The sequence below is a fragment of the Passer domesticus genome, chromosome W, assembly GCF_036417665.1.
Source record: "Passer domesticus isolate bPasDom1 chromosome W, bPasDom1.hap1, whole genome shotgun sequence".
Taxonomy (NCBI): Eukaryota; Metazoa; Chordata; class Aves; order Passeriformes; family Passeridae; genus Passer; species Passer domesticus.
This window is the reverse complement of record NC_087511.1, coordinates 10,135,701-10,279,879: the sequence shown is the minus strand read 5'-3', so window position 1 is coordinate 10,279,879 and position 144,179 is coordinate 10,135,701.

The window sequence follows — 144,179 nt, the reverse complement described above, 5'->3', positions numbered from 1 at the left end:
TTTTGTGATATAGTGACTGTTGTAGCAAGGGCATCAGCCCTTGCATTACCTTCCACTATAGGTTCAGGCAGAGTGGTGTGTGACCTAAGATGCAGAATGTAATATTCATGAGACCTGTGAAGTAAAAAGTTGCACAGAGTGGTTAATAACACAAAAAGATCTTTGTTAGAGACTTCCTTCAGGAACGAATGCTCAATCCTTTAAACTATTCCTGTAACATAAAGAGAATCACAGTGTTAATAGGTTCCTCTAAAAAAAGGCGAAATGCTTCTACCATTGCTGCCAGTTCAACTAGCTGGGTAGATCCAGGCTGAAAGGTTATCTGCAGCAATTGAGAGAGACGGACCATGCTGTGCAAGCAAAGCCAGTTTATTACACTGATTACCAGTATTTATAGATCTCCAACTTCCGCACAAAATTTTCCACTCCGACCCCCTTGCCCTTGTTCCCTTAGCAACATAATCTTTTTGGTTTTCAAGTCCTTGCTAACATCCCCTTGTGCCAGCAGTGTCCTTGCTGACATCCTCTTGCACCAGAGCAGTCAGACGTGGTGTCTTCACTTCTTGTTGCTGCCTCGAGTTTATCTCTCACACAACTTCCACTGTAGCAGGGCCAGGAGGTCTGCGGTGCTACCCAGCTCAGTTTCTGCAGCTGTCTGATCTTCCACAGTTATCGAATGTTCCCACTTTCCTTTATCATTTCTCCACAGGGTGACGGCTTTGTGTGTCTTTCCTGATTCATCAGTGAAAACAGTCTTTGACTCAGGGATTGGAGTTTTCATTTGTAGTCGTCGTTGTTGAAAAGGGAGTTCCTTGAAGGATTGTAGCAGGTCATGTTGAGGCACGGTGTGAAAAAATTGTCCATTTTAGTCTGCAAGAGCAATTTGAAATGACAGTGAATCCCTGAACAGATTGTCCAATTCTGCTGCAGGAATAGGGAAATATGTGACTGCCGGATCATATCCTGTCAGTCTCTGGCCACTTCCAGCTGTTGGGCTAACGCAGTTGCAATTAGTTCTGCTTTAAATTGTTCTGAGCTGATATTAGTGCATACCTTGATATAATTCAGAAAGTTTAACATTAGAACAATTATGAATCAGGTCCAGGGCTTTTTTACAGTTATTGTTAGCATTTTCATAAGCAAGAGATTCTAAGACAGCATCAGCTGCTTCCTGCATGTCAATTTGCTGTCTAACAGCGGATTGCAATAGATCAATGAAGGTAATATATGGTTCCTGAGGCTCCTGCCTCACAGCAGCAAAACCAGGTACCTTTCATAGTGCCCTTATGGCAATAACAGTAGACTGATCCCACTCTTGGGGTGGGACTGTTAACCGAGCCCCAACAGTAGCATATACATCTGTGCTAGAGAGCTGTGATGCAGTGATATTAAGGGGTGGTTGTTGATTACCATTATTCAGTGCCTGAGTTTGAGCCAAATCTACAAATTCTGTCCACCTGAGACAGTATGGTCCTCCTGTCAAAATTGTCTTAAAAAGAAATTTCCAATCCACTGGTAACATAGTATGTCCTTCTGCAATTGCATCCAATAAATTCATAGTAAAGGAGGAATGTAAACTATTTTCTTTCACCAATCTTCTCAGTTCCTTTACCATCTCATATGACAATTGTTAGTGATGTGGGTTTTGATTACAGTATACAACAGACATTGCTTGAAAAAAATCAATATTGCCCTCCTCCAATGCTCACCTCTGACATCTCTGTATAAACCTTTCTGTCGCAGGTCCTACAGGTGGTATTCTTTCCTCATCATAGTCACTAGAGGAATAGGACGAGGCATAAGATGGTGGTGGAATATGTGAAGTATTTGCTGCAGCCTTCTTGCGTGCTGTTTGTAGTATTTCTTCTGCGCTAGGAGCAGCTGCTGCTGCCATAGCATGCACTGGGACTAAAGGAGGATATAGTTCTGGTTCTTGTCCAGAATCAATAGGACCTGGATCAAACAGATCCTTTTTTCTCTGGATCATTATCCTCAGGTGATGTTTTATTAATAAACACAACAGTATCTGCCAGCGATGCAGGCGGAGCATCCGCAAGGATGCGATCTGCTTCCTTAAATTGTTGCAAAGCCGAGTATACCATATGCCAAGAAATAATATAATCGGGGTGGACATCGTGATGAGAAATTTGGCAGGTTTGTAAACATTCAATCTTTTGTCAGCAAGTAAGATCATAGGAACCATCTGATGGATACCAGGAACAAAATTGTTTGACCCAAATATGTAATTGGATGAAGCTTTGGGGTTGGAGTTTATAACCCTGTTCCCTGGTGATACACAACAGACAGTTTTTATGCAGTTTTTGGGATTTCATTGCGCCTTGCCTCATTATAAGAAATGCTGCGCAACCATTTGCAAAAGGCTGACCTGTTCTATAGCCAGCAATGAAAGGAGCTCCTTGGTGATCAGCTGAACACATTTGATTCAGTTGGGGTACGCCACTGGACTGGATCATGTCAGTAGTAATGAAGTCCCTGTAAAATCAGTAGCTATTTGTAGTCTATGAATGCGAGACTCACAAACTGAGAGCAAAATGAATCTGTTTATTGCAGAGTTAAGATAACACTTATACACGTAGAGTGAGAATCTTTGTCCAGACCTTCACACACAACCCAGTTGCAGGCCTGTAGTAAATCCATCAGCCTGACAGTTTGTTAGTTTCCTCAAGGTTTGCAGGCTTTGACGAAACAGGATGCCTTTCCTCTTCTCTTAGTGTGTAATCTAAGTTCTTCCGTACTTCCCAGGAATTTTCTGCAGTGTCAGGCTTTGCTGTTTCCTTACACTCATGCTGGAGAAGTTTGTGGAGGACTGTCTCCCATAGGAGGGACTCATGCTGGAGCAGGGGGAGGACTCCTTTACCTTACCTGAGGAGGAAGCAGTGGCAAAAGCAACATGTGATGAACTGACTGTAACCCCCATTTCCTGTTTCACTGCACAGCTGAGGGGAAAAAGATCCTGGGAACAAGGGAGGGGTAGGAGGAAGGTGTTTTTAGGTTTTGTTTTGGTTTGAAAGAAAACCAGCGAGAGAAATGAACCCCATACAAATACCTTGAGAGATATTTCAGGTCAGAGTTACAATTTAATAGAAAGGTTACATTAAATGCAATGATACAGAGAAACTGGCATAAAACCACAAAGTCAGAGTACAACCTGGCACCCTGTTGGTCAGGCTGGTGGTCACAGTCTCAGTAAGCAGTGGTTGCAGTCCTGCTGAAGTGATGGTTGCATTTGTCCAAAATGGTGGTCCTGTGGAAATCAGGTCCTCCTGTGAAGTTCTGGTCCTCCTCTGGATCTGTCCAGTGGTGGCCGTGTTTCCACTCCCCAAACCCCCAGATTATATACACTCAAATCTAGGAGGGAATGTTCAGTACAACCCCCAGGGAGGGGAGTTTCATAAAGGAGTGATGCAGTCCTATGAGTCATAGGATATTTTTGGAGTCCTTAATGGTCATTGCAGCCATCTATTCTGCTGGTGCCATTGTGTTCATGATGGCCCATTAACCCCCTCAGGATGGGTGGGATTGGGCTGCTGCTTCCCCAGAGGGAGTTATCAGGGCTGAGTCATTGGTGTGAAGAAAAAGAAACATTACCCGCCATTAACAGTTCATCAGGAAAAATGTAGATGGCTGTGGAATACATCCAGGACAGTTTTATTTCCAGATGGGCAAGAAGGAGGACCCTAGAAACTACAGGCCTGTCAGTCTCGCTTCAGTACTGGGTAAAATTATGGAAAAGATTATTCTGGGAGGTATTGAAAAACAGTGGGAGACCAATGCAGTCATCGGTCACAGCCAGCATGTTTTCATGAGAGGAAAGTCCTGCTTGTCAAACCTGATTTCCTTCTATGACAGGGTAGCCAACCTAGTTGATCCAGCAAAGACAGTAGATATAATATTTTTGGAGTTCAGGAAAGCTTTTGATACTGTCTCTGTCTTGACTTGAAAGACAGGTGTCTGCCAAGGAAGGTGGGTACCTCCCTTAGAATGGAAAATATGACCCCCTTCCTCGGAATTATTATAACTTTGAAATTTAGGGGCATTCAGGCAAAGATATGGGAAAAGGAATAATAGTTCTTTACTAATATGTATATGTTTAACAAGGCAAACAAACAACAACAATGGCAGCAACAGCAAACAAAACCAGAAACCCAACCACAGCCTTCTCTCAGCTGTCAAGCCCTTTCCCCTTTGGTGTAGTTATGGTCACAGCTGGCAGGGGCGCTGTTGCCTCCTGGCAGGACAGGTGCCATGATTCCCCCACCACTGCAGAGGGCGCTGTGGCATGAGCTCAGCCACCTCTCTCCGCATTGGTAATAGCAGATACGCCCACAGAAGAGATAGAAGAGGGGCTTCCTTTGCAACCTCACAGGGTCTGCCAATCTTGGTACCCCTCCACATGGCAAGAGAAAGAAAAAAAGGAAAAAATCCTAACCTCCAACACTCTCACAGGATCCTTCTGCACAAAATGTCCAGCACACAGCTGGCTAACCATGTTATATGACAGGTGAGCAACTGGCTCATGGGTTGGGCACAACGGGTTGTAGTGAATGGGGTAATATCAGACTAGCAATGGGTCACTAGTGGCATTCCACAGGACTCCATCCTTGGCCCAGTGATCTTCAACATCTTCATTAATGACTTGGACTCAAGAGTCGAAGGAATACTAAGTAAATTTGCCAACAACACTAAATTGGGAGGAGCTGTTGACTCCCTTGAAGGCAGGGAGACCCTGCAGAGTGTTGCCTTAAGATTAAGGCGTGACGCCCTGGTTCCAAGGGGCGCAGCACGACGACCCATTCCCCTTGGGCCGTTCGGGTTAAGGACACGCAGACATCAATATGATAGACGGTCCAAGAGCACTTTATTGGTTTTCTCCTCGGTATATATACCCTTGGTTCTCCTTCTACTTTCTGGGGTCTGACTTTTGCCTTTTATGGTTGGTGAGGAAACTGGGTAGAGGCCGTGTTAGGAGGGGTTACATTCTTGGCCTCTTTTCCTGTGGCTATCCCTTATCTCTGGGAGTCAGGGGAAAGAGGGGCCCTATCAGGTTTCCGTGACAGCTCGAGATCTTCCGATCGCCTGTCCCTATTCTCTCTGCCACAGCAGAGAGACCTGAACAAATGAGATATGGGCAATCACCAACTGTATGAAGTTTAATAATGGCAAGTGCTGGATTCTGCACCTGGGAAAGGGCAACCCTGGTTGTGTGTATAGACTGGTGAATGAGAGGCTGGAGGACAGCACTGCAGAAAGGGACCTGGGGGTCCTGGTTGATGCAAAGTTCGATATGAGTCAGCAGTGTCCTGGCAGCCAGGAGGGCCAACCATGTCCTAAGGTGCATCAAGCACAGCATTGCCAGCCGGTCAAAGGAGGTGATTGTCCCACTCTTCTCTGCAGTGGTGCAGCCTCACCTTGAGTCCTGTGTGCAGTTTTGGTCACCACAATAGAAAAAAAGATATTAAATTATTAGACAGTCTCCAAAGGAGGGCCACGAAGATGGTGAAGGGCCTGGAGGGGAAGTCGTATGAGGAGCGGCTGAGATCACTTGATTCGTTCAGCTTGGAGGAGACTGAGGGTAGACCTTATTGTGGTCTTCAACATCCTCAAGAGGGGAAGCAGAGTGTTAGGCACTGATCTCTTCTCTTTGGTGACCAGTGACAGGACTCGAGGAAACGGCATGAAGCTGAGTCAGGGGAGGTTTAGTTTGGATATCAGGAAAAGGTTCTTCTCAAAGAATGTGTTCAACTTCCAAAATAGAAATCCAAAGAGTCAGACCAATAGTAGGTGCTTTAAGATTAGGATGTTTGTGCAGGAATTATTCCACAATAAAAGACACTTGGATGAATATGGTTATGAAAAATACCCCCATTACATGTAAAATCAATAGCATCCCATCAATGGGATATACAGTCTGGGTAAATGATGACAGGACATGGATGATCCATCTACCTTTATGGGGGAAAGTAAAAAGATATACTTTAAGAATGTTGACTTCATGCCCCTTAGAAAGGAAAAGTCTTTTCGAAACAAAATTATACGAAAGAATAAAGATGAAATAATAGTCCTTGGAGACACCCTTAAACCAGAACTGTGGTAGGGTGGGTATTAGAATCCATATTAAGTCCACACATTAAGTCTTTCCCAAATTGCACTTGGTTGTATAATTTAACTGGACAAGCAGAGGTCTTAGCAAATGCCACTAGAGAAAGATTGCAAGACTTGAATGCTCAGCACCAGTTGATGCCTTTATCAGCCCTGAAATCACAAGCCAAACAAGTTTAAAAGGATAAAAAGCAGTTACCGTTTATTGAAGGTCCTTTAGGTGCTCTTATGGCAAAAATGTGCAGCAGAATGCACACCAAAATGCACACATGATATAGGGCTATAACACTTATAAGTTTAGCAAATTAGCTTAGTTTAAAAGAATCCCCAATTAGAAGTACAGTTAAGGAGGTAATTTCCCCCTTGGTTTGGCCTCCTACTGAAGCCTCCCCCCTTGGTTCTAGCCCCACATTTTTTGTCTGCATACATGGGAAAGTAGAATGGCCTTGGTTTACTTTAGAAGCAAGATTAGAATAGGATTCCAGGAATGTGTTTGTCTAACAAAGTACTGGAAAGGTACTGAAGAAGCTATGAAACTATATAACTATACAATAATAGTTTACCAAGGTAAAAATATATGAAAAATATATAAAAAGCAAAATCTTAGGGCATAATAGGCAACCTCAAAAATGAGTTTACAGAACAGGTTATCTTAAGGCTTATTATTACAAGAACACAGAGTATATGGATATTTAAATTTGAATGATAAAGACTGTTGTGTACACATCTCTAATGTTGCAAAAGTTTTAGACTGTCAAATTGAAAAAAATAAAGCAAGTAGCTAAGTCAAGTACGCATACCCATGCCCCGAAGCGATAAGGTCATAGGGACCTTCCCACTGTTTGGTGACTAAATTCTGCACCCGAACCTTCGCTTGAGGCTGAAACGAAAGATGATGATTCAAAATGACAGGATTATTTGAATTCTGTGGCACAGTAAGATGACTGATGGTATACAAAGCTTTTGCCAACCAACTGTGTGGAGTTTCATGCTGCATTCCCCGTTTTTGTTTTTGAAGAACCCGCTTCAGAGTACCATGAGAGCGTTCTACAATAGCTTGACCAGTTGGAGAATGAGGGACACCAAACTTCTGTGACACATCCCACAACTGCAGGAACTGCCGCACCTTCTGCAATGCGTAAGCAGAACCATTGTCGGTTTTCACAGCAGAAGTTATGCCCAGAACAGCAAAGGCCTGCCTCCAGTGGGCAAGGACATCGCGGGCCTTTTCTCCAGTGTGAGCAGGAGCCCACATGGCAGAGGAGAGCATGTCCACAGTGACATGCACATACTTGAGCCAGCCAAACTCGGCAATCTGAGTGACATTAGTCTGCCAAAGCTCCAAGGCCCTAAGGCGTCTGGGGTTGACCCCTGCTGGCAAAGGCGCAGCAAGCGCGTGACAGTCATCACACAACTCAACAATATCACGAGCCCCAGTTGGCATCAACTGAAATTGCTTCTGCAAAGTATGTGCATTCTGATGGAAAAACCCATGTGATGCCTTGGCCTGTGCGAGTGTGTCAGGCTGAGGTGCTACCCACACTGTGTTAGCTAATTTGTCAGCCCTTGCGTTACCTTCCACTATAAAGCCTGGCAAATTGGTGTGACTCCTCACATGCAGAACGTAGAACGGATGAACCCCGGCCTGAATGGCACACCACAAGGTCTTCAGTAAATGAAACAAGGCAGGATTACTGACCTCCTTCAAAACTGAATGACCCAACTGCTGTGCGATGTTGGCCACATAGGCAGAATCTGTGACCAAACTGAAAGGTTCCTGGGAAAATTTCTCAAATGCCATGACAGCAGCCCTCAAGTCAATAAATTGGGCTGACCCATCCTCATGATCCTCTAGGACCTGCCACTCAGATCCATCCCTCTAAGTAACAATGGCCTTCCCCGTTTCCCCCGAACTGTCAGTGAAGACGGTAGGTCCTTGCACTAGTTCCTGACTATTTTTGGGCTGCAAAGATATTAATGTGAGTTTCGCCACCTGCAGTAGCTTGTGGCTGGGCAGATGATAAGTGATCTGCCCTGAAAAGTTTTCCAGAGCACTTTGCAGGGACATACTGTCTGCAAAGCTCCAGTCAAAATCCTCCCACTGTACCAGGAGTATGATCTTTGCGGGATCTGCACCCATCAATTTCAAACACCATTGCTGGCGTTTGATTATCAAGCGAGCAATTAGCACAAACAATGCTGATGCCGTCTTCTGCGGCTGATGGGGCAGGAAAACCCATTCCAAGATGTGCAAGGAATCGGACTGCCGGGGTCGGCTGCCAGTGGTCTCTGCCCCAGCACGGGAAAAGGTGGTTCTGGGCAGACCACGCTCTCGAAGAAGGAGTCTGGACTCTTGCTTTTTGGTCTTCAGTTGAGTTTATTGTTTCTTATCTACAAAGTTTTTCTGTCTGTCCAGCCGAGGTCTGATCAGCAAGACAGCCAAGGGCACTCTCTCCCGCCCACGGGGCGGTTGTCTCTTTTATAGTGAAAACTACGTATTAGATATTTACCTTTAATTTCCAATACTTTCTGTCCTTGTTGGCAAGTGCACTTTCTCTATGAACCAATCCACACATGCCAACATCATCCTGAACATGGATGCCAAGGAGAAGAAAGAAGAAGGACAGGGCACGCCCAAATCCCTCCATCTTAGAACCCTTGACCCCCATATACAGAATTTCAAACCCCCCTGTACAACATACAAAACCCCCCTGTACAGTGCTCCAAAGTTTTTTCCTTCACCCTGTGATTCCTACTTAAACTTTTGTGGCCTGTAGTTCTTCATATAAGGTTGGCAATTTGCTCCATGAATTAAGATCGAATTTTCAGGTGTCTTTGGCTTCCTGCCAGGGTCTCCGAGCCCCTGCCAGGGCTTTGAGACATCCAGGGCATCCAGAGAGATGCTCTGGGTTCCGACATCGGACCATTTGTCACTTCATTGGCCAATGATGCCTGTGGGATGCAAATCTGGAGTGGTAATGAACACAGTGACATCAATGGAGGGATCAATGCGATAAACCTGGCAAGCGGAAACAGCTCGCTGAACCACCTCCAGCACCTGATGTGCCTCAGGGATCAATGTGTGAGGCAACTTTAGATCAGAGTCTCCCTTCAACAAATCATAGAGGAGACAGTTGTGCGTCAGTCAGACCCAAGTACGGACGAAACCAAGTGATGACACCTACCAATTTCTGGGCATCATTCAGTGTCTTCACCGAATGCACAAATTGCACCTCCTGGTGTCGGATTGTCTGTTCCAGAATTTTGACCCCCAAATACTTCCAAGGAGGTTGTTGTTGAACCTTTTCTGGAGCCACCTGCAGCCTATGAGAATGCAAAGCATTGAGCAACTGAGGCTGTATCTTCAGCAGCTCATCCTGGGTGGACACAGTCACCAAAATGTCATTCATATAATAATAAAGACAGGCATCAGGAAACTGCTTGCGAACTCCAGACAAGGCACGGGCCACATATCATTGGCATATGGCCGGAGAATTCCGCATGCCTTGGGGCAAAGTTCTCCATTGATATCGCTGTGTGGGCTCAGCATTGTTAATTGCTGGCACCGAGAAGGCAAATTTCGGTCTGTCATCGGGATGCAAAGGAATTGTAAAAAAACAATCCTTCAAATCCATGATGAGGACCGGCCGGTCTGCGGGAAGCATGGTAGGCGACGACATGCCCTCCTGCAATGTTCCCATGCTTTCCATTACAGCATTGACTTTTCGAAGGTCTTGTAACAACCTCCATTTCCCAGATTTTTTCCTGATGCAGAAGACAGGAGTGTTCCAGGGACTGGTAGAAGGCTCCAGATGACCCTGGTCCAACTGCTCCTGCACCAGATTTTGAAGGGCGCCTAAATTGTCTTGAGGGAGGGGCCACTGATTGTCCCAGATGGGTTTGTCCACCAGCCACTGTAAAGGAGGCGTAGGACACTCTGCGCCCTTCATTGCAGTGGCCCCCATCAAAAATCTGTCCCGATGCACACCCCCCGTGCCAACAGAACATCCCTTCCCCAGAGTTTAGCAGGAGTTGAAGTAACATGAGGCCAAATCAAGGCTGTCTGTCCCTCCAGGTTTGCAACCAGCACGGGCTGTTGGTTCACGCAGCATCACGCCATTCCTCCCAATCCCACGACAGGCGTCTCCACCAGATCCAAGGGCCACTCTGGGGGACAGGCGGCAAGGGACAGAACCATGATGTTCGCACTGTGTCAAGAAGCCCGCGGTGGCAGATCTCCAGCAGCGTTGCACCAGGGATGGACAGGGTATACAGCATCTTGGGAAGTTCTTTGGTCAGGACAGTGGTCCAGTGAACTTGAAGTGGTCCAGTGGATCCAAAGCCACCGTCTCCATGTGACCGGTCCACTGTCCTGCAAACAGAAGACTTAAAGGGCACAAGTTGAGCAATCCGCGTCCCTTCCAGGATAGTGACGGGGGTGGGGAGGTGGGTGTGGAGACCATGGCACAAATCTGTCCTGTGAAATCTGCATCAATGAGTCCCAAGTGCACAATGATGCCCTGAAGGGTGGCACTAGATCTCCCCATAAGGAGAGCATTCATGCCCTCACCCAAGGGACCAAAGGCATCCAGTGGAACCTTGTGTATTTTGCAAGATTCTAAGACAACTGTTGCTGCTGTGTAGACATCAACACCTGCTGAGCCGCGGGTGCTTGCTGCAAGCCGGCCTAGCAGACCTCCATTGGCTCTGGGACTTGGAGAGAAGCTTGTGTCTGGGAGCATCTCCCCTTTGAGCTCTGCTTCCCGTTTCCCGAGCCTGGCAAAGCCTGGCCATTAACATGAACAGTTGCCTTGCAGACATTTTTGGTATGGTTCGGCCTTCCACACCGACCACACTAAAACAAGGGAGTTGTGACCTTCTGTGCTTTCTTTCCCTGTTTCTTGCTGGCCTGAGCATTCCCCTGCTGTTGCTGCCTGCCCTGTGGCACTGCCCAGACCGGTGGCACAGCAGTAGCCAAGGCAGCCATCTTATGACCTGAGGTGCCTATCTTTGCACAGGCCTCCGCCATCTGGGAGACAGAAGGATCACCAGGAAGAGCCTCTATGATTCTCCTACAATCGTCATTGCAGTTACATCTCATAAGATTTGTAATTACAAGCTTCCTTGTCTCAGGATCTGCCACCTGCTTCTCCACAGAGGCAGTCAGCCTCCCTGCAAATTGTAGGAAAGACTCATCAGCCCCCTGGACAACAGTTGCAAATGACTGCTTTGGAGTAGCCAGTTCTATGGTCTGAACCAACACTGCCATGCCTATTGTCTGGCACTGGTCAAGCACAAGGGTGTCAAAGCCAACTTGCCCATTAGGACCAGCATAATTGCCTGTGCCCAACAGCACATCAGTGCCAATCACACACCTGGGATCCTGCATAGCTAGCGTAGCATTCTGCTCCACTGCCCTGGCTACCAACTGAATCCATTTAGACTAAAAAATGTCAAATTCTGCAGGTGGAGAAAGAATACGTGCCATAGTGCTGATGTCGTAAGGTGTCAGCAAATCAGCAGCAAGCACTCGAAGCAGCTGCATGACTTCAACAGACCCCAGACCATATTATCCAACCTTATCACGGAGTTCCATCATAGCTTTCCACGATAAACGTTGATAGGTGTTATGAGCAACACCCCTAAGCACAGGGAAAGCCTGGCAAACCCCTGGTAAGGTTGCAGTACCTGCCAAGACCCATCCCGTGGGCCCCACAGGGACAGAGGTAGATGCCTGACTGGGAGGCAGCTCAACACCACCTGACACCGCATCCCCTGCAGCACCAGCAGGGCCAGAGGAGCCATCTCCACAATCCAGCAGATGCTGCTCAAAGGCACAATCAACCATTTCCTCGACCTTAGCTTTGACTTCTTGCCAGAAACGCCCGTGTTCCCTCTGATGTATGGTCACCTGACATGGGGGGAGTGTCCACAAGACCGTCAAGGAAGGTCCACAGCCCCGGGGAACCACCAGTCTCCTGCCAGCTGCGTCACCATTTGCGCTAAAAGTGAACACCTCAGTGTCCTCCCGTGCAGCAGCCCCTGCATCCATGGGAGGTGGGGCGGGGGGCTGAATGAGCTCCAGCAGAGCCCGTGCCTGCTGGCAGCCCAGCAGTGCTGTCCGCTGCAGCACAGGCAGAGGACGCCACGGCGGACGCAGGTCCCGGCAGGACTTGCAAACCCAGTGCGGATCGGCGCTGGGGAGGGATGGGGTGCAGAGAGAGACAAGACACGCGGAGCCAAGTCAGTGCCCCACACCCCGGCCATGCGGGGCAGCATGGGGGCGTCTGGGACCGCCCCATCAGGGTCCTGCCCGTGACACGAAACCCCACAGCGGACACCACCCCACCTGAGCAGAACGGGGTAGGCTGTCCACCCACCATGGCTCTTCCCCCAGCAGCCATGGGGGCCATTCCCTCACCACCCCCTTCAACTCCTTTAGCTGCTTCTGCACCACCACTAATACCTACTCCACCTGCTGCATGCTCCACCCCTTCTCCAGCTCCACCTAACATGCACCCAAGCTCTTCTCCCCTTCCTACTGCTGTCCCTCCACCTCCTCCTAACTGGGACACAAATGCTTCCTTACCTAGTAACCTTTTATCACCAGGTACAGCCGCTGACCTACAGCAGGTCCAAGCTAATGCTAATACCCCTCAAATGAGTAATTCTGTGTCTGAAGATGGGCCATACTGCGGTACCCGATCCGAGACCTCCAAAGTAGAGAGACTTTTTCCCCTTAGAGAAGTTCCTATGGGAGGAGTAGCAGGAGGTGTTGGTTTTGTAAATGCTCCTCTAACTGCCTCTGAGGTCAGAGGATTCAAGAAGGAGTTAGGGAATTTAGTTGAAGACCCCGTGGGCATTGCTAACCAAGTAGATCAGTTCTTAGGTCCAAATATCTACACTTGGGGGGAGATGAATTCCATTCTAAATATATTATTTTCCCCAGAAGAGTTCCGAATGATTAGGGCTGCTAGCATAAGAATTTGAGAAAAAGATAACCATCCAGGACCCCAAGTGCCATCAGGTGAAGACAAATTGCCACTAGTGGATCCCAATTGGAACCCTAATCAGGAGGAATGGAGGAAAGCCATGATGGAGTACAGGTCTCTGTTAATTAGAGGGATCAGAGAATCAGTTCCCAAAGGAACTAAGGAACTAATACAAAATTGGCATTCAAGGGCACACAAGAGAAGGATGAAACTCCTGCTACTTGGCTTAATCGCCTAAAGCGGAACTTTCAATTGTATTCTAGAATAGACCCAGACACCAAAGAGGGTGAAGTGCTATTAAAGGTCCAGTTTGTTACTAAATCTTGGCCTGATATACAGAGAAAACTGGAAAAGATTGAAGATTGGCAAGAAAAAGACATTAATGAGTTATTGAGAGAAGCATTGAAAGTGTATTTAAGGAGGGAAGAAGAAAAAGCAAAGGCCAAAGCTAGGATCATGATCTCTTTAGCTAAAGTGTGGGAGCAAACAACTCTTTCCTACAGTACGAGGCCACAAAAGAGTGGGGGAGTCCACCACCAGAAGCAGGCAAGGATACGCCAGTACTGTCAGGTACAAGAAGAACGGAGAGGCCTCAAGTCCCTTTAAGTGAAAGGCGTTGCTATTACTGTGGGCAGACTGGGCACATTAGAAGGTTTTGTAAAAAACTGACTCTTGATGAAGCAATAGCCAAAGAACAAGAAGCCTTAGAGAAAATGCTTAGAGGCGGCGATTAGGGGTGTCAAGGGCTCTATACTTTAGGGGACCCAATGCAACACCTAGAGGAGCCCTTGGTAAACTTTGAAGTGGGACCCCAAAATGAGGAATTTGAATTTTTAGTTGATACAGGAGCAGATAAGTCCTGTCTCAACAAAATACCAGAAGGTATGGTAATTGGTAGAAAATTTTGTGAAGTATTAGGGGCTGAAGGGAAACCATTTAGAGCCTCAGTGATCGAGAATGTAAAAATAATCAGAAACTCAAGGCAGTGTGAAGCAAATTTGATCTACCTGCCTAAACTAGAAAAAAGTTTTTTAGGGAAAGATCTACAAGTTCATTTGGGAGTAGGAATTGTCCCGAGAGAAGGGAAGATGGTAGTACAAATAATGAAGTTATCCCAAGGTGATGTTGCTGAAATAAGCCCAGAGGTGTGGGCTGAAGGAAGAAAGCGGGGCCTACTGGATAACAATAAAAATGCAAGATGGTACTTCACCCATACGGGTCAAACAGTATCCAATTTCCCTGGAAGGAAAGAAGGGGCTGGCCATAGTTATTGAACAATTGTTGCAAGAAGGAATTTTGGAACCCTGTATGTCACCACACAATACCCCTATATTGGCAGTTAAGAAAGCTGAAGGGAAATACAGGCTGGTACAAGACCTAAGAGAGGTAAACAAAAAGACCATTGCTAGACATCCGGTTGTGCCCAACCCATATAATCTTCTAAGCCGAATTCCAAGAGAACATGCTTGGTTCACTATCGTAGACTTAAAAGATGCTTTCTGGGCATGTCCTCTGGCAGTAGAATGTAGAGATTGGTTTGCCTTTGAATGGGAAGACCCAAGTACAAAAAGAAAACAACAGCTAAGATGGACCTGATTACCACAAGGGTTTACTGAATCACCCCACCTCTTTGGGCAAGCCCTAGAGGGTTTGTTAGAACAGTTTGTTCCTGAAGAAGAAGTACAAATCCTGCAGTATGTTGATGATCTGATGGTATCAGGGAAAGGAAAAGATCAGGTCAGAACAACTAGCATTAAACTTTTGAATTTTCTGGGAGAGAAATGATTAAAAGTTTCCCAAGAGAAGCTACAGTTCGTACAATCAGAAGTAACATACCTTGGGCACATAATAGGAGAGGGATATAAGAAATTGAGCCCTGACAGAATTTCAGGCATCCTATCTCTCCCAGCTCCACAAACAAAAAGAGATGTGAGAAAGCTTCTAGGCCTGTTTGGATACTGCAAGTTATGGTTGGATCAATACTCACAAAGTGTGAAATTTTTATATGATAAGCTGGTAGCCCCAGATCCCATAATTTGGACAGCAGAAGACGATCAACAACTAGAGAACCTGAAAGAGAAGTTGTCTTCTGCTCCAGTCCTAAGCTTACCAGACCTCAGGAAGGGCTTTGATCTTTTTCTAAGTGCTGAAGGAGGTATAGCCTATGGTGTACTAACTCAAGAGTGGGGAGGCTGCAGAAAACCTGTAGCTTACATCTCCAAATTGTTAGACCCAGTGGCTAGAGGCTGGCCAGTTTGTATACAAGCAGTAGCAGCAACTGGTATTCTGATAGAAGAGACCCAAAAATTTACCTTAAAAGGAAAAATTAAAGTACATACCCCTCACGATCTTAAAACAGTGCTGAGCCAAAGAGCTCAACAGTGGCTAACCAATGCAAGAATATTAAAATATGAAATAATACTAATGAACACAGATAATTTAGAATTCATCACATCAAACGCCCTCAATCCAGCACAATTCCTTATGGGAGAGCCTATAGAGAATTTAGAACATGATTGCCTTGAAGTGATAAGTCTCCAAACCAAAGTAAGAGAGGATTTAGAAGATCAACCTCTAACAACTGGAAGAATTTTGTTTATAGATGGCTCTTCGAGGGTAGTAGATGGAAAAAGAGCTACAGGTTATGCCATCACAGACGGAAAAACTTTACAAATTGATGAAAAAGGGAAACTACCCCAAACCTGGTCAGCCCAAAGTTGTGAAATATATGCCCTGAAAAGAGGATTAGACTTATTGGAGGGAGACCCGGGAACCATTTATACAGATTCCCAACATGCATTTGGGATAGTACAAACATTTGGGAAAATATGGGAGGAGCGTGAATATCTAAGCTCAAAGGGAAAAAGCTTAGCTCATGAGAATCTAGTCAAGTCTGTATTGGAATCTCTACAGAAACCAACAGAAATAGCAGTAGCACATATAAAAGGGCACCAAAAAGGACACAGACTTGAAGTTAAAGGAAACCGATTGGCTGATCAGATAGCAAAGGAAGCAGCTTTAGAACCAGAAGATCCAGTAAAAGTTTTTAAAGCAGAAACCACACGTGAGTAGGGAAAAAGAAGAGAAGAACCCATATTTTGTGAAAAAATTAAAGATTTAAAGTTACATCAAGGGCAACGGGGGGAGTGGTTAACATCAGACGGACGGGTGTTTCTAAACAAAGCACTTGCTCGGAGGGTGCTAACAGAACTACAGAAATTAACCCACTGGGGAGTCTAAAGACTATGTGATTATTTCCTAAGAAATAACCTGTGTATAGGCATATATGACCTAGCAAAAGCAATTATTAAAGCGTGTTTAACTTGCCAAAAAGTGAACCAGAATGGAATGGTGAATACCATAGACTCAGACCAAGGTCCACCTTTTGTAGCCCAAACATTGCAAATTATAATTAAAGCTTTAAGAATAAAATGGAGATTGCATACTCTGTGGCACCCCCAGAGTTCTGGGAGGGTGGAACGGATGAACAAAACTCTCAAAAATGTATTAACTAAATTGATCGAAGAAACCAAAATGAATTGGCTAAAGTGTTTGCCCCTAGCGCTCTTGCGCATCAGAACAAGACCCCGGTCTGATATAGGGATTTCACCCTATGAATGATGTTTGGACTGCCATTCTTGTTAACACCCTATAGCACAGGAGACTATCTGGAAGGAGAAGAAGCTACAAGGAAATATTTAGAAGTAACTGGAAGAACCCTAGAAGGACTTAGAAAAAGAGGATACCTCCCTCAAACCTCCCCTCTTGACACAAAAGCACATGACATCAACCCAGGAGATTGGGTTTTGATAAAATCCTGGAATAGTAGACCACTAATGCCTAAATTTGAAGGCCCCTTTCAGGTACTAGTCATCGCTAATTCTGCTGTGCGGACCAGAGAAAAAGGTTGGACCCACATCACGAGAATTAAAGGACCAGTCTCACCCCCGAGCATTGGACAAGATTCGTCAGTGTCTCCCTCTGGTATTGGACCAGATTCCATACCATCCTCACACCCTAACTCAGGACAGGATTCAACCACATCAGGAGTTAATTCAGCTGAATATACTATTATAAAAGGACCAAACGACTTAAAGTTGACACTCAAAAAGAAGAACCAAAAAGACTGATGAACTGCATAAGAAAAAATTTAGAATCATAACATGTCTTGAAGCGTTTTAAGAAATTTGTAAAAGTTAAAAATTGTTAATAAGTAATTCTGGTTAAGTCCTCCCAACTTACTACCAAAGACTCCCGGGTAATATTCTGCAGAGTGCTCCCCTAGGAGAGACCAAATTAGCAGGGACAGATCAAGAGAGGTTTAACCAGAGGAGCAAGACACTAAAGAGCTTGGAAACTTCTTCTCAGTAAAATCCTCAAGAGGCAAGGTCGGGTGGGCAGGCTGTGCAAGATAACCCATACCGGACTCTTGGGAAAGGTAGTAGTGATGGCTCTGATTGCTGGTGGTGCTCTGGAGAGCCCAAGAGAGCCGTGCAGTGAGTGCTACCAACCTCTCTATGAGAAAGAAGTAAGTTCCTTGCTGAGAGTCCACACCAATTTAAACTATAATTGTGTTAACCTCTCCCAATTGATCCTTTATCAAGAGAATGAGAAAATATATTGGATGGCCCGGAACACCGCCACCTTTAGGCAGCCACTCCTGGGAGAGCACCCTGTAGGAGAAGCCTGGTGGTGCTTTGAACGTGATACTACTAAAGCTAGCCTGGTAAATCTGGTCAACGGAAAAGATATTTCTAAATATTGGGAGAGCACAACAAAAACTAATATCTTTCAGGAAACCCCTAAACACCTGTTTTGGGTCAATGGTACCACAACATCCACTGAATTGCCAAGAGACTGGTCTGGTGGTTGCATCATTAGAATTATAAAACAAACCGTTTTATACTACCCAAATAATCAATACAAAAAATATAGGAAATTCTATGTTAATGAGCCAAAAATTGTAAGTTGATGCAAGCTTAAGCTTAAGCCTGATCAAAGAAAAAGAGGGGGGACTGTTATGAATAAAGAGTTATCTATTTTTTTTTAAGGTTGCAGAGTTAAAACAGATTGGACCCGTTGCTGTTAAGTTAGCTTCATTGTTAAGAGTTCTTCTTCACTTACATGTTAATGATTGGTGATTAAGCATTGTCCCCCTGATGCTTGCCAGGGAATGACACCAGGACCCTGCAGGTACCAGGAGAATGGGAGTGGCATCAGAGCTAGTATGCAGATGAGACATGCATTGCACCAAATGTTGCAGTTTTCCAGGAAAACCCCTAAAATCAACGAGCCAGCATAGAACTAGGGGACCTAGGTAATGTCTAAGGATGGGAGCGTAGTCCAGTGCCTGCTTGAATCGTTTTTGCTTCTCACCCTAACCTGAAAGGATGTTGACTAGAGAGAGGACCTGAGGTGTTGTACCAAAAAGGCGGAATCTCCTAATCTCTCATGAGGACGGAATCCCCAGCTCTGCCTGCAGACCCGCGGACAAAGCTGCATCACCCTCCTCCTCCGTGCCACTCCTGGGAGCAATGGCGGCATGGGCGCGACCGATCGATTTCTCCCCACCTGATCTGATTCTTTTTAATAAAGGCATTAAAAAGGAGAAAGATCTCCTGCCCATTCATTTCAGCGGGGCCTGCTGGAACACCGACCAACGCCCCACCTCCAGTGGCTTCCACCTCCTGCGCATGCCCGGCAGGCTGCGCAGACTCAGAGGCGGTCCATGTCACCCCACCCCCCCCGAGGACTAGACCGGCGCCGAAGCAGACGAACCCGCTCCCGCCGCACCCAGGGGGTATTTCGTGGAAACGCTGCAATTCGGACAAAGTGTTGTCACGGAATCAGACTCAAGCAGAGGCGGAGGCTGAGCCAGGGGCTCCTCGCAGCCCCCAAATGCCAGGAAGACGCAAAGGGAGGGCGATTCCCCCCTGCCCCTCCACCTCCGTGGTGCGGGGAGGAGCGGGGTTGGCTTAGCCGATTCCACAGGGCCCCCAGAAGCCCGCGGGGCTCTGCCCACTCGCTGTCCACTCGGAACCAGCTGGCCGGGAGCCCAATCCACCCCGGGGGAACAAACGTCACTGTCCGAGACTGAAACGTCTCCCAGCTCCCTGTCTGGGGAGGAGGGTTCTGCTTCACGCAGAAATTTGAATTCCCCCTCGTCCGTGTCCAAGATGGAAGGATCCCCCTGGGAACTCCAAGAGCTACAAAATCCAAACCCCTGCAAAACCGCATCAAACTTTTTCCCTTGCACCAGCAGTGATCCCACGTCTATACTACAGTCATCAAAGAGAGCTTCCAAGAGGCATTCTCCCAGGAGAGACCACGCCTCCCTGGAAAACGCCTCTGCAGGGTCTGAAAAAAATCCCTGCTCTCTGGTCCACAGAAATAATCTTTCAAAATCACTCCAGTAAACGGAAGCCTGTTTCTGCTCCATGAGACCCTTCCAGAGGTCCAAAACCAGAGACTTTTCCATGGAAACCACAGGGGTTGCCACTATCACAAGAGCTGCAGGCAAAGAGGCAAAGTGCCAAACGGCTCAGTCACCGCGCCACCGGGGGGGGGTGGGGTGGGGGGGGGTGTGGGTGTTAAACTATCCAACCTCACCCACGGCTGTCCCACACAAGGCGGCCACCAGATGTCGCTATAGGACATGAAATAAAACGACACACACGCTGGAACCTCCAAGGTAAAAAGAATGGAAGTTTATTTTCTGATTCCAACATTTATGGATTTTCAAAAGTGACAGTGGATTGGAGGATGAAAGTGCCACCTCTCCAATGACACTGGACAAACCAACAGTCCATCAAATTTCTCCTCCTCCAGAGAAGAATGTAAAACAATAATTATTTACATAAAGTGCATGAGAAAGTTCATTACAAGAATGTAAACATCAGAAGGCTTAGAAGAACAGGGCGACAACCATGTTCAGGATAACAAGATGACCTGACATCTAGGTGGGTCCCAGCAGGTGAGATGGTCCATAAAGTGGTAAACTGATAGGCAGAGCAGATATGGGAAACAGTCTACATGCACAGTAATCTATAGGGAAGGCAACTTAAGGAACAGCCATCCCTTGAGAATGCTGGCTGCTGAGGTGGTAATGCCACCTCAACCCACGCACCCCCATGCTGCTTTCCAACAGCTGCTGAGGCTCTTTAAACAGATAGCAGGCACAGCAAGTGAGGTGGTGCTGCAGCCCAGACCAGCGTCAGGACAGAATGCACCTGGGCTGTCTTACAGAAAAGGAGAAGGGTGTGTTGGGTCCCATAGTCCCTGTGGTGAAGGGGGAGAGATGGGGGATGACTGTGGTGGCAGCTGGTGGCAAAAGGCCCTGGTTCATCCAGCATCACCTCAGTTGGCTTCCATCCTGTGTCTGCCATGGCCAGCGGGCCATCTCCACAGGACTGTGCAGTATGGGGCTGCCTGCATGGTTGTGCCACATTCTCAGAATACCACCACCTCATCCCCTTCCTGGGCAAAGGAGCAAGGGATGCTTTGGCACACTCTATACATAAAATCCCTCACAGCCGTTTCTCACTGAGAGTTTTGTCCGCTCTGAGGAGTCAGGCACAACCACACAGCAGTAGCCTTGTAACAAGATCTGGGAGAACACCACCTTGCTGAGGCATTTGGGCTTGGCTATCTGAAACTGAGAGCTGAAGCAAAGGCAAAGACCTAACGTGGCACTCTGTGGTGGCCTGTCCTCTTGAGCTAAGCCCCCCCCCCCCCCCAAAAGCAAAATTGAGCAAAACCTAAACACCACCAAGAACAACCAGACTCATAGAAATAACCTGCAATCATTTGCTTTAAAGTGATCGTGTTAGTTTAAAACAGTCTGGGTTTTTTTGGTGGGTGGGAGAAGCCACAGAGGCAGCTTCTGAGAGAGAAGCTGCTCAAAGCTTCTACGTCCAGCAATCCCTGAAGGCTCTGACAATGGACATGTTGCTGGCCCAATCAGAGAAGTTGGTAACGCCTCTGTGATGACATATTTAAGAAAGAAAAAATGCACACAGTCCTTTTTCTTCTTCTGGGGATGGGGAGGTGCCAGGGCCAGGGCAAATTAACTTTGCTTGCTCAGTCGCTTTTAACCAGCCAGGCAATGGTGGCAGCAGCAGCTTCTCCTTTTTGGTGCTCTGCATGAAGAGAGGCACTGAATGGAGCCAGCTGTAATCTAGTGGGAAACTCAGAGAGAGAAGACCCTTGCTTCCAGAGATAAAGAAAGAGGACCCTTGCTTCCAAACAAGAACAGCTCATCCTCATAAAACTACACCCCATGAACTAATGACCCATGCAAAATGGTTGTGGGAAGACTGTTTGCTCATGGGAGGGATGTTGCAGCAGGTCAGGCAGGACTGCTACTTGTGAAAATTAAAACCACGCTGGAAAAGTTCACAGAGAACTGTCTCCTATGAGAAGGACCCCACAGCACAGCAGAAAAAAAGGGACTCCTTTATTTAAGGAAACTGAAGAAAGATTTTTAGAAATGACAAACTGACTAATGACCCCACGTTTTGTCTCTGCGCTGTTGGTGGGAAAGAGGGAGGGACTGGGAAAAAAAAGGTGTTCTAAAGGTTTATTTTAGTTCTCATTACCCAGTTTTAATTCTGTTAATAATATATTTTCTTTATACTGTTTAAGTTTGAACTTATTTTGCTGTGTGTCCTTGTTCTGGCCAGGTGAGAATTAATTTTTGCAACAGCTGTGAGGGGATCAAAGTATCAACAGGAGCCCTTGATAACTTTAAAAGTAGTAGGCCCCCAGGAGGAAGAATTTGAATTTTTAGTAGATACGGGGGCTGAGAGGACATGTGTTTGTAGAATCCCAAAAGGATGCAAAAAAAGCCAAAATACCATTCAAGTAGTGGGGGAAAAGGAGAAGGATTTAAAGTACCAGTTATAAAACATGTACTATTTGACAGAATGAACAAAATAGGAAGAGGGGATGTTTTATTGGCACCAGGGGCAGGATGTAATTTTCTGGGAAGAGATTTGCAAATACAGTTAGGTATCAGGGTGCTTCCAGAAGGGAAGAAAATGGTAGTCAAACTCCTCCACTTAAAAGAGGAAAATGAAAAGCAAATTGAAGATGCAGTTTGGGCCAAACCTGGAAATAGAGGCAAGTTAAACATAACCCCTATAGTAATTACAATAACAAGACTTGCCCATTTTGAGCATGGCAATACCCATTCTCTTTAGAAGGGAGAAAAGGGTTGCAGACAGCAAATCAAGAATTAATTAAAGATGGAACTTTAGAACCATGCATATCTCCCCACAATACCCCCATATTACCAGTAAAAAAGTCAAATGGGACATACAGGCTTATCCAAGACCTGAGAAAAGTAAATACATGAACTATAGATCAATATCCAGTAGTCCCCAATCCCTACACACTATTGAGTAAAATTCCCCCATCATATCAGTGGTTTAGTGTAATAAACCTCAAAGATGCCTTTTGGACCTGTCCCCTAGCAGGAGAAAGCAACAATTTAAATGGACTAAATTACCCCAAGGATTTACTGAATCCCCTAACCTATTTGGACAAGCCTTGAAAGAGGTACTGCAACCTTTCCCTATAGAACCAGAAGTAAAACTTATCCAATATGTTGATAAATTACTTATCTCAGGGGAGGATGAAGAAAAGTCTGAGAATTCACCATATTGTTACTAAATTTCTTGGGAAACCAAGGGCTATGAGTATTGAAAGAAAAACTTCAATTTGTTTAGAATTAAGTAAAATACTTAGGGCATATAATAAGCCAAGGAAGCTGGCAATTGAATCCTGAAAGGATTACAGGGATAACCTCACTCCCCCAGCCAAAAACTAAAAAGGAAATCAGAAAACTTCTGAGCTTGTTGGGATATTGTAGGATATAGACAGAAAGGTATACCCAAGCTGCTAAATTCCTGTATAAAAAATTAGTAAAAAATGAAATTATGGGAGAAAAGACGAGCAGAGATTTGAAAGTTTGAAACAAAAAATAGTTAGGGCCCCTGCATTAAGTCTTCCTACTTTAGATAAACCTTTTTACCAATTTGTAGATGTGGAAAATAGGGTAGCTCACGGAGTCCTAGACCAAGAATTGGGGGGAGGGGTGTCCAAGAGACCGGTGGCTTACTTGTCAAAATTGTTAGACCCTGTTAGTAGGGGGTGGCCAACCTGTATCCAGGCAGTAGCCACCACTGCCTTACTAGTAGAAGAGAGCAAAAAATTAACTTTTGGAGGAAAATTAAAAGTGCACACCCCACATGCAGTTAGAAATATTTTGAACCAGAAAGATGAGAAATGGCTCACTGATTCTCGAGTGCTAAAATATGAAGCAATTTGAATAGACAAAAATTATCTGGAACTAATTACAGATAAGCACCTCAATCCTGCCCAGTTTTTGTATGGACAAGCAATAGAAGAACTAATGCATGATTGCTTAGAAATCATAAACTATCAGACCAAAATGGGAGAAGATCTGACAGAACAACCCCTTCGGGGGAGGGGGAAACAATTATACATCCATGGATCCTTGAGGGTAATTCAGGGGCAGCGAATGTCAGGATTTGCTATAATAGATGAGAAGTTAGTAACCATAGGAAAGAAAGTTATTTCCCAGCTGGTTGGCTCAAGCATGTGAGTTGTACGCTTTGAAACAAGCCCTCAAAATATAAACACAAGAGAGAGGGACTGTATATAAACACTCTAAGTATGCCTTTGGAGTGGCGCATACTTTTAGGAAAATCTGGGAGGAAAGAGGACTGCTAAATTCAAAAGAGAATTATTTTTTCCTGTTTACAAACTGTTTTTCTCTTTACTGATTGTTTTTTCCTAGTAGTTGGGTTTTTCTTTAACAGTTCTAAGGGTTAAATGGTTTCTTGTTTTTAGAGATAAGTTGTAACTTGTAGCTTCTAAGCAAATAGTCTGTGACGTGCTAGCCTGAGTTCTCGCCTAACAGTTCCTAGACGTGAATGCTGCAGCTCCAGTGATACATGGTCTCACTCAAATTAAACCCATGCTGTCTTCCATCACCCCACTTGCAAAAGTTCCTTGCAGATGGGTGACAGAGAGCAGGTTGTGATTTTAAGAAAGAAAGAAAGGTGTGATGTTGTCACACTATATAACAGTACAAACTGGCTTGTACTGGGCAATTAATTTGGCTATAAACAAGAAACCCAGCCAGCTCCATAAAACCAGCCTCTGGGTTGAAAGACAGGAACCTCAACCAATTACATTTCATCTTAAGATGCTGGTATATCACTGGTCCAGGATCTGAGGGGCGTAAAAGATCAGACCAATGAGCTATCCAGACCGGGTTTTCAAATGCCCTTTATAAAGAAGGACTTGAGAATAAACGCTCTCTGTTGCCACACTGACATCGGGTGAGTGGTTCTCTTTGTCTCTGACCCACTCCCCCTGCATTCACATGCATGTTATACTGGGCTCCTATTATTCCTTGTTAGTGTTTTCCTTCTTGGGAATCTGGATTGTTGTGTTGTGTTTTTTTTTAGTTTTTAGTTATGCTAAGTTGTATATTGTAAGTTGGTTTGTTCCACTCACCCCTTTAGGTATGCAATGGTTCTACCCAGGTTGCCTCCTCCCCTGCAATCCTTGTCAGTCTCTCTGTCTAACCCTGGTTGCCCCAGTTACGAATGTTTCTTTTGTTTTGTCTAACCCTGTGCCCTGTCCCTCACTCGGCGACCCATCCTCTCCATCTAGATGCTTCTCTTCTGGGCATCGAGTGATTGGTCCCTCAGCAGTGTCCTTCTTTCCTTTTCCACTCCCACCTGCTCCCCCATTGGTTGGAGGACACACTCCACCCTTGTTGCCAACCCCCTTTATAAGTTGCTGTAAGCCCTTTCCCACTGTCTTCGGCTTCTGGACCCCTTGGATCTTTCATCTCCCTGCTCCTCCCAATAAACCCCGTTTCACCAGAAGTCAGAGCCTGCTTTCTTCACTCCCGTCGGCATTGGCCCAGAGTCCTTTAAGGCATTTGTGCGTAAGGCTCTCTCCTTGCACGCGCAAGTGAGGAGAGTGCCCCCCTCCCCCCCTTGCTGTGGCTCGCGTGCCAAAGAGCTAGCCTGGGGCAGCCCTCAAGGGCTTTTGGATGCACGTGGTCACACTGTATGATCCATATCACCAATGCTACAGACCACTATACCATGGAAAAATTCAATGTTCTTATTTTAACTTTCATACCTTCCTCGGCCACCACTGTTATAATTCATCTAAAGTAGACACCTGCCTACAGAATGGCCGAATGTATGGGCCTACAAAAATTCTAAGGTCAAATCGTAGATGCCCACAGGGAGACAAATGGGTTTGTTTCTCCATGGGCCAGACACGAGAATGGAAAAAAGAACGGGATGTGATGCAAGATTTAATACAGGAGCAAATATTAACCAAGCAAAGAAAGCAGATACAGCAATCCAACCCCGAGCCAACTCCACATGGAGGTTTATATGCAAAACTCAAACAACAAATAGAAAATGAGATAGAAATCCCAAGGTTAGGAAAGAATTTGTTTGTAGATCTGGGAGAAAGAATCAGCAAAGAACTAAATGTTACCAACTTGTAGGTATGTGGGGGGTCTTTTATGTTGGAAGAGTGGCCATGGAAAGGTAATAGCCTAGGCCCAGTTGAACTTCTCAAATGGAGTATAAACAACACAAAAAGAGAATACTCACCAGAGGGGTGGATCTTTAGTTCGAAAATAATAGGAGTGCCTCTGGTGTATGGGAAGAAAATTCTTGGATAATGTCGGACAAACCTCCTGTAAAAGATATAAAGTCTATAATGGAACTCCCACATGGTGGATCCCTAAAAAGTTGGCACAATATTGGATCCAGGAGAAGAAAAAGAATTGTAAATATGAGTAAATCAAACTTTTTCTGTGTAATAATCCTGGGGAAAACCCCTATTATAGGATCCCCAAAATATATAAATTTTGGGACAACATGAATAACCAAGGAAAGGAGTACTGGAAAGCACCAGATGGCTTATTCTAGATATGTGAGAAAAGACCTTATCCAAAACTCCCTCTCCTCTGGAAAGAAAGTTGTACTCTAGGAATTATACAACCAGGATTTTTTCTGCTATCAAACAAAGACAGAGAGAATTTAGGAATACTGGTCTATAATGCCTTAAAAAAGAGACAAAAGAGAATTAATCAGAGAAATTGGGGGACATCAAAAATGGGGTAATGAGGAGTGGCCTCCTGAACGAATAATACAAATATATGGTCCAGCCACCTGGGCACAGGATGGAAGTTGGGGGTATTGTACCCCAATATATATGTTAAACCATATCATAAGACTCCAAGCGGTTGTAGAAATCATATCTAATGAAACAGCCGGGACCATGGAATTAATAGTCAGCTAGCAAAGGCAAACCAGAGCTGCAGTGTATCAAAATCAGTTGGCGCTAGACTATTTATTAGCAGAAGAAGGAAGTGTTTGTGGAAAGTTTAACACATCTGATTGTTGTCTACAAATTGATGATAATGGGGATGCAGTTTTAGATATAGCCAAAAACAGCCGGAAAATAGCCCACGTACTAGTCCAAAGGTGGGAATCTATAATGAATAAAGGATGGTAGTGATTTGCAGAAAAAAACTAACTCCACAACTTGTAAAAGTTGTAAAGCCGGTATGTTTATTACAATGCTGGACGTATGTGGGGATCATTCCCTCTAAAAGACATGTGTACCCCTGAGAATTCCTGATCCTTTTTTTATCCCCCCTTACTGGTACATATGCATAGATTTTCACAATAGGTTCATGCACATTCATTTTACTGGTTTCCCGTTACAACTTGCAATTAGTCCTTGTACAGAGAACTCTCTGGTCACTTTGTCCATCTCTTGCAGAGTCAGCTTTGGCTCTTCACCTTTGTTTCAAAGTTCAAGGGGCCCCTCTTATCTTTTTAGCTTGGAAGTTCACATTCTTTTTCCTTGGCTTAGGCAGTTTTGTGAGCACAGCAGAGTTAACAGACTAAACAAGTTAAAACAGCATATTTCAGCTATGCTAGCAAGCTATAAACTTAATAATTCAAAGTGGCACATTTCACTTAAATCTGAAATGGATTTCTACCCTGTTAAATTTCCACTCTGTTTCAGTAGGAAGATTTTTTGGAATATCCTAGTAGAAAAAAGTGGAATTTATAATGCTATGTAGAATAACAAGTTTAATTTTTCTTCCATGTTTAATTTCATATCTTGTCTGATTAATTATTTATGTAGTTCAAAATATGCAATTAATAACAATACCCACCAATCCCAAGTCAGGAACCTCGAGAGGAACGCAGAAAATTATGGTGTAATAGAAGAAAAAAGATGATAAAAACCTAAAGAAGGCACATATGATCTATGAAAGGTATCAGTGCATCAAGAGCATAGAGATGCAAAAGCTGTAGCTCAAGCCAAAATAGAGTAAGAAAGAGAAAAAAGGGGGGAAATTGTTAAAAACGACCATATAATACTGGCTTTCATATTTATGTATTAGCTTTTGCATGTTGTTACTAATCACAAGTATTTTGATATGGTACAATTTATACTTACTTTTAACTGCTTTTGGTATAGCATAATCTGTCAGTCTATGTATGCCCCGTATAGCTTATAGAAATAGTAGTGTAATATATATTATATATTAGACTGTAGCATAATAGAGATTGTGGAATGTTAAAATGCTTTTATGCAACTAACTCAGAGAATGGTGTAAAATAATTATGTTGTTTCTCATATCTGCAGACTGACCTCTCCGAGTGATAACAGTGACAAAAAGCAGAGCACCAGAAACGAACTAGAGAAGAATTTATTGACTCCTTATTATCAGGGAGTGTGAAACAACAGGATGGAATCACAAGAAGAAATAATATATATTGACTTAATCTACAGGATGCCATGCAGACAAGTCAGAGGTTAAAACCAAACAAAAGAGTTATTGTAACATCAAAAACTCACAAGAATATTTGAATAATGCATAAATTCACAAATATGTATGTACCCCAGCAATGTAACAGTAATATAGAGAATGTTATAGATACATATTATAATATTGGCTTTTCACAAATATTAAAATGGATTTTATATGTGTGATGTTAAAGTAACTTTGTTATAAATATATAGTTTTTGTTTCTGTTATTAATTAAGCTTAAACATAGTAGTGAAATAGCTATGCTTGTGTAAAAATGACTGCTTGGATGGGATAACATCCAATGAACACAGGATGAGGACACCTGCTATAGATATGCCAACTATCAGCATTCACCATCTGAAGACAGTGTGGACCAAGGCCTGAAATGGAAGTGTTAAGAAGAAGGAACCAAAACCACAGCCAAGAAACATGTATGCTCTAAAAAGGCAGACCCGAAGAAGGGCCATGTAAAACAGTTCCTGGAAAATGTAAACTAGTTTATGGATATGCATAAGGGTCTATGAATATACAACAGGCTGATGTAATGGAAAAAGTATTTAAGGGGTATCCCTGAAGGTGACGGTGTGTTCTTGGCTGAGTGCCAAGATGCACCCGGCCGTAATAGCCTTTGTTCTATGGTCCTTGTTTCCTATTGTCCTTTATTAAAGTGTTATAGTGTGTTTTTATACTTTGTAATGGTTTTGGTTTTGTATCCCCTTATTTTTCCCAAATGGTTTACCCCTGATTGTACTCCCTCCCTCTACCTGTGTAATCCCTCTCCTTTGTTGAGATCATTCCCAAATCCCCGCCCTGGCTCTCTGTCAATCACTCAGCATCCCATCCTTTCTATCTAGAACTTTTGGTCCAGGTCGTCAAGTGATTAGTCAGAGGTCAGGGGTCAACCCCCCAAGTGCTACCCCATACGCTATCCCAAATGTCCATTCCCTAAGTTTTCATCCCTGCAGTTCCTTTATTGGTCAGCAAATTTATCTACTTTTTGGTTCACACCTCCCTTTAAAATGTAACCTTGGCTCCTCTCCCAGGCACTCTGAGCAGGAGGCCCCCTGAGGTGGGGAGCTCCCAGGAGCTCCGAATAAAACCTTGGATTAACCCCTGCTAAGAGTTGACCCTTTCATCCTCTACCAATGTCTCTAGCGTCTCTTCTGCTGCAAAGGTGAATAGCCTAGCTGCCTTCAGTACCCTCGGGGCATGAGAGAGTGTCCCCCCTCTGTCGGCCGTGTCGGGGTTGCCCCCCCTCTGTCTGCTGAGTTGGGGCTGGCCGGGGTTCCTGGGGGTGTCCCAGAGAGATGGAGACATTAAACTTTTTAAATTTTCACAGGAGAGTGAATGTGTTTTTCACAGGGAACATTGTTTTAAGGTAATGGTGTCTTCTTTGGCTGATTGCCAAAAACACTCTGTGGAATCTCATCCAACTGGGATTCCTGCTTCAGATGCATTTGCAGAGGTCTTTGGCCACAAACCATGGCAGGCAGGGCACTGAGGGGAGGGGATACCTAACCAGGCCATGGTGGGAAGTGTGGGGTCATGGGAATTAGTGGTATGCTAATAGAACCTTCCTGTATCTGGTCAAGTTTCCAGTTCTTCTCTGTTGGTTCAGAACTTTCTTCTTATAAGGTCATGTTCTGAGTTCACCTTCTTGACTGGATCTTAGCTTGTAGAATTATGTGTTGAATCTTAACCTTTTACTTAAGAAACCTCTGCCATGGTACAAAGGGCATAGGAAAATGCAAATTTCTGAAGCTTCTTGCGATAAAGAAAAATACTGGGAAAAGACTAAGGAATGCAGAAACCCAGATAAAGGGGCTTCTCTGTCTCCAAGCTGATGAAAATTGGCAGACGTACTCAGATAAGCTCCAAGGGATCAAAGTGCAAGCTCAAAGAAGAAAAGTTCAAAAGTTCAACCATGAGGAAGACAATGGCCTTCAGTCTCCGAGACCACCAAAGACCCCCCCCCCCCCCATGAGACCACCACCATGAACAACGTGAACAACGCATGCTCAAAAGGGAGTGGATCTAATTACCATGCGAGGCGAGGACAGGTGGGGCCAGGGATTGAATATGCATGAAAAGGTTGAGCAATGTAATGTATATGGAGCACCTTTGTGAATAAAAGATGGGCCTCAAACCAGGGCTTGGGGCACAGGTTTTCACAAGAGCTATTTCGCTTGTGCTGGGTGCTGACAATACATACCCACTTCATAACTACATCGAGTTGTGGAGTCTATTTGTTCCCCATATTGGTTCATTTGTGCCCCTATGAAGGAGTGTAGGGGGATGCCCCCAATGAGAGAGGGACAAACTAGCCTTTGTCCCCCAAAAAAGGAAGGAGGCCCAGAAGTTTCTCCCAACGATCAGGTGAAAAGACACCTTATAGGACCCCAGAGACTTCACTAAAACCTTGGGGTCACCTAATTGGATGAGAGCCAAAAGATCCCGCCTGCGTCATCAGGTAGAAAAAGAGAAGACAAAAGAACGACGAGGCTTTTGTGAAGGTGTTTTACCAGGAGCAGACCTCTGTACCTGGATCGGATTTTCTGTTTATTGTTTTTCCTTTTATTAAACAGTTTTGTTTCCAACACTGCAGCAGAAGCCATCCTGCTCATTATTTGCCTCAAAAGGTAATAGCTGAACTATCCTTGGTGTATTAAGTTCCCTTTTAAAGGCTCATAAAACCCTGGCCCGACAAAACAGAACTTAATACGTGGCGCCTGGACAGAATTTCTCATATTGAGGAAGATGGTCTAGGAATTTTTGATTACCTCAATCAAAATAGGACAATTTTCCGTGGTATTTGCGTTTTTGGGGAAGCAGGCCTGCACCTGAGTTTTTTGTCGCGTTAAAAAAGAAAACTCAGAAGAACAGATTTGAGGTTTAGAGGGAATCTCAAATCGAAGCCTCATACCGGTGAAGAAGAGGCTATAATTCAGACGGGACGGGAGCAAACGGCACACACCCTCAGAGGATACTGTGGATCGGCTAAGCTGAAACTGTTGCACCCAGGACCCGGGAAAAAGTCTATACCAAGAAGGACAGCCAGAAGACTCGGTGAGTTTCACCATGGGGAATCGGTTGTCAGTAGCTGAGCAGGAATTTTTTTCGTATTTTAATTATAAGTTGGAAATCCAAGATATTCAGTTTGACAAAAAACAGCTTAAAAAGCTTGTAAAATGGGTCTTAAAGGAGTTCCCAAACTCAGATATGTCTCAGAAACTCGATCCAGACTTCTGGGATTCAGTTGGACTGAAATTATATAACACGGAAAAAAACAAGAAGTCCAACTTAAAGCTGCGTCCAATATTCAGGACGGTGTTGAAATTTGTAATAATGGAAAATGAAAAGCAAGCAAAGACCAGGGAGAGGGCAGAATGCAGGCAGGACAGAGAAGACAGGAGAAAGCGAAGTTCTGAGGGGACCCAAAAACCTTCCTTTATCCCAGCCGAGAAACCCCGGTGGAGAGGCCGGGAGGCAGTCAGGCCAGCTGCCCCCCCGCCTGCCTCACCTCCCCCATCCCGAGAAAGGGGGGAGCAGACCAGCCCTGGCCAGGCTTGTCTGCAAAACCCGTCTTCCAAAAACCCTACCAGAGCAAAGTCCTCTATATCTCCTCTCAAAACCTTGCTTTGGCGTTCAAAATTGGTGAATTTTGACAGTAAAACTGAAAAAAGCCGAGCCGATAGTATCCAGTCTGAGAACAACAGAGCACGTGGCAATCGCCATTATGGCCCCGAGCCCAGCTCTGTCCTTCGTGGGCGTGGCTCGCCATGCTCCCCGGGTTCCCAGGAGTCCCTGGGTGGCTCGTCCCTGAGCTCCTGCCCATCAGAGCAGGGACGTGCCCCCTTTTTAGGCAGTGCCCGGTCGGTGTCCCTGCCCCTGCTCCCCGCCCACAGCCCGGGACAGCACGCCCCCTCTCTGCCGAGCGTGGGAACCGGAAGTGATGCGCCGGAACTGACCCTGTCCAAAATGGCGGCGCCCATGTCCGATAACTTGCCGGAACAAAAACCAAATTATTCCTATGCTCCACAATGTAATTTCAAACAATCTAAGGAAGAGTTTAACACACAGGGAGTCACAGATACCTGGCAGAGGATAAGAAAGGATGCAGTTCAGGAAGGAGAGTGGGAAATTGCATCGAAATTGAAGGTTTTTCCTGTGAAGTACACAGCAGGTCCGGGACCGAGGGGAACATGGCAACAAATTAACTTTGCTGAGTTAAAAGAGATTTGCAAAGCCTCTCGTCTGTATGGTAGAGATTCTGCCTATTTCAGAAGCCTATTACAGGCCACCTTCACAGCAAACATATTCACTCCACATGATCTAAAACAGCTTTGCACATCCCTGCTATCCCCAACAGAATTTTCTCTGTGGGAACTAGCATGGAAACGTTTGTTAAACGACCTTTTAAGAGGTTATGCAGGAACTCCAGCTACTGCAAATTTGACTATAGATCAGCTCTCAGGTGAAGGAGCTCATACAGATCCTCAAACACAAGCCCGAACTCTTAGTAGACAAGTATTGCAGGATGTCAAAGAAGCAGCAAAAACAGCTTTGTTACAGGTCCCTGATGGCAACAAACCAGAACTAGATTTCACAGAAATAAAACAGGGAATAGATGAGCCTTATATTAAGTTTTTGGACCGTTTAAAAATGGCATTAGAAAAGCAGATTCCAATAGACCGAGCCAGACAAGAGTTATTAAAACGGCTTGCAATTTCTAATGCAAACCCAACCTGCAAAAAGGCATTACGTACATTACCACAGGATCCTGAGCCCACCCTGACACAGCTAGTAGATGCTTGCAACCGCCTGGGCACCCCTGAGCATGCAGCAGCCATGCAGACAGAAGTATTGGCCAGTGCCATCACAACAGCTCAAGAAAACACCCTAAAGCAGCAGGAAAAAGCAGTAGAAATGCAAACACAAACCCTAGCAGAAGCTTTAATAGCATTCAAAGGTGCAATTGAGAACCAACAAATTCCAAGGGACTCGTGCTATTCGTGTGGTCAGAGAGGTCATTTTAAAAGGGGATGTCCTAGGACCCGCAGAAGGCCATTGTCAAGAAACAGTGGATGCAGAGGTTTCTGTCACAATACTAACAGCTTTTACCCAGCACAGGGTTTTTCGTGCCATCTGCCGGGAAACGTGCAGTCCAGCACGGGGCAGTGGCGTGCCATGACACAAGAACCACTGCACCAGAGGCCAGAGACCACCACAGGCCACCAAGTTCAGAACTGCAACACATCCTTGCAGGACTTCCGACCACAATGTCCCCAGGTACCAGACTGGAGCTGTCTACAGCCCAGCCAGTGATGCTAACCAATGCTATTGCTCACACAGTGTCTACAGGACAGCTGGGACCTGAACCACAACCACGTCAGTTCTTAATAGTGGGAGTGAACAGATCCCATGCAGAAGGTTTTTATGTCATTCCAACTGTGCTGTCTGTCACCTGTTCACAGGAAATTACAGTCTTAGCTTTGTGTCCAGACCCTCCATGTTTTTTACCCAAAGGGTTAACCATAGCGCAAGCTTTCCTCCTACCAGAGTCCCAGAACAACACAGCTGTCATCGCTTGGACCAGGCTCATCAGCCGCGGGTGGCCTCAGCTCACCTGTGTCCTGAAGCACCTCGGGCAAGCCATCACCCTCACTGGCCTGATAGATACCAGAGCAGACGTCACTCTGATACCGAAATCGAAATGGCCACAGGACTGGACCATCGTGCCTACGCTGGATCTGCTGGCAGGTATTGGTGGTCACTGTGAGAGCTTTCGAAGCTCGCACGCAGTCACATTTGAGGGGCCTGAAGGTCGTGTTGCCACCACTAGACCATTCATTGTAGGAGCTGATATAGTTCTTTGGGGACGGGACATTTTATCACAATGGCATCTCAGGTTAGAAACTGGATTTTAACAAGATATCTTAGTAGCAGCAAAGGACCAAGCATCAATGCAGGAGACAACAGATCAGGTCATCTCAGCAGTGGAGAAAGCAGGACTCACTGTAGCAAAAGAAAAAATACAGACACTTCCTCCCTGGAAATATTTAGGATACAGGATCACAGAACAAATGGTAACTCCGCAGCCACTCCAGCTAAGGACAAATCCAAAGACCTTGAATGAAGTGCAGCAGCTTGTAGGGACTCTGAACTGGCTTCGTCCACTACTAGGCATTTCAAATCAGGACTTGGCTCCTCTGGCAGATTTGTTAAGAGGAGACACAGCCTTAAACTCACCGCGTGAATTCAACAAAGAAGCTCAAAATGCTTTAGATAAAGTGATGAGAGCCATCCAGTCACGTCAGGCTCATCGGTATAATCCTAACCTGTCTTTTTTGTTTGCAGTTTTAGGGGAGAGTCCACAACTTCATGGTTTGATATTCCAGTGGGATCTAGAGAAGAAGGACCATCTGATAATCTTAGAGTGGGTTTTCCTATCGCGTCAATTGGGTAAAACTATAACAACTTGCCCTGAAATTATTTCACAATTGATTATCAAGGCTAGATCTCGAATGCTTTCCCTTGCAGGAAGAGATTTTGCAGAAATCTTTCTGCCTGTCACAACCATCTACTTAGAATGGTTAATTCAAAATTCAGAAGTTATGCAATTTGCTTTGGAAAATTTTGCAGGAAAAATTTCAGTCAATTGTCCCAAACATGAGCTATTAAGTTCATCTTTAAAATTAATTCATAAGCCTTTAAGAAGTAATGTACCCCTTGAGGCAATCACATTTTTTACAGACGGTTCTGGGAAGTCTAAAAAATCTGTGATTGCTTGGCAAAATTCAGAGACAAAAAAATGGGAATCAGATATTGAGGAAGTAGATGGTTCTGCACAGATTACAGAGTTGGCAGCAGTTGTACGGGTCTTTTCAAAATTCACATTTCCTTTTAATTTAGTAACAGATTCAATTTACGTTGCAGGTGTGGTGGAAAGAGCAGAAGGATCTCTGCTAAAAGAAGTTGCTAATGATCAGTTATATAGTTTGTTCAAACAGTTAATCTTACTTCTTTCCATTCGACAAGAACCTTACTTTGTAATGCACATTCGCTCACATTCTTCTCTTCCAGGTTTCTTAGCAGAGGGCAATGCCATGGCTGATTTGTTAGCCATGCCAATCCAGCACACACTTCCTAATGTTATTGAACAAGCCAGAATGAGCCATGCTTTCTATCACCAAAATGCACCTGCTTTAGTAAGAATGTTTAACATCTCTCAGAATCAGGCAAAAGCAATTGTTCAGTCATGTCCAGATTGCCAGAAATTAGCTATACCAGCAATAGCAACAGGAGTTAACCCTCGAGGCTTAAATAGCCTGCAGATATGGCAAGCGGATATCACTCAATATCAGTCATTTGCAAGGTTCAAACATATACATGTATCAATAGATACCTTCTCAGGAGCAATTTTTGCTTCTGCACACCAAGGAGAAAAAAGTAGAGATGTGATTAAACATTTCTTACAAGCATTTGCATCCCTAGGTATTCCTCAAGAAGTCAAAACTGACAATGGACCAGCCTACATTTCTAATAAATTGCAGGAGTTTTTCAAAACTTGGGGTATCAAACATACCACAGGTATTCCACATTCTTCCACAGGCCAGTCTATTGTAGAAAGAGCACACAGGTCATTGAAAATGATACTGGAAAGACAGAAAGGAGGGACAGAAGTGCTTTCTACAATAGAGAGGCTGAATAAAGCTGTATATGTTTTTAACTTCTTAAACAATTCCTTTATGGAGCAGGTACCACCAATTTTCAGACATTTCAGCAATACCAGTCAGGCAAAGCTCAAGGAAAGACCACCAGTCTTCATCAAGGATCCAGAGACAGGACAGATTTCAGGACCCCATCCTCTTGTAACATGGGGCCAGGGGTTTGCATGCATTTCTACAAACACAGGTCTTCGATGGATCCCTGCAAAGAATGTCAAGCCACAGGTGCAGCCGATCCGAGAGCAGCAGACGGCACCAGAAGAAGAATGCACAAACAACTGAGCCACGGATAGAAGCAAAGACTGTTTTCTAAGTTTGCATTAGTTAAAATTGTTTACAAGAAAGTTTTGCACTGAAAAAGTTCTGTAGTTATTGTTGTGATAAAAAAGTTGTTAAACCTACCTCTATGTAAAAGTCACATATAGCCAGAAATTTGAAGCCTACCTGGAAAAACACTTCACCAAAGTTAAGATAGAGAATTGGCAGCAAAATTTAAAAATTATTGGCATTCTAATCTATACTCCTTTTTCCTCTTTCTTTCTAAATGTATAGTAAAGGGTGAGATGAAGGAGTGTAGGGGCATGCCCCCAATGAGAGAGGGACAAACTAGCCTTTGTCCCCCAAAAAAGGAAGGAGGCCCAGAAGTTTCTCCCAACGATCAGGTGAAAAGACACCTTATAGGACCCCAGAGACTTCACTAAAACCTTGGGGTCACCTAATTGGATGAGAGCCAAAAGATCCCGCCTGGGCCATCAGGTAGAAAAAGAGAGAACAAAAGAGCCACGAGGCTTTTGTGAAGGTGTTTTACCAGGAGCAGACCTCTGTACCTGGATCGGATTTTCTGTTTATTCTTTTTCCTTTTATTAAACAGTTTTGTTTCCAACACTGCAGCAGAAGCCATCCTGCTCATTATTTGCCTCCAAAGGTAATAGCTGAGCTATCCTTGGTGTATTAAGTTCCCTTTTAAAGGCTCATAAAACCCTGGCCCGACAAAACAGAACTTAATACCCCTATACCTGGCTGTGTTTGCCCCACCGAAGAGGTCTTTGGAATCTAGCTTCTGTAACCTGTGTCACATTTGTTATTTTTGTTATTAAAGTTTTTCTTTTCTGGGCTAGCCCGTTGCTCCAGCCAATGGGGAAAGAGAGAAGGGAAATGTGGCTGGGAGATGAGGATAAACAGGAGGCTGTGTCCTCCAAATATGTGAGAAACTCCATGGGAATGCCCCATTGCCTCTCCCTTTAATCAAATACATTAAAAGGACTCCTCTGTCTCCTTTTTGGACATAAACCTCTGATGTTTGTGGATTAATTTTCCTGACAATGGGGATCACAGTGAGCTTCAAAGCTCATAGCTGGCACCCAAGAACAGGGGTCTCACCTTGAGGTACCCTCCTCGGTTTCGGTTTGGCCAGGTCTTAGCAAAGTGGTATGACTTTTTTCTCTGCTGTGGATTAAATCATTAGCTGACGTGGTTGGAAGCTGCCTCTTGGACCTGGCTCAGTTCTTTTGGATGCCTGGCTGAAAAAGCAGGTAAGCAGAGAAAATGGGACACTTATTCCTGACTGATCCTTCCCTAACCAGGTGGGCACGCCCACCTAATCCCAATTAAAATGGGAATAAGACGGTCTCGAACTCAGAGGAATGTTTATGGACAATTTAAAATACTTTTAGTAGTCCACGGCAAGAAAATCTGAAAGCGTGAGTTAAAATGCCTCCTAAAATGGGTGTTTCAAAACTTTCCTGCTGCTGCCCGCAGACAAACCCTGCCTGCTTCCACCCTGGCTGCAGCAGCCTGCATTACAGCATCGCCTGCTGCTGCCGATCCAGCCTAGCACAGCAGAGCAGAAAATGGCACAGACTGTGGAGTGTTCTATCTGGAATTTTGGGATTCCCTGGGGGTTGCTCTTCACTGTCGCTGTCGAGGCAGTCACGACACGAAGCAGAGACCACAAGCAGTCTAAGATGGCAACTCTTTATTTTCGAACATGGCTGACCTTTTATACACTTTCTAATTGTTTATGCTTCTTCTACCCTAACTATTGGACACAATAAATCAACATAACACCATTGGTGAAAAGTTACAGTGACTCAACTAACTTTCTAAAATTACTTTGTGCAGCTGTGAAGTTCTCTTCTTATCTTTCTTCAGTTCCTCAGTTTTCTTGGTCTCCTTGGTTACAGCCTTGGAGAGAGCTCGTTATCAGCTTCTTCTTTCTTCTCAACTTCTTCTCGCTCCTTTAGCTAACAGGCCCGCTGTTAGCCCCTTCCACACTTTATGACCTAGCAACCAAGGGACACTCTCTCGCAGCGCATCTGGTTACTGCTTTCAGCACAATTTTTGAAACTCTGAAGGCTGAAAACTTCCAATTCCCCACTCCCTCCCCCAGCTTGCTGGCACAGAAGGACTCCGGGGGGGGGCCTGAAACCACCCCGCCACGCGCAATGCCTTCCCAAACCAAGACTGCTTTTAACCCTTCGTATCCCCCACCCTCCTCACCCCTTGCGCTACCCCAGAGCTCAACGTGGGTCCGATACAGCCAGCATGCTTGACGGAAATGCTGGTCCTCCCCCGTTACTTCGCCACCTCGAGTTCAGCTTTTTCACCCCGCCTCAGGGTCCGAGACTGCAGTGGCCATGATGTCTCTGACCCCCTCCCCTCCCCCATCTTCCCTGCACCTCCACAATCCCAACCGCCTTTCTATTAATGTGAAAATTATGTCAAATCGCCTAGTAATGACTCTGCTAATGTGTGTTATTTGTATTATGGTAATTCATGCTGGTAAAGAATATATGTGTATGAAATATGTCCAAAATATAAAATCCTAAAAAGCACACTAGCTGGGGACAAAGGGGTTGCCTCACAGGATGGCAAAATCACAGCTGGCAGCAGAGGAGGAGGAATGCAATTAACATGCAAAGAGGACCTAGCCAGGCACAGGAGATGGTCATTCTCTCTGGAATGATCAGGAAGAGACCCAACGATGATGGCCCATGAAGATGCCCAATCTAGATAATCAGAGCCATCAGGAACATACATCTGAATACCAGATTCCAGTAACTGAATGATGAACATACATCGTTTCCCGGACAGTGTTTTGTTCAATGCAGTATGGAGAAAGAAAGCAACATGAATATGGAGAACCCTGAAAGGAGGCAAGAGACTCTGCCTCAGGCTAGAAAAAGAGTATAAAAACAGACTCTGCCATGCCGTATTCGTGAACTGTGGGTCATTCGATGCGATAGAGGTCGAGTCGGTGTTCACCCAGCTCCGATCCCAGGGTCAGTGCTGTTCCTTGATTGTTGGCTGTCAGGACTGTATATCAGTCATGAAATAAATTATATTTTTATTTTTATTAAATTGGCTCGTTCGATTTTTACCTATAACAATCTTGGTGACCTTTCCCAATGTGATCTGATTTAGGATTCCGGGGACCCTTCTCTCGGTCTGGGCGGCGGCCCGCTGATTTCAGCGGCCGGACAGGATTGGGAAACCCAGCGGAATCAATCAGAACCACAAACCAAAAGCCAGAGCCACAATCAAAAGGGGATAAAAATGGGCCCAGAGCTCTCAGGAAAATCGGAGTAAGGTCTCCGAAGCTGCGGCAAAATTTTTCACTCATAAAAACTACGTGTACAAAGAATCCACATGGGAAAAGGAACCGTATGTATCGCGTGGTTGAATGGGGTGTGATCGAGCATGTGTGTGAGACGTGATACTATCACAAAGCGAGTGTAGACCCCAAGATCGCAGTTCCACTCTTCCGCAAGGAAAGTAGTCGGTCGAGGGGGAAGTGGATGAAAACTAGTTTTCACACATAAAACCTGAAACTCGGGGAGTTTGGGGGATTGATCATGGGCAGGATCGGAAAGGGGAAGGTAAGTTCTCCAGCATCGGGGAACTGGTGAACCTCTCGGATCCAGGAAGTGGAAAAGGTAAGAACGAGAGCTCATTACCAGCTGAAAATCCACAGACCAGTTTGCTGTGCAACTAGTAGACTGGTAATATTTTTTCAAAAGGGGATCAGGACTTAGACATGGTACCAGTAAAAAAGTTTTTTAGGAATTCCTTTTAGCTCAGCAAAAGGTACGTACGTTAAGGGAACTTTAGGAAGAGCTTGTGAAATGGGGCAGAAAAAGAGCAAGATTCAAGGAAAAAGCCAGGGTGAATCGGAGAAGGAGGAGAGGTATTGTTTGCCTGACATACCAAGAAAGAGTCCATTGGGATGGATGTTAGAACATTGGGAAGATTGCCCTGCAAGACAGAGGAGGTCTAATGAAGAAATGATTCACTATTGCATGGAGAAATGGGCAAATGCAGAAGAAATATCTATTCTGGCCCATGTTTGGCACCTTCGAAAGAGGGACATGCCGAGCTTTAGATGAATTTGTGTCTGAGGAAACTGGACCAAAAAGCAAGGAGAGAGATTACGCCAGGTTATGGGAATATGCTAGTACTGGACTATTCCCAGTCAGGACCTATAAAAACACAATGAACCACGGCAAAACATGGGAACCTTTAGATAATCTCCCACCCCCATATCAGACTCCCCAAGGCCAAGCTCCTCCCCCTGCACCCGCAGATCCTTTGCACCAACCTGTGCAACCACAGGCACCACCACTGGAAGCCCCGCTCCTACAAGGACAGGCTTCAGCGATGCAGCACTGACAGGATCATTCCCTGCCCCCTCCTGCCCCACAACAGGCAAAAAACACAAGGCACACTCTTCCCACCGAAGAAAGCGATTCCACACCAGCTAGCAGGACGAGATGAAGGACCTGAAAGGTAAATGTTGATGATAGCGAGGATGAGGAAGGTCAGCACAACCTCTTCCCGCTAAGGGAAGTACCAACCACTCCTGGAATCATCAGGTATGTAAATGTGCTGATCAATTCCGGAAATGTGACAGCATTTAAAAAGGAGATAGGAAAGCTAATGGACGATCCATTAGGAGTAGCAGATAGGCTGGATGAATTCCTGGGGAACAGCACATACTCCTATGATGACATCAGTGCTATACTGAGGTCGCTGTTCAATGCCGAAGAATGGGACATAATAAGGTCACCTGCAATACGGGATTGGGAGCATAGGAACCCTTGGGGGGGAGCGGTGACATGAAGTGGCCCAACCAGAGACCATAGTGGAACGCACAGACTGAGGAAGACAGACACAAGATGACAGGATTAAGGAACATGGTAATACAGGGTATCTGGGGGCCGGTACCAAAGGGACAAGCAAAGCACTAGGGCAATGTCAGGGAAGGGATGAAACACCCACCGAATGGTTGGAGAGACTAAGAAAAAGTCTCCAGATGTATTCGGGGATGGATCCCGACTCCCCAGTGGGAGTAATTTTGTTAAAAACCCAGTTTGTGGCAAAGTCATGGGAAGATATAAGGAGAAAGCTAGAGAAAATAGAGAACTGGCAAGAGAAAATGTTACAGGAATTACTCTGAGAAGCACAGAGGGTTTACATGAGAAGGCACGACAAGAAACAGAAGGCACAGGCAAAGGTTCTGGTGGTGGCAAGTAAGGGAGGCTCAGAAGCAGGAGCAGGATTCAAGCATGGGGAAATCAACTCAGGTACAGAAATCTCAAGGGAAACAGAACCCCTCTCAGAAAAAGTCCCCAAATAGGCAGAAAGATGGCCCTGAATGCTATTACTGCAAGCAAAAAGGTCACTTTAAGAAGGAATGTAAAAAGAGAATGATGAGAAGATCTTCCAGGAGGATTAGAGGTGTCAGGGGCTTTTTAATGTGGGGTCCAGAACATCCAGAGAGCCCTTGATAAAATTGAAGATAGGACCCCAGAAACAAGAGCTAACATTCCTGGTTGATTCAGGAGCTGAGTGGAGCACTGTTCAGCAATTACCACCTGGATGCAGTAAGAGCAAGGATTTTATGGTGGTCATCGGGGAAAAAGGGGAACCCTTTAAGGTGCCAATTATAAAGGATGTGGAAATAGAATCTGAAAATAAATTTTGCTTAGGGAATATTCTGTTAGTAAAAGAGGCAGACTATAATTTACTTGGGAGAGATTTAATGGTGACTCTGGGAATTAGTCTAATTGCATAGGACTCTCAGCTTATGGTAAGTTTATACAAATTAACCACTGAAGATGAGGGAAGAATAAATCCTAAGGTCTGGCATACCAAAGGGGAAGCAGGAAAGTTGGAAATGGAACCGACCCGTATTGAAATCGAGATACCAGAAGATCCCATTAGGGTCAAACAGTACCCAGTTCCAATGGAAGGCAGGAAAGGACTGAAACCAGTAATCGAAGATCTGATTAGAAAAGGCACATTGGAGCCTTGCATGTCAAGGCACAACACTGCCATTTTAGCAGTGCGGAAAACAGACGGTAGCTACAGGTTATTGCAAGATTTGCTGGCTGTGAACCAGAGGACTAAAACTCTATTCCCTCCGGTCTCAAATCCTTACACATTGCAAAATAATGTTTCTCCTGAGGACACCTGGTATAGAGTAATATACCTAAAGGATGCTTTCTGGACATTCCTGCTGGTTAGGGAGAGTCGAGACTACTTTGCATTTCAATGGGAGGACCCAGAGACAAACTGAAAACAGCAGCTTAGGTGTACGTCTTTGCCTCAGAGGTTTATGGATTTGCCAAACCTCTTCGGCCAGGCTCTCGAGCAAGTGTTGAGTGAATTTGTGCCAGTTGAAGGGACCAAACTACTGCAACATGTAGATGATCTATTGGTGGTGGGTCCCCAGGAGGAGAAGGTAAGGGCAAGCACTATAGCTCTCCTAAACTTCTTAGGAGACAAGGGATTGAAAGTATCAAAATCTAAATTACAATTTACAGAGCCTGAGGTTAAATACCTGGGGCATTGGCTGACTAAAGGTAAGAAGAAGCTAGATCCAGACAGGGTAGCAGGGATTATCGCCTTGCCCCCTCCAGAGTCAAAAACGGAGGTTAGGCAGTTGCTAGGGCTTCTAGGTTTCTGCAGACAATGGATCAAGGAATACAGTGAAAAGGTAAAGTTTATTTATGAAAAACTCACCACAGATAAGCTAAAATGGACGGGGCAGGATGGGGAGAGATTCAAGGAGCTGAAGGAAACGCTTATGGCAGCTCCGGTATTGAGTCTCCCGGATGTGAAAAGACCATTTCAGCTATTCATGGATGTTAGTAATTATACTGTCCACAGAGTATTAACACAGGATTGGGCAGGGTCAAAGAAACCTGTGGGGTATGTATCCAAAATGCTAGACCCCATGAGCAGGGATTGGCCTACCTGCTTACAAACAATTATGGCAGTGGCAATTTTAGTGGAGGAAGCTAAGAAAATGACCTTATGGGCACATTTGGTCGTTTATGCTCCTCATAGCGTGAGGAGTATTTTGCAACAAAAAGCCAAAAAACGGCTCACCGATGCCCGGCTTCTGAAATATGAAGCTATCTTAATCCATTCCCATGATTTGGAATTAAGGACAACCATGGCACAAAATCCAGCAGCGTTCTTGTTTGGAGAAATTTCAGGAGAACCCACCCACAATTGTACTGAGATAGTAGAATTACAAACCAAAATAAGGCCAGATCTAGAAGAGTAGGGAATTAGAGGAAGGGGAAAAATGGTTTGTGGATGGGTCGGCGAGAGTTATAGAAGGAAAAAGGAAGTCAGGATATGTGGTGGAGGATGGAAAAACAGGGGAAATCGTGGAGTCGGGACCCCTAAATGCCGGTTGGTCAGCTCAGGCTTGCGAGTTATACGCGGTCTTGAGAGCCTTGCAGAAATTAAAAGGAAGAAAAAGAACCATTTTTACACAATCAAAATACGCATTTGGAGTGGTTCACACCTTTGGAAAAATCTGGGAAGAGAGGGGATTGATTAATACATGGGGGCGAGGGTTGACGCATGAAGAAATAATCAAGCAAATCTTAGAAGCTATAAGGGAGCCAGAGGCACTTGCAATCATTCACATGAAAGGACACCAGGCGGGGGTGCAGTTTTGAACTCGAGGAAATAACTTAGCAGATAAGGAGGCTAAAAATGCAGCACTATTGGAGGGAAGTACCCCGGAAGTCGAGGAGGGTGAGGTCCGAGAATATCCCTCATGCCCTTCCCCGAAAGAGATTGAAGGATACGAGAAAATAGGGGGGAGGTTGGAAGAAGGTAAGTGGAAGTTACCAGATGGAAAAGATCTGTTGTCTAAAGAATATACTAGGAAAATTTTAAAGAGATTGCACCTACAAACTCATTGGGGGGCACAAGCCCTAGCAGAGCAATTTCTGAGATTCTTCGGGTGTAAGGGGATTTATGAATTGGCTAAACAAGAAGTACAGGGTTGCATGGTTTGTCAAAGAGTCAATTGGGTCAGGGCACAACAGGTGGCATTGGGAAGTCGTCCCGTGGCATACAGACCCTTTGAAAGAATTCAGGTAGATTTTACCGATCTGCCCAAGGTAGGAAGGTATAGATTTTTATTGGTGATGGTAGATAAACTAACCCACTGAGTGGAGGCTTTTCCAAGCTCTAGGGCTATAGCCCAGGTGGTGGCAAAATTCCTGCTAGAAGAAATTGTACCCAGATACTTTTTGGTTAAATATATAGACTCGAATCAACGTACACACTTTACCTCGAAAATTATCAAACAGTTAGCTGAGGCTTTAGGAATCTGGTGGGAATACCACACCCTGTGGCATCCTCAAAGCTCAGGACAGGTTGAGAGAATGAATCAAACACTAAAGGCTCAATTATCAAAGCTAATTTTGGAAACCAAAATGTCTTGGGTAAAGTGCCTCCCATTAGCCTTATTGAATATCAGAACCATGCCTCACTCCAAAACTGGACTATCACCTTTTGAAATGCTGTACAGAATGCCCTATGAACAAGGAATGCCAGTAGGGCATCCTAAAATAGAGGATGGACAGATACGACCTTATCTAATAGCCATAAGCAAAATCCTGCAGGAGCTACAGAAGCAGGGAATAATAACGCAAGGTACCCCTTTGGGGTTTGCCATACACTGAATACAGCCTGGGGACAAGGTACTTATAAAGACCTGGAGAAATGCCCCCCCGCCCCCCTCTCCCCTCACTGGGAATGTCCATTTCTTGTCCTTTTAACCACAGATACAGCAGTTTGGATGGTGGAAAAAGGTTGGACCCACACATTGCGGGTGAAAAAGATCGAACCGTGGAAGAGGTGCCTGAGTGGAAGGTCACTTCTCCCCTTGGAAATCTAAAGATAACCCTGTGTCGGCCAAGTAAATGACTGAAAACGACTGGATAAGATGCTCAGAACCAGATTGTAGATGTTATCCATTAGGGCAATTTAAGTGTGAATATTGTAACGAGGTGTGGGTTGTACATTGTGAAAGGGGAGCTTGGCCAAGGGGTTTGTGTGACAAGTGTCTGGAGGAAGAAGTGCATCTGACTAACCGTGTCTTAACTCTCCTCACGGATTTGGGTATAATTGAATTTTATTCCATACAGTGGCTTTGCCTATTCCAAAATGGGGTAAGGGGGAAATTGAGATTGAGAGCTCAAATTATAGCAGTTGAGTGCCGGACACTAAATAGAGTACCTTGCAGCACAGATGCAGTCAAGCTATCGAGGTGGGGCACCTTTAAGAGGAAGTAAGCAGCTTGATCCAGGTACGACACCCATGAGGAATATTCCTGCTGCCAAGAAGATGGTTTACCCCGCCGCTGGAGGCAACCCAGTGGACATAGGCGAAGGCAGAGGAATGCAGTTGTGGGTAGTCCTGATGAACCTGAGTCCAGCCATGTGCCGCAAGACTAGAGTGCACACAGAAAATTCACTCAGCATGGAGAGGCTGGGTCCCAACAACGAGTGTGGGCAATGTGTGCGGACTGTCCTGGAAGGACAGGGTGAAGCGGAGGCTTCAGCATACCCAGCCCCAGGAGACTGCGACAAGGACGAGCAAAGCAGGTACTGTTTTATAAATGGCACTCGATACGGGACATGCAAATTGAATGGAAAAATAGTATGCTACCTACAAAAGGCAGCGTCTAAGAGCGGAAGGTCAGAGCACACAATACATAAGAGGGAGGTGGGACAAATATCCATTCCTATTTGTGGTAAATGTAATCGCACCGTGTAGATTGGCAGAAAAATTGAGTCAGTGTTTGTAGCTTATTTCCAGGTGAACAAACTATGTTATGATAATAATCGGCTGGAAATGTGCATGATGGGGGGGAAACATACTGGGTAGGTAAGAATTTGAAATATGAAAATAGGCTACCCCTCAAGAATGAGCCAGTTATTCTTGACCTTCTTGAGGATCATGATGACAGGGCTTGTCTGCAATATGATAGGACTTTTTGTTTTTCAAAGAATAAAGAGGGGGTGGATCCGGAGAGTAAAATAAAGCAGGTAGCTCAGGAATTAAAAAGACAGGAGTCAGAGATGAGGAAGAAGAGGGTGGAACAAGAAAGGTTAAAAACTTTGAGAGAACAATATGACCAATTGGAAAAACAGTATAATGATTGGGGGTTGCCTGCTTCAGACAAAAACTTCTTCATAGATCTAATGCAGGAGATTGTGACCGAATTGGTATTATCCAACTGCTGGATTTGTGGAGGGCTCAAATCAGCAGAAAAATGGCTCTGGAAAGGTGAGAGTCTAGCTCCAGAGCAGCTTCTCAAATGGGATAATGCAAAGATTTCAAAAACAATACAAAGACCGGAGGGATGGGTCCTGGACAAAAGAGTGATTGGAACAATTTGCATCAGCAGGGAGGGGAGGGAGTATACTGAAGCAGTTGGATATACCCCATGTATATCCACTCTAGCAGTAAACTCAAATAACAAAAGTAGAATCTGGCAACTGGAACCTCCTGCGAGATACTGGAGCCAGGAAAAGGGGAACAACTGCAAATGGAGTGACAAAATTGGACTCTGCTGGAACAAAGGCTCTGTAGCTAATCCTTACCAATCTTTAGGGGAACTGAGGGGTTATTGGAATGAGTCGGGGAGCACAAACAGTAGATGGAAGGCACCAAATGGCATATACTGGATCTGTGGGAAGAAAGCATATAGCTAACTACCTCAAAAATGGAAGGGGTCGTGTACTCTGGGATTGATTAGACCTGTCTTCTTCCCCTTACCATGGTCAGAGAGCAGCTCATTAGGAGCCCCTCTATATGAGACTTTGAAGAGAAAGAAAAGGGAGGTGAAGAAGAAATTTCCCATCTTTGGAGGAAGCCAAACATGGGGGGAGGAAGAATGGCCTGCAGAACGAATAATAGAATATTATGGGCCTGCAACTTGGGCCCAGGATGTGAGTTAGGGTTATAGAACCCAAATCTACCTCTTAAACTGATTGATCAGACTCCAGGCAGTGGTAGAGATAGTCTCAAATCATACTTCGGATGCACTAGAATTATTGTCAAAACATCACTCCCGAATGAGAGCCTTTGTATATCAGAATTGGATAGCTCTGGTTTATTTGCTAGCTGAAGAAGGGGAAGTCTGTGGAAAATTCAATGAGTCAGAATGTTGTATTGAGATTGATGATTATGGGGAAACCATCAGGGGTCTGGTGGCAGAGATTAAAAGAGTAGCACATGTCCCAGTCCAGAAATGGAATTCCATCCTCCAAGACTCTTGGTGGGATCATTTATTTGAGGGAGCTTGGTGGAAGAAATTAATATTTTTCATACTCTGTTCAGTAACAGGAATTATATTTCTACCTTGCCTGATACCATGCTTCATTAGGCTGATACATTCAGTGGTGCAAGGCATGCAAATAGCCACCATGCCCACAGACCCGGAATGTGCTACTGGAAAACTAAATCCAGTCTCTAAAATAATGAAATTGGAAGAGGAGGACCCACATAAAAGGACAGCGGATGCCCTAGCCAAATTCGAATAACAAGTGAAAGGAAATAAGGTTGCCTACAGGATATACCAAGAAATACCCAGGGAAGAATGGGAAAGAGATACTGAATTCGAAGGAAACTAAGAAGGACTTGTTTTTCCTTTTTTTAAAGCACCAAGTAGCTAGAAGTAATTGCACAGGTTCAAAAGGGGAAGTTAAGAAGGGCTAAAAATATGTATATGAATTTTTAGAATAACAGCAAGAATTAATGTGTTTATATAGGGGGGCGATTGTTATGTCTATTATGGAAATTCGTGCTGGTAGAGAATATATGTTTATGAAATATGTCCAAAATATAAAATCCTAAAAAGCACACTAGCTGGGGACAAAGGGGTTGCCTCACAGGATGGCAAAATCACAGCTGGCAGCAGAGGAGGAGGAATGCAATTAACATGCAAAGAGGACCTAGCCGGGCACAGGAGATGGTTGTTCTCTCTGGAATGATCAGGAAGAGACCCAACGATGATGGCCCATGAAGACGCCCAATCTAGATAATCAGAGCCATCAGGAACATACATCTGAATACCAGATTCCAGTAACTGAATGATGAACATACATCGTTTCCCGGACAGTGTTTTGTTCAATGCAGTACGGAGAAAGAAAGCAACATGAATATGGAGAACCCTGAAAGGAGGCAAGAGACTCTGCCTCAGGCTAGAAAAAGAGTATAAAAACAGACTCTGCCATGCCGTATTCGTGAACTGTGGGTCATTCGATGCGATAGAGGTCGAGTCGGTGTTCATCCAGCTCCGATCCCAGGGTCGGTGCTGTTCCTTGATTGTTGGCTGTCAGGACTGTATATCAGTCATGAAATAAATTATATTTTTATTTTTATTAAATTGGCTCGTTCGATTTTTACCTATAACATGCGTATTCCTTGAGAGAAGTTATGCCTCTTCAAGTTTCATCCCGCAGCCTGCCCCCACGGCTCCACGTCCCACCGCTCCCGCTCTGGAGTACAACTCCCAGCATGCCTTGGACCACTCCTCCTGGGGAAACTGGAACCGTGCCCACTGCAGTCCCAGAAGCGCTGCTCCCCAAAATGGTGGCCTCATGGGCAGGGGTATCGGGAGATAAAAACAACGCTGTGCCTGCACCCTCCCCCTTCCTCCTTGGAAGAAGACCTCACTTCTCCTAGATCCAGTAATTCCATCAATCCATTGCAGAAGACCTGGTAAAAAATGGAAGGAGGACTGGCCCTACATGGAAACCTCTAGCTTACAGGGATATAAAGGGACTGAGAAGGGCTGCCAAAAACTATGGAAGGGATTCTCCTTTCCTTAAGAATCTAATACAAGCTACTTTCTCTGTATATCCTTTAACCCCTCATGACTTAAAACACGTGATGACTGTGCTGCTATCCCCACTTGAATTCACTATGTAGGAGAGGGGGAGGAAGAGACTGTTAAATCAACAGTTGTTTGTCTATGCTGAGGATCAAGCATGGTCAGTGCTAACACTAAAACGCCTAGCTGGAGAAGAGCCATATTCCCAGCCCAATGAGCAGGCTGCAAACCTCCTGAAGGCAGTGCATGATGACATTAAAAATGCAGCAAGGAAAGCACTCATGCAAGTGCCTGATAGTAATACACCTGCGCTAGACTTTGTAGAAATAAAGTGAAGGCCTAGTAAACCATGCATGAAACTAAAGTCTTGGCTTCCCTTTGCCAGAATCATTCACAGGGAATTGTTCATCATCATATGGATAATATACTTATTGCAGCTGGAAATAATCCATCTTTTGATGCAACTTTAAAAGCCACCATCACAGGTAGGACTGACCATTGCAGAGGAAAATATACAACAGACATCACCCTGGAAATGTGAAAACTGCATATTATATGGCTCTACGCAGATATTGACTATATGTATTATGTTGTATTGATTACTAGTGCTGTATTAACATTTTACTAGTATGGTAAATGTAGTTTTGTAGTCAAAATGTAACTTTTGTAGTTAAAATAGAAACTATGCATGTGGGATATTTTTTTAAAGAGGTACTTGCACCAAGACAGCAGCCACAGGACACCTACATCTTTCAGAGAAAAAGAATTTATTGCTCCCTTATCCGGAGAAACTTAACTTCTTCCTGCCTCACTCAGCCCTGAAGATGCCGTGATGCGGTCAGGATTAAAAGGAAGAAGTTGACACTGACCAGACAGAATCCTTTGTTTGAATGGAATTTATGCATCATGTATGAGATGTATGAATAGGCAACAGGCTATTGCTTTTAAGGGTTAATTCTCTGTTAATGTGGGTCCTTTTTTGGGCTTATTTTGCCCAGAAAAAGGTACCTGGACCATCCATAACTCTTTGTTTTTATTGTCTCATATTGTCCTAATCCTAATTGTCCAAATTTTTATTACTCTAATTCTATTACTATTTTTGTAACCATTTTATTACTATTAAACTTTTGAAATTTTAAAAACAAGTGATTGGCATTTTTCACAATTATGGTAGCAGACGATGGTTACTAACACCTCTCTGCTGTTGTCTTAGGAGAGCCAGGGTGAGGAAGGCATGCCCTGCCTGATTAGGCCACCTAACTCTGTTCCTTCTAGTGTGACGCAGGTTATGATCGATGGAGAAAAGGAGGCAAAAATACAAAGAAAAAGAAAGGATTCCCTAAAACCGGGGTAATTGGCCCCTAAGACTCAAGTGTACACAAAGAAGAAGGACCCAAGGACAAAGGATAGGTAAGTTTGGATGGGGTAGATAAAGGGGGGGGGGGGGGATGAATGTGTGTGAATGAGAGGCGGGCTGGTTATCCCAGACCTGTTACGTGCATGTGGAGTCTCCCATGCTGCATTTGCATCTTTCCTCAAGAAAAGCAGCCAGTAAAGAGACGAAGCGAGTGATAAAAAAGAGTGAGAGAATCCCCCCCCGGGGAAACTGGGACTGGGTCTTGGGGAAGGGGTGGGACCCCTTGGAGAGAGGAAGCCAAGGGTTTTCCTGGCATAATCTCTTATGAATAGAAAGCTATCTATTTTTTTTACATTGCAGAGTTAAAAACAAGTCAGACCAGTTGTTGTAAGTTAGTTTCACTACCAAAGAAGAGTTCTTCAATTACCTGTTAATGGCTGGGGATTAACCATTGTCCCCCTGATGCTGGCCGCTTGCCAGGGAGGGACACCAGGACAGACCCTCCAAGTACGAAGAGAATAGCAGTGACATCAGAGCCAGTATGCAGATGAGAAATGCATTGCGCCCCGAATTTTTACAGTTTTTCCCAGGAAAACCCCTAATATTACGAGCCAACAAGTGACCTAAGTGACGTCTAAGGATGGGAGCGTAGTCCCGTACCTGCTTGGATCCTTTTTGCTTCTCACCCTAACCTGAAAAGATGTTGATTAAAGAGACGCCCCGAGGTGTTAGACAAAAAAGCCAGGAATCTGCTAATCTCCCGTGAGGATGGAATCCCAGCTCTGTCTGCAGACCAGCGGGCAAAGCTGCATCACCCTCCTCCTCCATGACACTCCTGGGAGCAACGGTGGCGTGGGCGCAACCTGTCGATTTCTCCCCACCTGAGCTGATTCTTCTTAATAAAGGCATTAAAAAGGAGAAAGATCTCCTGCCCATTTATTTCATAATCCACTGGGAAAAATAAAAGAAAAAGCATGGAAGGGGCCCCTAAAAATTTTCCTGGATTGAGGGATAAGAGTGCCTGAGAGCATCCAAATTAAAACCTGCTGGGTTGAGGGATTGTTATAAATGAAAAATAAAAAATAGCCAATTTTTATAAAAAATTAAAAATAAAATTTATTACGTGACTGTAATACAGCCCCAACTGCCACCAATCAAATAGGCCAACGTAACACCCCCGGTCAGTGATACAGGTGAACGTGAGAAATGGACCCACTAATACCAAATCCCCACGTCCACGCCAGCTGCTCCGAGGCAGCAGTTCTTATACGGTTTATTTGGCCCGTGGCAGAGTGTCTTTGTTTCTTTCTGAGTTCTTCATATTCAAGTTGGTTTCTTTCTCTGGCTCGGGATGCACAAAGCCTCCGTCCAGGAATTTCCTCAATTCCCGGAATCTGGCATTCAGATGGAAGGTGTTGATGACCCTAGTCCTCTAAGATAAGTATCTTGTCTGGGCCATCATCGCTTGAGCCATCACTGGGTGCAGGTCCTTGTGAGTGCCCATCTCCTGTGCAGCCAATGTTCCTTCCCATGCAAATGAGGTGGTGCCTCTGGTTTCGCCATCCTGGGGAAGAATCTCCCCCTCCCCTGTACCTATATATTTTGATACACCTTTTATTTCCACGAATTACTACCCATATCTATAACAGGGATTAACATTCCAAGAGCATCCAGGGTTGAGCAAAATTCTGCCGAATTGAGGGGTTGGACAACACAGATGGATTGAGGGATATCCAAGAGCACCGGGACTGGCTAGTAACACCTAAAATTGTAATGGGTGATTTGAAAGTAAAAGGTACCTTATTGTTGTCTTGTTATGTGTGAGAGTGAGTCACACACAAAATCAGCCTCAACTTCCTGGGTGGCTGGGAAGGGGGGGGCTGTGGAAAAGGTGTATGTGACCCGAAAACAAGCCATTGTTCTCCTGGGGGTGTGGAGAGGGCTGCGGCTAAAGAGTGTGAGTGACAGAAGACAGCCTCACAGGTGAACTGGCACCAGAGGCAACCAGAGTCAGGGACCTTCCCAGAGCTTGGTGATACTGAAACCCTGAGGCCAACCCCAAGGTGAGGGGGGCCACAGGGACCCGTGGACTTCATGTCCTGAGGGTGTGAAAGAATGTGTGGAAGTGATTGAGAAATAAAAGTGAGTAAATGTAGACGAATGAAAGTATATGTAATGTAGATTGTTTATTTTAATTTTCACTATATCTCCTTGGAACGAGGTGTATTGTATTGAAAAGTAGTGTGAGAAAAAGGGTTTTTTTTTTATTTTCTGGGTGTGTGTAGTAAAAATAAGTGGTATTTACGTTGTTAGAGAAAAGTGAAAAACAGAGGCAGGGGACTAATAGATAAGATCTTAAAAAATGGGACAGAAATCCAGTAAGGTGGACACAGGAAAGAAAAAAGGGAGAAAAAATTACCAACAGAAATACTTCGAGATAGCCCTCTGGGAGTTATGTTAGCCAATTGGGAAAAAAACCCCTTGTACAAGAAAAAAGGATGAGGTAAAGATGATACAATTCTGTATGCTCGAATGGCCAACAAAGGAAATAAGATACGACCATGTTTATTTGCCTAGATATGGCTCTTTAGAAAAATGGGTTTTCAGGCTCTAAATGTATTTGTAAATCCAAAGGAACGGTTTAATCTAGAAGAAAGAGAATATGCCATATGTTGGACAGGAGATTTTAGGAGAATAAAAATCTTTAAAGTATCAGAACCCCCAAGACAAAACAAGAAAAGAAAAGGGGGAAAGGAAAGGGAGGGGAACAAGAGGAAAAAACCAGAAACAGAAAAAGAGTGGGATCCTTTGCAGGTCTTGCCCCCTCCGTTTGCGGCCGAACCGCCTGTCCCGGGTCCCGGCTCGCTGCCTGCTTCAACTCCGCCTGCGCTGGTTCCCATCCCAAGTGCGGGCTCACTGCCCGCGGCAGCTCCGCTGGTCCCCACCCCGGCCCCGGCCACCTGGTCCGCCGCCCCCCAAACGGCCATGCCTGGGGTCCCTCCTGCCACATGGTCTATGACCACCGCCCAGACTGAAATAAATGGGCAGGAGATCTTTCTCCTTTTTAATGCCTTTATTAAGAAGAATCAGCTCAGGTGGGGAGAAATCGACAGGTTGCGCCCATGCCGCCGCTGCTCCCAGGCGTGTCACGGAGAAGGAGGATGATGCAGCTTTGTCCGCTGGTCTGCAGACAGAGCTCGGGATTCTGTCCTCACGGGAGATTAGCAGATTCCTGCCTTTTTGTCTAACACCCCGGAGCGTCTCTGTAATCAGCATCTTTTCAGGTTAGGGTGAGAAGCAAAAAGGATCCAAGCAGGTACGGGACTACGCTCCCATCCTTAGACGTCACTTAGGTCACTTGTTGGCTCGTAATTTTAGGGGTTTTTCTTGTAAAAACTGTAAAACTGTAAAAATTCGGGGTGCAATGCATTTCTCATCTGCATACTGGCTCTGATGTCACTGCTATTCTCTTCGTACTTGGAGGGTCTGTCCTGGTGTCCCTCCCTGGCAAGCGGCCAGCATCAGGGGAACAATGGTTAATCACCAGCCATTAACAGGTAATTAAAGAGGTCCTCTTTAGTAGTGAAACTCAAGAGGTCTGACTGGTCTGACTTGTTTTTAACTCTGCAACTAAAAAAAATACAACTTTCTATTCATAACAGTCCCCCCTCTTTTTCTTTGATCAGGCTTAAGCTTAAGCTTGCATCAACTTATAATTTTTGTCTCAATGACATAGAATTTCCTATATTTTTTGTATTGATTATAAATTTCCTGAGCACTCTGGTGATCATATTTACCAAACTTCATTACCTTTTTTGGTTTTTTCAGGTTAATTTCTTTAGAGATCCTTAGGTTATTCTGTACAGCAGATGTCACTATTTTTGTTAAACAGGGAAATAAGAACAGACTAACAAGTGTACCCACAGTGAAGGTTATAGTTTTCCAACTTTTTTTGAAAGTCCATAGATTATCCCACCAACTGGAATCAAGTGTAGGAGTCCTTTGATTTCTTAAATATGCTATTTTTCTTATTTCATTTAAAGTGTTTCTAATGACTGCTACAATTAATTTGATTTGATAAATTACTATTTTGGTTTGGTTGAGTTGGTCATTAATATGATTAAGAGCTAATGCGGTCTGATTAGATATTACTTGTAATTCTGATTGTAGATTCAAAATTTTGTTTAGCATATATTGCTTCTTCAGTTTTGTTTTTCTTAAATCTTCATATATAGGAACTCTTAAACTTGATCCAGATTCTTTGTGTATTATAAAGACAGTTTGTTTTATAATTCTAATGATGCCACCACTGGACCAGTCTCTTGGCAATTCAGTGGATGTTGTGGTACCATTGACCCAAAACAGGTGTTTAGGGGTTTCCTGAAAGATATTAGTTTTTGTCGTGCCCTCCCAATATTTAGAAATACTTTTTCATTTGACCAGATTTACCAGGCTTGCTTTAGTAGTATCACGTTCAAAGCGCCACCAGGCTTCTCCTACAGGGTGCTCTCCCAGGAGTGGCTGCCTAAAGGCGGCGGTGTTCCGGGCCATCCAATATATTTTCTCATTCTCTCGATAAAGGATCAATTGGGAGAGGTTAACACAATTGTTATGGACTCTCAGCAAGGAGCTTACTTCTTTCTCATAGAGAGGTTGGTAGTACTCATTGCACAGCTCTCCTGGGCTCTCCAGAGCACCACCAGCAATCAGAGCCATCACTACTACCCTTCCCAAGAGTCTGGTATGGGTCATCTTGCACAGCCTGACTGTTGCCATGATATTTTAGTGAAAAAGCCTCTGCTAGGATTTTTCCTGTCCTGAGGAGCTGAGAGCCTCAGGAAAGAAATGTAAACAATAACTATCTGCTGCTGTGGAATGCCACAGGTGCATCTTTCATTGGTCCATGTGGATTGTTGTCAATTAGTGACCAATCACAGCCACCTGTGCCAAGGCTGTGAGCAGTCACAGGATTTTTGTTATTCATTCCTATTCTATTCTTGTCTTTGTAGCCTTCTGATCTTCTTCTCTCTGTTCTTTTTAGTATGGTTGTAATGTAGTATTTTAGTATAACATATAACATAATAAATCAGCCTTCTGATGAAAATGGAGTCAAGCCTCGTGTCCTCACACAAGGGGTTCTTGCCGAAACAAGAATTGGTGACCCCTGGACGTGTGAAACTGATGGTCACCCCAAGAGTGACCACGGAGTCCAGCCTGGAGCTGAAGAAACGAGACCCTGAAGATGGGCAGAGTTCACAGCCAAGGCAAACAGGAGAACCTGTTGGACTTTCCTGGAGATTGTGTCCAGAGACCGCAGAGCAGCAGAGCTGCACAGCTGGATCCACAAGGACACTGTCTAAAGGTACTGTTATTTTTTCCCTTCCTGAAAATCCTGCCATTCGCAAGAGGTGGGAGGAAAGTTGGAAAAATGTACCTTCGGAAGCTCAGGTTCTGTTTACTGAGTCAGAGGAGAAAGTTATTATACTCTGGCACAGATGGGGACGCGAGGATGGAGTTAATAGTCTGTGGGAGAGACTGTGTGTTGAGTTTTTCAGACGGGCAAAATTTCATGGATTTTTTACAAATGTAGCATACTCCCTCGATTTATATCTTTGGGAGTTCATGGACGCTGCTTTTGACTGGACAATGGACCAGGGTGTTACACTCCCAACAATATATGGAGTGCACCTATGGCTTTTTTTCTGTATTTTGGAAAAAAGGAAGGCTGGGGGGGACGTCGTGGCTCGGTGGCGCGGTCGCGCTCCGTTCCCACCAGGTTTGGCACGAGAGAAGCCTCTCGAAGAAGACGAACCGCGGGTTCGCAGCCCCCCCGCATTGCCCACAGCTGAGAAAAAGTTTTTCTCTGCTCCCTTGGAGCATGAGCAAACAGATCTGCCTTCCCCCCCCGCTCCTTCTCTTGGGGAGGATGGGGAGCCGGCCCCCCCACTTTCCGGGCCGGCCCTGCCCGCTTCACCGAGGAATTCTCCGCTCCCCCCACCCCGGGAGGGAGCGGATCTGATCCCGCCTCAGCCAGCCCCGCGGGAGGTACCGGACCCCGCGGCTCCGCCTCAGCCAGCTCTGCCCGCGGGCCCGCCGCCTCTTGGAGCGGCTCCACTGGCCTTGATGACTGCGCCTGCGCCGCGGCACCTGGAACCGCCTCCCGCCGATCCGCCCGTGTTGCCAGGCAACGCGATCAACAACAATGGTTCCCCGGCTGTGCTGCTGTCCCCGGGAGTTGCAGGAGCTGCCTCCGTGCCTTCTCCCTCTGCATCCCAGCCGGCAACTGAATTCGCAACGGTGCAGGCGGCGCCGGCGCGGGCCCATCCCGTCCCGAGCCCACCGCCCCCGCCTGTCCCGCCGCTCCCTGCCGACCCGATTGCAGTGCAAGAGCATGGTGAGAATGGTGCTGAGCCCACGGGACCGCCTCAAGAGCCGACACCAGCGCCCGTGCTGCCCGCACCACCCACCCCAGTTGTCCCGCTGGTTTCCGAAGCTCCATCATTCGCATCAGACCCTGCGAAGAGCCTGTCGTTCCGTGGAGGAGGCGTGGCCCGCCAGCTCACCGCAGGAGCAGTTCGGCTGGCTGTGTTCAAAATCAGTGTGGTTCGCGGGTCATTTCGCGTGTGGTCGGGGGCTTCTCCCTGGGGGTTGGAGTGCCTGCTTTTCCCCGAGCGCCCCAGCGGCGTGGGGGAGTTGGCTCCTGTGGTATCTGCCTCTGGTTCCCAGCCCAGTGGGGATGGGGGTGGTGCCCAGGGGCAGAAAGCAGGTGCAGTTGCATTTGCATTGCAGGAGCAAGAGACACAGAGCGAAGCAAGCATTGCTCGCTTGCTCTGGGGACAAGAAACCCTCAGATGTGGGATGAAAATTCCTGAGAAAGCTTCTCTTCCCGAGCTGCCGGTGTGCACCGGTGCTGCTGGGGGGAGGAAGCAGTGGGTCATTTCTACTCTGAAGACACTGGCAGCATGGTCCTGCCAGGTTCTGAGCATGCAGAGCCCGCCTCACAGGCTGGTTCTGGGCCGTTTGGCTCATTTCCCTGGGCCGGGGCCTCCGCCCCGTCCAGCGCTCAGTTTGGGGACTTTGCTTTCCCCGCAGGGACCTGGGCCACCGTTCTGTGGGCCAGGTCTGGGTTCTCTGGTCCGCCCACCAGGACCAGGGCCACCCAAGGGTCCTAGAGACCCTCTGCTGCTGCTACTCTTCTTCTTTCAAAAAAAAAAAAAATTATAAAGAAAAGTGGAAAGAGCTAGCAGCTCAAAAGCATTGAAAAGCCAAAAATTAGCCTCAGCCCAAGTGGTTCAATGAAGGGCTGTGGCCAGGGCATTCCAGAATTTTCTCTCTGAATTGTTTGATGACTGTCAATGGATTTTTCATTATTCTTGTTTTCTTTAGCAGTTCTTTGTTTCAGAATTCTGCAAGCCTGTTTCAAGACCAAAGGGGACTTCCAGAGATGTCAAAGAAGAACATCTTCAGTCCATGGACTCTGTCCTGAAATTCAGCTGTTTGGACTTGAAACAATGAACTTTGTTTGCATGAGTTTTTACATTTTCTTATATTTTAGGATTGTTTTAGTGATATGATATAATTAGATGTTTGATAAGTGAAGAATTTCCCTGAATGTTCTACAGGTGAAGAATTTCCCTGACCATTCCACATCAGCAGATGATTGAGATTTTGATTGGCAACAGATGAACCTCAAGAGGTGTTGTTCTCTCTTCTGCAAGGCCCCAGTAGAAGAGATTGCAAACATTTCTTTTTCTATTTAATTTAATAAATTTAAAAGGGTGAGATGTTGCCATGATATTTTAGTGAAAAAGCCTCTGCTAGGATTTTTCCTGTCCTGAGGAGCTGAGAGCCTCAGGAAAGAAATGTAAACAATAACTATCTGCTGCTGTGGAATGCCACAGGTGCATCTTTCATTGGTCCATATGGATTGTTGTCAATTAGTGACCAATCACAGCCACCTGTGCCAAGGCTGTGAGCAGTCACAGGATTTTTGTTATTCATTCCTATTCTATTCTTGTCTTTGTAGCCTTCTGATCTTCTTCTCTCTGATCTTTTTAGTATAGTTGTAATGTAATATTTTAGTATAATATATAACATAATAAATCAGCCTTCTGATGAAAATGGAGTCAAGCCTCGTGTCCTCACACAAGGGGTTCTTGCCGAAACAAGACCTGCCCACCCGGCCTTGCCTCTTGAGGATTTTACTGAGAAGAAATCTCCAAGCTCTTTAGAGTCTCTTGTTCCTCTGGTTAAACCTCTCTTGATCTGTCCCTGCTAATTTGGTCTCTCCTTGGGGAGCACTCTGGAGAAGATTAACCTGTGGTCTTTGGTACTAAGTTGGGACGACTTAACCAGAATTACTTATTAACAATTTTTAACTTTTACAAATTTCTTAAAACACTTCAAGACATGTTATGATTCTAAACTTTTTTCTTATGCAGTTCATCAGTCTTTTTGAATGTCAATTTTAAGTCATTTGGTCCTTTTATAATAGTATACTCACCTGAATTAACTCCTGATGCGGTTGAATCCTGTCCTGAGTTAGAGTGTGAGGGTGGTGTAGAATCTGGTCCAATACCAGAGGGAGACACGAATCTTGTCCAATGCCCGGAGGTGAGAGTGGTGTGGAATCTGGTCCAATACCAGAGGGAGACACTGACGAATCTTGTCCAATGCTCGGGGGTGGGACTGGTCCTTTAATTCTCGTGATGTGGGTCCAACCTTTTTCTCTGGTTCGCACAGCAGAATTAGCGATGAGGAGTACCTGAAAGGGGCCTTCAAATTTAGGCATTAATGGTCTATAATTCCAGGATTTTATTAAAACCCAATCTTCTGGGTTGATGTTGTGTGCTTTTGTATCAAGAGGGGAGGTTTGGGGGAGGTATCCTCTTTTTCTAAGTCCTTCTAGGGTTCTTCCAATTACTTCTAAATATTTCCTTGTAGCTTCTTCTCCTTCCAGATAGTCTCCTGTGCTATAGGGTATTAACAAGAATGGCAGTCCAAACATCATTCATAGGGTGAAATCCCTATATCAGACTGGGGTCTTGTTCTGATGCGCAAGAGCGCTTGGGGCAAACACTTTAGCCAATTCATTTTTGTTTCTTCGATCAATTTAGTCAATACATTTTTGAGAATTTTGTTCATTCGTTCCACCCTCCCAGAACTCTGGGGGTGCCATGGAGTATGCAATCTCCATTTTATTCCTAAGCTTTAATTATAATTTGCAATGTTTGGGCTACAAAAGGTGGACCTTGGTCTGAGTCTATGGTATTCACCATTCCCTTCTGGCTCACTTTTTGGCAAGTTAAACACTCTTTTATAATTGTTTTTGCTAGGTCATATCCGCTTATGCACACGTTATTTCTTAGGAAATAATCACATAGTCCTTGGACTCCCCAGTGGGTTAATTTCTGTAGTTCTGTTAGCACCATCCCAGCAAGTGCTTTGTTTAGAAACACCCGTCTGTTGGATGTTAACCATTTCCCTATTGCCGTTGATGTAACTTTAAATTTCACAAAATATGAGTTCTTCTCTTCTTTTTCCTACTCGGGTGTGGTTTCTGCTTAAAGAAACTTTTACCAGATCCTCTGGTCTTAAAGCTGCTTCCTTTGCTATCTTGATCAGCTAGCAAAGGTTTCACAACTTTAGGCTAAAGAGTCTGGGGGGGGGGTCCAGTTGCTCCACAGTAATAGCAGCAGCTTTCACTCAAAGGGACTCGAGGCCTCTCCATGCCTCCTGTCCCTGACAGTACTGGCGTATCCTTGCCTGCTCCTGGTGGTGGACCCCCCCACTCTTTTGTGGCCTCGTACTGTAGGAAAGAGTTGTTTGCTCCCACATTTTCTCTGGCTATAGCAACCATGATCCTAGCTTTGGCCTTTGCTTTTTCTTCTTCTCTCCTTAAATACACCTTCAATGCTTCCCTCAATAACTCATTAATGTCTTTTTCTTGCCAATCCTCAATCTTTTCCAGTTTTCTCCGTATATCAGGCCAAGATTTAGTAACAAAATGGAGTTTTAGTATCACTTCACCCTCTTTGGTGTCTGGGTCTATTCTAGAATACAATTGAAAGTTCCGCTTTAGGCGATTAAGCCAAGTGGCAGGAGTTTCATCTTTCTCCCGTGTACCCTCAAATGCTAGTTTTGTATTAGTTCCTTTGGGAACTGATTCTCTGATCCCTCGAATTATCAGAGACCTGTACTCCATCATGGCCTTCCTCCCTTCCTCCTGGTTAGGGTTCCAATTGGGATCCACTAGTGGCAATTTGTCTTCACCTGATGGCACTTGGGGCCCTGGACGATTATCTTTTTCCCAAATTGTTATGCTTGCGGCCCTAATCATTTGGGACTCTTCTGGGGAAAATAATATATTTAGAATGGAATTCATCTCCCCCCAAGTGTAGATATTTGGACCTAAGAACTGATCCACTTGGTTAGCAATGCCCACGGGGTCTTCAACTAAATTCCCTAAATCCTTCTTGAATCCTCTCACCTCAGAAGCAGTTAGAGGAGCATTTACAAAACCAACACCTCCTGCTACTCCTCCCATAGGAACTTCTCTAAGGGGAAAAAGTCTCTCTACTTTGGAGGTAGGTGGTGGAGGGACAGCAGTAGGAGGGGGAGAAGAGCTTGGGTGCATGTTAGGTGGAGCTGGAGAAGGGGTGGAGCATGCAGCAGGTGGAGTGGGTATTAGTGGTGGTGCAGAAGCAGCTAAAGGAGTCGAAGGGGGTGGTGTGGGAATGGCCCCCATGGCAGCCAGGAGAAGAACTGGATCTGCTATTTGAGGTGTTCGAAGGAGAGGATTATAAGGTGGACGGGTATCAGGAGGCAAGTAGTCTAGGGGGTCCCACCTTTTACCAATTTCTTTAACTCCAGCATCCCCTCTTTCATTCCCTTTTTTCTTGGTCTGCACTTTACAAATTTGCACTCCTTCATTCTTTATAGCATTCAACCAACAAGCTACATGTAATAATTGCTCCGGATCAGTATCTTCTCGAGCCTTCAGATAATTACTCAGCTGTTGACAAATCACCTGTCTTTCGTCCCACACCACGGCCATCCTCCTTGCACCTCTAATTCTGGCCACACTTCTGAACAGTACTGAATCATCTTAATATTATCTAATCCTTCTGTGGCTTCTATAGAGTCCCATTTCTCTAATAGTTCACCTAGGGGACTGTGGGGAGGTATATTCTTCTGTCTTTGGCCACTTTTCTTACTATTGCACCCTCCCATTTTTTCTGCCTCATAACAAATCACAAAGATGCCTTTTTCTCTAAAGGAAATAAATCTTATTTAAGAAGTCTCGACCTCCTGCCAAAACTCCAATTTCTCTGACCCTTTTCATCAGGACTTTGTTGAGATCTTGGCCTTGTCTTGCCAGGACTCAACAAACAAACAAAACAAAAAAGAATCCTCGAGGCCCTGGCCTCTGAGGTTTGCCTAACCTCCTTCGTCAGAACTTAGACAGCCCTTGGCATCCTTTGCCAAGGCTCAACCAGCCAAACCTCGAGACCCTGGCCTCTGAGGTGTGCCTGACCTCCTTCGTCAGGACTTGGTTTGCCTGCAGGGCTTTTAAACCTTCCTGAATCCTTCTCGGGACTTGTGAGTTGCCTGACCTCCTTCGTCAGGACTTTGAGAGATCTCGGCCTCCTCTGCCGAGACTCAACCAGCCAAACCTCGAGGCCCTGGCCTCTGAGGGGTGCCTGACCTCCTTTGTCAGGGCAAAACTGCCTGATATTCTAAATCACCTAACTTCCTTCGTTAGGACCTGTATCAGGGCTTTTGGGGTGCGTGCCACTCACACAGTATTTCCTCTGCACGCCCGGCGGGGGGTCCTCTTTACCCCTTTGGAGGCGCCTCAATCACCTATTCCACTCGCTTCCCCCTGTTCCCGGCCGGCCCCCTCGTGGGGGTGCGGAACCGCGGTACTGAGGCGTCCTCACTCGCTTCGAGGGGCCGAGCTGCCAGCCCTCGTCTTACTCACACACACTCGCTTGCCTCCCTTTCCCGCCGCCGGATATTCTCACCTGTCCAGAGCTGCTCCGTGTCACTGTCCCAAGCCGATCTTTTCTGGTCCGAATAGCCAGCTGTCCTGCAGGTCCAGGGTGGGCGGCCGTCCCAGTCCTGGTGTCCTCTTCAGGCGTGGCTATCCCAGACGAGTCCCCCAAGCTGAAATAAATGGGCAGGAGATCTTTCTCCTTTTTAATGCCTTTATTAAGAAGAATCAGCTCAGGTGGGGAGAAATTGACAGGTTACGCCCACGCCGCCGCTGCTCCCAGGAGTGTCACGGAGAAGGAGGATGATGCAGCTTTGTCTGCTGGTCTGCAGACAGAGCTCAGGATTCCGTCCTCATGGGAGATTAGCAGATTCCTGCCTTTTTGTCTAACACCCCGGAGCATCTCTGTAATCAGCATCTTTTCAGGTTAGGGTGAGAAGCAAAAAGGTCCAAGCAGGTACGGGACTATGCTCCCATCCTTAGACGTCACTTAGGTCACTTGTTGGCTCATAATTTTAGGGGTTTTTCTTGTAAAAACTGTAAAACTGTAAAAATTCGGGGCGCAATGCATTTCTCATCTGCATACTGGCTCTGATGTCACTGCTATTCTCTTCGTACCTGGAGGGTCTGTCCTGGTGTCTCTCCCTGGCAAGCGGCCAGCATCAGGGGAACAATGGTTAATCACCAGCCATTAACAGGTAATTAAAGAGGTCCTCTTTAGTAGTGAAACTAAAGCGGTCTGACTGGTCTGACTTGTTTTTAACTCTGCAACTAAAAAAAATACAACTTTCTATTCATAACACGACCACGCCAGCCGTCCCGTCGGTCCCAGCCGTCCCATCCCCGACCGCTTCCCCCACTACCTAATCCCCGGCTGCCCTGCCTGTGCCGGCTGCGCTGAGGGCTGCCGCTGCTGCTGCTTTGCCTCTGCCGGGAGCCACTGACTCAGCCGTCATTAGCCACGTGCAAGCTATCCGCGCTCCCGTCTGGTATCTGAATTTCTGAAAAGGAATCAAACTCCACTTTTGTGAAAGTTGTAAAGCCGGTATGTTTGTTAAAGCGCTGGACGCATGTGGGGATCACTCCCCTCAAAAAGACATGCATACCTCTGGGAACTCCAGATCTCTTTTTATCTTCCTTACTAATCCATATGCATGCAATTTCGCAACAGGTTCATAAACATTCATTTTACTGATTTCGCGTTACACTTGCAGCTAGTTTTTTTTATCACAAAGTACAGAAAGAACTTCTGGGTCATCCTGCCCTGTCTCCTGCAGCCTCTCTGTTTCAGAGTTCAAGGGGCCCTTCCTTATCTCTGTCCTTTGGCTGAAGCAGTTTCTTAGAGCATAGGTTTTTTGCGAGAACAGGCAGTCAGACCAAACAGCTATGTTTGCAAGCTACAGACTTAATTCAAAGATGTACATTTCACCTAAAAGAAAATGGATTTCTACTCTGGAAAATTTCCATTCTCATATCCCCCAGAAATACTCCCTCCTCTGGCGTTTCCGGCAGCAGATCCCACCCACGCTCCGCCCTTGGAGGACCAAGTCTTGGCGGGATATCCTCCCCTCACCACTGTCCTGCCCTGAGTCCCGTTCCCTTGGTAACCACAGCTCTGGCTGTTCAGGGAAACTCACTGTCTCTAGAGGAAGCACCTTATTGAAACACTAGGAGCTCAGTTAAAAGACAGCCCTCTCCAAATTGTTTCTCAAAACACTGGAGAAAGGCTATAGAAGATAAAAAAGAAAACGAGTTAGATGAAGGGATTGGTCTATTTCCGCTAAGAGAGGCTCCCATGGGAGGGGGTGGAACTGGGTTTGTAAATGCCCCTTTGACTTCTTCTGAGGTCAGAAATTTTAAAAAAGAAATCAAAGGGATTTTGGAGGGTCCCATAGGCACAGATGAACAATTAGACCAATTTTTAGGTCCAAACATTTATACTTGGGTTGAAATGCAGTCTATAATGAATTTTTTTTTTCTCAGGAAGAAAGACAATTAATCAGAACAGCTGGAATAAAAGTTTGGGAAAAAGATAATCCGCAGGGGCCCCCCAGAGAAGACAAAATGACAACTGCACCTCCTGAGTGGGGTCAAAATAATGAGGAAGGGAGGAAACAAATGAATGAATATCATAATTTATTAATCAAGGGAATAAGAGAGGCAGCACCCAGAGGGCAAAATGCTAAAAAGGCTTTTGAGGCACAGCAGGGGAAAGAAGAAACTCCAACTGAATGGTTAGACAGACTTAGAAGAAATATGAAACAATATTCCAGGATAGACTCTGAAACTGATGTGGGAAAAGCTTTGTTAAGGATTAAGTTTGTTACTAATGCTTGGACAGATATTAGAAAATAATTAGAAAAAAAATTGAGGATTGGTATAATAGATCATTAGATTATTTATTAAAGGAAGCTCAGAAAGTTTATGTCTGGAGAGATGAAGAAAAAGATAAACTGAAAGCAAAACTTGTGGTAGCCACCATGCACGAAAACAATTTCCAGAAAAATCAAAACCACGTGGGCACTACTCCTAAATATGAAGGTGGTAGACACAGGGGAAAGGAAAAGAATAGAACCCTAATACAAATCAAGTCTCAGGAGCATTCCAGAAATGCCTGTTTTTATTGTGGGGGGGCAAAGGACATGATAAGAGAAATTGTCCTAAGCAGTTAAAAGATCTGAAAATCTTCAAAGAGATGGGCACAGAGGAGGAATAGAGATGTCATAGGCTGTATTTTCTGGGGGACAAATACCATCTGGAGCTTGTGATAACTTTAAAAGTGGGTCCCCAAGAAGAATTGGAATTTGTGGTTGACACAGGGACAGAAGAAACCTGCCTGTTAAGTATTCCAAAAGGTTATAGTGTGAGCAAAGATACTGTAAAAGTAACAGGGGCAAAAGGAGAAAGTTTTACAGTTCCAGTCATTAAAGATGTGGTAATTGAGGGGGAAACTAAAATTTGGATGGGGGATGTCTGATTGGTCCCAGGGGCAGGTAGCAACTTATTGGGAAGAGACAAGTGAAATTAGGAATAGGGGTTATTCCAGAAGAAGGGAAAATGACAGCTGGAGTTTTAAAATTAGGACAAGAGGATGAAGAAAAAATTAACAAGGAAGTTTGGGCTGGAGAAGGAAATAGGAGAGAATTAAATATTGACCCCATAAGGGTTACAACTGAGAGAGAAGATTGTCCCATACGTGTACATCAGTATCCTATGTCCTTAGAAGGATGGGAAGGTTTGAAGCCAGTAATAGAAATACTTATAAAGGATGGGACATTGGAACCTTGTACGTCTTCTCATAATACCCTTATTCTCCCAGTAAAAAAGCCTGATGGGAGTTATAGACTATTACAAGATTTAAGGGAGGTTAACAAAAGAACTCGGACTCGCTACCCAGTGGTACCAAATCCTTATACTCTTCTAAGTAAAGTCCCACCCCAGCATCAGTGGTTTAGTGTAGTGGATCTTAAAGATGCTTTTTGAGCCTGTCCACTAGCCAAGGAAAGCTGAGATATCTTTGCTTTAGAATGGGAGGATGCAAAAACTGGGAGAAAGCAGCAATTAAGATGGACAAAATTACCACAGGGGTTCACGGAGTCTCCAAACTTATTTGGGCAAGCTTTAGAAACAAAACTACAAGCTTTCCCTCCTCCTCCTGGAATACAAATTATCCAATATGTGGATGATCTTTTACTATCTGGGGAAGCTGGAGCTGTAGAGGCTACTATAAAACTTTTGAATTTTATCGGGGAAAAAGGATTAAGGGTATCAAAAAGGAAGCTGCAATTTGTAGAACCGGGGGTAAAATATCTTGGACACTTGATTAGTAAGGGTAGTCAGAAGCTCAACCCAGAGAGAATTGCAGGAATTTTATCCCTTCCCCCTCCCTCTTCAAAGAGGGAAATCAGAAAACTACTTGGATTATTGGGATATTGTAGATTATGGATTGAGGGGTACACACAGGCAGTAAAATTTTTGTATGAAAAATTGACAGAGGGAGATGATATAAAATGGACCAAGGAAGATGATGATAAATTAGGAGAACTGAAGTTAAAACTGGCCTCAATACCAGCTTTACACTTACCCTCACTAGAAAAACCCTTTCATCTGTATGTGAATACAGAAAAGGGGGTAGCTCATGGAGTTCTGGTTCAGGAGTGGGGAGGAGTAGAGAGACCAGTAGCATATTTATCAAAGATGTTGGACCCAGTGAGCCACAGCTGGCCAGTGTGTATTCAAGCTATAGCAGCTACTGCAATCCTGGTAGAAGAAAGTTGTAAGCTTACTTTTGGAGGTAAATTTATTGTGTGCACACCTCATGCAGTTTGAAATGTGTTAAATCAGAAGGCTGAAAAATGGTTGACAGACTCTAGAATGTCAAAATATGAAGCAATCTTGATAGACAGTGATGACCTGACACTAGAAGTAAACAGAAGTTTAAATCCAGCTCAATTCTTATGTGGACAACCAGAAGATAACCTAATACATAATTGTCCAGAAATTATGCAGTAGCAAACAAAAGTTTGAGAAGATCTTGAAGAACAAGCCCTTTCAGAAGGGGAAATAATCTATGTGGACGGTTCCTCCAGATGTCTACAAGGAAAAAGACTGTCAGGGTATGCAGTAGCTGATGGAAAAAAACATGCAAACTATTGAAAAAGGAAAATTACCTTCAAACTGGTCAACTCAAACCTGTGAATTATATGCTCTAAAAAGAGCACTGGAATATTTAGCACACATGAAAGGAACTATATACTGATTCGAGGTATGCCTTTGGAGTAGTACATACCTTTAGAAAAATTTGGGAAGAAAGAGGATTACTTAATTCAAGAAGAAAATGATTAGTACATGAAGGGTTCATTTTAGAAGTTTTAGAGGCAATAAAATTACCTGAAGAGATAGCTATAGTACACATTAAGGGACACCAAAAGGTAGTGACCCCAGAAATAAGAGGAAGTAACTTGTCAGATCAGGAAGCTAAGGATGCAGAAGAAAATGGAGCTGGAAGAGTTATGTTAATATTAACTCCAAATGAGGAAAAATTGGAAATTCCAAAGTTTAGTGAAGCAGAGAAAAAAGAATTAAACAAGATGAATCAGGGAAATGGACACTTCCTGATGGAAGACAATGTAGGAGCGGCTGGGGGTCAGGACGGTCGGGACAGATGGAGACGAGAGATTTCTGAAGTCAGGTCTTGGGACTTGCAATTTATTGCAGAGGGTGTGGGTGCAGGGGCCCTGCTTGGAGCTGCCAGCTGCAGCTCGGAGCAGGCCCCAAAGAGAGAGGTAAAGAGAGTGGTAGAGAGAGAGAATGAGAGAGTGAGGAAGAGTAAAAAGAAGGAATGCAAGAGAGTGGTAAAGAGAAAATGAATTAATGGTTCCCATTACAATACAATAAATCTCCTTCTGTGTTGAATATTCTAATTCTTACTAACCAATCTAATAGAAGATACAAATCCTATAGCATTTACATACAGCCTATTAGATTCATTACATTACCATACTGTGTTACATTTTAAACCCTAAAAACTACTCTTTGGACCCCTTCTGCCAAGCTAGTAGGGTCTGCTCTGACCCTTGGACCTGTCTGCAAGCAGAGGGTATTGTTTCATCAAAAGGGGATTACCTTCAGCCAGCCATACCATTGTTTTCCAGTTGTTCAGTAACTAAGGTATCTCAAAGCTTGCTTTCATTTCAATCTTGCTTATAGTTTCCATATTCTCAAAATCTTTTGCCAGGCAATCATATTTATAAGGCTTTCCTGTTTCATCTTCCCCAACAAGACAATTACTTAATAAATTGCTTACTAGGAAAATATTAGAAGACATGCATCAGAAAACCCACTGGGGTACCCAGGCTTTGTGTGATCATTTTTTAAAGAACTATGGGTGTATTGGGATTTTTGGAGTAGCAAAGCAAGTAACTGAAAGATGTATAACTTGCCAAAAGATAAATAAAAAGTAGTGAGAAAAACAAATTAGGAGGTTGTGAGATAGCTCTTGGACCATTTCAAAGTATCCAAGTAGATTTTACTGAACTTCCTCAAGTACAAAGATGGAAGCATTTATTAGTAATGACAGAACATCTAACTCATTGGGTGGAAGCAGTTCCCACTGCCAAGGCCACAGCCAACGTGGTAAGTAAAACCCTTTTGGAACAGATTTTTCCCAGATATGGAATGGTTAATAGGATAGACTCGGACAGAGGAATGCATTTTATGTCAAAAGTGTTACAACAAATAATTCAAGCCTTGCGAATAAAATGGGAGTTACACACCCCATGGCATCCACAGAGTTCTGGTCATGTAGAGATGATGAACTACACTTTAAAGACAACATTGACTAAATTAATAGTTGAAACCCAAATGTCATGGGTACAATGCCTATCTTTAGCCTTATTGAGGATCCGAACACAACCCAGGTCAGACCTGGGAGTGTCACCTTATGAAATGATGTTTGGGTTACCTTTTCTAACCATCCAACATGAAAATGCTACCTATGAGGTAGTGGAAATGAGTGTTAAAGGATATGTTAATACCATTTCAAAAACACTTGAAAACTTACCGTTAAAAGGGATAATCCCTCAAACCACAACTATAGACTTTAAAATCTGTAGGAGTGTGCCCCCTGTTGACAGAGTGGTAAAACTATCCTTTGTCCCCCTAAAAAGGAAAGAAGCCCAGAAGTTTCTCTCATCGATTAGGTGAAAAGCCACCTCATAGGACCTTAGAAACTTCACTTCAGGCTTAAGGGTAGCTAATTGGATAGGAGCCAAAAAGTCCTACCTGGACAATTGAGTAGAAAAAGAAGAGAACAAAGAAGTTAATTGCTTTTGTGACATGCTTTACCAGGAGCAAGATCTCTTGCACCTGGCTCAGTTTTTTATGTTTGTCTTTTTGCCTTTTATTAAACCTTTTTGTTTCCAACACTGCAGCAGAAGCCATCCTGCTTATTTCTATGCCTCCAAAGGTATCTGAGTTATCTTGGTTGTATTATATTCCTCCGAGAGCTTATTAGACCTGGCTCGAGGAGGAAAATATAATCCATAATATTCATCCAGGGGAATGGGTGCTAGTAAAAACCTGGAAAGAACAGTCTTTAACTCCACAATGGAAGGTCCCTTTCAGGTATTGCTGACAACCGGGGCTGCAATCCGGACCAGGGAACAAGGGTGGATCCATGCCAGCAGAATCAAAGGACCCGTGGAAGAACCTAAGGAGTGGACAATAACATCTGAACCAGGTGATACAAAATTGACTCTTAAACGGGGAATGGGTGGTAATGAACTGGGAAGACCCAAGTGATCCATGAAACATACACAGGATCACACATAACTGGGAAATAAGACTGAGCTTGTATCAGTGGTTTCAAGTACCGCCTGGACAAGCTTTGAGACGCCTCCAATACCTTCCTTGGGGAGGAATACTTCCACTCCAAACAGGAGGACCAGGACTGTTTAGGACAGAAAACTATTGTATTCAGGCCTTAGCCTGTGATTTATACAAAGAGGAGGAGAAATTGCAACTTCCATCAGTGCCATATCAAATACCCTGTTTGATTCACCCAAATACCGGACATGCTAGATGGGTTAAATGTAAATGTTTAAATTGTGGGAAGAATTGGTATTGTAGTTCTCATAATCAACGTTGTCATTGCAGGAAGTGTCAAGTGCCAAATCAATCCCCTATCCAGGTGGAACTCAAAGCAACTGAAATATTGACTTTGTTTTGTGGATGGGAATTATTAGTGACTGTTGAATGGGAGATACCTGAGGAATGGTGGGAAACCACAGTTAAGGAGTGTCAAAAATTATTTGCCTGGAAATTAGCTAAGAGAAAGTGACAAGGAAATAGAAGGCAAGACCAGATTGGCCTCACTATTCGCCACCAAGAAGATCAAATACACCTGCTGTGGGTTGCAACCCCATAGGCATGGGAGGTGGGAGTATAAGCCATACTGGACCTCTGTTATTCCTTTTTCCGCCACTCATTTGTTGTCTTTTGCCTTTTGGGATATCGACAAAGTCATGCCACAGGTGTTACCGAAAGCTGTATATAGAAAGAGACTGAGGTTCCTTTTTTATTTCTCACACTCATGTCAACAGTCACTGTTATAACCCATCCAAATTAGGCAATTGCATGCACAATGGGAAGAAGTACTGGATTGTGGAGAACTTAGGAACAAGTGGTAAGAGGATGGGAAGTCAGTGCCCAAAAGGATGGATTTGTTTCACATACGCTATTGGGAACAAAGCAGAAGACTTGGTAAAAGAGCAATTGATAAACAAAAAGGCTAAGCTAGTACAACCACCTAAACCTGTGCCAATCTCAATTGACGATTTGTATACAAAATTGAACAGCAATTAGAAAAATAAATAGATATCTCAAGAATGGGTAAAAATCAGTTTGTGGAATTGGGGGAAAGAATAAGTAGGGAACTTAACCAATTGTTGGGTATGTGGAGGAGCTTTGATGTCAGAAGAATGGCCATGGAAAGGCAGCAGCTTAGGCCCAAATGAGCTCCTTAAGTAGAACCAAACAAGTATAAGTGAAGAAAACTGACCAGAGGGGTGGATTTTGAGTTCAGTTGTCATAGGGGATAAATGTCTCTGGTGCACTGGGAAAAAATTCCTCAATGAAGTAGGAAAAACTTCCTGTAAAAGATATAAGGTTAGTAACGGAACTTCTGTATGGTGGGTCCCAGAAGAACCAACCATGTACTGGACCCAGGGAAAAACAAAAAAAGGAAATTGTAAGTATAATAATAAAATCAGACTTTTTCAATGTAATGATACGGGCAAAAATCCTTACTTTGGCATCCTAGAAATTTTGGGAGAATATAGGTCAACAAAAATTTGACTATTGCAAAGATCCAGATGGCTTATTTTGGATATGTGGAAAAAGAGCATACCCAAAACTCCCCTCTCAGTGGGAGCTGTACTCTGGGAATCATACAACCAGGATTTTTTCTTTTACCGGGACCTGATGGGGATCAATTAGGGATACCAGTTTATGAGGATCTAAAGAGAAACAAAAGAGATTTGATTGGAGGATTCAGAAAATGGGGAGATAAGGAGTGGCCCCCTGAACGCATATTTGAAACGTATGGGCCAGCCACCTGGGCACAAGATGGGAGTTGAGTGTTGTATCGTGATTTTTGTTTTATTAGTAGGTCTATGGTTTGATTTGTAATTTGGTAGTTTTTTTTGTTGCTGTTTTCCTTTTGTCTCTGCCTTTTCCCAGTTTCGTCAGCTAGTTTCTAGTTTCTATTTCTCCAAACTTTAGCCGGTTACTGAAACTGTTTTTCCTCTCTTGGAATTTTATTGGTTCACTATTGTGATCCCCGCCTGGGTTTTTTACTCCCAATTCTCCTGATTTGTTGAAGGTTGTGCCTTCCCCTGAGATCTGCCCCCACATATAAGTCTTTGTTTGCCCCTTGATCGGGTCTCGGGAGAGGAAAAGGGGAAGTTTACCATCAAATAAAGTTTCCCTGGGACCCACGTGCATCCCTGTGTTTTATAATGAGCCGAAACAACTGACAGCTGGGATTCAACAGAGCTCCAGGGGGAACCTGCTGCCCCCCTTCTCTTGTCATCAGCTAGCCGGGGGAAAAAGAAGCAGCAGTTGGGGATATCGAACCCCAATTTATATGCTAAATCGTATTATAAGACTCCAAGCCGCTGTAGAGATAATAACGAATAAAACTAGTTGGGCGATGGAATTAATATCAAGACAACAAACCCAAACAAGAGCTGCCGTGTATCAGAATAGGTTGGCTTTGGACTATTTATTAGCTTAAGAAGGGGGTGCTTGTGGAAAATTCAATACATCAGATTGTTGTCTAAAAATAGATGACAATGGGGATGCTGTCCTGGATATAGTCAATGATATCAGAAAGATCACCCATGTACCGGTTTAAAAGTGGGAATAAATGCCAAATACTAGCTGGTGGGATAACATGTTGGGAATAGAATGGTGGAAAAAGTTAGGCTTCTTCCTTTTATGCACTACAGCTGGTCTAATATTTCTTCCTTGTTTGATCCCCTGCTTCATTCGGCTCATCACCAGCGTAGTCCAAGGCATGCAATTAGTGACCATGGATCAAAAGCTGGCTACAACAAAAATGCTGCAAAGGATTATGGTGTTAAAGAAAGAAAATAATATAGAAGACCCCTTCAAAGAAGCGAGATTGATTTGTGAAGAAAATTAGCAAATAATGAAGGCTAGAAAACCATGAATATTGCTCAAGCTAAATTAATTATAAAAAGAAAGAGGGAGGAAATGTGAAAAGTGCATATTATATGGCTCTATGCAGATATTGACTATATGTTTTATGTTGTATTGATTAGTAGTGCTGTATTAACATTTTACTAGTATGGTAAATGTATTTTTGTAGTTAAAATATAACTTTTGTAATTAAAATAGAAACTATGCATGCGGGATATTTTTTAAAGAAAGAAATGAGGTATTCGCACCGAGATAGCAGCCACAGGACACCTACATCTTTCAGAGAAAAAGAATTTATTGCTCCCTTATCAGGAGAAACTAACTTCTTCCTGCCTCACTCAGCCCTGAAGATGCCGTGATGCGGTCAGGATCAAGAGGAAGATGTTGACACTGCCCAGACAGAATCCTTTGTTTGAATGGAATTTATGCATCATGTATGAGATGTATGAATAGGCAACAGGCTATTGCTTTTAAGGGTTAATTCTCTGTTAATGTGGGTCCTTTTTTGGGCTTATTTTGCCCAGAAAAAGGTACCCGGACCATCCATAACTCTTTGTTTTTATTGTCTCATATTGTCCTAATCCTAATTGTCCAAATTTTTATTACTCTAATTCTATTACTATTTTTGTAACCATTTTATTACTATTAAACTTTTGAAATTTTAAGAACAAGTGATTGGCATTTTTCACAGAAATATTTGGAACTTAAAATTCTCAGACTGTGCAACACCAGCCATTGCAAGTAAATGAGAAACCAGAAACATTCCACGATTTACAAAGACTGTTACAAACTATAAATTAGGTTAAGCCTTTGCTAAAGATCATTAATGAAGATTCAGTCCTGTTGTTTGTTTTGTTACATGTTTTCTAATTTGGTAACTAATTCTGCTTATTTTACAGGTATCGCTGAGAGAGCTGAAAATTCGTTTCCAAGGACTGTTACTAATGATCAGTTATACCCTTTGCTTAAAACTTTAATTTTTATTTTTTCTCAGAGACTGCATCCCTAATTTCTGTCATGCATGTACGTTTTCATACTTCTTTGCCAGGATTCCTAACAAAGAATAATAAACAAACTAACACCCTTACACTAACACGCATTGTCACTACATGCCCTGACTGCCAGAAATATTCTCTGCCATCTATCAGGGCAGGAATAAATCCTAGAGGGCTTCTTAGTTTGCAAATCTGGCAAACTCTCTGTTATGAATAAGGTGGTAATTCTTGCTGGAAACATAAGATTATTAATGTAATATAAAATAAAGCCTTAAAATCACGCCAGCAAAAGAGAGAGGGAGATTGCCACACAGGATGACGAAAGCCACAACTAGTAGCCGAGAAGGAGGTGTATCATTAACATACGAAGTAAACCTAGCCGGTACAGGAGATGGGCACTCCGATGGCATGAACGAGAAAATGCCCAGCACTGATGGCCCATTAAGATGTCCACCTCAAATAGACAGGACCATCAAGGACATACATCTGAATGGAGGATTCCGGGAACTGGAGGACAGATACACATCAATTCCTGGACAAGGCTTTGTCCAGCGCAGGACAGAGAATAGACACAACATGAATATGAAGAACTCTGGGAGGGGACAAAGGGACTCTGCTGAGGGCAAGAAAAAGAGTATAAAAATCAAACTCTGCCAGGCATCATTGGTGAACAGGGGGGATTCAGTGAGATAGAGGCCGGATCATAGTTAACCCTCTCCGATCCCGGGGTCAGTGCTGCCTTTTGATTGTTGGCAGTCGGGACTGTATATCGGTTGGGAATAAATTTTATTTTTATTTTTTATTTAATTGGCTGGATCAATTTTTACCTATAACACTCTCTCAAAAGCAATCCTTGCCTCTGCTCACATAGGTGAAGTGGCAAAGGATGTTATTAAAAATTTTCTACAAGCATTTTCAACTCTAGGCATCCCACAAGAAATAAAACCAGATAATGGTCTTGCCTATGTCTCCCAGAGAACACAGCATTTTTTTTTACCTAGTTTAGGGCAAATTTGGAAGAGAACCTCCGAAGGGGTTCCTCTAGAAAGCAGATTTAAGCGGCCCTTCCCCCAACTGGTTCGGGAAAGGATTTCCTTGGAGAAAAGTGGAAAAAAACTGTTTCTTTAACAGACAAAGCACTCACCAGCACAAAAAATGAACAATATTAAACAATAAAACCTCTTGCTACTCCGAAAGAGATGACAAACTCAGAAAGTCCCCTTCGTGGGCTCAATCTCAGCTTACTCGGTTTCTTATCAGTCTCTCCTCCGGCACTGGGAAATGCTACTGCCCAGGCCAGGCCCGGTAGGCCACAGGTGCGAGCTGCAGGTGCTTTTCTGGTTGTTCAGTCCAGAGCAGGTTTAAACAGACCCAAGGAAAGGAAACAAAGCAGTCCAGGGAACTTCTCTGCCTCAGCTAGCTAAAAACTAACTAAAAGCAAAGTAGAGCTCTGTCCCGCCGTCAGTCTGTCCGCAGACAACACATTCCAGGAGCAGGAATGTGGAGGAGTGAGTGCAGTTTTTGAAAACAAACTGCACACTTCTTCTCCCCCTCTTCGCTCTCAGAACCAGTCTCAAAGGTGCAAAACTTATTTCTGGGCTAAACAGATGAATGGGGATACGAGCATCATAAAGTCACTCCAGGACAAATCTGTGAGGGATCAAACATATCTCAGGCATTCCACACTCTCCCACAGACCAATCAATGATTGAAACAACACATAGGTCTCTTAAACACCTACTAGAACAAAAGAGCCCAGTACTAACTAAGGATTTTAAAACAAATAAGACCCTTTCCTCTGATTACTTGGGGAGAAGAGTATGTTTGTATCTACAGGTAAAGGACCTTGGTGGGTTCCAGCAAGGAACATCAAGACATATCTGCAGCCTCTGCAAGATCACCAAAAAGCTCTACAGGAGGAACCCCGAGAAGAACCTGCAGAAAAGACACCTTGAGGTTTGCAAATAGCCATCCCTCAACTATTATTAAAAAAATTTAATTTATTGGGTTGGGCTTTATCTTTGCTCAAAAGGGGTTTACTGATTTTTGTATTTGTTATTGTTGTATTTATGTTCTTACCTTGTTTTGTAAGTTGTCTGTTAAGAGTTTATGAGAAATCTTTACAAAATATTTTTCTAAAGAGAGGGGGAATTGTGTCCTAGGTTGACTATATGATGCTTTTATCCCCAATCGTCTTGTTCTGTTTATACCAAATAATAAGTTTTACACCTTTAAGACTCTCTTCCAGAGAGTGAAGAGGGGAGGGAAGAAGCGCGCAATTTGTTTTCAGACTGCTCTCACTCCTCCACATTCCTGCTCCTAGACTGTGTTGTCTGTGGATGGACAGACAGCCGGACAGAGCTCCTTTTTCCCTTTTTTTTGCTTTTAGTTAGTTTTAGCTAGCTGAGGCAAAGAAGTTCCCTGGACTATGATTTTTTCCTTTTTTCTTAGACCTGTTCAAGCCTGCTCTGAACTGAACACTCAGAAGAGCACCGGCAGCTCCACCTGTGTCCCCCCTGGCCGGGCCTGGGCCGCGGCATTTCCATCACCAGAGAGACTGATCAAAGACTAAGTGAGCCAAGCTGCAACCCAGGGAGGGGACTATTCTGAGTTTGCTTTTTTTTTTGAAGCAGTGAGAAGTTTTATTGTTAAATATTGTTTGGGTTCTATTGTTTAATAAACAGATTTCTTTCCACTTTTCTCCAAGGAGATATTTTCTCCCAAACCGGTTGGAAGGGGGAGGGGCAATTGAATCTGCTTTTGTAGAGAAGCCCCTTTAAGGGTTATCTCCCAAACTTGCCCTAAACCAGGACAAATACAGTTAGTGGTGCCCAACGTGGGGCTTGAAAAAGTGGAAAGAAACCCTTTATTGATTGCAGATTGGTTGTGCTTGCTGTGTAGTAGGTTAAAGTACCCAGTAGCCATGTTGTTTGAATTTGTAATGTCTCTTGAGGAAGCCTTTATGTGGCTCTAGTCTCTAGACCTTTTTGAAGTTTCAATACCTTTCTGGTCACTAGGATTATTGTCCCTATCACGTAGTTTTTGCGGTAAAGGGGCACAGATTGGATTAGCTATTGTGCTGGCCTTGGTGATAATGATTTATAGGGTGTTTACAAAGATACTGGTGTCTGTTTACGATATGTATGGTTTATGGTTTCTTCGTCCTACCCTGCATCCCAGTTCTAGCAGTATGTTTTGTGAATTTATTAGTAATTGCACCCAGCTAGTTAGAGGAGGAGCAGGGAATGAGGCTTTCCAGCCTTTCCTTTCCTTCTTCTCCTTTGAATCTGTTACGTCACTTTTGGAGAATGTTCCGTTTCCCCTGAATGTTAAAGACACCATCTTTCTGGTATTTAATCTAGTAAGCTTCCTCTATATGGTCTGCAGCTTCTCTAGAATGAGGGCTGAGATGTCTAGAACAGCTGATGAGACCCCTGACCCAGAAGTAGACCCACGTGTAGAGAATCCTGAGTGAAGTAGAGAATGGGAAAATATGGGCCAAATCCTGAAAGAATTCTCTGACCCTATAGTCTGGGACTTTCCCCATGAACAAATTCAGAACCCAGCTGAGGTGGGAAATATCTGAAAGAGAAATATCATGATGACCCTAAGGAGAAAAGGATCATTGCAGTAAGCTGGGCCCTAGCCTATGCTTATCGCACACTGCTAAATACTCTAGAGCAGCAGACAGAGGAAAGGGGGCAGGGAGATACATCAAGAGCTATCCCAGTCACTCAGGCTACAGCCAACACCCCAGGCTCAAAGCCAGCAGCTAAACCACATAGTGAGCCTAAGCCAGCAGTTAAACCAGACAATAAGCCTCAACCAATGGCTGTTGCTACTAGCACTAGAAGTGAGAAGTGCACAGACAAGACCGATCGACCAGTAAATGATGATGATGATGATGCAGGAGAAGGACCCTCAACATTTCCTGACATAAAATCAGGAGTCAGATCAACTGGCACAAGATCAGAAGCCAATATTGAGTCCTTCTCCCTGAAAGACCTGCGTAGCCTAAGGAACTTGAGGTGAACAAGAGCAACAGGTACCAATTGCCACTTCCACAGTGCATCATCCACAATATAGAACCACTCAAAATGCTATAATTCCCATCCATAAGATAATCCGAGAGCTGGAAAACCAAAAAGTAGTCAGCAAAACCCACTCACCCTTCAACAGCCCCATCTGGCCTATGTGTAAATCTGAAGGAAAATAGAGATTGACGGTAGACTACCGTGCATTGAATAAAGTGACTCCACAACTGAGCACTGCTGTGCCAGACATATTAGAGCTCCAGTATAAGCTTGAGTCCAAGGCAGCAAAGTAGTATGCCACTATCGATATTGCCAATGCATTTTTCTCCATTCCGCTAGCAGCAAAATGCAGGCCTCAATTTGCCTTCACCTGGAGAAGTGTGCAGTACACTTAAAACCGGTTGCCCCAGGGGTGGAAGCACAGTCCTACCATCTGCCATAGACTAATCCAGAATACACTAGAAAAAGGTGAAGCTCCAGAATATCTGCAATATATTGATGACATCATTGTATAAAGAAAGACAGCAACAAAAGTGTTTAAGAAAGGAGAGAAAATTATCCAAATTCTCCTGAAAGCCGGCTTTGCCATCAAGAAGAACAAAGTCAAGAGACCTACTCAAGAAATCCAGTTTCTAGGAGTGAAGTAGCAAGACGGACGGCGTCAGATTCCCACTAATGTCATCAACAAAATCACAGCAATGTCTCCACCATCCAACAAAAAAGAAACACAAGCTTTCCTAGGCTCCATATAACCAACTGCCAGCAAAAGAAAAACAATATGCTCTTTTTACTGATAGTTCCTGTCACATAGTAAAAATAAATCAGAAGTAGAAAGCAACCGTATAGAGCCCCACACGACAAGTTGCAGAAGCCACTGAAAGAGAAAGTAGATCAAGCGAACTTGCTGAACTCAAAGCTGTTCAACTAGCCTTAGACATTGCTGAAAGAGAGAGGTGACCAAAGCTCTACCTCTACACTGATTCATAGATGGTAGCCAATGTTATGAATAGAAAGTTGTATTTTTTTTAAGTTTCAGAGTTAAAAAACAAGTCAGACCAGTCAGACTTCTTTGGTTTCGCTGCCAAAGTCCTTAATTACCCATTAATGGCCGGTGATTAACTATTGTTTCCCTGATGCTGGCCGCTTGCCAAGAACACACCAGGACAGACTTTCCAAGGTAAAGAGAATAGGAGTGACACCAGAGCCAGCATGCAAATGAGAAATGCATTGCACCCTGGGTTTTTACAGTTTTACAGTTTTTACAAGAAAAACCCCTAAAATCACGAGCCAACAAGTGACTTAAGTGACGTCTAAGGATGGGAGCATAGTCCCGTACCTGCTTGGACCTTTTTGTTTCTCACCCTAACCTGAAAAGATACTGATTAAAGAGACACCCCGGAGTGTTAAACAAACAAGCAGGACTCTACGACTCTCCCGTGAGGACAGAATCCCCAGCTCTGTCTGCAGACCAGCGGACAAAGCTGCATCATCCTCCTTCTTCATGCCACGCCTGGGAGCAACGGCGGTGTGGGCGCAACCCGTCGATTTCTCCCCACCTGAGCTGATTCTTCTTAATAAAGGCATTAAAAAGGAGAAAGATCTCCTGCCCATTTATTTCAGCCAACGCTCTGTGAAGATGGCTGGAAAGGTAAAAAAAGGCTAATTAACAGCGTAAAGGAAAACCAATTTGGGCTGTTGAAGAGTGGAAAGACATCGCTACCAAAGTAAAGAGACTACCTGTGAAAGTCCACCATGTAGATGCCCATGTCCCCAAGAGTAGAGCCAATAAGAAGCACCAAAACAATAAGCAGGTAGACCAAGCTGCAAAGATAGAAGTATCCAAAATAAACCTAAATTAAGGGCACAAAGAAGAGTTATTCCTAACTCGATAGGCCCATAATGCCTGAAGTCATGAAGATAAAAATGCCACCTATAAGTAAGCACGAAACCGAAAAGTAGATTTAACTATAGACAGTATTTCTCAGGTTATCCACGACTGTGAGACGTGTGCTGCCATCAAACAAGCCAAAAGAGTGAAGCCCCTATAGTATAGTAGGCAGTAGTCCAAGTACAAGTATAAAGAAGCCTAGCAGATTGACTACATCACACTGCCCCAGACACGCCAAAGCAAGCGTTACGTGCTCACAATAGTAAAAGCCACCACAAAGTAGTTGGAGACCTACCCTGTGCCTCATGCTACTGCCCGTAACACCATCCTAGGCCTTAAAAAGCAAGTCCTATAGAGACATAGTACCTCTGAGAGGATTGAGTCAGACAACAGGACTCATTTCAAAAATAGCCTTATCAGCACCTGGGCCAGAGAACATGGCATTAAATAAGTGTACCATATCCCCTACCATGCACCAGCTGCGGGCAAAGTAGAAAGGTACAATAAGCTGCTAAAAACCACCTTAAAAGCCTTAAGTAAGAGATCTTTCAAAAATTGAGAGCAACATTTGACAAAGGCCACCTAGTTAATTAATACCCAAAGCTCTACTAACCGAGTGGGCCCTGCCCAATCTGAACCTTTACACAAAATAGATAGAGACAAAGTCCCAGTAGTACATGTCAGAGGTTTGTTAAAGAAAACAGTTTAGATCAATCCTACCTTGAATACAAACAAACCCATTCGCGAAGTTGTTTTTGCTCAGAGACCAGGTTGCACATAGTAAATAATACAAAAAGATAGAAGAACACAATGTGTACCTCAAAGAAATCTGATTATTGAGAACTATGTATAAATATCACTGTTTGCTAAATGTTACCACCATTATCTGTGTATAGCTGTATATTAGATGTATAATGTATGTGTTTGTAGAGTTAGAATATATATTAGTTTTAGTAGTAAGCTGACGATATGGGGATAAGGGGTGAAATGTCCTAGGTTGACTATATAATGCTTTTATCCCCAATCGTCTTGTTCTGTTTATACCGAATAATAAGTTTTACATCTTTAAGACTCTCTTCCAGACAGTGAAGAAGAGAAAGAAGCGCGCAATTTGTTTTCAGACTGCTCTCACTCCTCCACATTCCTGCTCCTAAACTGTGTTGTCTGCAGATGGACAGACAACCAGACAGAGCTCCTTTTTCCCTTTTTTTTGCTTTTAGTTAGTTTTAGCTAGCTGAGGCAAAGAAGTTCCCTGGACTATGATTTTTTTCTTAGACCTGTTCAAGCCTACTCTGAACTGAACACTCAAAAGAACACCAACAGCTCCACCTGTAGCCCCCCTGGCCGGGCCTGGGCCGTGGCATTTCCAGCATCAGAAAGACTAATCAAAGACTAAGTGAGCCAAGCTGCAACCCGAGAAAGAGACTGTTCTGAGTTTGCTTTTTTTTTGGAGCAGTGAGAAGTTTTATTGTTTAATATTGTTTGGGTTCTATTGTTTAATAAACAGGTTTCTTTCCACTTTTCTCCAAAGAAATATTTTCTCCCAAACCGGTTAAAAAAGGAAAGAGCAATTAAATCTGCTTTTATAGAGAAGCCCCTTTAAAAGTTATCTCCCAAACTTACCCTAAACCAAGACAAATACACTAAAGAGAGGGGGAATTGTGGAATCTTGTCCAACTGGGATTCCTGCTTCAGATGCATTTGCAGAGGGCTTTGGCCACAAACCATGGCAGGCAGGGCACTGAGGGGAGGAGATACCTGACCAGGCCATGGTGGGAAGTGTGGGGTCATGGGAATTAGTAGTATGCTAATAGAACCTTCCTATATTTGGTCAAGTTTCCAGTTCTTCTCTGTTGGTTCAGAACTTTCTTCTTATAAGGTCATGTTCTGAGTTCACCTTCTTGATTAGACCTTGTGCCCCTATACCTGGCTGCATTTGCCCCGCCCAAGGGGTCTTTGGAATCTAGCCTCTATAACCTGCATCACATTTGTTATTTTCATTATTAAAGTTTTTATTTTCTGGGCTAGCCCATCCCTCCTGTTCCTCTTTATTAGCCTCCTGGCCAAGCTGAGTAGGGGGATCACAGTGAGCTTCATAGCTCATAACACCCTATTGCTTAATATTGTCCCTTTTAATCCTTTATTAAACTCTTCAACATTCTAAAGAGTGAACTTTGTTTTTCACAGGACTCCATTAATAATCATACCCAGTCTCTGGGGGAAACAAAGGAGGATGATTTTCCTCAGCCTTTAACCCCCTTTTCCTTCTTCAGGCCTGTTATAACAGCTTTTGAGAATTTTGAATTCCCTTTGGATATTAAGAAAGCATGTTCTTGTTGCTACCTCTGCCAGGTCTCCTCAGTGTGTGCAGCAGGGCATCTCAACCCCCCACAAGAGCTTATATGTTGAAATAACTCAGGGCATCTTGCCCCACACATGAGCTTCACATGAGCTTTGGTGATTGTATTGGGTATGACCAAGGCAAAGTTCACAGCCCTTACAGTGGTATGCTTTCCACTGGTAGCTGGAAGGGTGTTAATAACAGACCAGTGATTTGGCTACTGCAAGGCAGCGCTGTCCCTCTGACATTCCTTCCCCAGCAAAGGGGATGGGAGTGGGCAAGATCCTGGGAAAGGACACAACCAGGCCAGCTGACCCAAATTAGCCAAAGGGATATTCCATGCCATATGACGTCAGCTCAGATATATAAGCTAAGGGTGAGAGGAGGAAGGGGGGGAGCATTTGTGAGTTTTCAATGTTTGCCTTCCAGAGGAACCATTACATGTGCTGAAGCGCCCTGCTTCCCACAAGTGTCTGAACATCACTGCTGATGGGAAGTAGAGACTGACCTTTTTTCTCTTTAGCTGTTGTGCACACAGATCTCTGCTTATTTCTTTCTTTTGCTGTAATAAACCAGACTTATCTGACCCTGCTGGTTGTTCTCCATCTTATTCTCTCCCTTGTCCCAGTGGGAAAGAAAGGGATAGAGCAACTGAATGGGCACCTGGCACCCAGCTAGGGTCAACCTGCTCCAGTGAAATAACTCAATTGGGACAGCTTGTCTTGTGGTGAGTTATTTTGGCACCATGGGAGTAATGCTCTCAGCTGACAATAGACATCTTGTTGTGGAAGCGAGATCTGGAAAGATAAGCTGGAATTTCTGACTGACAGGTGCATCACGTTACAAACTATGAAAGCTACACCAAACTCACAAAGCAGAAATTGTGTGCACATTCCCTGGAAATGTGTGGGTCTTTGTCCCCAAAGTTTGCACCTACTTTGTGGTCACTCTCCTTGGAGTTTAGTGAAAGGACTCTGTGTGCACTTTTGTAATTTCAGTGATAAGTTACATTGACTCCTAATGTATAGTATTTCTTTGCTGGCTTTAATATAGGTACCTTAATGTAATTCACTGTTTTATGTAATCTACTAGTAGTTCTTTTGTTTATTCTTTGCAGTAACTATGTTTAAGGCCTTTTGTCTGTTTTCTCCTGTCTATTCAATAAATAACTCATTTTATAATAAACCATGTTGGCCATTCTTAGAACTTGACAGCGTGAGCAATTTTGGGTGCGGGCCACCTAAATTTAAGCTACTGCCAAAAGTCTGAGGCTAAGGCAGGACTTGTCTGAAGCTCATATTCAATCCATAACAATGGGGTCCATACCATGTTTAGAGTCAAGAAAGAGAAATCTTAGGAAGGTCATTTAGAGATCTGCCCTGAGGGAGGTATGGAATGTGGGAGGACATGGACCAGTTCTTGGGGAAATTCTCTGCTTCAGTGGTCTGGAAGTTCAGCCCTGAACAACTACAGGACCCTAATAAAGTGAAAGAATGTTTTGCAGGGAGAAGGCTATGGCAACTCCAGAGAGGAGCGAGTTATTGCAATGTACTGGGCCCTGACTACTATATACTGGACAATGCTTGTCACTAGACAGCACCCTCAGGGGGAGAAAGGGGAAAGCAGACAGACACTGTGGCCACTCAAACTGTAGCTGAACCAGTGTAGCGATGATATTTTATGAAAAATCCTTTGCAAGGATTTTTCCCTCCTGAGGAGCTGGGAGCCTCAGGAAAGAAATGTAAACAATAAATATTGGCGGCTGTGGAATGCAACAGATGCATCTTCCATTAGTCCAGGTGGATTGTTTTCACTTGATGACCAAACACCTTTTGTTATGCATTCTATTCTTGTTCTTTCAAGCCTTCTGATGATCTTTTCACTCTGTTCTTTTAGTATAGTTTTAATGTAGTACTTTAATATAATATATATCATAATATAATAAAGCGGACTTCTGAAAATGGAGTCAAGCCACACATCTCTACACATGACGCGAGATTTCATCTGATGCCCAGACCCTGGGGAAATGACTTCGTTTTCCCCTGGAAAATGGCCTCTGTTTGCGGCCACTAGCCCTGGCCGACCCTGGCCACCCAAGCTAGAAATTTCCAAATTTTTCTGGATTTCTCCAAAATGAAAGCTGTCAAAAATTAGGCCCATGCAAGTGCGCAAAGCCCCAAATGCCAGCATTCATCTGATGCCCTGACCCTGGGGGAATGATTCCTTTTTCCCCTGGAAAATGGCCTTGGTTTGCGGCCACTCGCCCTGGCCAAAGCTGGCCACCCAGGCTATAAATCTACAAATTTTGCTGGATTCCATGAAAACTAAAGTGGTCAGAACCCTGGCCAATGCAAGTCCTCAGAGCCCCAATGTTGAGAGCTTTGTAACAAGCTAGCTCCGAGCTAAAGCTCACAGTGAGATTAATTTGACCAAGATAGAAAATGAGGGGAGTTGCCATTCCAATTAAACTGTGTCCTTGACCCACGGATGAATTAATGCACCGAGCAGGTGGTGGAGTGGGATAGCCTGGGAAAGTGGTGATAGTTATACCAAAAACAGCACGTAGTTAGCTGATAGCTAGTTAGCCAATGGTGAGCTGGGATTTTGCACTAAGCATGAGCTAATTAAAGGGTGTATAATAATCGGTGATTCGGGAATAAAGACGAGACTTGTCGATCATCATATGGTGAGCGAGTCTTCCTTCTCCATCAAATGGCTGACCCCGACGTCGACGACTACGGACGGACACGGCTGCCACGGATGGGGAAGTAGGAGTGGGTCCTTCTGAAGCAAGGGGGGGGACGGCAAACGACCACTGCGTTCACAGCCCTAGGAGCTATAAAGATAGTCCTAGCCTACGTGCTGCCGAAGTCTGTAAGTCTTGCAACAGCGCTGATTAGAAATGGAAAGGCAAGCAGCATATGATTTATTAATTTGCTTTTTAAAAAAGCAGCAGATTAAGGACATAGACTTGCAGAAAGAGCTCCCACAGTTGTTAGCTTCCGGTTGTGCACAAGGAGTTTCTCAAGATCCTTATACAGTACATGAATTAACAGAGTGGCGTAAGTTCGGGACCAGGAGGGCGGTTACGCGCGCCGCGGGAGAGCCTGGGGCAGACGCGGCGGCGAGAACGCGTATGGTGGCGGCGCTCCTGGCGCTGCGGCGGCGCAGCGGACCGAGCGCTGCGGAGGCGGCATGCTCGGTGCCGGTGGCGGTTACGCGCACCGTGGGTCCAGTGACACGCACGGTGACAAAAACTCGCACGGCAGCTGTCCGTCGGGAAAGCGCACAGATTGTGAGGGGGGTGCCGGCCAGGGCCAAGCCGGCCAAAGCGAGATGCGGGGGCCGAATACGCGGCAGCGATAAGAGCAGTGCCAATGGTAGTGGCGGCGGACGCGCACCAGTAACGCAAAACCCGAAAGCTGGAGCTAGGAGGGCTTTTTCACTTTTTGCAAGCGCACAAAAGCACCAGCGGTGTGGGACGTGCCCCCGCTGGCTGCGGGTGTTGGCGCAGAGACAGGGGGAACCAGCCCGAGCGGAAATCCAGGCAGAGCGGAGCCCAAAGGAGATCGGGGCTGCGCGGGTTCGGGCGAGAGCGTTCCTTTCCGCACCCCCGGGATAGCGCAGACTAAAGCGGTGCTGGAGCAGGCGGAGACAGGCGCGAGCAGACATTCCTCAAAGCACCGCCCGGTCACAGCTGCCCGGCAACCAGCCCATCGCAGCAATTCAAACAAGTGTCTGAGAAAAAACAGGTCAGGAATTTCCTTCAAGATCAGGATAGAAAACTTCTGAAAATTCACACAGTGCTTCATCCAGATGTTATACGGGGCATTTCACCCAACTGTTCCACAGACTTTACAGTTTGTTTACCAGTTTATTTTGTAAATATGTTTGCTTTTCTAAAAGTGATTGAGTATTTGGGTTTGATGGCTTTAAGTTTGATGACTTTATTACCTTTCCCTTGCCTGAGGCGAGAACAACCTTTAAGGGGGGCAGAGTCTAAGTAAACTTCCTAGTTTCTGTTTGGACTACATGTGAGAAGATTTAAACTGTAATATTTCTGTATACTATGGGCTTTATAGTCTTTGCTCTCTTCTATTCATTAAGAGATGGCATTAGATAAATGGATGTAAATGTGCTAATTATTTTGTACTATCCTTATTTTAAGTGAAATTATTTGTGTTTAAGATTATCTGTCATCTTTTTCAGTTTTGTTTTAAAATATCTATCCAAGATTCAAAGTTTTAAGAATTATTGATATTAAGTTTATAATCTTTGTTATTTTTAGTTTTTGTAGGTAATGCTGATAAATGGTGATTGTTGTTAATACTAAATGAATACTTTGAAAAGGTTGTCTTAACCCCTTCAAGCACTTCTTGTTAGGGAGTTTTCAGATTTTTGTGATGAAAATTGTTGTTGGTATATTGTAACATTTGCAGCCGACTTTCATGTGTTTTCCTTTTATGTGTTTTCCTTTCATGTGTTTTTCTATTTTTTTTTTGTGTGATCACCTGCAAGACACGTGTCTCTTCAGGATCCTGTCTTTTTATTTCCTAACTATTTAGATGTTTCTGAAGGTTTTTATCCAAATTGCCAGTTTTGTAGTTCTTTTAATTATTATTACAGGAATACTCCAGCAGAAAATTCAAAAAGTTTGCTGTATTTGGAAAATCTCTGTCTGGACAGAAACTTCAGAAGGATTCAATTATTTGCTAGTTTGATTGGTTTGTAACCCTAAGGTTTCTTGTTTATAACAGTTGTTTTTAAAAGCCCTGTTTAAAAAATGTGTTAAGTGATACTCACCAATTAGAGTTCGAGCTCTGGCCAAGTTCTAACTCTATTTGGATGGAGTGACTGATAATCAACCCAGATGTTTTCTGCATCAAAAAGTATTCAAGTCCTTTTGACTTGGCAATTTGACCATCTATGACGGCTGAGCCGTTTTCAGAGGTAATTTGGAGAAACATGAATCCGGACATGATTTCTCCAATTCTCTGTCATTTTAAGGCTTGTCAGCTGTCGCAGACTCTGAGATAAGAGTTCAGTGTTATAGTGTTTAGTAATTTTCTGATTTTGTATGTGTTGTTGATTGTGTGTATTATCTAAATTAACTCCTAATTACTCTTATCTTAACATTTCTTTATGTAACATTGCAAAATGAAACCAGGACCCATTCTTCACCTCCAGGATTTTGAGAAGATTCTTCAGTCCTGCAGGGATGTGGGATTTGTTTCTGTTTTAACAGGTGCCCTGTCTCAGCTTGAAAAGAAAACGGGGGAGCTCAGGGTATTGGAGTGGCTCTCTCCACCGCTACAGCAACAGAGGACTGTGAGACTGAAAATTGAAATGATTGCATCCCTCATAAAGAAAGGACGTTTTAGGGCAATCCACGTTACAGGAGCAAAGCCTTCCACAATACGATTGCCCATCAAAAAGGACACGCTTGACTGGTATTTGGTGAACTCTGGGGAGCTCCAGGAAGCCCTTTTAGGAGCTGGAGCTGTCGTGGAGACTGGGAAACTGCATCCTAGTCCCCTCCAGTGGATGACAGAATGGGACTGGATAACAAAGCCCATTCGGAGTCTGTCACCATTAAGGGGGGGCTATCACGGCCTTTACGGACGCTGGTAAAAAGTCCAGGAGAGCAGCCGTGACATGGAAACAGCAAGGACAGTAGCGACAACATTTGTTGGATGCAGATGCCAGGGACAGTCTACAGACATTGGAACTTTTAGCTGTAGTATGGGCAATAATGAATTTAAAAGGTCCTTTGAATATTGTGACTGACTCCCTTTATGTAGCAGGAGTAGCTGCCAGGGTACTATACTGGGGGAGGGGATATCTTTCTGTTTCCTCTCCAACAGGACCCTTGTGGATCCCCGCGAAGTGGACTCGAGCTGTGCCAGATGTTCAGGACCGTCGCGGCCTTGTCATCGGAGGACAAAGAGAGGGTGCACAACAAACTGACGCTGATATTGCGACCCTATTTGCAACGCCTCCAGCCCTACTCTAACGACGCGTGACGTGCCTGTGTTCATCTTCCTGACGATTGGATCGAGTGGTGTCAGGACCTTACGGTAGAAGTAAAAGCTCCTCAATCACAGCCATGCTTGGACTGTGGGGACCATAAATGCGCTGCATGGATCGCGCTAGATTGTGGAGGCTGTAATAAGGTGTTTTGGTTGGAGCAATTGACTGTTCGGCAAAACTGGTGCCCAAGCTGCCGATTCTCTTGGAACTTGCAGAACTCAGGGCAGCAAGCACTAAGGGATTTTACAGGGCTTGATTTGGGAGGATCGTTAGGCTTATATGAAGCCCCGGAGCAAATTATCTTGGCATATGTTACTTGGCAACTTAAGACCTTGTGTGAGCGAGTAGAAAAGCAAGCGCGTACTCTCATAATAGCTTCGCGCTGTCGAAAGCTTGTGCCCCTCACACAGACATCCATTGTTGGACCGATTAAAAAGGACTGTGGGGTTGAGGAGGCACTAGAGGACTGCATCAAGCAACTTAAGTCCTGTTCTTTTCGCTCCTGAGGGACTGCCAAATTAAAAGGAGGCAGGAAAAAGGGCAGGAAAGGAAAATGAGGACTGCTGTGTCCATAGGGCTGTTGTCGTGTGTATTGGGGTTTACTCAGTATAACACACCTCATGACAATGTTTGGGTGACCATTGCCAATAAGACCAAGCAAAGATCCATATATTTAAGTCTTGGTGGGGTGCGTAACCCGTTCAGAACCTGCTTAGCTGGACTCCCGGTATGGAGAGTAGCAGAGTTTAGGAGCTACATTAATAATCGCACCCTTATTAATCAGACTCTAATACCGAAGGGTCGTTGCAGTACAAACCCGGGGATAACACGCAAGTCAGCAAGATGGATGCTGGCAATGCCGAATTATTCTGGCTCTGAATAAGACGTTAGCTTCCCCACCTGAGGAGCTTGATCTATTTGGCAGTGCCAATGCCAGCTTGGGAAAAAACACGGGGGGATGGCTCAGCTTTGAACCAGAGGATTCTGGGGGCCTTAATAGGCATAGAAAACACTGGGCAAACTTGGATTCCCACCTTCCGCCGTCGATGGTACATGCCCAATTGTATAGTCAATGTAAGGGCGGTGGCATTACAGTGCCTAAGGCATTACCACCAGGAACATTTCTGATTTGTGGGGATCGGGCCTGGAACGGAATTCCTGTAAAGCCTCAAGGAGGGCCTTGTTATTTAGGGAAACTCACAATATTCCACCCTAATATAACCCTCCTTATGCAGTGGAGCCATAACACTACACGACAGCGCCAAAGTCTGCATGAGTTTAATTGCGAGAATATAGGGCAACCCGCATTCTGGAGCGAGCTGAAACAGGTAGTAGTAGCCACACTTTTACCTGGAGGGGCAGCTAATAAGGCCATGAATTTGGCCAAGCAATTAGGCTGCTGGGCCAAAGACGAGCTGAACGCCACCTCCCAGGTATTGGACATGCTGTCTCAAGATGTACAAAGTGTAAATCACGCGGTATTGAAAAATAGAGCAGCAATCGATTTCTTATTATTAGCTCAAGGCCATGGTTGTGAGGAATTTGAGGGTATGTGTTGTATGAATTTATCGGATCATTCTGTATCAATACATGCAAAAATTAAAGAGCTCCAGAAAGGGTTACACGCCCTGAAAGAGGATGATGGATTGGGATTAGAAGGATGGTTAAAGAGCCTGGGACTGGGCCCTTGGCTGAGAACAATGATCATGTATGCTATAGGGATATTAGGTGTGATAGTATTGCTAATGCTTGTATTACCATGCTTGCTTAATTGCATACAAAGAATGGTGAGTCAGACGATGGAAAAGGCTTGGAAAACAACACTTTTAGCCCAAAAAGAAAACGGGGGAAATGTTGAGAGCTTTGTAACAAGCTGGCTCCGAGCTAAAGCTCACAGTGAGATTAATTTGACCAAGATAGAAAATGAGGGGAGTTGCCATACTAATTAAACGGTGTCCTTGGCCCATGGATGAAGTAATGCACCGAGCAGGTGGTGGAGCGGGATAGCCTGGGAAAGTGGTGATAGTTATACCAAAAACAGCACGTAGTTAGCTGATAGCTAGTTAGCCAACGGTGAGCTGTGATTTTGCACTAAGCATGATCTAATTAAAGGGTGTATAATAATCGGTGATTCAGGAATAAAGACGAGACTTGTCGATCATCATATGGTGAGCAAGTCTTCCTTCTCCATCACCCCAAACGCCAGCTATCATTAGATGCCCAGACCCTGGTGAAATGACTTCACTGCCCCCTAGAAAATGGCCTCTGTTTGGGGCCACTCGTTATGGCCGACCCTGGTCACCCAAGCTAGAAATTTGCAAATTTTTCTGGATTTCTCCAAAATGAAAGCTGTCAAAAATGAGGCCCCTGCACGTGCTCAGAGCCCCAAATGCCAGCTTTCATCTGATGCCCAGACCCGGGGAAATGACTTCCATTTTCCCCCGGAAAATGGCTTATGTTTGCGGCCACCCGCCCTGGCCGACCCTGGCCACCCAAGCTGGAAATTTTCAAATGTTCCTGGATTTCTCCATAACGAAAGTGGTCAGAAACTAGGCCTATGCATGTCCTCAGAGCCCCAAACGCCAGCTTTCATCTGATGCCCAGAACCAGGGGAAAGGACTTCTTTTTCCTTGGGAAAATGGTTTATGTTTGCGGCCACTCGCTCTCTATGGCCTGACATGATCCGTCCTAAGGACGTGATTCGTGAAGGTTCTTTTTCACTGATCTCAGGGTGCAAAAACTGCCACAACAAGGGCATTTTTAGTAAAATCAAAACAGAGATTCTTTTATTGTATAGCCATAGCAAAGATGTGTTAGAGAGAAGGGGAATGAAGAAAGGGGAAAGAATAAGGAAAAGAAAAAGAAGAGAGGGAGGGTAAGGAGGTATATAGCTACCAGATGTGCGGATGACAAAGTCCTTCGAAGTCCGGTCAATGAAGAGGCCTGTCGTCTTCACGCCAGGGGAGATCTCAAAGGTATCAGTCAGCTCTAACCTTTTTTATAGTCCTTTTGAAATGGGGGAAGGGGACCTGATGGAGAAGGAAGACTTGCTCACCATATGATGATCGACAAGTCTCGTCTTTATTCCCGAATCACCGATTATTATACACCTTTTAATTAGCTCATGCATAGTGCAAAATCACAGCTCACCATTGGCTAACTAGCTATCAGCTAACTACGTGCTGTTTTTAGTATAACTATTCCACTTTCCCAGGCTATTTGCTCCACCACCTGTGTCTGTGCATTACTTCATCCGTGGGCCACGGACACAGTTTAATTGGGATAGCAACTCCCTCATTTTCTATCTTGGTCAAATTAATCTCACTGTGAGCTTTAGCTCGGAGCTAGCTTGTTACAAAGCTCTCAACATTTCCCCCGTTTTCTTTTTGGGCTAGAAGTGTTGTTTTCCAAGCCCTTTCCATCATCTGACTCACTATTCTTTGTATGCAATTAAGCAAGCATGGTAATACAAGCATTAACAATACTATCACACAATATCTCTATAGCATATTGATACAGAATGATCTGATAAATTCATACAACACATACTCTCAAATTCTTCACAACCATGGCCTTGAGCTAATAATAAGAAATCGACTGCTGCTCTATTTTGCAATACTGCGTGATTTACACTTTGCACATCTTGAGACAGCATGTCCAATACCTGGGAGGTGGCGTTCAGCTCGTCTTTGGCCCAGCAGCCTAATTGCTTGGCCAAATTCATGGCCTTATTAGCTGCCCTTCCAGGTAAAAGTGTGGCTACTACTACATGTTTCAGCTCGCTCACATAAGGTCTTAAGTTGCTAAGTAACATATGCCAAAATAATTTGCTCCGGGGCTTCATATAAGCCTAACGATCCTCCCAAATCAAGCCCTCTAAAATCCCTTAGTGCTCGCTGCCCTGAGTTCTGCAAGTTCCAAGAGAATTGGCAGCTTGGGCACCAGTTTTGCCGAACAGTCGATTGCTCCAACCAAAACACCTTATTACAGCCTCCACAGTCTAGCGCAATCTATGCAGAGCATTTATTGTCCCCACAGTCCAAGCATGGCTGTGATTGAGGAGCTTTTACTTCTACCGTAAGGTCCTGACACCACTCGATCCAATCGTCAGGGAGATGAACGCAGGCACGTCGCGCGTCGTTAGAGTAGGGCTTAAGGCGTTGCAAATAGGGTCGCAATATCAGCGTCTGTTTGTTGTGCACCCTCTTTGTCCTCCGGTGACAAGGCCGCGACGGTCCTGAACATCTGGTACAGCTCGAGTCCACTTCGCGGGGATCCACAAGGGTCCTGTTGGAGAGGAAACACAAAGATATCCCCTCCCCCAGTATAGTACCCTGGCAGCTACTCCTGCTACATAAAGGGAGTCAGTCACAATATTTAAAGGACCTTTTAAATTCATCATTGCTCATACTACAGCTAAAAGTTCCAATGTCTGTAGACTGTCCCTGGCATCTGCATCTAACAAATGTTGTCGCTACTGTCCTTGCTGTTTCCATGTCACGGCTGCTCTCCTGGACTTTTTACCAGCGTCCGTAAAGGCCGTGATAGCCCCCCTTAATGGTGACAGACTCCGAATGGGCTTTGTTATCCAGTCCCATTTTGTCATCCACTGGAGGGGACTAGGATGCTGTTTCCCAGTCTCCACGACAGCTCCAGCTCCTAAAAGGGCTTCCTGGAGCTCCCCAGAGTTCACCAAATACCAGTCAAGCGTGTCCTTTTTGATGGGCAATCGTATTGTGGAAGGCTTTGCTCCTGTAACGTGGATTGCCCTAACACGTCCTTTCTTTATGAGGGATGCAATAATTTCAATTTTCAGTCTCACAGTTCTCTGTTGCTGTAGTGGTGGAGAGAGCCACTCCAATACCCTGAGCTCCCCCGTTTTCTTTTCAAGCTGAGACAGGGCACCTGTTAAAACAGAAACAAATCCCACATCCCTGCAGGACTGAAGAATCTTCTCAAAATCCTGGAGGTGAAGAATGGGTCCTGGTTTCATCTTGCAATGTTACATAAAGAAATGTTAAGATTAGAGTAATGATAAGAGTAATTAGGAATTAATTTAGATAATACACACAATTAACAACACATATAAAATAAAAAAATTACTAAACACTGCAACACTGAACTCTTATCCCAGAGTCTGCGACAGCTGACAAACCTTAAAATGACAGAGAATTGGAGAAATCATGTCCGGATTCATGTTTCTCCAAATCACCTCTGAAAATGGCTCAGCTGTCATAGATGGTCAAATTGCCAAGTCAAAAGGACTTGAATACTTTTTGATGCAGAAAACATCTGGGTTGATTGTCAGTCACTCCATCCAAATAGAGTTAGAACTTGGCCAGAGCCCGAACTCTAATTGGTGAGTATCACTTAACATACCTTTTAAACAGGACTTTTAAAAACAACTGTTATAAACAAGAAACCTTAGGGTTACAAACTAATTAAACTAGCAAATAATTGAATCTTTCTGAAGTTTCTGTCAAGACAGAGATTTTCCAAATGCAGCAAACTTCTTGAATTTTCTGCTCGAGTATTCCTGTAATAATAATTAAAAGAACTACAAAACTGGCAATTTGGCTAAAAACCCTCAGAAACATCTAAATAGTTAGGAAATAAAAAGACAGGATCCTGAAGAGACACGTGTCGTGCAGATGATCACACAAAAAAAATAGAAAAACACTTGAAAGTTAGCTGCAAACACCACAAAAATCTGAAAACTCCCTAACAAGAAGTGCTTGAAGGGGTTAAGACAACCTTCCCAAAGTATTCATCTAGTATTAACAACAATCACTATCTATCAGCATTACTTACAAAAACTAAAAATAACAAAGATTATAAACTTAATATAAATAATTCTTAAAACTTTGAATCTTGGATAGATATTTTAAAACAAAACTGAAAAAGATGACAGATAATCTTAAACACAAATAATTTCACTTAAAATAAGGATCGTACAAAATAATTAGCACATTTACATCCATTTATCTAATGCCATCTCTTAATGAATAGAAGAGAGCAAAAACCATAAAGACCATAGTATACAGAAATATTACAGTTTAAATCTTCTCATATGTAGTCCAAACAGAAACCAGGAAGTTTACTTAGACTCTGCCCCCCTTAAAGGTTATTCTCGCCTCAGGCAAGGGAAAGGTAATAAAGTCATCAAACTTAAAGCCATCAAACCCAAATACTCAATCACTTTTAAAAGCAAACACATTTACAAAAAAAAAACTGGTAAACAAACTGTAAAGTCTGTGGAACAGTTGGGTGAAATGCCTTGTATAACATCTGCTGTATGATGCACTGTGTGAATTTTCAGAAGTTTTCTATCCTGATCTTGAAGAAAAATTCCTGACCTGTTTTTTCTCAGACACTTGTTTGAATTGCTGCGATGGGCTGGTTGCCGGGCAGCTGTGACAGGGCGGTGCTTTGAGGAATGTCTGCCCGCGCCCATCTCCTGCCTGCTCTGGCACAGCCCCAGTCTGCGCTATCCCGGGGGTGCGGAAAGGAACGCCCTCGCCCGAACCCGCGCAGCCCCGATCTCCTTTGGGCTCCGCTCCGCCTGGGTCTCCGCTCGGGCTGGTTCCCCCTGGCTCTGTGCCAGCACCCGCAGCCAGCGGGAGCACGTCCCACACCGCTGGTGCTTTTGTGCGCTTGCAAAAAGTGAAAAAGCCCTCCCAGCTCCAGCTTTCGGGTTTCGCGTTACTGGTGCGCGTCTGCCGCCGCTAGCACCGGCACTGCACGTATTGCTGCCGCGTATTCGGCTGCCGCGTCTTGCTTTGGCTGGCTTGGCCCTGGCCGGCACCCCCCTCGCGATCTGTGCGCTTTCCCCGCGGACAGCTGCCGTGCGAGTTTTTGTCACCGTGCGTGTCACTGGACCCACGGTGCGCGTAACTGCCGCCGGCACCGAGCACGCCGCCTCCGCAGCGCTCGGTCCGCTCCGCCGCCGCAGCGCCGGGAGCGCCACCGGCACCGAGCATGCCGCCGCCGCAGGGCTCGGCCCGCTGCGCCGCCGCACCGCTTGGCACCGCCGCCACCATACGCGTTTCCCTCATGGTCCCGAACTTACGCCACTCTGTTAACTCACGTACTTTACAAGGATCTTGAGAAACGCCTTGTGCACACCCTCAAGCTAACAACTGCGGGAGCTCTTTCTGCAAGTCTATGTCCTTAATCTGCTGATTTTTTAAAAAGCAAATAAATAAATCATATGCTGCTTGCCTTTCCATTTCTAATCAGCGATGTTGCAAGGCTTCGGGCTCCGGCAGCACGTAGGCTAGGACCACTTATATGGCTCCTAGGGCTGCGAACGCAGTGGTCGTTTGCCGTCCCCCCCCTTGCTTCAGAAGGACCCACTCCTACTTCCCCATCCGTGGCAGCCGTGTCCGTCCGTAGTCGTCGACGTCGGGGTCAGCCATTTGATGGAGAAGGAAGACTTGCTCACCATATGATGATCGACAAGTCTCATCTTTATTCCCAAATCACCGATTATTATACACCTTTTAATTAGCTCATGCATAGTGCAAAATCCCAGCTCACCATTGGCTAACTAGCTATCAGCTAACTATGTACTGTTTTTAGTATAACTATTCCACTTTCCCAGCCTATTTGCTCCACCACCTGTGTCTGTGCATTACTTCATCCGTGGGCCAAGGACACAGTTTAATTGGGATAGCAACTCCCTCATTTTCTATCTTGGTCAAATTAATCTCACTGTGAGCTTTAGCTCGGAGCTAGCTTGTTACAAAGCTCTCAACAGGGACCCATTTCAAAATAGTCTTTTGATAAAGGGTACAAAGAGTCCATCAGTAGTCCATCAGGAGCAGGTGTCATCAGTAGCAGATGTCGTAGGCAGGAACCATTGTCTTCTCGGTCCAGTGGTCGCTTGCAAAACTTGCTCCAGTCCCCACGCATACCTTCCCTCACCCTACGGTAGGGAGTTCAGTCTTAGTCCTTTTGGGAAGAAGAGGGGAGCTTTTCCATATAGGGGTCGCATGTCTCAGTCCTTGAGGGAGAAACCTTCTCCCATCTCAGTCCATCTGTCACGGTGGATGATGTACGGTGAATGGAAGGTCCTTTTGTGGTGACCTCTGGGAAGGTCATTCCAGAGAGAAAGTCCAGCCAAGTCAGAAGGGTGGAGAAATTCCAGCACTAGTGTTGCTAGGTGATGCAGGCGAAGGAGAGCACACTGCCCCTTCTTGGATGCAGTGTTCCATGATTTGAGCAAACACACCCGTAGGCAATAATCTGGCTCGGTGGACCAGACAGACCTGGATTTTCAGAACAGGATCTTTCCCCGGTGGTCTTGGCTTTCACGACGATCGAGAGGCAAAAATTGAGGGAAGTTTCGGACGGACACTCACAAGGCCATGGCCACCCAAGCTAGAAATTTGCAAATTTTTCTGGATTTCTCCAAAATGAAAGCTGCCAAAAATGAGGCCCCTGCACGTGCTCAGAGCCCCAAACGCCAACTTTCATCTGATGCCCAGACCCTGGGGAAATGACTTCCATTTTCCCCTGGAAAATGGCTTCTGTTTGTGGCCACCCGCCCTGGCCGACCCTGGCCACCCAAGCTAGAAATTTTCAAATTTTCCTGGATTTCTCCATAATGAAAGTGGTCAGAAACTAGGCCTATGCAAGTCCTCAGAGCCCCAAACGCCAGCTTTCATCTGATGCCTAGACTCTGGGGAAAGGACTTTATTTTCCCCTTGACCATGGTCTTTGTTTTGGGCCACTCTCCCTGGTTGACCCAGGCCACCCAAGCTGGAAATTTGCAAATTTTGCTGGATTTCTCCAAAACGAAAGCTGTTAAAATCAAGGTCCCTGCAAGAGCTCAGAGCTCCAAAGGCCAGCGTTCATCGGATGCCCAGACCCTGGGTATTAGGTTCTGTTTTGTCGGGCCAGGGTTTTATGAGCCTTTAAAAGGGAACCTAATACACCCAAGGATAGCTTAGCTATTACCTTTGGAGGCAAATATTGAGCAGGATGGCTTCTGCTGCAGTGTTAGAAACAAAAAGCTTTAATAAAAGGCAAAATAACAAACAGAAAATCCGAGCCAGGTACAGAGGTCTGCTCCTGGTAGAAACACCTTCACAAAAGCCTCGTGGTTCCTTTGTTCTCTCTTTTTCTACCTTATGGCCCAGGCGGGACTTTTTCACTTCTATCCAATTAGGTGACCCCAAGGTTTTAGTGAAGTCTCTGGGGTCCTATAAGGTGGCTTTTCACCTGATCGTTGGGAGAAACTTCTGGGCTTCCTTCCTTTTTTGGGGGACAAAGGCTAGTTTGCCACTCTGTCATTAGGGGGCATTCTCCTACACTCCTTCAACTCACCCTTTACTATTCATGTAGAGAGAAAGAGGAGAAAGGTGTATAGATTAGAATGCCAATAATTTTTAAATTTTGTTGCCAATCTTCTATCTTTACTTTGGTGAAGTTTTTCTCCCGGTAGGCTTCAAGTTTCTGGCTATATATGACTTTTACATAGAGGTAGGTTAACAACTTTTTTATCACAACAATAACTACAGAACTTTTTCAGTGCAAAACTTTCTTGTAAACAATTTTAACTAATGCAAACTTAGTCTTTGCTTCTATCCGTGGCTCAGTTGTTTGTGCATTCTTCTTCTGGTGCTGTCTGCTGCTCTTGGATCAGCTGCACCTGTGGCTTGACATTCTTTGCAGGGATCCATCGAAGACCTGTGTTTGTAGAAATGCATGCAAACCCCCGGCCCCAAGTTACAAGACGATGGGGTCCCGAAATCTGTCCTGTTTCTGGATCCTTGATGAAGACTGGTGGTCTTTCCTTGAGCTTTGCCTGACTGGTATTGCTGAAATGTCTGAAAATTGGTGGTACCTGCTCCATAAAAGAATTATTTAAGAAGTTAAAAACATATACAGCTTTATTCAGCCTCTCTATTGTAGAAAGCACTTCTGTCCCCCCTTTCTGTCTTTCCAGTATCATTTTCAATGACCTGTGTGCTCTTTCTACAATAGATTGGCCTGTGGAAGAATGTGGAATACCTGTGGTATATTTGAAACCCCAAGTTTTGAAAAACTCCTGGAATTTATTAGAAATGTAGGCTGGTTCGTTGTCAGTTTTGACTTCTTGAGGAATACCTAGGGATGCAAATGCTTGTAAGAAATGCTTAATCACATCTCTACTTTTTTCTCCTTGATGTGCAGAAGCAAAAATTGCTCCTGAGAAGGTATCTATTGATACATGTATATGTTTGAACCTTGCAAATGACTGATATTGAGTGATATCCGCTTGCCATATCTGCAGGCTATTTAAGCCTCGAGGGTTAACTCCTGTTGCTATTGCTGGTATAGCTAATTTCTGGCAATCTGGACATGATTGAACAATTGCTTTTGCCTGATTCTGAGAGATGTTAAACATTCTTACTAAAGCAGGTGCATTTTGGTGATAGAAAGCATGGCTCATTCTGGCTTGTTCAATAACATTAGGAAGTGTGTGCTGGATTGGCATGGCTAACAAATCAGCCATGGCATTGCCCTCTGCTAAGAAACCTGGAAGAGAAGAATGTGAGCGAATGTGCATTACAAAGTAAGGTTCTTGTCGAATGGAAAGAAGTAGGATTAACTGTTTGAGCAAACCATATAACTGATCATTAGCAACTTCTTTCAGCAGAGATCCTTCTGCTCTTTCCACCACACCTGCAACGTAAATTGAATCTGTTACTAAATTAAAAGGAAATATGAATTTTGAAAAAACCCGTACAACTGCCGCTAACTCTGTAATCTGTGCAGAACCATCTACTTCCTCAATATCTGATTCCCATTTTTTTGTCTCTGAATTTTGCCAAGCAATCACAGATCTTTTAGACTTCCCAGAACCGTCTGTAAAAAATGTGATTGCCTCAAGGGGTACATTACTTCTTAAAGGCTTATGAATTAATTTTAAAGATGAACTTAATAGCTCATGTTTGGGACAATTGACTGAAATTTTTCCTGCAAAATTTTCCAAAGCAAATTGCATAACTTCTGAATTTTGAATTAACCATTCTAAGTAGATGGTTGTGACAGGCAGAAAGATTTCTGCAAAATCTTTTCCTGAAAGGGAAAGCATTCGAGATCTAGCCTTGATAATCAATTGTGAAATAATTTCAGGGCAAGTTGTTATAGTTTTACCCAACTGACGTGATAGGAAAACCCACTCTAAGATTATCAGATGGTCTTTCTTCTCTAGATTCCACTGGGATATCAAACCATGAAGCTGTGGACTCTCCCCTAAAACTGCAAACAAAAAAGACAGGTTAGGATTATACCGATGAGCCTGACGTGACTGGATGGCTCTCATCACTTTGTCTAAAGCATTTTGAGCTTCTTTGTTGAATTCTTGCGGTGAGTTTAAGGCTGTGTCTCCTCTTAACAAATCTGCCAGAGGAGCCAAGTCCTGATTTGAAAGGCCTAGTAGTGGACGAAGCCAATTCAGAGTCCCTACAAGCTGCTGCACTTCATTCAATGTCTTTGGATTTGTCCTTAGCTGGAGTGGCTGCGGAGTTACCATTTGTTCTGTGATCCTGTATCCTAAATATTTCCAGGGAGGAAGTGTCTGTATTTTTTATTTTGCTACAGTGAGTCCTGCTTTCTCCACTGCTGAGATGACCTGATCTGTTGTCTCCTGCACTGATGCTTGGTCCTTTGCTGCTACTAAAATATCATCCATGTAATGTAATATGAGAGAATTTGGATATTGTGCACGAACTGAGGAAAGTATTTTTGCAACATACCACTGACATATACTTGGCGAGTTACGCATGCCTTGTGGAAGAACGAGCCAATGATATCTTTTCAAAGGTGCTTGCTGATTTATGGATGGGATGGAAAATGCAAATCTTGGTGCATCATCTGGATGCAAAGGAATATTGAAAAAACAGTCTTTTAAATCAATAACAGTTAACTTCCAATCTTTTGGAATCATAACAAGAGAAGGTAAACCTGGTTGTAAAGAGCCCATTTCTTGAATTACTTTGTTAATTTTTCTGAGATCCTGCAACAACCTCCATTTCCCACTGTTTGGCTTTTTGATTACAAAAACTGGAGTGTTCCAGGGACTAGTAGTTGGAGTTAAGTGACCTTTGTTTAACTGTTCCTGTACTAACTGCTTTAAAGCAGCAAGTTTCTCTTCGGGTAAGGGCCACTGGCTGACCCAGATGGGTGTATTAGATGTCCATGTCAGTTTTAAAGTGTTATGTCCATCAACAGCTTTTGTTAAAATCCAGTTTCTAACCTCAGATGCCATTGTGATAAAATGTCCCGTCCCCAAAGAACTATATCAGCTCCTACAATGAATGGTCTTGTGGTGGCAACACGACCTTCAGGTCCCTCAAATGTGACTGCATGCGAGCTTCGAAAGCTCTCACAGTGACCACCAATACCTGCCAGCTGACCCGGCGTAGGCACGATGGTCCAGTCCTGTGGCCATTTCGATTTCGATATCAGAGTGACGTCTGCTCCGGTATCTATCAGGCCAGTGAGGATGATGGCTTGCCCGAGGTGCTTCAGGACACAGGTGAGTTGAGGCCGCCCGCGGCTGATGAGCCTGGTCCAAGCGATGACAGCTGTGTTGTTCTGTGACTCTGGTAGGAGGAAAGCTTGTGCTATGGTTAGTCCTTTGGGTAAAAAAAATGGAGGGTCTGGACACAAAGCTAACGCTGTAATTTCCTGTGAACAGGTGACTGATAGCACAGTTGGAATGACATAAAAACCTTCTGCATGGGATCTGTTCACTCCCACTATTAACAACTGACGTAGTTGTGGTTCAGGTCCCAGCTGTCCTGTGGACACTGTGTGAGCAATAGCATTGGTTAGCATCACTGGCTGGGCTGTAGACAGCTCCAATCTGGTACCTGGGGACATTGTGATCGGAAGTCCTGCAAAGATGTGCTGCAGTTCTGAACTTGGTGGCCTGTGGAGGTCTCTGGCTTCTGGTACAGTGTTGAGAGCTTTGTAACAAGCTGGCTCCGAGCTAAAGCTCACAATGAGATTAATTTGACCAAGATAGAAAATGAGGGAGTTGCTATCCCAATTAAACTGTGTCCTTGGCCCACGGATGAAGTAATGCACAGACACAGGTGGTGGAGAAAAACCGCCTGGGAAAGTGGAATAGTTATACTAAAAACAGCACGTAGTTAGCTGATAGCTAGTTAGCCAATGGTGAGCTGTGATTTTGCACTATGCATGAGCTAATTAAAAGTGTATAATAATCGGTGATTTGGGAATAAAGACGAGACTTGTCGATCATCATATGGTGAGCAAGTCTTCCTTCTCCATCAAATGGCTGACCCCGACGTCGACGACTACGGACGGACACGGCTGCCACGGATGGGGAAGTAGGAGTGGGTCCTTCTGAAGCAAGGGGGGGGGACGGCAAACGACCACTGCGAGGTCGCGGCCCTAGGAGCTATAAATATAGTCCTAGCCTACGTGCTGCCGAAGTCTGTAAGCCTTGCAACAGCGCTGATTAGAAATGGAAAGGCAAGCAGCATATGATTTATTTATTTGCTTTTTAAAAAATCAGCAGATTAAGGACATAGACTTGCAGAAAGAGCTCCCACAGTTGTTAGCTTACGGGTGTGCACAAGGAGTTTCTCAAGATCCTTGTACAGTACGTGAGTTAACAGAGGGGCGTAAGTTCGGGACCATGAGGGAAACGCGTATGGTGGTGGCGGTGCCAGCGGTGCGGCGGCGCAGCGGACCGAGCGCAGCGGCGGCGGCGTGCTCGGTGCCAGCAGCGGTTACGCGCACCGCGGGTCCAGTGACACGCACAGTGACAAAAACTCTCATGGTAGCTGTCCGTGGAGAAAGCGCACAGATCGTGAGGGAAGTGCCAGCCGGGGCCGGGCCGGCCAAAGCGAGACGCAGCAGCCGAATAGGTGCTAGCGGCGGCGGACACGCACCAGTAACGCAAAACCCGAAAGCTGGAGCTGGGAGGGCTTTTTCACTTTTTGCAAGCGCACAAAAGCACCAGCGGTGTAGGACGTGCTCCCACTGGCTGCGAGTGTTGGCGCAGAGACAGGGGGAACCAGCCCGAGCGGAAATCCAGGCAGAGTGGAGCCCAAAGGAGATCGGGGCTGCGCGGGTTCGGGCGAGGGCGTTCCTTTCCGCATCCCCGGGATAGCGCAGACTGAGGCTGTGCCCGAGCAGGCGGAGACGGGCGCGGGCAGACATTCCTCAAAGCACCGCCCTGTCACAGCTGCCTAGCAACCACAGCAGACAGCCCATTGCAGCAATTCAAACAAGTGTCTGAGAAAAAACAGGTCAGGAATTTTCTTCAAGGTCAGGATGGAAAACTTCTGAAAATTCACACAGTGCTTCATCCAGATGTTATACGGGGCATTTCACCCAACTGTTCCACAGAGTTTACAGTTTGTTTACCATTTTTTTTTTTTTGTAAATGTGTTTGCTTTTCTAAAAGTGATTGAGTATTTGGATTTGATGGCTTTAAGTTTGATGACTTTATCACCTTTCCCTTGCCTGAGGCAAGAACAACCTTTTAGGGGGGCAGAGTCTAAGTAAACTTCCTGGTTTCTGTTTGGACTACATATGAGAAGATTTAAACTGTAATATTTCTGTATACTATGAGCTTTATAGTCTTTGCTCTCTTCTATTCATTAAGAGATGGCATTAGATAAATGGATGTAAATGTGCTAATTGTTTTTGTACTGTCCTTATTTTAAGTGAAATTATTTGTGTTTAAGATTATCTGTCATCTTTTTCAGTTTTGTTTTAAAATATTTATTCAAGATTCAAAGTTTTAAGAATCTTTGTTATTTTTAGTTTTTGTAAGTAATGCTGATAGATAGTAATTGTTAATATTACATGAATGCTTAGAAAAGAGGTTGTCTTAACTTCCTTGAACACTTGCTGTTGATAAATTGATTACATTATGTAAATTCTCTAATTTTTGTGATAAGAATTATTATTAAGGTATTGTTGTAGTATTTACAGCCAGCTTTCATGTGTTTTTCTATTTTTTTTGTGTGATCACCTGCACGACACGTGTCTCTTTAAGATCCTGTCTTTTTATTTCCTAACTATTTAGATGTTTCTGAGGGTTTTTAGCCAAATTGCCAGTTTTGTGGTTCTTTTAATTATTATTACAGGAATATTCCAGTAGAGAATTCAAGAAGTTTGCTGTGTTTGGAAAATCTCTGTCTGGACAGAAACTTCAGAAGGATTCAATTATTTGCTAGTTTGATTGGTTTGTAACCCTAAGGTTTCTTGTTTATAACAGTTGTTTTTAAAAGCCCTGTTTAAAAAATGTGTTAAGTGATACTCACCAATTAGAGTTCGAGCTCTGGCCAAGTTCTAACTCTATTTGGATGGAGTGACTGATAATCAACCCAGATGTTTTCTGCATCAAAAAGTATTCAAGTCCTTTTGACTTGGCAATTTGACCATCTATGACGGCTGAGCCGTTTTCAGAGGTAATTTGGAGAAACATGAATCCGGACATGATTTCTCCAATTCTCTGTCATTTTAAGGCTTGTCAGCTGTCGCAGACTCTGAGATAAGAGTTCAGTGTTGTAGTGTTTAGTAATTTTTTTATTTTATATGTGTTGTTGATTGTGTGTATTATCTAAATTAATTCCTAATTACTCTTATCTTAACATTTTTTTAACATTACAAAATGAAACCAGGACCCGTTCTTCACCTCCAGGATTTTGAGAAGATTCTTCAGTCCTGCAGGGATGTGGGATTTGTTTGTGTTTTAACAGGTGCCCTGTCTCAGCTTGAAAAGAAAACGGGGGAGCTCAGGGTATTGGAGTGGCTCTCTCCACCGCTACAGCAACAGAGAACTGTGAGACTGAAAATTGAAATGATTGCATCCCTCATAAAGAAAGGACGTTTTAGGGCAATCCAAGTTACAGGAGCAGAGCCTTCCACAATACGATTGCCCATTAAAAAGGACACACTTGACTGGTATTTGGTGAACTCTGGGGAGCTCCAGGAAGCCCTTTTAGGAGCTGGAGCTGTCGTGGAGACTGGGAAACAGCATCCTAGTCCCCTCCAGTGGATGACAGAATGGGACTGGATAACAAAGCCCATTCGGAGTCTGTCACCATTAAGGGGGGCTATCACGGCCTTTACGGACGCTGGTAAAAAGTCCAGGAGAGCAGCCGTGACATGGAAACAGCAAGGACAGTAGCGACAACATTTGTTAGATGCAGATGCCAGGGACAGTCTACAGACATTGGAACTTTTAGCTGTAGTATGAGCAATGATGAATTTAAAAGGTCCTTTTAATATTGTGACTAACTCCCTTTATGTAGCAGGAGTAGCTGCCAGGGTACTATACTGGGGGAGGGGATATCTTTGTGTTTCCTCTCCAACAGGACCCTTGTGGATCCCCGCGAAGTGGACTCGAGCTGTACCAGATGTTCAGGACCATCGCGGCCTTGTCACCGGAGGACAAAGAGAGGGTGCACAACAAACTGACGCTGATATTGCGACCCTATTTGCAACGCCTCCAGCCCTACTCTAACAACGCGCGACGTGCCTGTGTTCATCTTCCTGACGATTGGATCGAGTGGTGTCAGGACCTTATGGTAAAAGTAAAAGCTCCTCAATCACAGCCATGCTTGGACTGTGGGGACAATAAATGCTCTGCATAGATCGCGCTAGATTGTGGAGGGTGTAATAAGGTGTTTTGGTTGGAGCAACCGACTGTTCGGCAAAACTAGTGCCCAAGCTGCCGATTCACTTGGAACTTGCAGAACTCGTGGCAGCGAGCACTAATGGACTTCACAGGGCTTGATTTGAGAGGATCGTTAGGCTTATATGAATCCCTGGAGCAAATTATTTTGGCATATGTTACTTGGCAACTGAAAACCTTGTGTGAGCGAGTAGAAAAGCAAGTGCGTACTCACATAATAGCTTCGCGCTGTCGAAAGCTTGTGCCCCTCACACAGACATCCACTGTTGGACCGATTAAAAAAGACTGTGGGGTTGAGGAGGCACTAGACGACTGCATCAAGCAACTTAAGTCCTGTTCTCTTCACTCCAGAGGGACTGCCAAATAGGGCAACCCACATTCTGGAGCGAGCTGAAAAAGGTAGTAGTAGCCACACTTTTACCTGGAAGGGCAGCTAATAAGGCCATGAATTTGGCCAAGCAATTAGGCTGCTGGGCCAAAGACGAGCTGAACGCCACCTCCCAGGTATTGGACATGCTGTCTCAAGATGTGCAAAGTGTAAATCACGCAGTATTGCAAAATAGAGCAGCAGTCGATTTCTTATTATTAGCTCAAGGCCATGGTTGTGAAGAATTTGAGAGTATGTGTTGTATGAATTTATCAGATCATTCTGTATCAATATGCTATAGAGATATTGTGTGATAGTATTGCTAATGCTTGTATTACCATGCTTGCTTAATTGCATACAAAGAATAGTGAGTCAGATGATGGAAAGGGCTTGGAAAACAACACTTCTGGCCCAAAAAGAAAATGGGGGAAATGTTGAGAGCTTTGTAACAAGCTGGCTCCGAGCTAAAGCTCACAGTGAGATTAATTTGACCAAGATAGAAAATGAGGGAGTTGCCATTCCAATTAAACTGTGTCCTTGGCCTGCGGATGAAGTAATGCACCGAGCAGGTGGTGGAGAAAAACATCCTGGGAAAGTAATAAGTAGTTATACCAAAAGAGCACGTAGTTAGCTGATAGCTAGTTAGCCAATGGTGAGCTGTGATTTTGCACTATGCATGAGCTAATTAAAAGGTGTATAATAATCGGTGATTCGGGAATAAAGACGAGACTTGTCGATCATCATATGGTGAGCAAGTCTTCCTTCTCCATCAGTACAGTGGTTCTTGTGTCATGGCACGCCACTGCCCCATGCTGGGCTGCACGTTTCCCGGCAGATGGCACGGACAACCCTGTGCTGGGTAAAAGCTGTTAGTATTGTGACAGAAACCTCTGTATCCACTGTTTCTTGGCAGTGGCCTTCTGCGGGTCCTAGGACATCCCCTTTTAAAATGACCTCTCTGACCACACGAATAGCACGTGTCCCTTGGAATTTGTTGGTTTTCAATTGCACCTTTGAATGCTATTAAAGCTTCTGCTAGGGTTTGTGTTTGCATTTCTACTGCTTTTTCCTGCTGCTTTAGGGTGTTTTCTTGAGCTGTTGTGATGGCACTGGCCAGTACTTCTGCCTGCATGGCTGCTGCATGCTCAGGGGTACCAAGGCGGTTGCAAGCATCCACTAGCTGTGTTAGGGTGGGCTCAGGATCCTGTGGTAATGTACATAATGCCTTTTTGCAGGTTGGGTTTGCATTAGAAATTGCAAGCCGTTTTAATAACTCTTGTCTGGCTCGGTCTATTGGAATCTGCTTTTCTAATGCCATTTTCAAACGTTCCAAAAACTTAATACAAGGCTCATATATTCCCTGTTTTATTTCTGTGAAATCTAATTCTGGTTTGTTGCCATCAGGAACCTGTAACAAAGCTGTTTTTGCTGCTTCTTTGATATCCTGCAATACTTGTTTACTGAGAGTTCGGGCTTCTGTTTGAGGATCTGTATTAGCTCCTTCACCTGAGAGCTGATCTATAGTCAAATTTGCAGTGGCTGGAGTTCCTGCATAACCTCTTAAAAGGTCGTTTAACAAACGTTTCCATGCTAGTTCCCACAGAGAAAATTCTGTTGGGGACAGGAAAGATGTGCACAGCTGTTTTAAATCATGTGGGGTGAATATATTTGCTGTGAAGGTAGCCTGTAAAAGACTTCTGAAATAGGCAGAATCTCTACCATACAGACGAGAGGCTTTGCAAATTTCTTTTAACTCAGCAAAATTGATTTGTTGCCAGGTCCCTCTTGGGGCTGGACCTGCTGTGTACCTCACAGGAAAAACCTTCAATTTCGATGCAATTTCCCACTCTTCTTCCTGAACTGCATCCTTTCCTATCCTCTGCCAGGTATCTGTGACTCCCTGTGTGTTACACTCTTCCTTAGATTGTTTGAAATTACATTGTGGAGCATAGGAATAATTTGTTTTTTGTTCCAGCAAGTTATCGGACATGGGCGCCGCCATTTTGGACAGGGTCAGTTCCGGGGCATCACTTCCGGTTCCCACGCTCGGCAGGGAGGGGGCGTGCCGTCCCGGGCTGTGGGCGGGGAGCAGGGGCAGGGACACCGACCGGGCTCAGCCCACAAAAGGGGCGTGTCCCTGCTCTGATGGGCAGGAGCTCAGGGACGAGCCACCCAGGGACTTCTGGGAGCCCGAGGAGGATGGCGAGCCACGCCCACGAAAGGTGGTGCTGGGCTCCGGGCTATGATGGAGTCTGCCATGTGCTCTGTTGTTCTCAGAATGGATACAATCGTCTCAGCTTTTTTCGATTTTACTGTCAAAATTCACCGATTTCGAACGCCAAAGCAAGGTTTTGAGAGGAGATATAGAGGACTTTACTATGGTAGGGTTTCTGGAAGATGGGTTTTGCAGACAAGCCTGGCCGGGGCTCACCTGCTCCCCTCTGTCTCGGGATGGGGAAGGCGGGGCAGGCAGGGGGGGCAGCTGGCCTGACTACCTCCCGGCCTCTCCACCGGGGTTTCTCGCCTAGGAGAAAGGAAGGCTTTGGGGTCCCCTCAGAACTTCGCTTTCTCCTGTCTTCTCTGTCTTGCTGCCTGCATTCTGCCCTGTCCCTGAACTTTGCTTGCTTTTGTGCATTCTTTGCTGGCTTTTCACTTTCCATTGTTACAAATTTTAACACCGTCCTGAATATTGGACGCAGCTTTAAGTTGGACTTCTTATTCTTTTCCATGTTATATAATTTCAGTCCAACTGAATCCCAGAAGTCTGGATCGAGTTTCTGAGACATATCTGAGTTTGGGAACTCTGTTAAGACACATTTTAAAAGCTTTTTAAGCTGGTTTTTGTCAAACTGAATATCTTGGATTTCTAACTTATAATTAAAATAAGAAAAAAATTCCTGCTCAGCTATTGACAACCGATTCCCCATGGTGAAACTCACCAAATTTTCCAGCTGTCCTTCTTGGTATGAACTTTTCCCCGGGTCCTGGGCTGCAACAAAGTTTCAGCTTGGCCGATCTTCAGAGTCCTCTGAGGCTGTGTGCTGCGTGCTCCAGTCCCGTCTGGATTATAGCCTCTTCTTCACCGGTATGAGGCTTTGATTTGAGATTCCCTCTCAATCTCAAATCTCTTCTTCTGAGTTTTCTTTTTTAACGCGACAAAAAACTCAGGTGCAGGCCTGCTTCCACAAAAACGCAAATACCAAGGAAAAATGTCCTATTTTGATTGAGGTAATCAAAAAGTCCCTAGACCATCTTCCTCAATATGAGAAATTCTGTCCAAGGTGCCACGTATTAGGTTCTGTTTTGTCGGGCCAGGGTTTTATGAGCCTTTAAAAGGGAACCTAATACACCCAAGGATAGCTTAGCTATTACCTTTAGAGGCAAATAATGAGCAGGATGGCTTCTGCTGCAGTGTTAGAAACAAAAAGCTTTAATAAAAGGCAAAATAACAAACAGAAAATCCGAGCCAGGTACAGAGGTCTGCTCCTGGTAGAAACACCTTCACAAAAGCCTCGTGGTTCCTTTGTTCTCTCTTTTTCTACCTTATGGCCCAGGCGGGACTTTTTCGCTTCTATCCAATTAGGTGACCCCAAGGTCTTAGTGAAGTCTCTGGGGTCCTATAAGGTGGCTTTTCACCTGATCGTTGGGAGAAACTTCTGGGCTTCCTTCCTTTTTTGGGGGAAAAAGGCTAGTTTGCCACTCTGTCATTAGGGGGCATTCTCCTACACTCCTTCACCTGGGGAAATGACTTCTTTTTCCCCTGGAAAATGGCCTCTGTTGGCGGCCAGTCGCCCTGGCTGACCCTGGCCACCCAAGCTAGAAATTTCCAAATTTTGCTGGATTTCTCCAAAACTAAAGTGGTCAGAAACCAGGCCAATGCAAGTCCCCAAAGCCCCAAACGCCAGCTGTCATCTGATGCCCAGACCCTGTGGAGAAGTCTTCTTTTACCCCTCTAAAATGGCCTCTGCTTGCGGCCACTCACCATGGACGACCCTGGCCACCCAAGCTAGAAAATGGCAGATTTTCCTGGATTTATCCAAAAGTAAAGTAATCAGAAACTAGGCCAATGCAGGTGCTCACAGCCCTAAACAACAGCTTTCATCTGATGCCCAGACCCTGAGGAAATGATTTCTTTTTCCTCTGGAAAATGGCCTCCGTTTCGGGCCACTTGCCCTGGCCAACCCTGGCTACCCAAGCTAGAAATTTGCACATTTTGCTGTATTTTTCCAAAATTAAAGTGGGCAAAATGTAGGCCCCTGCAAGTGCTCAGAGCCCCAAACGCCAGATTTCATCTGATGCCCAGACCCTGGGGAAATGTCTTCTTTAACCCGCCTAAACTGGCTGCTGTTTGCGGCCACTCGCCCTGGCCGAACCTGCCCGCCCAAGGTAGAAATTTGCATATTTTGCTGGATTTTGCGCAACCTAACGTGGTCAGAAACCAGGCCAAAGCAAGTCCTCAGAGCCCCAAACGCCAGCTTTCATCTGATGCCCAGACCCTGGGGAAATGTCTTCTTTTTCCCCTGGAAAATGGCTTCTCTTTGCGGCCACACGCAGTGGCTGACTCCGGGCACCCAAGCCAGCAATTTGCAAAATTTGCTGGATTTCTCCAAAACAAAAGCTGCCAGAAATGAGGCCCCTGCACGTGCTCAGAGCCCCAAAGGCCAGCTTTGATCTGATGCCCAGACCCTGGTGAAATGACATTTTCCCCTGGAAAATGGCCTGTGTTTACGGTGACTCGCCCAGGCCGACCCTGGCCACACAAGCAAGAAATGTGCAAATTTTGCTGGATTTCTTCCAAACTAAAGTGGTCAGAAATCAGTCCGAAGCACGCCCTCAGAGCACCAAATGACAACTTTCATCTGATGCCCAGACTCTGGTTAAATGTCTTCTTTTTCCTCTGAAAAATGGAATCTGTTTGCAGCCACTCGCCCTGGCCGACCCTGGCCACCAAAGCTAGAAATTGGCAAATTTTCCTGGATTTCTACAAAAATAAAGTGGTTCTAATCTAGATCCCTTCAAGTGCTCAGAGCCCCAAACACCAGCTTTCATCTGATGCCCAGACCCTGGGGAAATGTCATTTTCCCCTGGAACATTGTCTCTGTTTCAGGCCACTCGCCCTGGCCGACTCTGGCCACCCAAGCTCGAAATTTGCAAATTATTCTGGATTTCTCCCGAACTAAATTAGTCAGAACCCTGGCCAATGCAAGTCCTCAGATCCCCAAACGCCAGCTTTTATCTGATGCCCAGACCCTGGGGAAATGTCATTTTCCCCTGGAACATTGTCTCTGTTTCGGGCCACTCGCCCTGGCCGACTCCAGCCACCCAAGCTCGAAATTTGCAAATTATTCTGGATTTCTCCCAAACTAAATTAGTCAGAACCCTGGCCAATGCAAGTCCTCAGAGCCCCAAACGCCAGGTTTTATCTGATGCCCAGACCCTGGGTAAATGACCGCTTTTTTCCCCCGGAAAATGGCCTCTGTTTGGGGCCAATGGCCCTGGCTGACACTGGGCACCCAAGATGATAATTTGGAAATTTTGCTGGATTTCTCAAAAATGAAAGCTGCCAGAATCTAGATCCCTGCAAGTTCTCAGAGCCCCAAACACCAGCTTTCATCTGATGCCTAGACACTGGGGAAATGACATTTTCCCCTGGAAAACGGCCTCTGTTTGCGGCCACTCGCCCTGGCCGATCCTGGCCACCCAAGCCAGAAATTTGCACATTTTGCTGGAGTTCTCCAAAATGAAAGAGGTCAGAAACCAGGCCAATGCAAGTGCTCAGAGCCTCAAAAGCCAGCTTTTACCTGATGTCCAGACCGTGGGGAAATGACTTCTTTTTCCCCTGGAAAATGGCCTGTATTTTGGGGCCACTTGCACTGGCCGAATATGGACACTCATAAAAGAAATTTGCACATTTTGCTGGATATCCCAAAAACTAAAATGGTAAGAATCGAGGTCACTGCAAGTCCTCAGGGCCCCAAACGCCGAATTTTATCTGATGCCCAGGCCCTGTGGAAATGACTTCTTTTTCACCTGAAAAGTGGCCTGTGTTTGGGGCCACTCGCCCTGGTTAACCCTGGGCACCAAAGCCAGAAATTTCCAAATATTGCTGGATTTCTTCAAAACTAAAGCGGTCAGAATCTAGGTCCCTGCCAGTGCTCAGATCCAGAAACCCCCGCTTTCATCAGATGCCCAGACCCTGGGGAAATGACTACTTTTTCCTCTGGAAAATGGCCTCTGTGTGGGGCCACTCGCCCTGGTTGACCCAGGCCCCCCAAGTTAGAGATTCGTAAATTTTGCTGGATTTCTCTGAAACTAAAGTGGTCAGAATCTAGGTCCCCACAAGTCCTCAGAGCCTCAAACGCCAGCTTTCATTTGAGGCCCACACCCTGGGTAAATATCTTCTTTATACTGTGGAAAATGACCTGTGTTTGTCTCCACTCGCCCTTGCTGAAACTGGACACCCAATTTCGAAATTTGCACATTTTGCTGGATTTCTCAAAAACAAAAAAGGTCAGAAACTAGGCCAATGCAAGTGCTCAGAGCCCCAAACGCCAGCTTTCATGTGATGCCTAGACACTGGGGAAATGACGTTATTTTCCCTTGGAAAATGGCCTCTGTGTGGGGCCACTCACCCTAACCGACCTAGACCACCAAAGCTAGAAATTTGTAAATTTTACTAGATTTCTCCAAAACTAATGTGGTCAGAAACTAGGCCAATGGATGTCCTCAGAGCCCCAAATGCCAGCTTTCATCTGATGCCCAGACCCTGGGGAAATGAGTTCTTTTTCACCTGGAAAATAGCTTCTGTTTGCGGCCACTGGCCCTAACTGACCACGACCAGCCAAGCAAGAAATTTGCACGTTTTGCTGGATTTCTCCAAAATGAAAGATGCCAGAAACCAGGCCAATGCAAGTGCTCAGAGCCTCAAAAGCCAGCTTTTACCTGATGTCCAGACCCTGGGGAAATTACTTCTTTTTCCCCTGGAAAATGGCCTCTGTTTGCGGCCACTCTCCCAGGAGTACCCTGACTACTCAAGCAAGAAATTTGCACATTTTGCTGGAATTCTCCAAAACTAAAGTGGTCAGAAGCTAGGTCCCTGGAAGTCCTCAGAGCCCCAAATGCCAGCTTTCATCTGATGCCCAGACCCTGGGGAAATGAGTTCTTTATACTGTGAAAAATGGCCGGTGTTTGCCTCCACTCGCCCTGGATGAACCTGGCCACCCCAGCTGGAAATTTGCACATTTTGCTGGATTTCACCAAAACTAAAGTGGTCAGAATCTAGGTCCCCACAAGTCCTCAGAGCCCCAAACGCCAGGTTTCATCTGATGCCCAGACCCTGGGGAAATGACTTCTTTTTCCCCCGGAAAATGGCCTCTGTTTGCGGCCACTCGCCCTGTCCGAACCGGGCCACCCAAGTTAGAAATTTGCGCATTCTGCCACATTTCGCCAAAATGAAAGATTCCAGAAACCAGGCCAATGCAAGTGCTCAGAGCCCCAAATGCCAGCTTTCATCTGATGCCCAGACCCTGGGGAAATGTCTTCTTTATACTGTGAAAAATGGCTGGTGTTTGCCTTCACTCGCCCTGGATGAACCTGGCCACCCAAGCAAGAAATTTGCACATTTTGCTGGATTTCACCAAAACTAATGTGGTCAGAATCTAGGTCTCTGCAAGTGCTCAGAGCCCCAAAAGTCAGCTTTCATCTGATGCCCAGACCCTGGGGAAATGACTTCTTTTTCCCCTGGAAAATTGCCTCTGTTTGTGGCCACTCGCCCTGCTTGACCCTGGCCACCCCAGCCAGAAATTTGCAAATTTTGCTGGATTTCTCCAAAATAAAAGTGGTCAGAATCTAGGTCCATGCAAGTCCTCACAGACCCAACCGCCAGCTTTCATCTGATGACCAGACCCTGGGGAAATGACTTCTTTTTCCCCTGGAAAATTGCCTGTGTCTGGGGCCACTCGCCCTGTCCGACCCTGGCCACCCAAGCTGGAAATTTGCACATTTTTCTGGATTTCTCCAAAACTAATGTCGTCAGTATCTAGGTCCCTGCAAGTGCTCAGAGCCCCAAATGCCAGATTTCATCTGATGCCCAGACCCTGGGGAAATGACTTCTTTTTCCCCCGGAAAATGGCCTCTGTTTGCGGCCATTGCGTTCCGGAGGAAGTCTATGCCCAGAATACATGGGGCCTCTGGGCCAGTCACTATAGGATGTTTCTGCCACTCCTTCCCAGTCAGGCTCACCTCGGCTTCCACCAGGGTCAATTGCTGTGATCCCCCTGTCACACCAGCAATAGAAACAGGCTCTGCCCCCACATGTCCCGATGGTATCAGGGTACGCTGCGCACCAGTATCAACTAGGGCATCGTATTTTTGTGGCTCTGATGTGCCAGGCCATCGGATCCACACCGTCCAGAAGATCCGGTTTTCCCGTGCCTCTCCCTGGCTAGAGGCAGGGTCCCTCTAACACTGGTTATTATTCCTCTCCTGGGTATACATACTAGAGGTCCCTTCAAGGGGATCTGACAGATCGTACCCAAAAGCTTGGTCATGGGAGGTTGAGGCTACCTTCACCTTGGTGGAACTCCCCCGGTTAGAGTTTCCCTCCTTGAGTTGACGGACCCGTGCTGCCAGGACAGAAGTGGGTTTCCCATCCCACCTCCCCATGTCTTCCCCGTGGTCACGCAGGAAGAACCACAGATTAGCCCTTGGGGTGTACCCTCTCTCTCTAGCTGGGGAATGTTGGGCTCTGACTTTGGGGCCTGTGACTCGTACGGGTGCTGCATTAACCTTCCTCATTTCCTCCCTCATCTCTTCTTTGAACTCCTTAATCACAGCTGAGATATGAGCCTGCATTGGGCCATTAATCATACTCTCATAATTCCTAAGTTTGTTGGCAACAGAGCCCACTGTCTCTCGGTTAGTGTCAGCATCAATTGTTGCAATGAAAGTGGTGTACTGAGATGGCCCCAGATTTGCCAGACTCCACAGCATTTGCCCTGTGCACCTGACCTTGTCGGGGTCATTATTATGTTGTCCATCCCTCCCAAAGAGCACCTCTAATACTGCCACTCCCCTTAACTGTTGGATCCCTTCCTCCAGGGTCTTCCAACGCATTCTATGGTGGTGCTCCTGCATTCTCTCCCTGTGGACAAACCTCTCTCTGACACTCATTAAAAGCCGCTCCCAGAGAGAAAGGGATCCTGGCTCCCTTACAAAAATCTGATTCATACCTGAGTCCTGGGTTAAGGGTCCCAAGTTCCTTGCCTCACCACCGTCCAGCTGCACGCCTGTACCCATAAGGTCCCAGACCCGGAGTAGCCAGGTAGTATAAGCCTCACGCCCTCGTCGCACAATGTCTTTGTGCAGATTACGGAGACTTTCGTACGTCAGGGACTCGGTGATGATCGCAACTTCTGGCTCCCCTGTGGGTTGTGAGGTTCCTCCATTCCTATCTCTATCTGGGTGCTCTGCTTTCATCTTAGACCTCCTTGTTTCTACCGGGGCAACTGCTGCTGGCTGTGACTGCCTTTGTGGTTCAGCTGGAACCTGGACAGTTGTAACATTTGTGGGTTCCACAGCTGTACTATTAGACTGTCCCTCTTCAAGGCAAAGGGCGGGTTTCTCACCAGCTGGTGAAATGCACTCCTTCAGCATCTCTTGCATCTCCTGCATCTCCTTAACCAGCACCCTCACCCAATCTGGGTGGTTCGTTTCTGAGGCAGGCTGTGGGGCAGGGTCAGGCTCTGGAGCAGCAGCATCTCCAGTCTTTAGGGTAGTGTCAGGCTCTGCAGCAGCATCCCTAGTCTCTGGTGTAGGTGTCAGGGTAGTTATCCAGGTTAATCTTCTCTTATCTCTGAGTGCTAAACATAACAGGCATATCAGCAACACCACCCATTGTATGATATCATTAGCACTTAGAGTGGATCTTAACCCTTCGAAAACTGGTGGAGCAGACCCAAAAAGATGGTTAAAAGGTTGGGAGAAAGTTTCCCCCCGTGTCATTTCCTCACAGTAGGTACCATTATTAAAGTAACTCCAAAAACATGCAGTTAGTGTGTGATAGCTCTGAATCCATGTACCTGCCATCCAGAGGAAATTAAAGATCCATGAATCCTTCACCCAGAGGACAAACTTGATAACAGACACAGTGGCCTTAGTTATAGGACCCATATTTAGATAAGGGCCTGTAAATGGGAAGTATACACTTGCGACCACATGCCACACAAACCAGGGAAAACTAGACCACATGGTGGTACTTAAAAATTAAACTACCTAAGAACTGTTAATCCCTTTTTTTTTTCAATGCCCTCGAGCCCTACATTGGGCGCCAAAATCTGTCTTGGTTTGAAAAGACAGCAGTCTGTGAAGGAAGGCAAAAGCCTCCTGTGAAATGGAAAAGGTAAACCCCCTCCTTCCGAATTATCACAATTTCAGAATTAAAAGGGCTCTCAGGCAAAGATATGGGAATGGGAATAACAGTTTTTTACTAGGAAGAAAAAAAACTAAATAACAATGTAATTTAGCACAAGCAAAAAACCACTGGCAGAGTGAGAAAAAAAACCTGACACCCTGAGAAGTCAGGGTGTTGATAGTAGTCCAGCCAGATGGTGGCTGCTCCTCCTGGAGCGGCGATCTGCAGAAGGGTGTAGATCCTTTCTGAAAATGCGGCAAAGGAGCACCTGGGCCTTGGTTCCTGATTCCGATGGGAAATCCAGCGAAGAAGGCTGTCTGTGGTCTCAGAAATGCTTGTTTTATGGTGGCAGGGATGCTTGGCTCCTCCCTCTGGGTGGAGCATCTCCCAATGGGATGATGTAACTAATCTTACCAGCCACAGTGGGTAATTCAATAGCCCATTAGCAGGAGATTATCTTCCTGGCAGTGTCATTGTTCTTGAAAGAGATAAGAAAAACTGCCTAACCCCCAACAGATGGCAAAATAGAATAAATACTTATTTTACAAGCCAGGACACATCTGATGCCCAGGCCCTGGGGAAATGACATCTTTTTCCGCTGGAAAATGGCCTGTGTTTAGGGCCACTCTCCCTGACTAAACCTGGGCACCATAGCCAGAAATTTCCAAATGTTGCTGGATTTCTTCAAAACTAAAGTGGTCAGAAGCTAGGTCCCTGCAAGTGCTCAGACCCCAAATGCCAGCTTCTATCTGATGCCCAGACCTAGGGGAAGTTACTTCTTTTTCCCCTCTAAAATGGCCTCTGTTTGCGGCCACTCGCCATGTCCGCACCTGGCCACCCAAGCAAGAAATTAGCACATTTTGCAGGATTTCTCCAAAATGAAAGATGCCAGAAACCAGGCCAATGCAAGTGCTCACAGCCTCAAAAGCCAGCTTTTACCTGATGTCCAGACCCTGGGGAAATTACTTCTTTTTCCCCTGGAAAATGGCCTCTGTTTGCGGCCACTCTCCCAGGAGTACCCTGACTACCCAAGCTAGAAAAATGCACATTTTGCTGGATATCTCCAAAACTGAAGTGGTCAGAATCTAGGCCAAAGCAAGTGCTCAGATCCCAAAACACCCGCTTTCATCAGATGCCCAGACCCTGGGGAAATGACCTCATTTTCCCCTAGAAAATGGCATCGGTTTGCGGCCACTTTCCCGGGCCAAACCTGGCCACCCAAGCTAGAAATTTGCACATTTTGCTGGATTTCGCCAAACCTAAAGTGGTCAGAAGCTTGGTCCCAGCAAGTCCACAGAGCCCCAAATGCCAGGTTTCATCTGATGCCCAGACCCTGGGGAAATGATTTCTTTTTCACCGGGAAAACGGCCTCTGTTTGCGTCCACTGGCCCTAACTGACCACGTCCACCAAAGGCTAGGAATTTGCAAATTTTGCTGGATTTCTCCAAAACTAATGTGGTCAGAACCTAGGTCCCTGCAAGTCCTCAGAGCCCCAAACGCCAGCTTTCGTCTGATGCCCAGACCCTGGGGAAATGACTTCTTCTTCCCCTGGAAAATTACCTGTGTTTGGGGCCACTCGCCCTGTCCGACCCTGGCCACCCAAGCTGGAAATTTGCACATTTTGCAGGATTTCTCCAAAACTAATGAGGTCAGAATCTAGGTCCCTGCAAGTGCTCAGAGCCCCAAACGCCAGCTTTCATCTGATGCCCAGACCCTGGGGAAATGACTTCTTTTTCCCCCGGAAAATGGCCTCTGTTTGCGGCCACTCGCCCTGTCCGACCCTGGCCACCCAAGCTGAAAATTTGCACATTTTGCTGGATTTCTCCAAAACTAATGTGGTCAGAATCTAGGTCCATGCAAGTCCTCAGAGCCCCACATGCCAGCTTTCATCTGATGCCCAGACCCTGGGGAAACGACTTATTTTTCCCGTGGAAAATGGCCTGTGTCTGGTACCACATGCCCTGGTTGACCCTCACCACACAGGCCAGAAATTTGCAATTTTTGCTGGATTTCGCCAAAACTAAAATGGTCAGAATATAGGACCTAGCAAGTCTTCAAAGCCCCAAACGCCAGCTTTCATCTGATGCCCAGGCCCTGGGTAAATGTCTTCTTTATATTGTGGAAAATGGCCGGTGTTTGCCTCCACTCACCCTGGCTGAACCTGGCCACCCAAGCAAGAAATTTGCACATTTTGCTGGAATTCTCCAAAACTAAAGTGGTAAGAATCTAGGTCCCTGGAAGTCCTCAGAGCCCCAAAAGCCAGCTTTGATCTGATGCCCAGGCCCTGGGGAAATGACATCTTTTTCCGCTGGAAAATGGCCTGTGTTTAGGGCAACTCGCCCTGGCTGAACCGGGCCACCCAAGCAAGAAATTTGCACATTTTGCTGGAATTCTCCAAAATGAAAGATGCCAGATTCCAGGCCAATGCAAGTGCTCAGAGCCTCAAAAGCCAGCTTTTACCTGATGTCCAGACCCTGGGGAAATTACTTCTTTTTCCCCTGGAAAATGGCCTCTGTTTGCGGCCACTCTCCCAGGAGTACCCTGACTACCCAAGCTAGAAAAATGCACATTTTGCTGGTTTTCTCCAAAACTAATGAGTTCAGAATCTAGGTCCCTGCAAGTCCGCAGAGCCCCAAACGCTAGATTTCATCTGATGCCCAGACCTAGGGGAAATTACTTCTTTTTCCCCCTGAAAATGGCCTTGGTTTGCGGCCACTTTCCCGGGCCAAACCTGGCCACCCAAGCTAGAAATTTGCACATTTTGCTGGATTTCGCCAAATCTAAAGTGGTCAGAAATTAGGTCCCTGCAAGTGAACAGAGCCCCAAACGCCAGGTTTCATCTGATGCCCAGACCCTGGGGAAATGATTTCTTTTTCATCTGGAAAACGGCCTCTGTTTGCTGCCACTCGCCCTGCTTGACACTGGCCACCCCAGCCAGAAATTTCAAAATTTTGCTGGATTTCTCCAAAATAAACGTGGTCAGAATCTAGGTCCATGCAAGTCCTCACAGACCCAAACGCCAGCTTTCATCTGATGCCCAGACCCTGGGGAAATGACTTCTTTTTCCCCTGGAAAATTGCCTGTGTTTGGGGCCACTCTCCCTGTCCGACCCTGGCCACCCAAGCTGGAAATTTGCACATTTTGGTGGATTTATCCAAAACTAATGAGGTCAGAATCTAGGTCCCTGCAACTCCTCAGAGCCCCACACGCCAGATTTCATCTGATGCCCAGACCCTGGATAAATGTCTCCTTTATACTGTGAAAAATGGCCGGTGTTTGCCTCCACTCGCCCTGCTTGACCCTGGCCACCCAAGCAAGAAATTTGCACATTTTGCTGGATTTCTCCAAAACTAATGTGGTCCGAATCTAGGTCCATGCAAGTCCTCACAGACCCAAATGCCAGCTTTCATCTGATGCCCAGACCCTGGGGAAATGACTTCTTTTTCCCCTGGAAAATTGCCTGTGTTTGGGGCCACTCGCCCTGTCCGACCCTGGCCACCCAAGCTGGAAATTTGCACATTTTGCTGGATTTATCCAAAACTAATGAGGTCAGAATCTAGGTCCCTGCAAGTCCTCAGAGCCCCACACGCCAGATTTCATCTGATGCCCAGACCCTGGATAAATGTCTTCTTTATACTGTGAAAAATGGCCGGTGTTTGCCTCCACTCCCCCTGGATGAACCTGGCCACCCAAGCTGGAAATTTGCACATTTTGCTGGATTTATCCAAAACTAATGAGGTCAGAATCTAGGTCCCTGCAAGTCCTCAGAGCCCCACACGCCAGATTTCATCTGATGCCCAGACCCTGGGGAAATGACTTCTTTTTCCCCCGGAAAATGGCCTCTGTTTGCTGCCACTCACCCTGTCCGAACCTGGCCACCCAAGCTAGAAATTTGCGCATTCTGCCACATTTCTCCAAAATGAAAGATGCCAGAAACCAGGCCAATGCAAGTGCTCAGAGCCCCAAACACCAGCTTTCATCTGATGCCCAGACCCTGGGGAAATGACATCTTTTTCTGCTGGAAAATGGCCTGTGTTTAGGGTCACTCTCCCTGGCTAAATGTGGGCACCATAGCCAGAATTTTCCAAATGTTGCTGGATTTCTTCAAAACTAAAGTGGTCAGAAGCTAGGTCCCTGCAAGTGCTCAGACCCCAAATGCCAGCTTCTATCTGATGCCCAGACCTAGGGGAAATTACTTCTTTTTCCCCTCTAAAATGGCCTCTGTTTGCGGCCACTCGCCATGGCCGCACCGGGCCACCCAAGCTGAAAATTTGCACATTTTGCTGGATTTCGCCAAATCTAAAGTGGTCAGAAATTAGGTCCCTGCAAGTCCACAGAGCCCCAAATGCCAGGTTTCATCTGATGCCCAGACCCTGGGGAAATGATTTCTTTTTCACCTGGAAAATGGCCTCTGCTTGCAGCCTCTCGCCCCGCTTGACCCTGGCCAGCCCAGCAAGAAATTTCGAAATTTTGCTGGATTTCTTCAAAATAAAAGTGGTCAGAATCTAGGTCCATGCAAGTCCTCACAGACCCAAACGCCAGCTTTCATCTGATGCCCAGATCCTGGGGAAATGATTTCTTTTTCACCTGGAAAACGGCCTCTGTTTGCAGCCTCTCGCCCCGCTTGACCCTGGCCACTCTAGCCAGAAATTTCCAAATTTTGCTGGATTTCTCCAAAATAAAAGTGGTCAGAATCCAGGTCCATGCAAGTCCTCAGAGACCCAAACGCCAGGTTTCATCTGATGCCCAGACCCTGGGGAAATGATTTCTTTTTCACCTGGAAAACGGCCTCTGTTTGCGGCCACTCGCCCTGGTTAACCCTGGGCACTAAAGCCAGAAATTTCCAGATTTTTCTGGATTTCTTCAAAACTAAAGTGGTCGGAATCTAGGTCCCGGCCAGTGCTCAGATCCTGAAATGCCCGCTTTCATCAGATGCCCAGACCCTGGGCAAATGACTACTTTTTCCTCTGGAAAATGGCCTCTGTGTGGGGCCACTTGCCCTGGTTGACCCTGGCCCCCAAGCTAGAGGTTCGTAAATTTTCCTGGATTTCTCCAAAACTAAAGTGGTCAGAATCTAGGTCCATGCACGTCCTCAGAGACCCAAACGCCAGCTTTCATCTGATGCCCAGACCCTGGGGAAACGACTTATTTTTCACCTGGAAAAAAACTTCTGTTTGCGGCCACTGGCCCAACTGACCACGACCACCCAAGCAAGAAATTTGCACATTTTGCTGGAATTCTCCGAAATTAAAGTGGTCAGAATCTGGGTCCCTGGCAGTCCTCAGAGCCCCAAATGCCAGGTGTCATCTGATGCCCAGGCCCTGGGGAAATGACATCTTTTTCCGCTGGAAAATGGCCTGTGTTTAGGGCCACTCTCCCTGGCTAAACCTGGGCACCATAGCCAGAAATTTCCATATGTTGCTGGATTTCTTCAAAATTAAAGTGGTCAGAAGGTAGGTCCCTGCAAGTGCTCAGACCCCAAATGCCAGCTTCTATCTGATGCCCAGACCTAGGGGAAATTACTTCTTTTTCCCCCCTAAAATGGCCTCTGTTTGCGGCCACTCGCCATGTCCGCACCTGGCCACCCAAGCAAGAAATTTGCACATTTTGCTGGATTTCTCCAAAATGAAAGATGCCAGAAACCAGGCCAATGCAAGTGCTCAGAGCCTCAAAAGCCAGCTTTTACCTGATGTCCAGACCCTGGGGAAATGACTTCTTTTTCCCCTGGAAAATGGCCTCTGTTTGCGGCCACTTGCCCGGGCCAAACCTGGCCACCCCAGCTGGAAATTTGCACATTTTGCTGGTTTTCTCCAAAACTAATGAGGTCAGAATCTAGGTCCCTGCAAGTCCTCAGAGCCCCACACGCCAGATTTCATCTGATGCCCAGACCCTGGATAAATGTCTTCTTTATACTGTGAAAAATGGCCGGTGTTTGCCTCCACTCCCCCTGGATGAACCTGGCCCCCCAAGCAAGAAATTTGCACATTTTGCTGGATTTCTCCAAAACTAATGTGGTCAGAATCAACGTCCATGCAAGTCCTCACAGACCCAAATGCCAGCTTTCTTCTGATGCCCAGACCCTGGGGAAATGACTTCTTTTTCCCCTGGAAAATTGCCTGTGTTTGGGGCCACTCGCCCTGTCCGACCCTAGCCACCCAAGCTGGAAATTTGCACATTTTGCTGGATTTCACCAAAACTAATGAGGTCAGAATCTAGCTCCCTGCAAGTCCTCAGAGCCCCAAATGCCAGATTTCATCTGATGCCCAGACCCTGGGGAAATGACTTCTTTTTCCCCCGGAAAATGGCCTCTGTTTGCGGCCACTCACCCTGTCCGAACCTGGCCACCCAAGCTAGAAATTTGCGCATTCTGCCACATTTCTCCAAAATGAAAGATGCCAGAAACCAGGCCAATGCAAGTGCTCAGAGCCCCAAACACCAGCTTTCATCTGATGCCCAGACCCTGGGGAAATGACATCTTTTTCTGCTGGAAAATGGCCTGTGTTTAGGGTCACTCTCCCTGGCTAAATGTGGGCACCATAGCCAGAATTTTCCAAATGTTGCTGGATTTCTTCAAAACTAAAGTGGTCAGAAGCTAGGTCCCTGCAAGTGCTCAGACCCCAAATGCCAGCTTCTATCTGATGCCCAGACCTAGGGGAAATTACTTCTTTTTCCCCTCTAAAATGGCCTCTGTTTGCGGCCACTCGCCATGGCCGCACCGGGCCACCCAAGCTGAAAATTTGCACATTTTGCTGGATTTCGCCAAATCTAAAGTGGTCAGAAATTAGGTCCCTGCAAGTCCACAGAGCCCCAAATGCCAGGTTTCATCTGATGCCCAGACCCTGGGGAAATGATTTCTTTTTCACCTGGAAAATGGCCTCTGCTTGCAGCCTCTCGCCCCGCTTGACCCTGGCCAGCCCAGCAAGAAATTTCCAAATTTTGCTGGATTTCTCCAAAATAAAAGTGGTCAGAATCCAGGTCCATGCAAGTCCTCAGAGACCCAAACGCCAGGTTTCATCTGATGCCCAGACCCTGGGGAAATGATTTCTTTTTCACCTGGAAAACGGCCTCTGTTTGCGGCCACTCGCCCTGGTTAACCCTGGGCACTAAAGCCAGAAATTTCCAGATTTTTCTGGATTTCTTCAAAACTAAAGTGGTCGGAATCTAGGTCCCGGCCAGTGCTCAGATCCTGAAATGCCCGCTTTCATCAGATGCCCAGACCCTGGGCAAATGACTACTTTTTCCTCTGGAAAATGGCCTCTGTGTGGGGCCACTTGCCCTGGTTGACCCTGGCCCCCAAGCTAGAGGTTCGTAAATTTTCCTGGATTTCTCCAAAACTAAAGTGGTCAGAATCTAGGTCCATGCACGTCCTCAGAGACCCAAACGCCAGCTTTCATCTGATGCCCAGACCCTGGGGAAACGACTTATTTTTCACCTGGAAAAAAACTTCTGTTTGCGGCCACTGGCCCAACTGACCACGACCACCCAAGCAAGAAATTTGCACATTTTGCTGGAATTCTCCGAAATTAAAGTGGTCAGAATCTGGGTCCCTGGCAGTCCTCAGAGCCCCAAATGCCAGGTGTCATCTGATGCCCAGGCCCTGGGGAAATGACATCTTTTTCCGCTGGAAAATGGCCTGTGTTTAGGGCCACTCTCCCTGGCTAAACCTGGGCACCATAGCCAGAAATTTCCATATGTTGCTGGATTTCTTCAAAATTAAAGTGGTCAGAAGGTAGGTCCCTGCAAGTGCTCAGGCCCCAAATGCCAGCTTCTATCTGATGCCCAGACCTAGGGGAAATTACTTCTTTTTCCCCCCTAAAATGGCCTCTGTTTGCGGCCACTCGCCATGTCCGCACCTGGCCACCCAAGCAAGAAATTTGCACATTTTGCTGGATTTCTCCAAAATGAAAGATGCCAGAAACCAGGCCAATGCAAGTGCTCAGAGCCTCAAAAGCCAGCTTTTACCTGATGTCCAGACCCTGGGGAAATGACTTCTTTTTCCCCTGGAAAATGGCCTCTGTTTGCGGCCACTTGCCCGGGCCAAACCTGGCCACCCCAGCTGGAAATTTGCACATTTTGCTGGTTTTCTCCAAAACTAATGAGGTCAGAATCTAGGTCCCTGCAAGTCCTCAGAGCCCCACACGCCAGATTTCATCTGATGCCCAGACCCTGGATAAATGTCTTCTTTATACTGTGAAAAATGGCCGGTGTTTGCCTCCACTCCCCCTGGATGAACCTGGCCCCCCAAGCAAGAAATTTGCACATTTTGCTGGATTTCTCCAAAACTAATGTGGTCAGAATCAACGTCCATGCAAGTCCTCACAGACCCAAATGCCAGCTTTCTTCTGATGCCCAGACCCTGGGGAAATGACTTCTTTTTCCCCTGGAAAATTGCCTGTGTTTGGGGCCACTCGCCCTGTCCGACCCTAGCCACCCAAGCTGGAAATTTGCACATTTTGCTGGATTTCACCAAAACTAATGAGGTCAGAATCTAGCTCCCTGCAAGTCCTCAGAGCCCCAAATGCCAGATTTCATCTGATGCCCAGACCCTGGGGAAATGACTTCTTTTTCCCCCGGAAAATGGCCTCTGTTTGCGGCCACTCACCCTGTCCGAACCTGGCCACCCAAGCTAGAAATTTGCGCATTCTGCCACATTTCTCCAAAATGAAAGATGCCAGAAACCAGGCCAATGCAAGTGCTCAGAGCCCCAAACACCAGCTTTCATCTGATGCCCAGACCCTGGGGAAATGACATCTTTTTCTGCTGGAAAATGGCCTGTGTTTAGGGTCACTCTCCCTGGCTAAATGTGGGCACCATAGCCAGAATTTTCCAAATGTTGCTGGATTTCTTCAAAACTAAAGTGGTCAGAAGCTAGGTCCCTGCAAGTGCTCAGACCCCAAATGCCAGCTTCTATCTGATGCCCAGACCTAGGGGAAATTACTTCTTTTTCCCCTCTAAAATGGCCTCTGTTTGCGGCCACTCGCCATGGCCGCACCGGGCCACCCAAGCTGAAAATTTGCACATTTTGCTGGATTTCGCCAAATCTAAAGTGGTCAGAAATTAGGTCCCTGCAAGTCCACAGAGCCCCAAATGCCAGGTTTCATCTGATGCCCAGACCCTGGGGAAATGATTTCTTTTTCACCTGGAAAATGGCCTCTGCTTGCAGCCTCTCGCCCCGCTTGACCCTGGCCAGCCCAGCAAGAAATTTCCAAATTTTGCTGGATTTCTTCAAAATAAAAGTGGTCAGAATCTAGGTCCATGCAAGTCCTCACAGACCCAAACGCCAGCTTTCATCTGATGCCCAGATCCTGGGGAAATGATTTCTTTTTCACCTGGAAAACGGCCTCTGTTTGCAGCCTCTCGCCCCGCTTGACCCTGGCCACCCTAGCCAGAAATTTCCAAATTTTGCTGGATTTCTCCAAAATAAAAGTGGTCAGAATCCAGGTCCATGCAAGTCCTCACAGACCCAAACGCCAGGTTTCATCTGATGCCCAGACCCTGGGGAAATGATTTCTTTTTCACCTGGAAAACGGCCTCTGTTTGCGGCCACTCGCCCTGGTTAACCCTGGGCACTAAAGCCAGAAATTTCCAGATTTTTCTGGATTTCTTCAAAACTAAAGTGGTCGGAATCTAGGTCCCGGCCAGTGCTCAGATCCTGAAATGCCCGCTTTCATCAGATGCCCAGACCCTGGGCAAATGACTACTTTTTCCTCTGGAAAATGGCCTCTGTGTGGGGCCACTTGCCCTGGTTGACCCTGGCCCCCAAGCTAGAGGTTCGTAAATTTTCCTGGATTTCTCCAAAACTAAAGTGGTCAGAATCTAGGTCCATGCAAGTCCTCAGAGACCCAAACGCCAGCTTTCATCTGATGCCCAGACCCTGGGGAAACGACTTATTTTTCACCTGGAAAAAAACTTCTGTTTGCGGCCACTGGCCCAACTGACCACGACCACCCAAGCAAGAAATTTGCACATTTTGCTGGAATTCTCCGAAATTAAAGTGGTCAGAATCTGGGTCCCTGGCAGTCCTCAGAGCCCCAAATGCCAGGTGTCATCTGATGCCCAGGCCCTGGGGAAATGACATCTTTTTCCGCTGGAAAATGGCCTGTGTTTAGGGCCACTCTCCCTGGCTAAACCTGGGCACCATAGCCAGAAATTTCCATATGTTGCTGGATTTCTTCAAAATTAAAGTGGTCAGAAGGTAGGTCCCTGCAAGTGCTCAGACCCCAAATGCCAGCTTCTATCTGATGCCCAGACCTAGGGGAAATTACTTCTTTTTCCCCCCTAAAATGGCCGCTGTTTGCGGCCACTCGCCATGTCCGCACCTGGCCACCCAAGCAAGAAATTTGCACATTTTGCTGGATTTCTCCAAAATGAAAGATGCCAGAAACCAGGCCAATGCAAGTGCTCAGAGCCTCAAAAGCCAGCTTTTACCTGATGTCCAGACCCTGGGGAAATGAATTCTTTTTCCCCCTGAAAATGGCCTCCGTTTGCGGCTACTGGCCCGGGCCAAACCTGGCCACCCCAGCTGGAAATTTGCACATTTTGCTGGTTTTCTCCAAAACTAATGAGGTCAGAATCTAGGTCCCTGCAAGTCCACAGAGCCCCAAACGCCAGGTTTCATCTGATGCCCAGACCCTGGGGAAATGACTTCTTTTTCACCTGGAAAACAGCCTCTGTTTGCGGCCACTCGCCCCGCTTGACACTGGCCACCCCAGCCAGAAATTTCAAACTTTTGCTGGATTTCTCCAAAATAAAAGTGGTCAGAATCTAGGTCCATGCAAGTCCTCACAGACCCAAACACCAGCTTTCATCTGATGCCCAGACCCTGGGGAAATGACTTCTTTTTCCCCTGGAAAATTGCCTGTGTTTGGGGCCACTCGCCCTGTCCGACCCTGGCCACCCATGCTGGAAATTTGCACATTTTGCTGGAATTCTCGAAAACTAAAGTGGTAAGAATCTAGGTCCCTGGAAGTCCTCAGAGCCCCAAATGCCAGATTTCATCTGATGCCCAGACCCTGGGGAAATGACTTCTTTTTCCCCTGGAAAATTGCCAGTGTTTGGGGCCACTGGGCCTGTCCGACCCTGGCCACCCAAGCTGGAAATTTGCACATTTTGCTGGATTTCTCAAAAACTAAATTGGTCAGTATCTAGATCCTTGCAAGTCATCAGGGCCCCAATTGCCAGGTTTTATCTGATGCCCAGACCCTGGGGAAATTACTTATTTTTCCCGTGGAAAATGGCCTGTGTCTGGTACCACATGCCCTGGTTGACCCTCACCACACAGGCCAGAAATTTGCAATTTTTGCTGGATTTCGCCAAAACTAAAATGGTCAGAATATAGGACCTAGCAAGTCTTCAAAGCCCCAAACGCCAGCTTTCATCTGATGCCCAGACCCTGGGTAAATGTCTTCTTTATATTGTGGAAAATGGCCGGTGTTTGCCTCCACTCACCCTGGCTGAACCTGGCCACCCAAGCAAGAAATTTGCACATTTTGCTGGAATTCTCCAAAACTAAAGTGGTAAGAATCTAGGTCCCTGGAAGTCCTCAGAGCCCCAAAAGCCAGCTTTCATCTGATGCCCAGGCCCTGGGGAAATGACATCTTTTTCCGCTGGAAAATGGCCTGTGTTTAGGGCAACTCGCCCTGGCTGAACCTGGCCACCCAAGCAAGAAATTTGCACATTTTGCTGGAATTCTCCAAAACTAAAGTGGTCAGAATCTAGGTCCATGCAAGTCCTCAGAGACCCAAACACCAGCTTTCATCTGATGCCCAGACCCTGGGGAAACGACTTATTTTTCACCTGGAAAAAAACTTCTGTTTGCGGCCACTGGCCCAACTGACCACGACCACCCAAGCAAGAAATTTGCACATTTTGCTGGAATTCTCCGAAATTAAAGTGGTCAGAATCTGGGTCCCTGGCAGTCCTCAGAGCCCCAAATGCCAGGTGTCATCTGATGCCCAGGCCCTGGGGAAATGACATCTTTTTCCGCTGGAAAATGGCCTGTGTTTAGGGCCACTCTCCCTGGCTAAACCTGGGCACCATAGCCAGAAATTTCCATATGTTGCTGGATTTCTTCAAAATTAAAGTGGTCAGAAGGTAGGTCCCTGCAAGTGCCCAGACCCCAAATGCCAGCTTCTATCTGATGCCCAGACCTAGGGGAAATTACTTCTTTTTCCCCCCTAAAATGGCCGCTGTTTGCGGCCACTCGCCATGTCCGCACCTGGCCACCCAAGCAAGAAATTTGCACATTTTGCTGGATTTCTCCAAAATGAAAGATGCCAGAAACCAGGCCAATGCAAGTGCTCAGAGCCTCAAAAGCCAGCTTTTACCTGATGTCCAGACCCTGGGGAAATGACTTCTTTTTCCCCTGGAAAATGGCCTCTGTTTGCGGCCACTTGCCCGGGCCAAACCTGGCCACCCAAGCAAGAAATTTGCACATTTTGCTGGATTTTGCCAAATCTAAAGTGGTCAGAATCTAGGTCCCTGCAAGTCCACAGAGCCCCAAATGCCAGATTTCATCTGATGCCCAGACCCTGGGGAAATGACTTCTTTTTCCCCTGGAAAATTGCCTGTGTTTGGGGCCACTGGCCCTGTCCGACCCTGGCCACCCAAGCTGGAAATTTGCACATTTTGCTGGAATTCTCCAAAATGAAAGATGCCAGAAACCAGGCCAATGCAAGTGCTCAGAGCCTCAAAAGCCAGCTTTTACCTGATGTCCAGACCCTGGGGAAATGACTTCTTTTTCCCCTGGAAAATGGCCTCTGTTTGCGGCCACTCTCCCAGGAGTACCCTGACTACCCAAGCTAGAAAAATGCACATTTTGCTGGTTTTCTCCAAAACTAATGAGGTCAGAATCTAGGTCCCTGCAAGTCCTCAGAGCCCCAAACGCCAGATTTCATCTGATGCCCAGACCCTGGGGAAATGATTTCTTTTTCATCTGGAAAACGGCCTCTGTTTGCTGCCACTCGCCCCGCTTGACACTGGCCACCCCAGCCAGAAATTTCAAAATTTTGCTGGATTTCTCCAAAATAAAAGTGGTCAGAATCTAGGTCCATGCAAGTCCTCACAGACCCAAACGCCAGCTTTCATCTGATGCCCAGACCCTGGGGAAATGACTTCTTTTTCCCCTGGAAAATTGCCTGTGTTTGGGGCCACTCGCCCTGTCCGACCCTGGCCACCCATGCTGGAAATTTGCACATTTTGCTGGATTTCTCGAAAAATAATGTGGTCAGAATCTAGGTCCCTGCAAGTCCTCAGAGCCCCAAATGCCAGATTTCATCTGATGCCCAGACCCTGGGGAAATGACTTCTTTTTCCCATGGAAAATTGCCTGTGTTTGGGGCCACTGGCCCTGTCCGACCCTGGCCACGCAAGCTGGAAATTTGCACATTTTGCTGGATTTCTCCAAAACTAATGAGGTCAGAATCTAGGTCCCCGCAAGTCCTCAGAGCCCCAAACGCCAGCTTTCATTTGCTGCCCAGACCCGGGGTAAATGCCTCCTTTATACTGTGGAAAATGACCTGTGTTTGTCTCCACTCGCCCTGTCCGACCCTGGCCACCCAAGCTGGAAATTTGCACATTTTGCTGGATTTCTCAAAAACTAAAATGGTCAGAAACTAGGCCAATGCAAGTGCTCAGAGCCTCAAACGCCACGTTTCATCTGATGCCCAGACCGTGGGGAAATGACTTCGTTGTCACCTGGAAAATGGCCTGTGTCTGGTACCACATGCCCTGGTTGACCCTCACCACACAGGCCAGAAATTTGCAATTTTTGCTGGATTTCGCCAAAACTAAAATGGTCAGAATATAGGACCTAGCAAGTCTTCAAAGCCCCAAATGCCAGCTTTCATCTGATGCCCAGACCCTGGGTAAATGTCTTCTTTATATTGTGGAAAATGGCCGGTGTTTGCCTCCACTCACCCTGGCTGAACCTGGCCACCCAAGCAAGAAATTTGCACATTTTGCTGGAATTCTCCAAAACTAAAGTGGTAAGAATCTAGGTCCCTGGAAGTCCTCAGAGCCCCAAAAGCCAGCTTTCATCTGATGCCCAGGCCCTGGGGAAATGACATCTTTTTCCGCTGGAAAATGGCCTGTGTTTAGGGCAACTCGCCCTGGCTGAACCTGGCCACCCAAGCAAGAAATTTGCACATTTTGCTGGAATTCTCCAAAATGAAAGATGCCAGAAACCAGGCCAATGCAAGCGCTCAGAGCCTCAAAAGACAGCTTTTACCTGATGTCCAGACCCTGGGGAAATTACTTCTTTTTCCCCTGGAAAATGGCCTCTGTTTGCGGCCACTCTCCCAGGAGTACCCTGACTACCCAAGCTAGAAAAATGCACATTTTTGTGGTTTTCTCCAAAACTAATGAGGTCAGAATCTAGGTCCCTGCAAGTCCTCAGAGCCCCAAACGCCAGATTTCATCTGATGCCCAGACCCTGGGGAAATGATTTCTTTTTCACCTGGAAAACGGCCTCTGTTTGCGGCCACTCGCCCCGCTTGACACTGGCCACCCAAGCCAGAAATTTCAAAATTTTGCTGGATTTCGCCAAAACTAAAATGGTCAGAATATAGGACCTTGCAAGTCTTCAGAGCTCCAAACGCCAGCTTTCATCTGATGCCCAGACCCTGGGGAAATGATTTCTTTATACTGTGGAAAATAGCCGGTGTTTGCCTCCACTCGCCCTGTCCGACCCTGGCCACCCAAGCTGGAAATTTGCACATTTTGCTGGATTTATCCAAAACTAATGAGGTCAGAATCTAGGTCCCTGCAAGTCCTCAGAGCCCCACACGCCAGATTTCATCTGATGCCCAGACCCTGGATAAATGTCTTCTTTATACTGTGAAAAATGGCCGGTGTTTGCCTCCACTCCCCCTGGATGAACCTGGCCCCCCAAGCAAGAAATTTGCACATTTTGCTGGATTTCTCCAAAACTAATGTGGTCAGAATCAACGTCCATGCAAGTCCTCACAGACCCAAATGCCAGCTTTCTTCTGATGCCCAGACCCTGGGGAAATGACTTCTTTTTCCCCTGGAAAATTGCCTGTGTTTGGGGCCACTCGCCCTGTCCGACCCTAGCCACCCAAGCTGGAAATTTGCACATTTTGCTGGAATTCTCCAAAACTAATGAGGTCAGAATCTAGCTCCCTGCAAGTCCTCAGAGCCCCAAACGCCAGATTTCATCTGATGCCCAGACCCTGGGGAAATGACTTCTTTTTCCCCCGGAAAATGGCCTCTGTTTGCGGCCACTCGCCCTGTCCGAACCTGGCCACCCAAGCTAGAAATTTGCGCATTCTGCCACATTTCTCCAAAATGAAAGATGCCAGAAACCAGGCCAATGCAAGTGCTCAGAGCCCCAAACACCAGCTTTCATCTGATGCCCAGACCCTGGGGAAATGACATCTTTTTCTGCTGGAAAATGGCCTCTGTTTGCAGCCTCTCGCCCCGCTTGACCCTGGCCAGCCCAGCAAGAAATTTCCAAATTTTGCTGGATTTCTTCAAAATAAAAGTGGTCAGAATCTAGGTCCATGCAAGTCCTCACAGACCCAAACGCCAGCTTTCATCTGATGCCCAGATCCTGGGGAAATGATTTCTTTTTCACCTGGAAAACGGCCTCTGTTTGCAGCCTCTCGCCCCGCTTGACCCTGGCCACCCTAGCCAGAAATTTCCAAATTTTGCTGGATTTCTCCAAAATAAAAGTGGTCAGAATCCAGGTCCATGCAAGTCCTCACAGACCCAAACGCCAGCTTTCATCTGATGCCCAGACCCTGGGGAAATGATTTCTTTTTCACCTGGAAAACGGCCTCTGTTTGCGGCCACTCGCCCTGGTTAACCCTGGGCACTAAAGCCAGAAATTTCCAGATTTTTCTGGATTTCTTCAAAACTAAAGTGGTCGGAATCTAGGTCCCGGCCAGTGCTCAGATCCTGAAATGCCCGCTTTCATCAGATGCCCAGACCCTGGGCAAATGACTACTTTTTCCTCTGGAAAATGGCCTCTGTGTGGGGCCATTTGCCCTGGTTGACCCTGGCCCCCAAGCTAGAGGTTCGTAAATTTTCCTGGATTTCTCCAAAACTAAAGTGGTCAGAATCTAGGTCCATGCAAGTCCTCAGAGACCCAAACGCCAGCTTTCATCTGATGCCCAGACCCTGGGGAAACGACTTATTTTTCACCTGGAAAAAAACTTCTGTTTGCGGCCACTGGCCCAACTGACCACGACCACCCAAGCAAGAAATTTGCACATTTTGCTGGAATTCTCCGAAATTAAAGTGGTCAGAATCTGGGTCCCTGGCAGTCCTCAGAGCCCCAAATGCCAGGTGTCATCTGATGCCCAGGCCCTGGGGAAATGACATCTTTTTCCGCTGGAAAATGGCCTGTGTTTAGGGCCACTCTCCCTGGCTAAACCTGGGCACCATAGCCAGAAATTTGCATATGTTGCTGGATTTCTTCAAAATTAAAGTGGTCAGAAGGTAGGTCCCTGCAAGTGCTCAGACCCCAAATGCCAGCTTCTATCTGATGCCCAGACCTAGGGGAAATTACTTCTTTTTCCCCCCTAAAATGGCCGCTGTTTGCGGCCACTCGCCATGTCCGCACCTGGCCACCCAAGCAAGAAATTTGCACATTTTGCTGGATTTCTCCAAAATGAAAGATGCCAGAAACCAGGCCAATGCAAGTGCTCAGAGCCTCAAAAGCCAGCTTTTACCTGATGTCCAGACCCTGGGGAAATGAATTCTTTTTCCCCCTGAAAATGGCCTCCGTTTGCGGCTACTGGCCCGGGCCAAACCTGGCCACCCCAGCTGGAAATTTGCACATTTTGCTGGTTTTCTCCAAAACTAATGAGGTCAGAATCTAGGTCCCTGCAAGTCCACAGAGCCCCAAACGCCAGGTTTCATCTGATGCCCAGACCCTGGGGAAATGATTTCTTTTTCACCTGGAAAACAGGCTCTGTTTGCGGCCACTCGCCCCGCTTGACACTGGCCACCCCAGCCAGAAATTTCAAAATTTTGCTGGATTTCTCCAAAATAAAAGTGGTCAGAATCTAGGTCCATGCAAGTCCGCACAGACCCAAACACCAGCTTTCATCTGATTCCCAGACCCTGGGGAAATGACTTCTTTTTCCCCTGGAAAATTGCCTGTGTTTGGGGCCACTCGCCCTGTCCGACCCTGGCCACCCATGCTGGAAATTTGCACATTTTGCTGGAATTCTCGAAAACTAAAGTGGTAAGAATCTAGGTCCCTGGAAGTCCTCAGAGCCCCAAATGCCAGATTTCATCTGATGCCCAGACCCTGGGGAAATGACTTCTTTTTCCCCTGGAAAATTGCCAGTGTTTGGGGCCACTGGGCCTTTCCGACCCTGGCCACCCAAGCTGGAAATTTGCACATTTTGCTGGATTTCTCAAAAACTAAATTGGTCAGTATCTAGATCCTTGCAAGTCATCAGGGCCCCAATTGCCAGGTTTTATCTGATGCCCAGACCCTGGGGAAATTACTTATTTTTCCCGTGGAAAATGGCCTGTGTCTGGTACCACATGCCCTGGTTGACCCTCACCACACAGGCCAGAAATTTGCAATTTTTGCTGGATTTCGCCAAAACTAAAATGGTCAGAATATAGGACCTAGCAAGTCTTCAAAGCCCCAAACGCCAGCTTTCATCTGATGCCCAGACCCTGGGTAAATGTCTTCTTTATATTGTGGAAAATGGCCGGTGTTTGCCTCCACTCACCCTGGCTGAACCTGGCCACCCAAGCAAGAAATTTGCACATTTTGCTGGAATTCTCCAAAACTAAAGTGGTAAGAATCTAGGTCCCTGGAAGTCCTCAGAGCCCCAAAAGCCAGCTTTGATCTGATGCCCAGGCCCTGGGGAAATGACATCTTTTTCCGCTGGAAAATGGCCTGTGTTTAGGGCAACTCGCCCTGGCTGAACCGGGCCACCCAAGCAAGAAATTTGCACATTTTGCTGGAATTCTCCAAAACTAAAGTGGTCAGAATCTAGGTCCATGCAAGTCCTCAGAGACCCAAACGCCAGCTTTCATCTGATGCCCAGACCCTGGGGAAACGACTTATTTTTCACCTGGAAAAAAACTTCTGTTTGCGGCCACTGGCCCAACTGACCACGACCACCCAAGCAAGAAATTTGGACATTTTGCTGGAATTCTCCGAAATTAACGTGGTCAGAATCTGGGTCCCTGGCAGTCCTCAGAGCCCCAAATGCCAGCTTTGATCTGATGCCCAGGCCCTGGGGAAATGACATCTTTTTCCGCTGGAAAATGGCCTGTGTTTAGGGCCACTCTCCCTGGCTAAACCTGGGCACCATAGCCAGAAATTTCCATATGTTGCTGGATTTCTTCAAAATTAAAGTGGTCAGAAGGTAGGTCCCTGCAAGTGCTCAGACCCCAAATGCCAGCTTCTATCTGATGCCCAGACCTAGGGGAAATTACTTCTTTTTCCCCCCTAAAATGGCCGCTGTTTGCGGCCACTCGCCATGTCCGCACCTGGCCACCCAAGCAAGAAATTTGCACATTTTGCTGGATTTCTCCAAAATGAAAGATGCCAGAAACCAGGCCAATGCAAGTGCTCAGAGCCTCAAAAGCCAGCTTTTACCTGATGTCCAGACCCTGGGGAAATTACTTCTTTTTCCCCTGGAAAATGGCCTCTGTTTGCGGCCACTCTCCCAGGAGTACCCTGACTACCCAAGCTAGAAAAATGCACATTTTGCTGGTTTTCTCCAAAACTAATGAGGTCAGAATCTAGGTCCCTGCAAGTCCTCAGAGCCCCAAACGCCAGATTTCATCTGATGCCCAGACCCTGGGGAAATGACTTCTTTTTCCCCCTGAAAATGGCCTTGGTTTGCGGCCACTTGCCCGGGCCAAACCTGGCCACCCAAGTTAGAAATTTGCACATTTTGCTGGATTTCGCCAAATCTAAAGTGGTCAGAAATTAGGTCCCTGCAAGTGAACAGAGCCCCAAACGCCAGGTTTCATCTGATGCCCAGACCCTGGGGAAATGATTTCTTTTTCATCTGGAAAACGGCCTCTGTTTGCTGCCACTCGCCCCGCTTGACACTGGCCACCCCAGCCAGAAATTTCAAAATTTTGCTGGATTTCTCCAAAATAAACGTGGTCAGAATCTAGGTCCATGCAAGTCCTCACAGACCCAAACGCCAGCTTTCATCTGATGCCCAGACCCTGGGGAAATGACTTCTTTTTCCCCTGGAAAATTGCCTGTGTTTGGGGCCACTCGCCCTGTCCGACCCTGGCCACCCATGCTGGAAATTTGCACATTTTGCTGGAATTCTAGAAAAATAATGTGGTCAGAATCTAGGTCCCTGCAAGTCCTCAGAGCCCCAAATGCCAGATTTCATCTGATGCCCAGACCCTGGGGAAATGACTTCTTTTTCCCATGGAAAATTGCCTGTGTTTGGGGCCACTGGCCCTGTCCGACCCTGGCCACGCAAGCTGGAAATTTGCACATTTTGCTGGATTTCTCCAAAACTAATGAGGTCAGAATCTAGGTCCCCGCAAGTCCTCAGAGCCCCAAACGCCAGCTTTCATTTGCTGCCCAGACCCTGGGTAAATGTCTCCTTTATACTGTGGAAAATGACCTGTGTTTGTCTCCACTCGCCCTGTCCGACCCTGGCCACCCAAGCTGGAAATTTGCACATTTTGCTGGATTTCTCAAAAACTAAAATGGTCAGAAACTAGGCCAATGCAAGTGCTCAGAGCCTCAAACGCCACGTTTCATCTGATGCCCAGACCGTGGGGAAATGACTTCGTTGTCACCTGGAAAATGGCCTGTGTCTGGTACCACATGCCCTGGTTGACCCTCAACACACAGGCCAGAAATTTGCAATTTTTGCTGGATTTCGCCAAAACTAAAATGGTCAGAATATAGGACCTAGCAAGTCTTCAAAGCCCCAAACGCCAGCTTTCATCTGATGCCCAGACCCTGGGTAAATGTCTTCTTTATATTGTGGAAAATGGCCGGTGTTTGCCTCCACTCACCCTGGCTGAACCTGGCCACCCAAGCAAGAAATTTGCACATTTTGCTGGAATTCTCCAAAATGAAAGATGCCAGATTCCAGGCCAATGCAAGTGCTCAGAGCCTCAAAAGCCAGCTTTTACCTGATGTCCAGGCCCTGGGGAAATGACATCTTTTTCCGCTGGAAAATGGCCTGTGTTTAGGACAACTCGCCCTGGCTGAACCTGGCCACCCAAGCAAGAAATTTGCACATTTTGCTGGAATTCTCCAAAACTAAAGTGGTCAGAATCTAGGTCCATGCAAGTCCTCAGAGACCCAAACGCCAGCTTTCATCTGATGCCCAGACCCTGGGGAAACGACTTATTTTTCACCTGGAAAAAAACTTCTGTTTGCGGCCACTGGCCCAACTGACCACGACCACCCAAGCAAGAAATTTGCACATTTTGCTGGAATTCTCCGAAATTAAAGTGGTCAGAATCGGGGTCCCTGGCAGTCCTCAGAGCCCCAAATGCCAGGTGTCATCTGATGCCCAGGCCCTGGGGAAATGACATCTTTTTCCGCTGGAAAATGGCCTGTGTTTAGGGCCACTCTCCCTGGCTAAACCTGGGCACCATAGCCAGAAATTTCCATATGTTGCTGGATTTCTTCAAAATTAAAGTGGTCAGAAGGTAGGTCCCTGCAAGTGCTCAGACCCCAAATGCCAGCTTCTATCTGATGCCCAGACCTAGGGGAAATTACTTCTTTTTCCCCCCTAAAATGGCCGCTGTTTGCGGCCACTCGCCATGTCCGCACCTGGCCACCCAAGCAAGAAATTTGCACATTTTGCTGGATTTCTCCAAAATGAAAGATGCCAGAAACCAGGCCAATGCAAGTGCTCAGAGCCTCAAAAGCCAGCTTTTACCTGATGTCCAGACCCTGGGGAAATGACTTCTTTTTCCCCTGGAAAATGGCCTCTGTTTGCGGCCACTTGCCCGGGCCAAACCTGGCCACCCAAGATAGAAATTTGCACATTTTGCTGGATTTTGCCAAATCTAAATTGGTCAGAATCTAGGTCCCTGCAAGTCCACAGAGCCCCAAACGCCAGGTTTCATCTGATGCCCAGACCCTGGGGAAATGATTTCTTTTTCACCTGGAAAACGGCCTCTGTTTGTGGCCACTCGCCCCGCTTGACACTGGCCACCCCAGCCAGAAATTTCAAAATTTTGCTGGATTTCTCCAAAATAAAAGTGGTCAGAATCTAGGTCCATGCAAGTCCTCACAGACCCAAACACCAGCTTTCATCTGATTCCCAGACCCTGGGGAAATGACTTCTTTTTCCCATGGAAAATGGCCTGTGTCTGGTACCACATGCCCTGGTTGACCCTCATCACACAGGCCAGAAATTCGCACATTTTGCTGGAATTCTAGAAAAATAATGTGGTCAGAATCTAGGTCCCTGCAAGTCCTCAGAGCCCCAAATGCCAGATTTCATCTGATGCCCAGACCCTGGGGAAATTACTTCTTTTTCCCCTGGAAAATGGCCTTGGTTTGCGGCCACTTGCCCGGGCCAAACCTGGCCACCCAAGTTAGAAATTTGCACATTTTGCTGGATTTCGCCAAATCTAAAGTGGTCAGAAATTAGGTCCCTGCAAGTGAACAGAGCCCCAAACGCCAGGTTTCATCTGATGCCCAGACCCTGGGGAAATGATTTCTTTTTCATCTGGAAAACGGCCTCTGTTTGCTGCCACTCGCCCCGCTTGACACTGGCCACCCCAGCCAGAAATTTCAAAATTTTGCTGGATTTCTCCAAAATAAACGTGGTCAGAATCTAGGTCCATGCAAGTCCTCACAGACCCAAACGCCAGCTTTCATCTGATGCCCAGACCCTGGGGAAATGACTTCTTTTTCCCCTGGAAAATTGCCTGTGTTTGGGGCCACTCGCCCTGTCCGACCCTGGCCACCCATGCTGGAAATTTGCACATTTTGCTGGATTTCTCGAAAAATAATGTGGTCAGAATCTAGGTCCCTGCAAGTCCTCAGAGCCCCAAATGCCAGATTTCATCTGATGCCCAGACCCTGGGGAAATGACTTCTTTTTCCCATGGAAAATTGCCTGTGTTTGGGGCCACTGGCCCTGTCCGACCCTGGCCACGCAAGCTGGAAATTTGCACATTTTGCTGGATTTCTCCAAAACTAATGAGGTCAGAATCTAGGTCCCCGCAAGTCCTCAGAGCCCCAAACGCCAGCTTTCATTTGCTGCCCAGACCCTGGGTAAATGTCTCCTTTATACTGTGGAAAATGACCTGTGTTTGTCTCCACTCGCCCTGTCCGACCCTGGCCACCCAAGCTGGAAATTTGCACATTTTGCTGGATTTCTCAAAAACTAAAATGGTCAGAAACTAGGCCAATGCAAGTGCTCAGAGCCTCAAACGCCACGTTTCATCTGATGCCCAGACCGTGGGGAAATGACTTCGTTGTCACCTGGAAAATGGCCTGTGTCTGGTACCACATGCCCTGGTTGACCCTCACCACACAGGCCAGAAATTTGCAATTTTTGCTGGATTTCGCCAAAACTAAAATGGTCAGAATATAGGACCTAGCAAGTCTTCAAAGCCCCAAACGCCAGCTTTCATCTGATGCCCAGACCCTGGGTAAATGTCTTCTTTATATTGTGGAAAATGGCCGGTGTTTGCCTCCACTCACCCTGGCTGAACCTGGCCACCCAAGCAAGAAATTTGCACATTTTGCTGGAATTCTCCAAAATGAAAGATGCCAGATTCCAGGCCAATGCAAGTGCTCAGAGCCTCAAAAGCCAGCTTTTACCTGATGTCCAGGCCCTGGGGAAATGACATCTTTTTCCGCTGGAAAATGGCCTGTGTTTAGGACAACTCGCCCTGGCTGAACCTGGCCACCCAAGCAAGAAATTTGCACATTTTGCTGGAATTCTCCAAAACTAAAGTGGTCAGAATCTAGGTCCATGCAAGTCCTCAGAGACCCAAACGCCAGCTTTCATCTGATGCCCAGACCCTGGGGAAACGACTTATTTTTCACCTGGAAAAAAACTTCTGTTTGCGGCCACTGGCCCAACTGACCACGACCACCCAAGCAAGAAATTTGCACATTTTGCTGGAATTCTCCGAAATTAAAGTGGTCAGAATCGGGGTCCCTGGCAGTCCTCAGAGCCCCAAATGCCAGGTGTCATCTGATGCCCAGGCCCTGGGGAAATGACATCTTTTTCCGCTGGAAAATGGCCTGTGTTTAGGGCCACTCTCCCTGGCTAAACCTGGGCACCATAGCCAGAAATTTCCATATGTTGCTGGATTTCTTCAAAATTAAAGTGGTCAGAAGGTAGGTCCCTGCAAGTGCTCAGACCCCAAATGCCAGCTTCTATCTGATGCCCAGACCTAGGGGAAATTACTTCTTTTTCCCCCCTAAAATGGCCGCTGTTTGCGGCCACTCGCCATGTCCGCACCTGGCCACCCAAGCAAGAAATTTGCACATTTTGCTGGATTTCTCCAAAATGAAAGATGCCAGAAACCAGGCCAATGCAAGTGCTCAGAGCCTCAAAAGCCAGCTTTTACCTGATGTCCAGACCCTGGGGAAATGACTTCTTTTTCCCCTGGAAAATGGCCTCTGTTTGCGGCCACTTGCCCGGGCCAAACCTGGCCACCCAAGATAGAAATTTGCACATTTTGCTGGATTTTGCCAAATCTAAAGTGGTCAGAATCTAGGTCCCTGCAAGTCCACAGAGCCCCAAACGCCAGGTTTCATCTGATGCCCAGACCCTGGGGAAATGATTTCTTTTTCACCTGGAAAACGGCCTCTGTTTGTGGCCACTCGCCCCGCTTGACACTGGCCACCCCAGCCAGAAATTTCAAAATTTTGCTGGATTTCTCCAAAATAAAAGTGGTCAGAATCTAGGTCCATGCAAGTCCTCACAGACCCAAACACCAGCTTTCATCTGATTCCCAGACCCTGGGGAAATGACTTCTTTTTCCCATGGAAAATGGCCTGTGTCTGGTACCACATGCCCTGGTTGACCCTCATCACACAGGCCAGAAATTTGCACATTTTGCTGGAATTCTAGAAAAATAATGTGGTCAGAATCTAGGTCCCTGCAAGTCCTCAGAGCCCCAAATGCCAGATTTCATCTGATGCCCAGACCCTGGGGAAATTACTTCTTTTTCCCCTGGAAAATGGCCTGTGTTTGGGGCCACTGGCCCTGTCCGACCCTGGCCACCCATGCTGGAAATTTGCACATTTTGCTGGATTTCTCAAAAACTAAATTGGTCAGTATCTAGATCCTTGCAAGTCATCAGGGCCCCAATTGCCAGGTTTTATCTGATGCCCAGACCCTGGGGAAATTACTTATTTTTCCCGTGGAAAATGGCCTGTGTCTGGTACCACATGCCCTGGTTGACCCTCACCACACAGGCCAGAAATTTGCAATTTTTGCTGGATTTCGCCAAAACTAAAATGGTCAGAATATAGGACCTAGCAAGTCTTCAAAGCCCCAAACGCCAGCTTTCATCTGATGCCCAGACCCTGGGTAAATGTCTTCTTTATATTGTGGAAAATGGCCGGTGTTTGCCTCCACTCACCCTGGCTGAACCTGGCCACCCAAGCAAGAAATTTGCACATTTTGCTGGAATTCTCCAAAACTAAAGTGGTAAGAATCTAGGTCCCTGGAAGTCCTCAGAGCCCCAAAAGCCAGCTTTGATCTGAGGCCCAGGCCCTGGGGAAATGACATCTTTTTCCGCTGGAAAATGGCCTGTGTTTAGGGCAACTCGCCCTGGCTGAACCTGGCCACCCAAGCAAGAAATTTGCACATTTTGCTGGAATTCTCCAAAACTAAAGTGGTCAGAATCTAGGTCCCTGGAAGTCCTCAGAGCCCCAAAAGCCAGCTTTGATCTGATGCCCAGGCCCTGGGGAAATGACATCTTTTTCCGCTGGAAAATGGCCTGTGTTTAGGGCAACTCGCCCTGGCTGAACCGGGCCACCCAAGCAAGAAATTTGCACATTTTGCTGGAATTCTCCAAAATGAAAGATGCCAGAAACCAGGCCAATGCAAGTGCTCAGAGCCTCAAAAGCCAGCTTTTACCTGATGTCCAGACCCTGGGGAAATTACTTCTTTTTCCCCTGGAAAATGGCCTCTGTTTGCGGCCACTCTCCCAGGAGTACCCTGACTACCCAAGCTAGAAAAATGCACATTTTGCTGGTTTTCTCCAAAACTAATGAGATCAGAATCTAGGTCCCTGCAAGTCCTCAGAGCCCCAAACGCCAGATTTCATCTGATGCCCAGACCCTGGGGAAATGACTTCTTTTTCCCCCTGAAAATGGCCTTGGTTTGCGGCCACTTGCCCGGCCCAAACCTGGCCACCCAAGTTAGAAATTTGCACATTTTGCTGGATTTCGCCAAATCTAAAGTGGTCAGAAATTAGGTCCCTGCAAGTGAACAGAGCCCCAAACGCCAGGTTTCATCTGATGCCCAGACCCTGGGGAAATGATTTCTTTTTCATCTGGAAAACGGCCTCTGTTTGCTGCCAATCGCCCCGCTTGACACTGGCCACCCCAGCCAGAAATTTCAAAATTTTGCTGGATTTCTCCAAAATAAAAGTGGTCAGAATCTAGGTCCATGCAAGTCCTCACAGACCCAAACGCCAGCTTTCATCTGATGCCCAGACCCTGGGGAAATGACTTCTTTTTCCCCTGGAAAATTGCCTGTGTTTGGGGCCACTCGCCCTGTCCGACCCTGGCCACCCATGCTGGAAATTTGCACATTTTGCTGGATTTCTCGAAAAATAATGTGGTCAGAATCTAGGTCCCTGCAAGTCCTCAGAGCCCCAAATGCCAGATTTCATCTGATGCCCAGACCCTGGGGAAATGACTTCTTTTTCCCATGGAAAATTGCCTGTGTTTGGGGCCACTGGCCCTGTCCGACCCTGGCCACCCAAGCTGGAAATTTGCACATTTTGCTGGATTTCTCCAAAACTAATGAGGTCAGAATCTAGGTCCCCGCAAGTCCTCAGAGCCCCAAACGCCAGCTTTCATTTGCTGCCCAGACCCTGGGTAAATGTCTCCTTTATACTGTGGAAAATGACCTGTGTTTGTCTCCACTCGCCCTGTCCGACCCTGGCCACCCAAGCTGGAAATTTGCACATTTTGCTGGATTTCTCAAAAACTAAAATGGTCAGAAACTAGGCCAATGCAAGTGCTCAGAGCCTCAAACGCCACGTTTCATCTGATGCCCAGACCGTGGGGAAATGACTTCGTTGTCACCTGGAAAATGGCCTGTGTCTGGTACCACATGCCCTGGTTGACCCTCACCACACAGGCCAGAAATTTGCAATTTTTGCTGGATTTCGCCAAAACTAAAATGGTCAGAATATAGGACCTAGCAAGTCTTCAAAGCCCCAAATGCCAGCTTTCATCTGATGCCCAGACCCTGGGTAAATGTCTTCTTTATATTGTGGAAAATGGCCGGTGTTTGCCTCCACTCACCCTGGCTGAACCTGGCCACCCAAGCAAGAAATTTGCACATTTTGCTGGAATTCTCCAAAACTAAAGTGGTAAGAATCTAGGTCCCTGGAAGTCCTCAGAGCCCCAAAAGCCAGCTTTGATCTGATGCCCAGGCCCTGGGGAAATGACATCTTTTTCCGCTGGAAAATGGCCTGTGTTTAGGGCAACTCGCCCTGGCTGAACCTGGCCACCCAAGCAAGAAATTTGCACATTTTGCTGGAATTCTCCAAAATGAAAGATGCCAGAAACCAGGCCAATGCAAGCGCTCAGAGCCTCAAAAGACAGCTTTTACCTGATGTCCAGACCCTGGGGAAATTACTTCTTTTTCCCCTGGAAAATGGCCTCTGTTTGCGGCCACTCTCCCAGGAGTACCCTGACTACCCAAGCTAGAAAAATGCACATTTTTGTGGTTTTCTCCAAAACTAATGAGGTCAGAATCTAGGTCCCTGCAAGTCCTCAGAGCCCCAAATGCCAGATTTCATCTGATGCCCAGACCCTGGGGAAATGATTTCTTTTTCACCTGGAAAACGGCCTCTGTTTGCGGCCACTCGCCCCGCTTGACACTGGCCACCCAAGCCAGAAATTTCAAAATTTTGCTGGATTTCGCCAAAACTAAAATGGTCAGAATATAGGACCTAGCAAGTCTTCAAAGCCCCAAACGCCAGCTTTCATCTGATGCCCAGGCCCTGTGTAAATGTCTTCTTTATATTGTGGAAAATGGCCGGTGTTTGCCTCCACTCGCCCTGGCTGAACCTGGCCACCCAAGCAAGAAATTTGCACATTTTGCTGGAATTCTCCGAAACTAAAGTGGTAAGCATCTAGGTCCCTGGAAGTCCTCAGAGCCCCAAAAGCCAGCTTTCATCTGATGCCCAGGCCCTGGGGAAATGACATCTTTTTCCGCTGGAAAATGGCCTGTGTTTAGGGCAACTCGCCCTGGCTGAACCTGGCCACCCAAGCAAGAAATTTGCACATTTTGCTGGAATTCTCCAAAACTAAAGTGGTCAGAATCTAGGTCCATGCAAGTCCTCAGAGACCCAAACGCCAGCTTTCATCTGATGCCCAGACCCTGGGGAAACGACTTATTTTTCACCTGGAAAAAAACTTCTGTTTGCGGCCACTGGCCCAACTGACCACGACCACCCAAGCAAGAAATTTGCACATTTTGCTGGAATTCTCCGAAATTAAAGTGGTCAGAATCTGGGTCCCTGGCAGTCCTCAGAGCCCCAAATGCCAGGTGTCATCTGATGCCCAGGCCCTGGGGAAATGACATCTTTTTCCCATGGAAAATTGCCTGTGTTTGGGGCCACTGGCCCTGTCCGACCCTGGCCACCCAAGCTGGAAATTTGCACATTTTGCTGGATTTCTCCAAAACTAATGAGGTCAGAATCTAGGTCCCCGCAAGTCCTCAGAGCCCCAAACGCCAGCTTTCATTTGCTGCCCAGACCCTGGGGAAATGTCTCCTTTATACTGTGGAAAATGACCTGTGTTTGTCTCCACTCGCCCTGTCCGACCCTGGCCACCCAAGCTGGAAATTTGCACATTTTGCTGGATTTCTCAAAAACTAAAATGGTCAGAAACTAGGCCAATGCAAGTGCTCAGAGCCTCAAACGCCACGTTTCATCTGATGCCCAGACCGTGGGGAAATGACTTCGTTGTCACCTGGAAAATGGCCTGTGTCTGGTACCACATGCCCTGGTTGACCCTCACCACACAGGCCAGAAATTTGCAATTTTTGCTGGATTTCGCCAAAACTAAAATGGTCAGAATATAGGACCTAGCAAGTCTTCAAAGCCCCAAATGCCAGCTTTCATCTGATGCCCAGACCCTGGGTAAATGTCTTCTTTATATTGTGGAAAATGGCCGGTGTTTGCCTCCACTCACCCTGGCTGAACCTGGCCACCCAAGCAAGAAATTTGCACATTTTGCTGGAATTCTCCAAAACTAAAGTGGTAAGAATCTAGGTCCCTGGAAGTCCTCAGAGCCCCAAAAGCCAGCTTTGATCTGATGCCCAGGCCCTGGGGAAATGACATCTTTTTCCGCTGGAAAATGGCCTGTGTTTAGGGCAACTCGCCCTGGCTGAACCTGGCCACCCAAGCAAGAAATTTGCACATTTTGCTGGAATTCTCCAAAATGAAAGATGCCAGAAACCAGGCCAATGCAAGCGCTCAGAGCCTCAAAAGACAGCTTTTACCTGATGTCCAGACCCTGGGGAAATTACTTCTTTTTCCCCTGGAAAATGGCCTCTGTTTGCGGCCACTCTCCCAGGAGTACCCTGACTACCCAAGCTAGAAAAATGCACATTTTTGTGGTTTTCTCCAAAACTAATGAGGTCAGAATCTAGGTCCCTGCAAGTCCTCAGAGCCCCAAATGCCAGATTTCATCTGATGCCCAGACCCTGGGGAAATGATTTCTTTTTCACCTGGAAAACGGCCTCTGTTTGCGGCCACTCGCCCCGCTTGACACTGGCCACCCAAGCCAGAAATTTCAAAATTTTGCTGGATTTCGC